The sequence below is a fragment of the Lampetra planeri genome, chromosome 25 (assembly GCF_965212315.1).
Source record: "Lampetra planeri chromosome 25, kcLamPlan1.2.h2, whole genome shotgun sequence".
Classification (NCBI taxonomy): Eukaryota; Metazoa; Chordata; class Hyperoartia; order Petromyzontiformes; family Petromyzontidae; genus Lampetra; species Lampetra planeri.
In genome coordinates, this window is record NC_136131.1 from 11,551,558 (window position 1) to 11,676,790 (window position 125,233).

General features: G+C 46.9%; 7 protein-coding genes across 8 annotated transcripts; 4 read left to right on the forward strand and 3 right to left on the reverse strand.

The window, feature by feature from the left end:
- The first annotated feature begins 9,129 nt into the window (after nt 1-9,129).
- On the forward strand, nt 9,130-13,716 carry LOC144727458 (P2Y purinoceptor 8-like). The gene has a single exon (XM_078606310.1). The coding sequence runs from the start codon at nt 9,446-9,448 to the stop codon at nt 10,565-10,567; it is 1,122 nt and encodes a 373-aa protein (XP_078462436.1). The 5' UTR covers nt 9,130-9,445; the 3' UTR covers nt 10,568-13,716.
- Nucleotides 13,717-25,105: 11,389 nt separating this feature from the next.
- Nucleotides 25,106-29,071, forward strand: LOC144727459 (S-geranylgeranyl-glutathione receptor P2RY8-like). Its single transcript, XM_078606311.1, has one exon. It carries the CDS (start codon nt 26,130-26,132, stop codon nt 27,186-27,188), a length of 1,059 nt encoding a protein of 352 aa, XP_078462437.1. The 5' UTR covers nt 25,106-26,129; the 3' UTR covers nt 27,189-29,071.
- A 4,709-nt stretch (nt 29,072-33,780) lies between these two features.
- LOC144727460 (GDNF-inducible zinc finger protein 1-like) lies at nt 33,781-47,784 on the forward strand. Its single transcript, XM_078606312.1, has 6 exons — nt 33,781-36,334; nt 37,223-37,425; nt 38,516-38,610; nt 39,106-39,273; nt 40,770-40,927; nt 41,730-47,784. Exons 1-6 carry the CDS (start codon nt 35,114-35,116, stop codon nt 42,237-42,239), a joined length of 2,355 nt encoding a protein of 784 aa, XP_078462438.1. The 5' UTR covers nt 33,781-35,113; the 3' UTR covers nt 42,240-47,784.
- LOC144727461 (alpha-soluble NSF attachment protein) lies at nt 46,822-57,535 on the reverse strand. Its single transcript, XM_078606314.1, has 11 exons — nt 57,223-57,535; nt 54,512-54,594; nt 54,225-54,341; nt 54,009-54,055; nt 53,821-53,898; nt 53,521-53,576; nt 53,333-53,417; nt 52,171-52,275; nt 48,327-48,395; nt 48,173-48,223; nt 46,822-48,018 (listed from the first exon to the last, which is right to left on the reverse strand). The coding sequence occupies exons 1-11, from the start codon at nt 57,318-57,320 to the stop codon at nt 47,914-47,916; spliced, it is 894 nt and encodes a 297-aa protein (XP_078462440.1). The 5' UTR covers nt 57,321-57,535; the 3' UTR covers nt 46,822-47,913.
- A 2,844-nt stretch (nt 57,536-60,379) lies between these two features.
- SARS2 (seryl-tRNA synthetase 2, mitochondrial) lies at nt 60,380-77,256 on the forward strand. Its single transcript, XM_078606315.1, has 16 exons — nt 60,380-60,739; nt 62,401-62,496; nt 62,748-62,777; nt 64,014-64,154; nt 65,142-65,196; nt 65,425-65,488; nt 66,040-66,145; nt 66,991-67,038; nt 68,164-68,272; nt 68,693-68,738; nt 69,170-69,257; nt 70,769-70,881; nt 71,645-71,738; nt 72,577-72,669; nt 72,850-72,915; nt 74,819-77,256. The coding sequence occupies exons 1-16, from the start codon at nt 60,395-60,397 to the stop codon at nt 74,942-74,944; spliced, it is 1,620 nt and encodes a 539-aa protein (XP_078462441.1). The 5' UTR covers nt 60,380-60,394; the 3' UTR covers nt 74,945-77,256.
- Nucleotides 75,754-91,975, reverse strand: LOC144727463 (kielin/chordin-like protein). 2 transcript variants are annotated; one of them, XM_078606317.1, is made up of 6 exons: nt 91,534-91,975; nt 90,186-90,407; nt 88,099-88,401; nt 84,975-85,076; nt 81,991-82,244; nt 75,754-80,646 (listed from the first exon to the last, which is right to left on the reverse strand). In XM_078606317.1, exons 1-6 carry the CDS (start codon nt 91,613-91,615, stop codon nt 80,461-80,463), a joined length of 1,149 nt encoding a protein of 382 aa, XP_078462443.1. In that variant the 5' UTR covers nt 91,616-91,975; the 3' UTR covers nt 75,754-80,460. The 2 variants fall into 2 exon arrangements, with proteins under 2 accessions (XP_078462443.1, XP_078462442.1); XM_078606316.1 differs by having other exon boundaries at nt 88,099-88,404.
- Nucleotides 91,976-93,735: 1,760 nt separating this feature from the next.
- Nucleotides 93,736-103,710, reverse strand: LOC144727517 (cysteine-rich motor neuron 1 protein-like). The gene is made up of 4 exons (XM_078606392.1): nt 103,689-103,710; nt 102,812-103,015; nt 95,910-96,044; nt 93,736-93,925 (listed from the first exon to the last, which is right to left on the reverse strand). The coding sequence occupies exons 1-4, from the start codon at nt 103,708-103,710 to the stop codon at nt 93,744-93,746; spliced, it is 543 nt and encodes a 180-aa protein (XP_078462518.1). The 3' UTR covers nt 93,736-93,743.
- Between the last annotated feature and the right edge of the window lie 21,523 nt (nt 103,711-125,233).

Consider the following 125,233-nt stretch of genomic DNA (forward strand, 5'->3'; position numbering starts at 1 on the left):
GATATGTGCGTGTGTGCTGCGTGCGTGTGCTGCGTGCGTGTGCTGCGTGCGTGTGCTGCGTGCGTGTGCTGCGTGCGTGTGCTGCGTGCGTGTGCTGCGTGCGTGTGCTGCGTGCGTGTGCTGCGTGCGTGTGCTGCGTGCGTGTGCTGCGTGCGTGTGCTGCGTGCGTGTGTGTGCTGCGTGCGTGTGCTGCGTGCGCGCGCGTATTGCGCGCGCGCTGCGTGCGCGCGCGCTGCGTGCGCGCGCGCTGCGTGCGCGCGCGCTGCGTGTGTGTGCTGCGTGTGTGTGCTGCGTGTGTGTGCTGCGTGTGTGTGCTGCGTGTGTGTGCTGCGTGTGTGTGCTGCGTGCGTATATGAACTTCACTCATCGATAGTCCTCCAGCCGTGTCGAGGACTCAGAACTACGGGGCTCTGACTCTGCTTAGTCTCAGCCACACGGTGCCTCAACCGCCGCATGCACCGCAGGTCACAACTTTTACCTCTCCGCTCCGTTCCCCTTCACACCGCTCCACTTTGCAAAATTCTCTCGCGTCGTCTCCATCACCCACGTTCGTGCGACCGTGCTCAGATCTAGGGACGTGGTTCGACTCTTGTCTATGACACCTTAGATAGTGCTGAGTGTTGCTGGCCCGTTGGCGTTTTGAGTCATTGCATCTGTACTCCAGCAAACGTTATAACTTAAACACAAAGTTAGATTTTGCCTAATGGTTAAACATTGTTTTATAAAACAGACGTAAAAAGATACATAAGCCAGATAATATGGTATATATTTTTAAGGATTAAAAATGTAATTATTGACATTCGTGGCAAATTATTATTGTTCGGGGGTGAGGAAGGTGGAGGCGAGTGAACTGCCACACTCATTAACAGACACTCCGGCCAATTACAAATAACTTTTTTTTTTACATTTTTAGCTGTCTCAGGTAACAAACTTGAACAAGACATCCATGAATATTGTCTCCATTGCAGCTCAATACGTATTTGCTCAAATATCATATGTCACTTCCATTGTTGACAATATGACAGCAACCTGTTATAAATTGCGCCCCGAAACGTTAGCATGAGCGCACGCGTGGCGATTTTTTTTAAATTTGAAGATTCTTTGCCACGACAGTTCGGCGATCAACGTCATGGGGAATTACCCGCTGTTGCGCGATATTCTGCAACTCCTGTGACGTAACAAGAGATTCGCGTATGAAACGTATGACTGTATACACAACTAAGCAGTCAGGGTATCTATCATATAGCAACGGCGGTGTGAAAATATACATTAAGAATACTATTTATTATTGTAACCCTTCACTTTGTTTACGAGAGTACACTGATGACCGCACGGAGTCTTTGTGCGGTGGTGGCAGTGGTTAGCGCGCTGCGCTACGAACCCCGCTGATCTTGAGTTTGACTCCCGACCACGGATGACATCAGTGTCGAGTGATATCCGAATCGGTTCCACGACCCCTTCTCTACCAACGTGCACTGACCAGTGTGGTGAAGTATGGTCAAACAACCCCCATGGCCGACATGGCATGGCAAGATCTTAATCCGGCAGTGGATTGACAAAGGGCTTTAAATCAATGAGTATGCCAACATGGCAATAAGACAAAAAACAACAACAAGGAAAACCTCAATAATATAATAGGTTTTACCCTATATGGCAATAAAACGCGTTTCATCATTGGACCTCCTTTGTCAGTACTTGAAACTGATTGGTCCACACCAAGGGACGTCCCTTGCTGTGGACCAGTCAGTTTCAAGGACAATGCATATATTATCATCGTGTGTGTTTTTGTTTGTATTTGACTGCAGGTATCGTGGTTAATGCAGTTACATGAATCCTTGTAAAAAAAGGTTTTAGTTTTTCTGCCAGAAAAAAGGGGGAAAACCCTATTATTATAATTCTAATAAAACAGGTGTGTTAAGATGTTAAAACACCAAACAGACACCTTTTGCAAGGAGTCATGTCTGCATTAGCCACTCGTGCTTGTGGAATTAACGGTACGGCGAATATCCACACTTGTTCAAATGAATGTGATCATCATTAACCATGTTCCATCCACTGCTGGGTGAAGGCCTCCCGACACCGTCGCCTGTGCAAGAGATGTTCGTCTTTGGGGCGCATTCTCTCCTCTCACCGTTGTTTCATCACCAGCGCTGTCCGTCGGTTATCATTTCTTCCAGCGATGTTATAGTCCCTCCAACAAGGTGCCTTCAATCGGCATTCGTTCTCTGATCCCCTCTCTCTCTCTCAGTTTAACTCCCTGTGTGATTATCTCCACAACTCTCTGGGTAATTTTCAGCTTTTGTTTCATGTTCTTTGTCAGTGGCTGTGTTTCCACTCCACGTGTCATGGCAGGTGATATGCACCGATTGCAAACTTTTCTTTTTGAAGATAAACATCGCTGCCTTTCGTCACTGTTGCCTCTTTATTTCATTGTTTTGATACTAATCCACTTTCAATAATAGCCGTATAAATACATACCCTGTTGTGTTTTGCAATCGTATCCCTGCAACAATCCTTTCATTTTGCTCAGTGAAGTTATTGAGCATTACTATCGTTTCGTTTATATTTCGTTGGGTAGATGGGTTTTACCATTGTGCTGCAAAGATACAACAGCATGCAATTATATGAGGTAACTGCAGATACCCAATATATTGTGTCCCATCTTATCTGTCTCAAAGTAGTTTTCTTTTACCCCAGAAAAACATTATCTCTTTTCATCTTAACACATTCCTGCGGAGGGAGCTGGTAGGAACGTCAATGGCCAGGGTCAACGGCGGCGTGGTGTATTTCGCAAATATGCCCGACTGTGAGGGCGGGCACAAGCCGGCGTGAGTAGGTTAAACGTTGAGTTTTCTAAGAGCCCTACGGGGTGACCAGCCCCTCCCCACCCAGCCCCACCCCTCTCACCCCCCACCCAGCCCCACCCTCCCCACCCAGCCCCTCTCCACCCTCCCCACCCAGCCCCTCAACACCCACCCCTCCCCACCCTCCCCACCCTCCCCACCCAGCCCCTCCCCACCCTCCCCTCCCCTCCCCTCCCCACCCAGCCCCTCAACACCCACCCCTCCCCACCCTCCCCACCCTCCCCACCCAGCCCCTCCCCACCCTCCTCTCCCCTCCCCACCCAGCCCCTCCCCACCCTCCCCTCTCCACCCAGCCCCACCCCTCCCATTTTTCGATACACGACGGATGGACGGACACAATAATCCCCTATGGGCTGGTGGAACCAGGAGGTTCCTACCAGTGTTATTGCCTCAATATCTACACCCTTTTATGTACAATATATAGCCACACGGTAATTTTATTATTTTAAAACAGTAAAAAAAATTCTGAAATCATACTTAATTTACATGCATAAATTGACTACAATATCCATCAGTGAAGTTACCATTTAAATACACATTTTTACAACTAATTTTCGAGTAAATTTTTATTTTATGTTTTAATGCAGGTTCAAAATAAAAATTAAACAGGCTTGCAATTGTGAAAACAAATAGAGTTAAAAAAAACATTATTAACCCATTGTCTGAACACTGAAATTTGACAGCACCCTCAGCTGACACAAATGTCATTGTGAAAACAAACCCAGGTAAAGGCGCAACCACGCAACTACTAAGCTCACGCCGCTGCTGTTGAAAAGGCTTCCACCCGATAAAGCACGGAGAGCCCTCTCCAGGGCATTTGGCCTACTCTATCCCACCACACGTGGCCTGCCAAGAGACTGCATCAATTCCTCCGGCTAGGCGGTCAGGGGAGACGAGGGAATGTAAGAAAGCTGGCGTATTGTCAGCTGCCATGCCGGGAGATCGAATCGAACGAGCGACCCCCGGATTGTGATGTCCGCGTGCTCACCATTACACCGTGTCGACTTCACGTTCACTGTGAAAACAGATTGTGCTTTCGACAAATATTGACCCGGTATCCGTGAACTGAAATGGGACAGTGCCCTCTGCTGAGGCAAAGTTATTATTTGTTTGTCGAGCAACAGAAATACGCTGCGGTTTAAACGTTGTTGTAAATCAACCCGTTCTTTGAAATGGTTTAAGTGATAGCTATAGAAACAGACGTATAGCACCTCCATACCACCGGACATGGGCTACCTAAACCTACCATGCATCCCACCAATTTTGCACCTCCGATTAGCATTGTTGACTACGTACTGTGCAAAAGAAGTCCAATATACATACAGACTCTATGTTTATGAAACATCCTATATTTCATAGCAGGTAATCTTCATTGATTGTAAGATGTCCTCTTTATGCAGACTGGTATGTTGCTTTTCTTTATCAAAATCTATTTTCCAAAGCAACACCTCCTTGCTGCTATTTATTTATTTTATTTTTTATCCTGGTCCACCTTCAATCGTGCGCTCTAAGACGCGCTCCTGCGGCCGTCTGGAACGCTCTTCCTTTCGATATTAGGAAGCCACTGGAGCTATGCACTTTCAAATCTAAATGGAAAACTCATTTCTTTAGAATTGCTTTTTGTGTTTCGTTTGTTGTCCTTCCCCCACACCTTCGATTTGCGCGGTTGGCTACGTACGGTGCGAAAGAAGTTCAACAAACAAAAATTGCCCTAAAATCCACACCGTGATTTCTTTTCCAGTTGTGTTACGCCTCCAAGAAATATTTCCTTTTGTTCAGAAAACTTTATTTTATTTTATTTTGCTCATAGCAGTCTTTCACCCCACTTTGCAGTACAATGTAGGCTCCCGGACCCAATGGATTAACTGTGGACTGTGGATGTCATCAAATACTCGGTAGGCGTTGACCCAACGTAGCTGGTACGTGATTGGAACCATTGGATCAACATTCGCGCGACCTTGCCGGTTTACTGGGCAAGCAGTACCAGCTTTTGAATACAAGTTATTGAACATGTACTGTACTCAATGTTTCAAGGGTGGCACAGTCGGGTTTTTTACAATCGGGTTTAATTGTATTAAAGAAAAAACCCGATGCCTGCCGCTGGAAAAATCGGGTTTTTTCCACCCATGCAATGTTTACATGCGTGTAGAGGTGATCGCCACTCACCATTCAGTAACCTGCAGTACCACTGAGTGTCAACGGGGTGCGGCAGTGTTACCTCCCTGGGGAAAATGCCGGGGGTCAAACAGAGGTGAGAGCGGATCCGAACGTCGGATTGGGAAGGACCAATCAGAAGTTTTCCAAGAAGAGCGTGGCTTGAACGGATCCAACCACGAAGCTGTATGAAAGCCAGAACGCTGAGAGCTCTGGCTAAGTTATCTCCACACGAAGAACGCAGCCCGGGCTGAAGATAGACAGGACCCTGGAACCGAGCCTTGCAGCCCTTCTAAGGGCTGAGGCTCAGTGTAACCAGTGATCGGACCCACAGACCCAGTGGTCGGGTCAGTTAGCCTCCCTTAGGTCCCAGCCGGAGGCCGTTAGGTTAGCGGGTAACCCGTGAGTAGGTCCCGCCGAGTCGGGAGGCCATACCTCCCTAGGTATCGGGTACGGGGACCGTTATACCCCTTGTGTGTGTTAGGGACCGTGTCGGAAGAAAGACAAAAAACAGAGTGTGCCTCTTTCGATTTAAAGCTTTCGTGAGTGCAGGGATTCATCTTCTTGGTTCTTTCAGTAAAGTCACGTAGAAGGGAAATAATAAAATAACAAAAATAAAACAATAAAATACAATTCTCACGACGTTTCGGCCACAACGCAAGCAGCCGTCCTCAGGTGAAGAACAGGTCTGTCATTCAGACGCTGTCTTTCCGACAGACCTGTTCTTCACCTGAGGACGGCTGCTTGCGTTGTGGCCGAAACGTCGTGAGAATTGTATTTTATTATGTTTTATTTTTATTATTTCCCTTCTACGTGACTTTACCGAAAGAACCAAGAAGAAGAGTGTACCTCATAAAGAAGTGTATTCGTCCGTATTTACAACACTACATGCGGATGAACAACGTCACGCATGTAATACTGCCTCGGCCATTCTTCCTTTCCATTAAGGAAGACAAAACTACTTACGTTGAAGAATCGTCGACCTATTAGCCATCTTAACACATCTTAGAACCTGATGTACAGGGAGGGAAAAAATATTTTATCCCCTGCTGATTTTGTACGTTTGCCCACTGACAAAGAAATTATCAGTCTATAATTTTAATGGTAGGTTTATTTGAACAGTGAGAGACAGAATAACAACAAAATTCAGAAAAACGCATGTCAAAAATGTTATAAATTGATTTGCATTTTAATGAGGGAAATAAGTATTTGACTCCCTCTCAATCAGAAAGATGTCTGGCTCCCAGGGGTCTTTTATACAGGTAACGAGCTGAGATTAGGAGCACACTCTTAAAGTCACGTCACATTAAAATGCGCAACTTTAAATAAATATAGACAACACGTTCTACTCAATTAAATAGACTTTTTAATACATGTTTTCTCCTACAACATCAGAGTGCAGCGCCACATTAAATACGCACTACAATGACAATAGTTTAAATCGATTTGAAGCATGTTTTATTTGGGGGGGGGGGCAGAGCTTTGTGACGTTATATTTGAGGGGGGGTCTGACTTTTTGTGACGCCGCGTGACGAGGGGGGGGGGGGTCAAAAATCGTCCAAAATCGCGTGACGTCATTTATGGACGGCCCCTAAGATATTGTTGGGTCTTTCGGTAAAGTCACGTAGATGGTTAAAATTTGTTTACAAAAAATTACAAAAAAACTACGACGTTTCGATCGCAACACAAGCGTTCGTCATCAGGAATTTTCTACGTGACTTTACCGAAAGACCCAACAATATGAATTCCTGCAGTCACGACAGCTTTAAGTGAAGAATTACTAAGATGCCTCGCCATGTGTTCTCCTACCCACGTGTCTCTTATTAAGTCTCATTTCAAACACGCGTCTCCATGTTTTGTCTACTTGCTACAAGTCCGAGCAAGGAGACAACACTCAGTGATCGGCAGGGTGGAGGGGGTGATAGGGGGCTGATTCAGGCGTCACTCACCGTTGACAACGGGCGTTGTCAACGATGTGTCTCAGCTCGCTGGGTGTATAGTGCAGGGTGGGCCACATGTCCTGTGACCCCAATTTAATAACTTCTAAAATGTAATAATATTTTTGTTAAGCAAAACGGAACTGAAAATGCAAAGGACAACAACAACAAAATTGGAGGGGTAAATTAATTGGGGGTCACACGACATCTGGAGCATTATTTACAAAGCACTAACCATCATTTCGATTTAAAGCTTTCGTGACTGCAGGGATTCATCTTCTTGGTTTTTTCGGTAAAGTCACGTAGAAGGGAAGTAATAAAATAATAAAAATAAAACATAATAAAATAAAATAACCATCACTGTACAACGCCACCCTCGTTCTGTGCTTAAGCTTCGCTCACTTGTGTTGTTTCACTTCAGTCTCCCTTCCAACATGGACATTGGACTCCCACATCGCCTGGTTTTAGATGAACGTGCTTGTTTTGGTAAAGCAAAGTTGTAGCGTATAGCCAGCGGGCGGCGTCGTGAATGGTATCCGTCTGTCTCTCGCACGCTTCACATTACGGAAAGAAAGAAATCCCTTCACCACCACTCTCGTGAACAAGCTAACCTTGACGGATGTAGTTTTCTTCTTTGCATCTGAACATAATTGCTCTGTACTATGTTGTTGGGGGGGGGGGGGGAGCGCATACTGATGCGTATGGCCCAAATGAAGGTTCTTGTTTGACAGACACGCATTTAACAGCAGGCGCAATGGTTCTGCATTGACGTGTGTGCATTCCAGTTGGCCCTACGGATCAAACACCGTGGGGTCATTTCAGTCAATCAGTTGTGGTTGCGACAATGATTCTGTGTACAGTGAGACATTAAGTGATGTATTACTGTGATTAATTCAGAGCTTTTGAGTTCGTGATTGGGGACGCATTATAATCACATCGTCATCATCAGCAGCCCTGGTTTCTCCACTGCTGGATGAAGACCTCCACAAGTCATCAACCTACCTTGCGATCTTTTGCGAGGCATGCTTCTGCATACGAGATGATTTAATCACCCGATCATCACGGTGGACAGCCTCTTTTCCTGCTACTCCGTGATCCTGCAAAGGTTGTTTCATGTTTGCGTTCCTATCGTCTCTCAGTATGATCCAAAGTATGCACCTCTCCCTGCCTCTTTGTAGACTTTTCAGATTTTGCTCCATTTTCCTGATCATTGTCTTTCTGGAAGTGCGGGAAATATGTTCAGCAGTGTTGGTGTAATACAAACTCATCATACAAGCAAACTATTCCAGGGTGAGACAATTATGGCAAGGGTAAATGTCGTATGCTCTTTAAGATGGTTACTTATATTCTTCATATATCTTGTTTAAACAAAGCAATGTTTGCATGTTTAAATGAAGCAAAGTCGTCTACGGTTTGCTTGTACTAAACCGATATCCACTCCCAGAAGGTTTGTGTAGCCGATGAAAAGTTAAAACATATTTGTTATGTTTTATATGGAGAGATATAAGTTCGTTGTAATTACTGCCAAAACGTCGTACTCAGATTGTAAATGTTGTGGCTTGGCTCTCTAACACACCGGTGTGCTGTACTAGTAACGAATTGGCACGTTCTGTTTACGTGACAAACCTTACTAGTTGGCTGTGTCGGGTGGTGGCGGGTTTAATGACACATTTATATATTTACGCGATCTAATAAAAAAAAACCTGTAGTATGGATGCTATTGGTCGCGAAAGGCGCCTCCTACGTGTTAAACTGAAGAGATAAGTATGGCAAGGAGCCAATACATCTGTTTCCTAGATTTGTCTTCACCTATTTTGTTCCAATTTATTGTTTTTGATATTCCTTCAGAGTAATGACATAGCCCAGTGCTGCCTTAAGTACTTTACCATGGGTGAGCCATCAGTTCAACATTTGGAGCGGCAGCACAGAACAACTTACGAATTCTACAAATTCCATAAGTTAAGAGTTGTCATATCTTCAACTCACACGCGAGTTAAGACCAACAACCACGTGTCATGATCTAGACCACGACCACGACCTACCACGTGTCATGATCTAGACCACGACCACGACCTACCACGTGTCATGATCTAGACCACGACCTACCACGTGTGACCAGGTCGCCTATAAAAGACAGCTCAGCTCAGCGGGCTTTACCTATGCACCTCCTATGGAGTGCCTATAGATTATCTTCTAAAAAAAACTGCTTCATTGCATTTCACCTGCGATTTGGGCTATTCCAAATTTGCAGATAACATTCCACCAATGGCACGAGAGGCTGTAAGGTGACGCGGAAGAGGAAGTGCTATTTTTGTTTGTATGCATTGCTCACAGTTTGTGTAAATGGGCGGAGTGGCATGAGGCGGGCGTGCACTTACTTAAAGATAAGCCACACGCGCTCGCTCTGCTGGACTTTGCTATGAACGCATCTCCGTAACAGACTCAAAGAGGGCCAGGCAGCCGCGTGTGTGTAACACGCATGCTATCAAGATGAACAATTCAGAGGCGCAGTGGAATTATTTCTTGCCGAACATTTCGTCATCTAGTATTCCCTCGACAAGTAAGACGGAATGCCTAAATCTGACAAACAGCACGCTGCAGTGGCTTCAGGGGGACAGCTCTCAAATAGTGCAGCCGATAATCTACATCGTCGTCATCATCGTCAGCCTGCCGGCCAACGCTGCTGCCCTGTGGTTCCTCGTGAACCCCACGGTGAACGTGAAGCGCACGCCCTCCACCGTGTTCACCAAGAACCTGGCCGCCGTTGACCTCCTCTACCTGCTCTTCCTCCCGCTCGCCATCGCCTACAACTTCAACGGCAACGACTGGCGCTTCGGCACCGTCCTGTGCCACGTCGTGGTGTCGCTCACCTACCTCAACGCGCACTGCTCCATCTTCCTGCTCACCTGCATCAGCGTGGACCGCTACCTCGCCCTGGTGCATCCGGTCAAGTCGCGCCCGTGGAGGACCCCGAGGTACGCGGCCGTGCTCAGCTGCGTCATGTGGGCGCTGATGGTCCTCTCCATCGTGCCGATTAACACCGTGCAGCTGGTGACGTGCGTCAATGGCCCCGGCGCCGGTCTGGACACAGCGGACGTCACCCTCACCACCTGCTTCGACGTGTTCACCAGACGGGGCGGCCAATTCCTGGTCATCTACTCCATGGTCTTCTTCGTCATCGCCTTCCTGGCTCCGTTCGCCACCACGACGTTCTGCTACGTGGCCATCATGCGCTCACTGAGGCGCTCCTCTCGACGAGGGGAACAGATGGACCGGGAGAAGAAGAAGGCCGTGCATCTGTGCGTCACGGTGCTCGGAGCCTTTGTCCTGTGCTTCGTTCCCACGAACGTCACGTTGCTGGTGCACGCACTGCGCATATGGTTGTATCGGGACACGTCCCTCTATGGGGTCTACAAGATCTGCCTGGCGCTGGCGAGTCTTAACACCTGCCTGGACTCTTTCGTTTATTATGCCGTCTCTAAGCCCTTCCGACAGAAGGTCCGCAGCCTTCTCTGCTGCTTCTCAGCTGCGTTTCGGCGCAAGGAGTCCGTGTCATTGTCTCTGTCTCCGTCTGTAAAGTCAAAGAGAGAAGATTCATTACGGCCGTTGTGACATTACAGTGTACATGCTACTGCGTTTCTTTGGGATATTTTCAACCGTGCAACTCCAACCCTTATGACGCTCCTGGAACCTCCATTGTCAGCGGTGGAAACAAATGTGTGTGATCCTTTCGGCTGGGTTGGTGGCTTCTGGACGAGACAGTTAAGTTGCGAATCAAGGCGGTGCCTGTAGATAGCTCTGCAGCATCGAGCAGGCGGTGAGCGGTGAGAGTAACTGCTCTGACCATGTGTTTTGGCGTTTGTGAGGTCACACACTCTACCCCAAGTTTCCTTCCACGTGAAATAATAACCAGGAAAAAATAATTCGCCAAACGTACCACGGTATACCCAGCCAAACTTACCCAACTAAATCACCAACTGTGTATACCGTAATTCATTAATGGTGCTTACGTTTATACAATTCTAAGCAGAAAAATGTTGGAGTTTGGAAACACAAACTTCCTGTTTTTTTGGCCCAATATTTAAAGACGTTGCCTTCTGCTCCATGTTTTTATTCAACCACAGCATTGCCGACACCAACGAGTGTTGATGCTGTATGTCTGTCAGGTGCCAAAGTTGCAAAGGAATTTAAATATCCATTAAATGTAAACACACGTAAGGCAGTCTCTTAGATAGTTTGCAGAGTTCAAATGTACCTTTCCTGTATTACCAGAGCACTATAATCATAAGAGTATGAAGTTGTCGATACAGAGCCTAATAAAAAACAAACCACAAGCCAAGTACCAAGTGCTCCGAGGCATGTTTTATTCGGCTCTGTGTCTAGTTATATGGTCATGCACATTCAAACAAGCAGAGCGCACCACGGTTTAGTATTAATCATAGGGGACGTCTCTTAACATCAACTTACAAAATATCACAGATTATTGAACATGAGAGCAGGAACTTTATAAACACCTCGGGATGCTGGTTGTAACCACCAGTGAACCGTCAGACAAAATTGTGAAAAGATTTAGCTTTTCAACATTCCATTTTTTGCTGATCAACCAAAACAAGTGGCTCATTTGCTCACTTGATTTGCTTGTCTTTGTCGGGTGGTGGAGGGTTATGGTTAAAAAAAAACACATTGACGATCTACCAAAAATCTAAACTAATTTGTGAGTGCACTTGAAGTATCACGAAGTTTAATCGTGGATTAAGCGGATTGTGGATTAAGCGGTTGCAGAAGAGCATGGCGTCGGCAAAGCAAAATAACAAGAAGCGACCTTTTTTTCGAATTCGCTAAAAAAAACAACTCAATATTTCAAGATCCGCACAGTGCACGTTGTGAATACGAGACGGTGGTGGGCCATTAATAAACAACTGTCACAAAGCAGCAGCAGTCCTTAAAGAGCTACGCCTCATGCGGCCTCAGAGCCAAAAGTTTGCCGAGCCCGGTAGGAGACCGTTGCCAAAGAATCCCCAAGCCCAAATAGAACTAAATGTGGTGACAGAATTTATAAAAAAAAATATTTAGCGTCATTTTAAGTTTCATTCATCATTTTCAGACACGTAGTGTTAAAAAAAACAAGAAACCCTAATCCACTCTCAAAACTCCACACACGTGCTTTCGCCACACACACACATCTGTATGTAGTACGGTACAGTCTAGATATTGTGCAGTCTACTTTTCTGTGTTATACAATTACTTGGCAGCGCTGCTGCGAACACTTTAAGAGTCAGCTGGATTGTGGTGCAGTACGGCTCGAAAAACTGTCTCGACTCGAACGTAAAGGTTAACAAGGGCCTTCTGGTTATTTTGGTTTGTGTCCATGCACACAATGACTGCAGAATGACTGCAGATAGCCCAGCGCATACACGCACAGACATGCTTGGGCACTTCAGATCCGTGCTTGAACATCCCCTATTATCACTCTTCGTTCAGCGGTAGTTTTCAACACTCGATGGCAATGTTTTCTGGTGTCTCTGAGTCTTTGTCTCGTGGGATGTGTACTTTCGTTACGTACTGACATGTTACATGTGCCAGAGTGCATGGGCCAAACACAAGTTGGCACAGTAGGGGCCACAGGTGGTGCATCGGCCAGTCATCTCAGTCGGTCGACCCGTGGCACCTGCTGAGTCTGCCCCGTGACCTCCTGCCAGCGGGCGTTCGAAACTTCACGTGGCCTCAACGTGCACATAGCCTGGCACAAGCGCCGTGGTGCCGTCACCGCTACTTAGTGGCGAATGGCGGTTGTTGTTGTTGTTGGGCAAAACACTGCCCCGTGTAAGCGTCCCGGGCAGGTTTCAAGTTCGGCTCATTAGAGACGAAGCTAATTTGTAACTAATCAATGTCCTGTAACTTTAATTGAAACAAATCTGCTGAGGCGTGAGAAGCCCCTGGGCACTCATCCATGGCATTGAAAGCGGACGTGGAATTCCAAGTCCAAAGCTCAAAAAAACACAACTCAGCAAACCAATCAGCCCAAAAGTGGGGCAATATTCGCTTGTGCTTTAAATCGAAGTGCCCCGTATTGCCATGTGGCTCTGAGCCCTTTGTGTAGATTCTGCATTGCGATCAGGACCCAGTAAAAAACGGAGCGTTGAACCTGTTCAGTCCAATGGTTTTAAACCGCATACGAACGTGAGCTCAACGTTGCATGTTTTTATTCTGGCGAGGCTTGCCCACCCTTTGGTATGTGTATGGCTAACAACAGAGATACACTTATTGTAGACAGTGCGACCTAAAGGGTTCAGTGAAGTTCGTGTCAAGTCAGACCAGTTGATTTCTAAAGTCCAGATTGTGCAATTTCTCACTCCGGTCGAAAATATTCATCTTATACAGGTATCATGCAAACAGTGCCTCATCACATCCACGTCCGAAAACTGTTTGGTGTAATTTACGTACGCTAAGAGTGTTGATGCTGTATTTCTGTCAGGTGCCAAAGTTGCAAAGGAATTTAAATATCCATTAATTGTAAACACACGTAGGGCAGTCTCTGAGATAGTTTGCAGACTTCAAATGTACCTTTCCTGTATTGCCAGTGCACTATAAGTGGCATACTGCATCTGAGGTAAAATAAACTATTATACATAAATGTCCTCAAATCCGTTTCCCATTGAAAACGTTCAAATCGCGTTTGCTTAGATCTCGTGACATCGCAACACCGAATTATGAAAACAATGTGTTTGATAAAGAAATTGTGCCAACAACAGTCGAAATATTCTTGTTTCTAAATGTGAATTTTTCAATCTTCGTTCTTTTACGAATCACATATAATTGTCATACAGTATATGATTATTAAAAAAAAAACTTGATATCGGGCAATGTTTACATTTTAAATGAACAAGAGACGTTGTCTTGGAATTAATTTCACCCTGCAATGTAATTCCGTGTCTGTAGTTAATTGTCGGTCCAACGGTTCTAACGAGAGGTTGTGGTTGTGGGTTAGATCGCGTAAAAATAAACGCGTCGTCAAACCCGCCACCACCCGACACAGCCAATGTCACGTGAGCGAAACATGCTAATTTAGCACACCGCTGTGTTGGGGCAGGGGTCCCCAACCCACAGGCGGTTCGTGGCCTGTTAGGAACCGGGCCGCACGGCAGCAGGAGGTGAGGGCGGTGAGTCCGCGCGTGGCCCCGCCCCCCCCCCCCATTGTTTTATTGTTGACCACTTCCGTCCGCGCCTCTTTCCCGCACTGCGAACTTGTTTCAGTCACAGTCTTGGTAACAGAGGTGTGGACTCGAGTCATGTGACTTGGACTCGAGTCAGACTCGAGTCATGAATTTGATGACTTGCGACTCGACTTGGACTTGCATAACAATGACTTTGTCCCACCTATGAGATGTGGACTCGAGTCATGTGACTTGGACTCGAGTCAGACTCGAGTCATGAATTTGATGACTTGCGACTCGACTTGGATAACAATGACTTTGTCCCACCTAGGAGATGTGGACTCGAGTCATGTGACTTGGACTCGAGTCAGACTCGAGTCATGAATTTGATGACTTGCGACTCGACTTGGACTTGCATAACAATGACTTTGTCCCACCTATGAGATGTGGACTCGAGTCATGTGACTTGGACTCGAGTCAGACTCGAGTCATGAATTTGATGACTTGCGACTCGACTTGGACTTGCATAACAATGACTTTGTCCCACCTATGAGATGTGGACTCGAGTCATGTGACTTGGACTCGAGTCAGACTCGAGTCATGAATTTGATGACTTGCGACTCGACTTGGACTTGCATAACAATGACTTTGTCCCACCTATGAGATGTGGACTCGAGTCATGTGACTTGGACTCGAGTCAGACTCGAGTCATGAATTTGATGACTTGCGACTCGACTTGGATAACAATGACTTTGTCCCACCTAGGAGATGTGGACTCGAGTCATGTGACTTGGACTCGAGTCAGACTCGAGTCATGAATTTGATGACTTGCGACTCGACTTGGACTTGCATAACAATGACTTTGTCCCACCTATGAGATGTGGACTCGAGTCATGTGACTTGGACTCGAGTCAGACTCGAGTCATGAATTTGATGACTTGCGACTCGACTTGGACTTGCATAACAATGACTTTGTCCCACCTATGAGATGTGGACTCGAGTCATGTGACTTGGACTTGAGTCAGACTCGAGTCATGAATTTGATGACTTGCGACTCGACTTGGACTTGCATAACAATGACTTTGTCCCACCTATGAGATGTGGACTCGAGTCATGTGACTTGGACTCGAGTCAGACTCGAGTCATGAATTTGATGACTTGCGACTCGACTTGGACTTGCATAACAATGACTTTGTCCCACCTATGAGATGTGGACTCGAGTCATGTGACTTGGACTCGAGTCAGACTCGAGTCATGAATTTGATGACTTGCGACTCGACTTGGACTTGCATAACAATGACTTTGTCCCACCTATGAGATGTGGACTCGAGTCATGTGACTTGGACTCGAGTCAGACTCGAGTCATGAATTTGATGACTTGCGACTCGACTTGGATAACAATGACTTTGTCCCACCTAGGAGATGTGGACTCGAGTCATGTGACTTGGACTCGAGTCAGACTCGAGTCATGAATTTGATGACTTGCGACTCGACTTGGACTTGCATAACAATGACTTTGTCCCACCTATGAGATGTGGACTCGAGTCATGTGACTTGGACTCGAGTCAGACTCGAGTCATGAATTTGATGACTTGCGACTCGACTTGGACTTGCATAACAATGACTTTGTCCCACCTATGAGATGTGGACTCGAGTCATGTGACTTGGACTTGAGTCAGACTCGAGTCATGAATTTGATGACTTGCGACTCGACTTGGACTTGCATAACAATGACTTTGTCCCACCTATGAGATGTGGACTCGAGTCATGTGACTTGGACTCGAGTCAGACTCGAGTCATGAATTTGATGACTTGCGACTCGACTTGGACTTGCATAACAATGACTTTGTCCCACCTATGAGATGTGGACTCGAGTCATGTGACTTGGACTTGAGTCAGACTCGAGTCATGAATTTGATGACTTGCGACTCGACTTGGACTTGCATAACAATGACTTTGTCCCACCTATGAGATGTGGACTCGAGTCATGTGACTTGGACTTGAGTCAGACTCGAGTCATGAATTTGATGACTTGCGACTCGACTTGGACTTGCATAACAATGACTTTGTCCCACCTATGAGATGTGGACTCGAGTCATGTGACTTGGACTTGAGTCAGACTCGAGTCATGAATTTGATGACTTGCGACTCGACTTGGACTTGCATAACAATGACTTTGTCCCACCTATGAGATGTGGACTCGAGTCATGTGACTTGGACTTGAGTCAGACTCGAGTCATGAATTTGATGACTTGCGACTCGACTTGGACTTGCATAACAATGACTTTGTCCCACCTATGAGATGTGGACTCGAGTCATGTGACTTGGACTTGAGTCAGACTCGAGTCATGAATTTGATGACTTGCGACTCGACTTGGACTTGCATAACAATGACTTTGTCCCACCTATGAGATGTGGACTCGAGTCATGTGACTTGGACTTGAGTCAGACTCGAGTCATGAATTTGATGACTTGCGACTCGACTTGGACTTGCATAACAATGACTTTGTCCCACCTCTGCTTGGTAAGCCCACGAGCTCTCACCCCGAGTAGCCAACATGAGTTAAAAAACAAACGTCTCTGGAGAGCTTCTTTGAAAAGGGGGAAAGACCCAATGATGACCCCCTCCCCCACCACCCTCCCCGGTCCGTGAAGAAATGGCCTTCCACGAAACCGGTCCCAGGTGCCAAAAAGGTGGGGGCCGCTGTGTTGGAGAGTTCACCCGCAACATATATCATTCGAGTCCGACGTTACGCTGGGAATTGCAACCAGCCTCAGCAGACGACATGCTAACGTTGGCCCAACGTTGACATGTTTCATGGGAATGAGTTTGGAATGCGGTACTGTCTGCGGTTTCCAAACTGAACGCAAGCTTTTGTTTTAGCAAAACCGATAAAAAAAACCTAACAGCAAATGTGCACGCATTAACGTTTGTCTCAATACAGTATTTTAATTTGTTTTAATCCATTTTCACGTGAAATGGTGCAAATTGATCAATTCACTTTGAATAACTCGTTATGAACTAGAACAAAACACGTACAAAAAATATATTTATTCAAAAAAAATTGCTATCTTTATGAAAACATATGTATCCCTTTAAGTACATATCTGCAGCTTCTAAATAAGGCCATTTTCTTCCACCGCCCATCCCCTTTACCGAGGTCGCTGGGTTTACGAACGTCTTCTCTCACAAGTCCACTGTTGGCAGTCATCGGTTTGTTGTATTTTTCTCCCGTGACATCCCTCTCTGCTCTACGGTGTCTCCTCCACTCATTGAGTCTCAAAACACTGGTCAACAAAAACAAATTCTGGCCTGGACTTTTGCAGCTGTTTTAGACTAATTTCAGGGTGCTGATTCCAAATCTGATCTCAGATTTGCTCTATCACATCTCATTTTTATGCTATCGGCATACCCCATTTTCATTGATTTCACCCGAAATTAACTCTGTCACTTATGATTGCAAGTTGTTGCGAGTCAGTGACTGCTTTAGTGTTAAAATATGGTGCTGCATTTTTAGGATAGTGTGTTTATAATATCATTTTATGTAGATATCCACATTTATTTAATATTTTTCTTCTGCAGTTTTTTATTGAAAATGCAATATTTGATATCTCAAAAACCTGATGTGATAGACAAAAACTGATGCCATATTTGGAATCAGCACCCCAAAATTATATTGAAACCGTTGGAATACCTTGTGCCAGAAAAAGTGTGTTGACCAGTGTAATTTCTTCAGTCATCTGCCTCTGGTGGCTATCGTACACTTGGTAGAGGAGAACGAATTTCCCCACGGCCCACTCACCCGCGACTCCGATAATAGTCTGTGGCAGCTGCATAGTCCACGGAAACTCTTATGATCTGTGGACCTATTTCTTTCTAGTATCTGCAAGGTTATCTGCATTGTTTTTGCCCTGCGGATAAGAGCAGTGAAATTGTGAATAATGTTGCAGATAATAGGATCTCTGGTTTTTGGTTCCCCCATAATACCGCAGACAAGAGGAGCTCTGCTGTATTTACAATGTGTTATCAGGAAGGCATCCTCCGGTTCTGGACGCGTTCTCGTGTTTCATATTGGAATGAAATTTTGAGCAAAATGTCCAAATCTTATGCACGTACTGTCATTGTGAAATACAGTAAACGATGGGAGATGATACACGCACGCTTAAAACTAACCTTCACCAAAGTCACACTGTAACATCTGCTACAAATACCGCAGAAAAAATAGTTTCCCTTGTAAAATACTCCCTTTTGTAATTCGTATTTCCAATAAATCTGACACATCAGCAATGTGAAGCAGTGCATATAATGCAATACGGTTATGCATGATTATTGGTGTCAATAACGTAGCTGTTATCGTGTGTACCGTGCCAACTTACGGACAAACTGAGAATAATGTTTACGTGAGGAGGCAGGTAGTCCTGGGGGCCAATGCATGTCGGGTAGGTGAGGGGCCTGTGAAGGCTACTTTGGGGGTATGCCATATGGCTTGTCGCGAATCCACAGTCGTGGTTGGGGGTCGACTCAGCCCATCGACCCTTCGTGTCCACTTCGTTGTCCTTCCCCTGCGAAGGAAGCTCAAACGTACATACATAGGTACAATCACATGAGTACGCACCATCGTTGGGGGAAGTCAACGGTAGTTATCCAATGGATAGACTCGCCCCCGCCATAGGACTGATGAATTTCCTCCACCGGTTCAAGGCTGTAAACGGGAGATGAGCGTCGCTTCGATGGTCATCTTGAGTAGGAAATCTCATTGACCTCTCCGAAAATTGGGAAGGTGCGTCTATCACCACTGGGGGTGGAATGATGCATCGATGCATCTCATTGTGTGAAATAATCTGACGGATTTTTGTTGTACGAACAGATGCGGGTTCCCGTCACTCCTGCAGCCAAGAACGTTGCTACCATTCAGCACAAGCGAACACAAAAACACACGTTTGGAATTATTGAATAGAATCACAACTTAACACGTAGGCTTTCACGACCAATATCATCCATAGGGAGATGAATCTTCACCACTATCATCATTTAGAAATATGAGCAGTTTAGATCTTTAGAAAATAATACAGCGAAGTATGCATGGAGAATCAAAGAATGCATTAAAACATATGGTTCCAATTCACCTCTGTATTGAATGCGTGTTGTTTATATGAATAGACATTGTGCGTAACATTTACAGGGTGGATTAAAATAAAGAATAGGTCTTCACAAAAATATTATCCTCAAAATGAGGATATACTTTAAATGCGTATGCACATTATATTTTATCGAATTAATGCACTTAGGATCCGGTGAATGTGTTTGAGGTCAAAATAAGCTAGGCGTGACAGATCCAATACAATTTCGTCCAGCTATAATCTTGAGTGAACTGTAAACACCACAACGCGTTCAGCACGGTAACCAAGGCCAGTAGCGGCTGTTAAATAGAGACAATCTCGTGGTAGAAAACAGGAGCGACATGCATAACCTGCTGTAGTACATTTTTATTTATCTGCGCTAAGTTGTTAATGTCAACGGAAATCCGGTGATCAGTGACTGATGATTAATAGTTATGTAACGTGTGTTTGTGTGTTTACGGGATAACGAGATAAATTCTGGAAGACAAAGACGGGAAACGCATGTCCTTGACAATAACAATGTATTTCTTAGCCACATCCTCAACAGATTATTACATTGTTGACAAGAATTGTTTAACGTTGTGATGGATGAACATAACTGGACCCCTTAATAGATGTAGCAGCAAAAAATATACTTGGCTTATGATTTTTGCTCATCCTTAATAAACATCATGCGCATCAATATCACAGTTTACGCAGACAGGCCTTCTATACAAAGAGTACCCAATGGAAACATAATTCATGGCCATTTACTAATCTACTGCTAGTTGAAGGCCGCCCATGCCATGCGAGTGATGGGAGGCATTTGAACACACTTCACCATGCTTGTCAGTGCAAGCTAGTGGAGGTGACGAATAGAAATAAAGAAGCATAGCAGTATAGTAGAGTATTGTATACAACAATATACTTTTTTGCACTGCCCTTCCTCACTATATACCCTCACAGCAGCCTGCAACTCGTGATTTGTATGCATGGCGGTTGGCGAAAGCGAGCCAAGATTCAGGTTCCAGATAATAACTAATCGCTGATGCCAGCCATGACCAGGAATCTATTCAACAACATATGTTTTTATTTTACCGTGTAAGGCCCACTGAGATATACAGTATAGCTTTTTTTCAGAGGCGACCTGAGGACAAATGATAGCCCAACGAAGTGGCTTATCACGTGGAAATTTATAGCAGCCAAATACTCGAAACGCATGTTTCTAAATGTGGAGGGAAAGACCGGAGGACCTGGAGAAAAATCCACGCGACCACGGGGAGAACACGCAAACTCCAAATTTACAGGTGTCAGGGTCGAGATCGAACTCACGACCTCATGTATACCAGGCGAGGTAGTTAACATCGCACGACGACTGTGGCAGTAATCTAACTCAGACGTCAGGGATAATAGTGGTGTGCTCACTCCTGTGCCACTGCCATAGCCCAAACAAAAACCCGTTGTTTAGCATTTATATCGTGTGAATGATTAAATACCGGTTTCCTGTTTGCTTTAACCCCAAATCAGCTCCATGGGTCGGGGTTTACTCTTTCCGGCCACAAACTGTTGTTTGGAAGTTTGAGAGCTGGTGCCAAATGAACAAGATTGTCTCAGGCGAGGGATTGAACAACTCCCTGGGAAACAGAACAAGATATGTGAACAATTAATCTCCAGAAATTAATATTTTGAAAAAGGTAAGTTTACACTAACTAACAACAACATAAAATAAGGGGCCACTCAGATTCATTCTGAAGGAAACATTTAAGTACTGCATTGTATCAAACGGAAAATAAATCCTGTATGTTATCACTGTAAATGTTTACCCTCATCACCACGAGAGGAGCGATCCTCTGCGAAGTATAATGAGTCGGCCTCGCGCTTGGAGTGAGTATTTGCGTGTATGTGTGCATGTACGTACAGTGTGTGCCGTTCTGGCCTTCATAGGTGCTGCTCGCTAACATCACTGGCTCCTACAGTCTGTTACAGGTTTCACGAGGATCGTTGAGGTGTGTGCGTGTCTGTGCGCGCGTGCCACGTGTGCGTGTGTGCAATTGTGGCCACTCATTGCCCCCCTTCCGACTACTAAACAGCATCAGGACTCAAGGTAAGTGAAAATACAACCGTTTTATTACGATTTATGTGACTTTATTTGATGTTATATTTGCTATACAATATCTATTACATTACATGCAAATGTGCAATATTTCTTATTGGCAACCCTGTATGGTAAGGTGATAGTTTTGATTGGGTCCTCAGATGGTTCTCTACCCATGGTTGGGGATGCAGCTTTGCGGATTGTGCGGTCAGAATATCCATTCCTCCTGAGAGCCTGGCATACGTGTTCAAGCTCACTGGCTAGGTGGTGCTGGTCGGAGATGCAACGGGCCATATGGTGTCGTGTTTTGATGAGGGAATTCTTCTGGGCTGGATGGTGGTGGGAGTCAAAGGATTGCACAAATCTTAAACTCAAGATCCAAGTTCGGTTCAATACAGTACACAAAATCCGTGATTGACCCTATCGGTGAAGGATGCCATTCCGAACATGCAATGTCCTGGTGTCTATAAGCTGAGTTGTGTCTGCGGCAGCAGTCACATTAGTGACACGAAGCGACGTGTCTCAGACCGGGTTCGCGAACACAAAGCGGATTTGAAACACAGCAGAACCAACACCTCGGCGGTGGCGGATCATTGTTTCAACGCTGTGGGCACAAGCAATGAGAGACCAAGGTGCTCTGCAAACCCTCGGGCCACCATCAGAGATTTCTTCATGAAGCCATCCAGATATACAAACACAGACAAAACTTTAATCGAGAAGATGGATTCAGATTGAGCAATCATTGGAAGGATGTGATAAACCGCGTCAAGTTTTGACTGCTATGATTTTCACTCACCCACCCGTGTGTCTTGTTGTGCAAGTCCATTTACTTGCTAATTTCTCCAGCCCCACCCGTCCCTGCACGCCACAAACCCTCCCCTCCTCTCTCCCTGTGAACTCCTCCAGCCAAACTCCCCCCTCCCTCTCCCCTCCTGTGCCTAACTCCTACAGCCAAACTCCCCCCCCCTTCCCTCCCGTGCCTATATAAAGCCACAACAGCAGATCATGTATTCTCACCTAAAGACGGACGCTTGTGTTGCGACCGAAACGTCGTGGGTTTTCTTTTATTATTTTTTTCTATCTTCGTGACTTTACCGAAAGAACCAGAGAGCATAGCCAGTGCCTCCCCAGCCATTGACCTCACCGCACGTCACTGGTTTCCCCGTGATGTAAACACAATGTGAGTGAATGAATCGCTCATTATTTGGAGTGGCGCGACTATGGGGTCAAGAGTGTTGACAACCTTAAATGGTGTGAATCGACAGTTGTGTGAGGCTTTCGTATATACATAGTGGTTCTGCTGTATACTGTACAACATAAAAAATGTTAAAATGTTTTTTGTTATCAGAAAATACTCGTTGCTGCCATTCAGAAAACAATGCATGTGCATAATACAATCTGTACTCAGTATAGGTCCGTTTACTGAATGTGACCTCCAACCATCTGTAATGACCGAGAATGGAGGGGGGGGTAAAGGGATGAGGCAGAGTAGCCGTGGAGAGGGTTCCAGTGGGGGGGGGAGCAGGCCGGTCACGTGGGCTGGGGGTGGAGAGGTCCACGTGAGTGAGGAGGACAAGGGCGGTGCCAGGCTGGGGACGGACGAGTGACAGCGAGAGAGAGAGGAGGCTGCATTTACGTTTTGTCATTGCTAAAAGTGACTTGTTGTTGACGCAGGCAGCCAGGGCTGAATGTGAGATGGCTGTGTTTGCGTGATGTTATTGATGAAGTTGGTTGGTGTCGATACAGGCGGCCGTGGCTGTAATTGGGCTTTGAATTGAGTGAGAAGTTGGACGGCCGTTCTATGATCAGAATTCATGTTCGCGTGATATTCCCGACGAACAAGACGGGTTATTGCACATCCGATGTATTTTAATGTTGATGTTCAAATGCACTGATCTAATTCTACGTAACAAGGCAGATGCTGCAGTTTGCATTGTGAACACTGCTGTACACTGTGGCTCATCGACACAAGTGGCGCGGTGAGGCTGTGGATGGAGACCGCGTGGGAAATTTGTTTTGGTCGCGTAAATATCGCCACGTGTGCTCAATGCGTATTTGTCGGAAACGCGTGAGGTTTTACGCGATGCTCCCACTCACGCTGCAAATGCATGGCCGTGAACAAAACAGAAAAACATAAACACGCACGACGGCATTCCTTGACTACGATAGCATATTCCATTCGTCTTCCGTGGACCGTGTCACGACGCTGCCATGCCTCTCGCCAGAGGCTTGCTGCATCCGTCCCTCGTCGAGGAGAAGGGGGAACACACGAAGAAGAAGCGTCTCGTGCAGAGCTCAAACTCCTCATTCACGGAATGTGGAATACGAAGGTCACCACCGTGTCTATCCATGCCCAGACGGCGGGGGCGCTGTGCGTGGGCTGCTGTACGTTGCTGTGCCAGCCCACGTGGGACAGCGGGGAAAGAGCCACTCACTGACGCTCCTTCAGTCTCTAACGACCTCACGACCGTACTTTAACATTTAAGTTATAGAGAATTAAATGGGGGTCACAAGACAACCGGACCACCCTGTACACGGGGGGGGGGGGGGGGGAAGTGTTGGAGGAAGTGGTGGCGACCTGAGGTCAATTTCCGACCACCGGATGACATCATCAACAAAGTGAAATCGGAACCAGGCCAACGTTCCCCCTTCACCAATTTGCGCTCACAAACGTGGTGAAGTATGGTCAAGCAACACCCAGAACTGACAATCGACAAAGGACTGTAAATTGTTGTTAACTTTGGCGACATCAACATTTTGGATTTCAGTTTATAATTATAAGCATGGACTCTAATATAATTTGCAAGGCTGCACATTCAATTTACGAAATTGAAGCTCTCTTACTTTACCGTCTAGAACATATTTAGGATTTACATCAGTCAATATTCATCAGAAAATATTTTAATGTTATTTTATTCTTACATATGGGTTATATATTTTAAATATGAACACTTGCCCTCAGTAGTTAATACAGATTCAGGATGTGAACAAACTTTTACCAGATACAATTGAACAGGAAACCGCATTCATTCCAAGGCGTGCTTGTCATCACGCATATTATTGCTTCATACCCTGAGTGAAAAAAAAATGTCAAAGTTCTTTCCTGATAAATGAGCATTGAGGCAATGCTTGTTGTCTCCCGTTGACAGCTCTGAGCCAGTGGTAGTAATGCCACGGGACTCTGCCAGGGACGCATGTCTCTCTATCGGACAACCAACTGTTGACTTTCCCATTATGTGGTAGACATTTTATCGACCCCAGAGGGTTTATGGGCTGAGTTAATCTCCAAACTAGATATATTTCTAGATTTGAAGCTTTCGTGACTGCAAGGATTCATATTCTTGGGTTTTTTCGGTAAAGTCACGTAGGTAAAAAATAAAAAAATTATAACAGTAAAATAAAATAACAATCGTCGTGATTTTTATTTTACTTTTATTAATTTTAATTTTTTACCTACGTGACTTTACCGAAAAAACTGGATATAAACACGCAACTTTTGGACTGTGACCCACTCTGGTGATAAGACTCCCTTTAATTGCATACATTCCGAGTGAGTTGACAGAGCAGATGGGGACACGATTAAGATATGGAGGGAGATAAGAGAAATGTAGACACATTGTAGAGAGGTGGTGAGATGAGATAAGAATTGTATACAATATAGAGATTATGTAATTAGCTTGTTATTAACCATATTAATTTTAACCATCTTTGTGCACCTGGAAATTCAGTGCGCTGCATCAGCTGAATCTGCACTTCAAATACCCGCCATGATGTCACCAACTGCCAAATAATGGGCACCTTGGTCTAAACATGTCTAAATGGGTCTAAATAGGTCATTACTAATGACCCATTTAGATCAGGTGGGTAATGAGTCATAACCCATTTAGACCAAGTACTCATCCATTGGCAGTAGGTGACATCCTGGCGGGAATTTAAAATACAGTCAGCTGATGCAGCTTGAGCGAAACGTTATAATTTGGTGTTAAACTCAGTCGTGAAAATTCTTAAGCAACCGGTGAGCGTTATTGGTCAGAATCAGATCATTACATTGGCAAATATAAATAATATTATTGAAAAAGTGAAAATCTTGTCAGGTGGTGGAGAGTTTGTATAAGGCTACTTCATGAACCAACCAACAAACAAATATGGAGCTTAGTGTTAGCTTGCTATGCTTATTCGCATTTGAATTTTGGCAGATTTTTTATGAATTTCTATTGATATCATTAATCTAAGGCCCCTTGATCCACTTAGGCTACTAAGCTTTGACTTGGTTTGCTAATGCCTGAAGCCACGACAGCTTCTTACCGTTCAACATTCCGTTGAAACATGATCTTCCCTACATAGCGAAAGACCGCACCTGCCAGTCTCCTCCCACTCTACTGGTCACGATTTGGATTCGCTTTATGAGTCAGGATTGAGACAAGCCCAGCCTCCGAAGCGTCACTGCTCGTCAGCCCCATCAGCTGCCTACGTAGGAGTACAACGCCCTGTTCCCTCCTTATTTGAAGATTGGAACCAATTCTGAGAAGCGTCTCTGAACATCGCACCATCACCACGAACATTTACAAGAAGTTTGATTGAGTTTTGCCTCACACACGGGCGGTCCTTATTTGAGTCAAGATACCCCCGATAATTATTGAGAATTCATGGGCCGTTGGAGACCAATCGAATTTTAGGAAGGAAAATTCCACGAAACTCGCACTGCCAAATCGAGTGGGTGGGAAGAGCAAGCATTGTGGCCAAGATAAGTGATCTGGGTTATTCTCCCACATAAGAAGGAGCCCTGTGTAATAAGTGGAAGTTAGGGGTGCCACTTGACACCACCATGGCAAGCGAGGCAGTTCTGCGGTACGCCAACACCAGCACTAACGCGAGCAACGACCATAAATGTATTACTCTGACAGACAACAGCACGCTGCAGTGGCTTCAGGGGGACAGCTCTCAAATAGTGCAGCCGATAATCTACATCATCGTCATCATCGTCAGCCTGCCGGTCAACGCTGCTGCCCTGTGGTTCCTCGTGAACCCCACGGTGAACGTGAAGCGCACGCCCTCCACCGTGTTCACCAAGAACCTGGCCGCCGTTGACCTCCTCTACCTGCTCTTCCTCCCGCTCGCCATCGCCTACAACTTCAACGGCAACGACTGGCGCTTCGGCACCGTCCTGTGCCACGTCGTGGTGTCGCTCACCTACCTCAACGCGCACTGCTCCATCTTCCTGCTCACCTGCATCAGCGTGGACCGCTACCTCGCCCTGGTGCATCCGGTCAAGTCGCGCCCGTGGAGGACCCCGAGGTACGCGGCCGCGCTGAGCGCCGTCATGTGGGCGCTGATGGTCCTTTCCATCGTGCCGGCCGTCACCGTGCAGCTGGTGACGTGCGTCAAGGGTCCGAACTTCGGACCGGTCACCACCTGCTTGGATGTTTTCACAAAGCAGGACGGACTGTTTCTGGCCAAGTATTCGCTGGGGTTCTTCTTCTTGGCCTTCCTCGTGCCGTTTGCTGTCACGGCGTTTTGCTACGTGGCCATCGTGCTCTCATTGAGGCGGCGCACGCGCGAAGGTGCCCATCTCAGGGTCGAGATGAGGAAGTCCATCTTCCTATGCGCCACGGTTCTCACGGCCTTCTGCCTGTGCTTCGTGCCCACCAACGCCACTTTGTTCACGCACGTCCTGCGCATACTGCTGAAAGGCAACACGTCCCTCTACAAGGTCTACAAGATCTGCTTGGCTCTGGCGAGCCTTAACACCTGCCTGGACTCTTTCGTCTATTACACGATCTCCAAGCCCTTCCGTCTGAAGGTTCGAGGCCTCTTGTGCTGCTGCGTGACCGCGAAAGAGCCCCTGGGAGATGATGACAAATCTGAAAAAGGCACGTCTTCATAACCACGTGTGCAACACGAAAATGTATCATAAACATGCATGTTGTTGAAGTAAACATTGTTAGTTGTCAGTGATGTGTATGTCACACAAAAGTGAAAGCTTTAGATCATATTTCTCTTGCCTGTTTAGCGTTGTTTACATGACTACGTAAGCCTGTTTCCATTTCCCCCAGTGTGTAAAGGGGTTTACAGGTTGCTCCATTCATAGAGGCCCCACAAAATAGTGAGAAATTAGAGAAACCTTTATTTCAAAGCCTCTACAAGTCTCCCACCAATCTCAATATGCGTGTACACTCATTCAATACTCATACACTATCCGAGATAAGAGAGGAAGCCATCGCTTTCACAATCATCAGTCAAATATTGATAAGAGTAACTCTATAAATCAGTAAAATATCTAGAAATCAATCACCCTATAGCTTGTGCACAAATGTCCGTTATGAATGATCTCCAGTATCCAGATAGGATATGCTATTAGACATAGTATAAAGGATATGTTTGCGCCCTGACGATCTTATGTTAACATTAAACAATAATGCGAAGACTTTATTTGTGTAGTTTTTAAACCAGAATATGTATGTTGAACTTCTTTCGCACGTAGCCAACCCTGCTAATCGGCGGTGTGGATTGCTTTGCAAAGCAACGGTCAGTCCGGCTTCAATAAAAGACACGGCCACAATTTCCACACGAGGGTCTAAACGTGGTTAATTATCTTGCTGAACAATTGCAATGACTCATGATGACCGATAGATTGTTGGGCGAGACAATCAGGGTGAGGCTATAGAGGAGCATGTTCGTTCACGTAGCGCTGGAGTGGCTTCCTGTGATCAGAATGCGTCGGGGAAGGGCAACACCCAACGCTTGGCTAGCCAGTGTTGCTCATAGAGCATGACTTCCTGCCCAGTGCAACAACAACAACAACAACCCATTACGGTATATGTTTAGATGGCGTCAAGTCAACATGCTGCATTACTCGGCCATAAACAAATACTACATACCAATTCCGGATGTACTTATGGGTCAGCTTAAGTTTATCAAACCTGATAATTGTTGTTTACCCTTTTATCTGGCAACAAAACTGACACCTTTTTTACAAGGAGTCATGTTTGCATCGACCACAATACCTGCAGTCAGAATGCAAACAAAAAAACATAACTCTTATAATGTATGCACTGTCCTTGAAGTTGATTGGTCCACACCCGAGACAGCTTTCCTTAGAGCCTAGTCTCACATGGTGTTGGACCAGATGACGCCAAAAGGCCCATCAAACCTGCGCAGTGTACTGCAATAAAGTTCAACGCAATACGGTGGCGGTATCATATCTCGGATTCAACCCGGTTCCTGCCACGGTCTGCCCGGATCACACTTGCCGCGGACGGTAAACCACACGCTGCTTTTTGCTTACCCCTTACACCAGGGGTGGGGAACTTCCGGCCCGCGGGCCGTATAAGTCCCGCGATATCATTTGGTCTCTGGCCCTGCCAAGGCAACCGCAGGCGGAACTCGAAATTCAATAAATCTAGGAGCAAACCTGGAAAAGCAGTTGCGAGTAGCAGCAACATCATCAACACCGGCTAACATCACACGCCTCGCCAAAGAGAAGCAGTTCCAGCCATCGCATTAGGGGCGAGTTAATTAAATGTTTGACCAAATATATTAAGTGGATAATTTTGTATGGCCCGCGAATGATGTTATAAATATCCAAATGGCCCTTGGCAGAACAAAGGTTCCCCACCCTTGCCTTACACAAAGCTTTGAATGTTTAGGGTGTGTAATAACGATCGTGTTGGGCATTGCATATTTGCATTGTATATTTTTATTTCATGTAAGTTGTTCTCGATTTGCCTTTATGTGAAATGTGGTTTATAAATAAACATTTATGTCGTATCTTTGTTTTCATTGTTTTGTCTATTACACAAAAAGGGCCGTGCAGTCACTCAAGCGACAAGCCGCATGGCGTCTCGCGTGCCCCATCTGGTGGTTTTATCCCAAATAGAGATCAGGACTTGCCAATTGAAAGCGTCACTCTCTATCACCCGCTGGGTTTCCAATTCGTAGCAGGAGAAGAAGAAGAAAAAAACACGATTGTAATATAATTTAAATTGATCATTTGATATTCTTAAGCCAGAAACCACATATTCTGGCAGATGTGTTCCATCGGGAACAAAACACTTCGAGAGCTTAACACACAGTCGGCTTTCGCAACCAATATTATCCAGAATAGAGGGGGCTTTTGCGAGACCGCGTGAATATAAACGTGTCGTTAAACCCGCCACTACCTGGCACAGCCAATTATTAACGGTTGTCAAAGAAACAACGGATGCCCATTCTTTATCCCAGAGCTGCATCATAGGGTCGCATTCAACAAAACAAAACTACTTGATTATTGACTTCTAGAGCTCTATCAGTGATTCTGAAACGCCTATGTTGAAGCTGCAAGGTGTATGCTTTCTATTTGCTCATCTTAGAGCCCTTACCAGAATGTAAATGTGAAACAAATCAGTTATCTAATCGAGTGCCATGTTATTTGAGAGCTTTATTGGTTCACGAGAGAACCTGCAATTCACATCTCATAGAGATGGGAAGTGAATGCAAATCATTAAAAAGTGGTTCTGACATGATACTGCATTGTACACTTAAATAAATATTAATTTGGACTGCTGCGTTTTGCGCCAATTGTAAGAGTTTCAATTGGGATGTAGGTAAACCAGCATGGAGTGTGTTCACGTAAACAATTTGAGATAAGACCGTACAATAATTACCATTCTTTACAAACAATTGAGGTAGGCAGCACGACACCCTGGCTATTCTCAAAAGGTGAAAGTAACAGTCCTTAATTATCTCACTTATTTGAGTTTAAAGAGATAGGATGCTGTCTCTTGGGACCTCCAGACTTTTGGCAACCTTTCAAAATCAAAAGGTATAGCCAACGATATCCCATACTGTACAGTACTTCCATAGTATCGATGATGGCCAGTGATCAGGGAAGTGGAGGCCAAGGGAGATAATGCTCCGGAGAGGCGGTCGACTGCAAAAATGTCGTGTTAAAGTCAGCTCGAGTGAACTTAAACACACATACTTTTTGTGGAATTGTACTTCTGATAATTAAATATTGGCTTGACTGAGACAAAAATTATTCTCATTTGCACAGAGGGTAGGAAAGTGCTTCCATATACGGTGTGGTCTAAAGGTCAGAGGTGGCATGACACCGATAACAGGATGGTGATAAATTTGCAGGAAATTGACCCTCAAAAAAGTGACATCTTTAATAACCATATACAATGCAGCCCTGGGATAAAGAGAGCCAGCATCATCCTTAGTTACAGACTTTTGTATGACCTTATTTATTATAGGCCATATCATAGCTTATGATATGAAGGGATAATAAAAACAAGAAATCTTACATAATACATTTACATTCATCATTTTATGGCTCTTTCAAACCCGACCACAGGAACAAATTAGAGCTGTATCTGAAATGAATGTGTTTAATGTTGTAATCGGGAAATGGTGAAATGAAAGAAATACTTTAATGCAAGCTGGTAATGAGTATATCTGCCATGCACACTTGCAATAAACACATTACCGCACATTACATAAATATCTAAATTATGAATTACAGAAGTAAATGAGAGTGGTTTGGGGTGATTTTGGAAAACTGACCTTGATAATGACAAACGAAAATGGTAATGTGGCAGAAGAGAAGAGTTTTTTTATCTCCATATATTACCTACTGTGACATATGGACAAGTCCAAGACATGTTGTTTCGTTTCCCCAATGTAACTGCTGCCGCAGACACAACTTACTTTGTAGACACCAGGGTATTGCATGTCAGGAATGATATCCTTCACAGATGGGATCAAATAACGAATTTTGTGTACTGTATTGAATCGGACCTGGACCTTGTGTTTGTTTAAGATTTTGGAAATCGTTTTGGTAACACCTGCTATGTATGGCAAGGTGATGGTTTTGATTGGGTCCTCAGATGGTTGTCTCCCCATGGTTGGGGATACAGCTTTGCGGATTGTGCGGTCTCAGTTTCCATTCATCTTGAGGGCTTGGTGTACGTGCTCCAGTTCACTGGCTAGGCGATGCTGGTCGGAGATGCAGCAGGCCCTATGGTGTTTTGATGAGTGAATTCTTCTGGGCCGGATGGTGGTGGGAGTCAGGCTTTAGATAGGAATCCGTGTGGGTGGCTTTCCTGTAAACGGAATGTCCCAACGAGCCATCAGGCCTCTTCTTGATCAAAACATCCAGCAATGGTAGCTTGCCATCATTTTCCACTTCCATAGTGAATTTGATGGATGGGTGTATGGATATATAATTTATTTTATTTTGTTACCTACGTGACTTTACCGAAAGAACCAAAGAGTATATAAACCCAGTATAGTTTTTCTTTCTGAAAGAAATCCTGCCGGACAATATTAGAACTTCAACAGACTGGTTTGCATTTTATTTGTACGTGGAAATACATGACCCCTCATTTCATGTTCAACTGGATCCCAATAATGTATTTGGAGTGCGCTTGGCAATAACGTCTGAACATCTGAAAGCCCAGCAGCGTTTGTAAAACACGCCTGACTCTTGCTTGATGAGACCCGGGAAAATTTAAACATAGTCGGAGGTTTGCTTTTTAGACTTGATGGTCAATAGTCGATTATTTATAAATGTTTTACCGCTTTTAATTTCTACACTGACAAGCCACTTCGTTGAGATGTCATTTATGGCCAAATCGCTTCCGAAAGAGAAGCTAATAGTTCAGTGGGCATTACCTGGTAAGATAAAAAAAAAAAATGTGTTGAGTTTTATTTGCATACTTTTTAAAAGTGATTTTGTTTAACCTTTCCTATACTTTACACTCCGATAGTGTTTTCGTATCGTTGTTATTGTAACATCATGCCCTGTCCCTACTGGCCATCTGTGGGAAATTAACTGTACACAGCTCATCGGATTCCTCCTGTAGCCTAAATACAGATGTATGATTCACAAACTCGATGAGCCGCCCCTGCTGGGACGTCTGTGGGGCCTTGGGGCGGGGAAGATCTCCAGTAGCTCCTGGGGTTTCTCTCGGATCAATACATCTCGTGATAGAGGAACCTCGCTCGCTGCCTCATTCTGTGTTGAGCGAACGAATGGGATGGAGGTGACCGGGGGGTGGTGGGGGAGGGGTTGGGGTGGGGGTGGTGGGGGAGGAGTTGGGGTGGGGGTGGTGGGGGAGGAGTTGGGGGGTGGGGTGGGGGGGGAGGGGTTGGGGTAGGGGTGGTGGGGGAGGAGTTGGGGGGTGGGGTGGGGGGGAGGGGTTGGGGTGGGGGTGGTGGGGGAGGAGTTGGGGGGTGGGGTGGGGGGGAGGGGTTGGGGTGGGGGTGGTGGGGGAGGAGTTGGGGGGTGGGGTGGGGGGGAGGGGTTGGGGAGGTCCTCGCCTCCCTTTACTGTAAACCTACGAGCAGACGCGCAGCTGCCCCCACTTACATTCCCCAGCGCATACAAGCCCCGCCGAGACGCTTCCGCGCGCGCTCATTGGCTGGCGGGTTGCCGCGCGGCCCCCTCGCGCCGCCCGCCTCGAGCTCCGATTGTCCTGCGCTGCGGGTTTCGGCCAATGGGCGCGCGCGATGGGCGGGGCGTCGCCTATGCGCTGTAGGGATTTGAGCGACGCATTTCCGAGAGTCGCCATTTACTCCCAGGCGCACGGTAAGGCGGCGACTCGGCTGTCGTCTTCGTACGAGGGCGAGTTAATTAACGAATGCTCGCCTCGTATTGTATTTGTTACCGATTGTAATTGCGTTGTGGCTTTTGGTCAAGACGAGTGGCGTTCACGGCGGTGGTGGACGTAAGACCGTAAAACGAATCGCACGAATTCTGGCTGTTATTGGCTTTTGTGCGCGCCCCAAGGAAGATGTGACCATTGAAGAATAAAAAAAAAATCTTGGCAGATAGACACTAATGAGACCACCGCACAAAGACATTGAGAAAAAAAAATGTTTTACTGAGGGTAACAAAAAAAATGTGACTTTAAAGTTACGCTCAGGCGTGCCGCCATAGCGCCGGGGTGACGTCATGACGCAGTTGCTTTAATAAGCGACATGACGTCATATTTGGGAGATTGTTCTCATTAACGAAGCTTGACATTCTGATGGCACTGCCCACGTGGGACACACTCATGATGACCTGGGTGTTGGAGTTACTCGACAAGAGCGGTTTAATGCGTTGCAAATCAATGGAAGAACCAGGAGCAAAATGTTCGATGTTGCCGTCCATACCGGAGCAGACGTTTCGTTATTGGCATTAAAAGTTGACATTTATTAATGCTATCTTAAATTTCGACCTTTCGTGACTGCAGGAATTACTCTTTTGGTTCTTTCGGTAAAGTCACGTATAAAGATAAAAGAAATTAAATAATAGCATACGACGTTTCGATTGCAACACAAGCAATCATCATCAGGTATAAATGAAATAGAAACAAAAAATCTAACCAGAAGACTATAGACAGACATATAAGGAGACAGATATCACCAAGATACATAGAGAGAGAGAGTAACACAGGCACAGAGAGGGAGATCGTCTCTGTGGCGAGGCCTTAAATAGACAGAGGGGGGCGGAGGCAGAGGGATGGAGGGGTTAGAGAAAAAATTAACATGTCAATGGGTACGGAGACACGTGGTAGTAAAGTACGCAAGCTGAAAGAACCAAAATAATTTATTAATGCTCATTTAACTGTCCCGAATCTAAAGTTACAAGCAATTTGTTGGGAAAGATTGGGTGTCCATTATATTCAAGCATAATTACGACCGTCATGAGTGGTAAAACAGCATTGTCCTTGTAGTTTTTTGTGATGTTTTATTCATTTTTAAGGTGTGTGTGGCTATCATTTGCATTTGGAATGCTGCAATGCGTTATTCGTCATAGGCAGGTTGGTAGATTAAGCATACTATACCTATGTATCAATAATAGGTATTAAAAGGTATTGATACAGTTTAAAGCACATTGTTACAATCTTTTGTTTAAATGGTGTCCTGGATAATACGATAAATGCAGCGTACGTGCAGAGGGCATGGCATAAAACGTGTACATCTAAATGTGTACGGTAAAATATAGTACAGGTACTACGAAAGTAAATGCAAAATGAGTGTGAAATGTGTAAAATTAAGAAAAAGTTATCCAGAATAAAAAAACACATTGTAATCCATCATCATCTTTAAGTAATTGGGGACTTAAGAGACATTCCGAGGTAATCCTGCATCATGGCGTCATCACGTACAAACGACTACCGAATGTGGTGGCTTTACCATGCATGCAGTGTTCAATGTGCACCCGTCTGGTTTAAAATATTGGCTAATTACAAACACCAGACAGGCATAATCAGCCTCTGCAGCAGGTCAAAATGTTTAGTGTTTATTTTCTCCCATACTATGATATGTGAATAATTCCATTCAGAACTATGACAGCAAACAGTTCATGTGTCAGAAAAGAGCCCCTGGAAGATATTAACGTAACTAATTCTGAGATTACTTCAGTTAACCTTTCTTCAAAGTACGTGGTGCAACTTCCATCATGCCTTGCATAGGGCAAATCTAACATTTTAGAGCTGGCAAATGCAAAAATAAGTCAAACTATTATAATTCTCATTTGTTAACACAGTTGAGACCGTCACCTTATTCGACTTAAGAACCATATTTAATCATGGGTGGCTGTGTATTCAAATGCAGGATCTTGGTCGTACCGATTTAATACTGTGGCATGGTCTTAGCATCGTGAATTACTCATCCACTTCCAGTTCATCGGTTTTTGTGACTACTGCTCTTGACCGTTCATTATCAATATAAATAGACGTGCAGGGCAATAAAGAAAATGTCTTATAATGTTATTTTTTTAACTAACCCACTTTTTGTGCACTCTGTGGATTATTCGTGTACAGCAGTTGGTCGCCAGGCATGGCGAGTGGCGCTGCTACCGCGGTTTTGGAAGGTCCCGCCATGGCCAGCACTGTGCTCCGAGGTCTCAATGAGCTGCGGATTCACAGCCATCTGTGCGACCTGACCGTTCAAGCCGAGGAAACTTGCTTTCCCGCTCACAAAGCTGTGCTGGCAGCTGCCAGCACCTACTTCTACAGCATTCTGCTTCCAGTCAATGTGCTGACAACCACAGAAGCTGGTGGGGTGGCTGACGAAGAAGTCGACAGCAAAAGCATGTCGCCCACATCGTGCAACGTGAAGTTGCACGATGCTGCCGCCACTGACTTGGCCGCCTTCCTTGAGTTTGTATACACGGGTCGTGTCGAAGTGTGCTTTGAGCAAGTCGGCAGGCTGCTGAGCCTGTCGGGGCTGATGCAGTGCGCAGAGCTAGCAGAAGCATGCCTGCGAGCCGGTGTCGGACCACTCGGCAATGCGCAACATCATTCCCCGGAGGACAGCAGCAACAGACACCCCGAATTGGCAGAGGCCGGTGCATCATCACCATCGCTGGAAATCCTGTCATTCCAGGTTGGGTCATCGGTGACGGAAGGAAGCTCCAGCGACCAAATTGGTTTGCACCTGAAAAAGGACACTGGGAAAGCTGTGAGTGAGCCGAATATCCGCAGCAATCGACTGATGGCCAGGGCCATGAAGGCAGCTGAAGCAGCACTGGCAAAGAAAACTCGGCTCAAGCAGGGTGGCAGCAAGATGGCCACAGAACTTCCAGTCCATCTCACTCAGGGAGCACTCCAGGAAGCGGCTCCCTCAGTTGCAGTCGAGTTAAAAGGAGCAATGAAGAGCGTCACTAAACACGAGTCTACGGCTGACGCCGGAGCAGCAGAAGAGTGTACTAGCACTGGAGAAGAACCTTGTGAGGTGGAGGAGGATGCCAGTGATTTTGAAATTTCAATTGACGGAAAGAAAATCAAACGGGGGAAGAAAACAGAACAGGAAGGTAGCGACGCAGGCCAGTGCGCAGGAAAGGTGATCGAGTGCACCAACTGTGACAAAGAGTTTCAGTACGAGAAGAGTTACATGAAGCATGCCTTGCAGGCCCATGGCATGGAGCCAGACATTGTGTACTGCTGCAGGGAGTGCGGGCAGACGTTTACTAACCGTTGCAACCTGCGCGCACACCTCCGGCATGTGCACAACGAGGACCGTCAGTTTGTGTGCGGCATCTGTGGGAAGCGCTTTAAGGTGTGGCCTGTGTGTTGTGATTGTGTACATGCTTTTGTTTACTCATCAGTCTTAGGCTAATAAATGTGGCATTTGGTAGAACTTTTGACTTTCTTTTAAGTCAGATATTTTAAATGCCCTTTAAGTAGTGATTTTAATGTTTCAGGCTTTTATTGTTACAATCTTGCAAATCTTCAGAGTGAGCTAGTTTATCCGTGAAATTATTATGAAAATAGTTTTGGCATGTACAAATATGGCTTAGTTAGTCTGACAGTTGTATGTTTAATATTATTAAGTCCGAATATGGTGTGATGCACTAAAACAAAGGTTTATCGGAGGTACGAGAAATAATATTCCTTTTTGGTCAATTTTGCAAACAAAATAAGGCCAAGGTAAATTGTATTGCACTTATGTTCCTAATGTGTGGGTAATTTGGATCTGCATAGGCAGACTAGTAGCAGTGTTGTCTCTCAATTGTAAGATATAATCAATGCAAATGTCACAACCCTTTGGGCCAAAATTAGTACAATCCCTGCTTTTGGGACTTAACAATACCAAACATTAAGTCAAGTTGATGTTTTAACCAGTTGAGAACTCATCACACCAGGACAGTCTAATTTGCAAGATTGACCTGGCTAACCAAGATGGCAAAATAAAAACATACAAGAAAGTTCTGCAATGAGGCATATAGAAATTAGATAAAATACAGCAGTCACAAGAGAAGTAAAAAAAATTGCACGAACATAAATTTACGCTAAATAATACATTTCTTATACCATGTAATCGTCTCGGGCTGATTATTTTTAGACTGTAGTACAATTACAATTGAGTTGCTGAAATAGCCCTTGCCTGCTGGTCTGAGACTAATGCCTTGAACATGCTCGCACCTGTCCATTTACATCTCCGCAGCGTAAAAAGGATGTGCGCAGACACACGATTCAGGTGCACGAGGGTGGTGCGGAGCGTCACACGTGTCCCGAGTGTGGCAAGGGCCTGAGCTCCCGCACCGCCTTGCGCTTGCACGAGCGCACGCACACGGGAGACAGGCCCTACCACTGCACCGAGTGCGCTGCTCGCTTCTCGCAGGTCTCCTCCCTCAAGGTGCACCAGAGGTGGGTTCTTATTCCTTGTCATTTATCAGCAGGGGTCGTGGTCGATCCATTGGTGGGCGAAGGCCCCTCCCCAAGCTGTAACCCTCTCACAATCCTGTGATACAACTGTCCACCTAGCGGACGCTTATTTCAAAGTTTCATCTTCTTGCTTGGATGTCCTCTTCGAAGCATTTATTCCCTTGACTACCACTTCATTATTATTGCTGACCGTCTGGCACGATCCCTTTTAGCGACGCAACTTCCCCAAGCCCACTTTTAGTAACAGTTACAGTGATGTCTTTAATCTGCGTATGTTGTCTGATCCGTGTGTTTCTATTTCTCTCCCTGAATGGATTCTGAATATCACTGACGATTCAATGTAACGATGCTGGCCTGGGAGGAGTCGTGGTGCCTTAGTTTTTGCACCACGCTATGAATCTGGTGAACCGAGTTGGATTGCTAGCCACGAATATCAGTGGAGAGTTATAACAGAACTGGTAGTAGACAGATACTACAGTTGAAAACCGCTTACAAGCTTATCTTTTTATAGTAAATGATTTGCTTTGTATGGTACCATGGATGTTCTTTGTGAAGTATAGATTGCTATTATGTCCTCTGTTGACACCATTACTGTAGTTGTTTTAATGTCTGGTTGGCTATATTCATCGGCATTGCTAAACCGTTTGCTTGCACAATGTACACCGAATTGGGTTGCTGCATTTGGAACACAGCTGTTGACTGGGCGCAAAACTGCAGTTGCATTGATGTCATTGCCCTGGACACATTATTAAATATTTAATTTCAACACATTCTTACTGTGCTGTCTCATAAACACGGGAGATTGATTTATTAGCACATCCATGTAATTGTTATCTAGTATATTCCATAAACGTTACATTTATTTCTTACACCTCCCACCTAAGTTAAACCTCTTGAGCCCATTCCATATTTTAGTGGGGGTTTTAAATGCGCATTTTATCGTAGTGTTTAACATTTTTTGTTTCATGTTTCATACGGTTTCTGTACGGGTAACATGGAATTGATTTTCATGGCTGGTTTGTTTTTAGCGCGGCGTCATGCTGATTCTTTGGTGTCCATTTTCTCCCAACAGGACACACACAGGGGAGAAGCCGTTTGTGTGTGAGGATTGTGGTGCACGCTTTACTCAGAATCATATGCTGATTTACCACAAGCGCATTCATACGGGTAGGCAGTCACAGTAGTTGCACGTCACTGCACAAGGGCTAGATTTATTTGAACGTATATTTGGTAAAGTGCCCATATTAAGTTAACTGCCCCACCAATTTGGATTTGTTATGGTTTGTGTAATTAAATGGCATTACATTTTATTGATTGTAGTAATATCAACCAATGAAATATTGAGATTTTTCAAACGTATAATTTTTTTACCACTTTAGAGTATGTATGCATCCATAGATTTTCATTGATTTTTTTTCACAATATAATACAGTTTTTAAAATATGTTTTTAAGATGTATCATTTACACCATTTATAAGTAGTCATTGGAGTTGAACATAAACCACTGAAATACACAACCATTACCATGAATGTTCATTTGCATGCTTATTTAAATACATATTTCATGCAATTTTCACTTGTCTGTAAAATGTACGCATTGAAAAAGCTAGGTTTTCTGTTGCTTGAAGCCGCACTGCCAGACACTGCTTCTCAATGTTGCAGGCGAGCGCCCATTCATGTGCGAGACTTGCGGCAAGAGCTTCGCCTCCAAGGAGTACCTGAAGCACCACAACCGCATCCACTCGGGCTCCAAGCCCTTCCTGTGCAACGTGTGTGGCCGCGCCTTTGCGCAACGAAATTCCCTGTACCAGCATGCCAAGATCCACACGGGTACGAACACATCTACATCAGAAACTCACTCGCTGAAACTCAACACATTTGTCAGCAACGCTGCCCTGAAGCAGGAACCAAAATTACAGTAGGCAACGTTTTAGGCGTTGGCCATTCTTCATAGCAGACAGATGCAGAGGCCATAGACACGGCGTGAATATTTGGAGACTGCACTATCCAACATGGGGCCCTAATAGAAATGTAAGAGTTTCTAGATGACCCGTGACATGGCCTAGCAGCAGCATGTTTTCTTCTTGTTACAAACGTTTACTTTTCAAATCCAGCGGCCACTCTTATTATTACTGTGGGTGTAACAACCATAACAATACCTGTCTGCGTCACGGTGGACACTTGAAGGTCCTCTGATGTCGTTCGCAAGAGCAGACACTCCTGCGAATCGGGGTCGAAATTTCCCAAATTTTTAAGTTACCTGCAAAATGTCTCAATTTGAACTATACATAGCAATTATCACCCCTTACTGGCAGACTAATACCCCAGCTCATTATTGCAAGTGAGATTATATTGGTCTTTTAAGTTTGCACCTGGTTAAACAAAAATTACACTTGAAAATGTCACTTGAGCAGTCAGAAAAATGCGTAAGAACAGTTAACAGTGAGTAGATATTTAGTAATAGACACTTTTCAAACGTCAGGATATGTCAGCATAAGCTCATTCATATTAAATTAAAATTGCCTAAAGTTACTGACACATTGCATTCTGTATTCTTGGTTCTTTCGGTAAAGTCACGTAGAAGGGAAATAATAAAATAATAAAAATTAAACAATAAAATTCTCACGACGTTTCGATTGCAACACAAGCAATCATCCTAACCCTAACTACGTGACTTTACTAAAAGAACCAAGAATGTGAATCCCTGCAGTCACGAAAGCTTTAAATCGAAATTCAACATATCTTTGTATCTGCACCACAAATTTTATTGTGGTAACTGAATGGCTGTAAAGACAAAAAGTACGAGTCGTTTTGTTTTCCATATCTTTTGTTCTTGAGAGTTAGGGTCCTTATCCAGTGCAAGTTTCATTCTTCACTGATAGCCAGTGTTCTAAAACAAATGTTAAAACGGACTGTGTCCAAATCAATATTGTATCTGATGATCGAATTGCACAGAATGCACCTGCTCTCATCAGATCTCAGGAGCGAAGTAGAGATGAGCTTGTACAGTGCTTGGATGAGCGACCGCCATGCATACGTCAGGTGTTGGCTACTGAGGCGCGCTATATTGTCAGAAAAGGACATTGCACAAACATCCATTGCACTGTACTATGCTCCATCTATGCTCCCCACCTTCACCAGCTAGCACTTGTCAGCGTAGAGAAATATACAGCAGTAAAATAATCCATATGAGCCACACAATGTAGAGGGAAGGCCTTCACCTGGCATCGTATTGACAAAGAGGGCTATACACGTGTACACACGTACAGGTTCGAATTAACGTAATGGGCGAGTTGTTACTTGGATGCTGTGTTGTGTGCGAACAGGAGAGCGGCCGTACTGCTGCGACATGTGCGGGAAGCAATTCACACAGCTCAATGCGCTGAACCGCCACCACCGCATTCACACGGGCGAGAAGCCCTACATGTGCAACTTCTGCGGACGCACGTTTACGGACAAGTCGACGCTGCGGCGCCACACTCTGGTCAGCAGATGGGGAGACCGACTCGATCACACTTCGCACAGCAAGCGTGTAAAATAAATACATGTGGATATGTTTTGCATTTTTAATTGATGCTTGATTTTATTTCCATTTGGAATGATCGTGCATTTTAGATGAGTTCGTAAATGTTATGTAGCTAAGGTTTCGGCGTTTTATTTGTGTAAAGTGTTCGAAAATATGAATACCAATTCTTTCATGACGTCGTAAATGCATGAATATAGCTATCTGCCTCGTCATCATATTTGGCTCTACCATTTAGTGTTAGGAGATGTATCCCTACCTACGTCCCTTTACCGAAAGACCCAATGAGTCTGGATTCCTGCAGTCACGAAAGCTTCAAGATACAGTATATCACAGTATATCTCATGGATTTTTTTGAAATAAAATTCGCAATTGTGGCAATCCGAACTGTATTATTCGCATGTTAGGACTAAATCTCGTGGGGATTCCCTTTTGCCAAAATGGGCACGTGACAATATTTGCACAGTTGTCACGGTGATGGTGCAGCCCTGAAATTGCTTGCTCACGACATTGCTGGCCAAAGGGCCTTCATTTGTCGGAGCTCTAGAGATCCCCTTTTAGTAGCTATTTTGGCCTACTCTTCCACTTTGGCCAGACATCTTAAAATATGTGGGGGGTACACACAATTTACCCCACCACTCGTGACCTACCGATGTAAAAAATTGCGATATACCAACGTATACTGTTGTATCCTAACCATTACACCACACCATCGTCTTCACCCAGTGGATGACGTATATATTTTGACATCCAAACCTCACAGGTACACGACAAGAATGCCCCTTGGCAGACCTTCCTGATGGTGGTGGACAGCAAGGACAAAATATCGGGTCGTGTGCTGCGTAGCAACAGCACAGACGGCGGCTTGGAAATCCTCACGCCACTCGCAGGCGAGGACGTGGGCACGCAGTGTGGCGAGCACACTTCGCCAGCACAGCTGGGCATCCCCAAGTCCGAAGAGTCGGTCTACATCGAGACTATTGCGACCGCGATGCCCGGTGACGATGGCCAGCGCGATGACTGCAGCACATGGCAGATTGTGACGGTGGTGGGCACCGACGGGGAGAGCCTGCCGATCGAGCCGATGCAAACAAACGTCGTGACTGAAACGGAGCCGCCCACAGAGGCCAGAATTCTGGAAATTACAGCGGCCGGACAGGTGACGGCCGTTGCGGATGCAGGCTCGGCTGCCATTCCCATCATCCAAGTGATGGACATGGCGGTGCTGCAGGGCAGTGGCACTGAGGTGATAAACCAGTCTTTGCCGATGTAAGGCTGGCCACATGCTCATCATACAAAGCAGCAATCTTGTTGAGGTTGAAAGTGATGGCTGCAGTGTACCGTGTTAGCTGACAAGTACAATAATGTTGCTCAAGATATAACAGCTATTCTGGACATATACTGTAGTGCAGTTCACTATTCGGAATATTTAAGCAATTTAAGTTGGTATGCATTTAAAATTTTATATAATGTCCAGCAGTCAATGGGTGTACTCAACAAATGTTATCACTTAAGGCATTTTAATGTCTTAATTTCTCTTGAACCTCATACATGCTGTACTGGAATGATATTTGAGAATACATACGTAGCAGTATTGAAGCAACAAAATGGATTCTAATAACCATTGGTCTATAAACTGCTGGATGAAGACCACCGCAAGTCATCATACCTCAGTCAGGCGTTGCAACAATCCATTTAGCTCCCGCACATGAGCTGTTCTTATCTCCATCTCCGCCTTGAACGTACTTTTGGGTGTGTTCTTCCAACTGCCGCCTCGTTCTCAGTCTCTGATCCATGTGTTTGCTTACTGTCTCTTGGTGTATTCCAAGCATGCACCTCTCCATGATTCTTTACAAACTAGCAAGGCATGACACAGGTGTGCGCATGGGATAAGTACGTGCAGATTTAATATATCTGGCAATAATATATACACGTGTAATACGCATTCCACAATAAAGATATCAAACCTTTCGGGAGAGGTTAAAAACCATGTTCTTATAGTGCCTTTAAGGCAAATTTCAAATATAAGCAGGAAGATCATGGTGATGTAAAAGAAGAAACATGGTGTGTATTGCAATAACCACAGGAAACTATTATTATTTCAAAAACATTTATGCCGTTCCCTCACTGCTGATGACTCAGAACAGATAGGGAATAATTATCGTAACTACTCCTGATGTCAAACAACAAATACCAACCATATTCCTCGTGCTGTTGAAAAAAACTCGTCACTCGTAGACATTAACTTGTTCATTCCGTTGCACTTGCTTGCAAACGGGATGTGACTTCAAGAAATGTGAGCCGACCCAGATTTGGCCTTCCATGTTTCACATTCATTCTCACATGACTGCCTTTTAAACATCACTCTGCAGCCAAATAACTCATTTGGGCGTTCATATAACGGTGCACATGTATACGTTCAAGGAACATGGCTTTATTAACGAGGTATGTAACAATGTATCGATTTAAATTGAATCTTTTCTCGACGTGCACCGAATCATACGCTGAAAAATCAAGTATTTACATTTGCGATCATGCACTGAAAAATCAAGTATTTACATTTGAGCAAATGTTACATTTGGGCGAATGGGGCAAACAAGGCCAAACAAGATAATACAAGTGGTACAGTAACAATAAATAAGTCAATAGAATTTGGATGAAGGCCATCTCATGATCTGACCAAATTTATGTCGTTAAGGCCCTCCTCCACCACCACGCACAGTCAAACTAATTAAACAGTTAAGTGTAATAAACTTTTAACACTTAGTATAATTTTTTCGTCTCGTGTAAGTTTAAAATCAATTCTCGCAAGCAAACTTTAAACCCAAGTGTTAGGTAAAAATTAGACCATTAAATCTCACCACCATGTTTCTGTGATTTTTTTAAAATACCAGGATGGAGGTAATCGATTACATACCCAATCAATGCCCCATTAATCTAAAAACTTTCAGAACTAATTTTCTTTCAGTTCTATGGCTCATTGTGTATATGTGGAATCATCTGTCTATTATAAAAATAGTACTTGTTTAGATTTTGAAATTTGTAAAAAAAAACTGCTCTGTTGAAAATATCAAGTCTTAAAAGAAAATAATGTGTTAATGTATTGTCTGTAGTTAGCTATATTCATCATAGTGACCAAGATAACGTGGCGAAGGTACGCATGTTGTTTTGAATTCCATTCGACTACTTATTGTGAACGGGATCCTTATCCATCTGGCCTACCACATCTGAAGTTGTCACCGTAAAAAAATCCAATGATTTTTGACATTTCAAAGGGATATATTAAATATAAAGGTTTTCCCTACAACTCGTGCCCACTTCCGTACCCAACACTTTACAGGCAATGTTAGATGAATAAAGTCATCAGGTTCCAACTCTCTTGACCCAGGCATAAGAATGGTAGTTGTGAGTAAATATGACTACTTGACATATGACCGTGTACAGCATACTCATTGTACCCATTAATTTATTTACTTTGTCAGCTATGTATCAAGCTAGTTCATAAATAGACCATCCTAAAAGCTATTGGACACTTTGTTAACTGTACAGTACATCGATGTATAGTTTATTTTGGGTTACATCATCATTTTAACAACCCGACACCGCCCCCCAGAGCCAATGAAATGAAGTTGTCACGTGGGTAAATGTGCCAATTGATTTTGTTTCACAGCAAACGTAGAAAGTCACCTTTTGTTCATGCCTGATGATCCTGGGTGTAATTTTCTTAAACATCATGTTCAATTCTTTTTTTTTAATGAGCTTGCTTTTCAACATCCCAAACCAATTGATGTATTTGTTCACGTGACAACTTGATTTATTGGCTCTGCCGGGTCGTGGCGGGTTATTAAAAAAAAGATATATAATGCATTATACCTACACGATCGAACCCAAAAGAAATGAATAACAATGGTGGTAAAAGTATGTATAACATTAACTGTGCACTGTTGAATGCTTAAAGTAAAACTCATAGCAGGTTATGTTGGCTAAAGAAAACACGAAACAACGTACTGACCTGCACATGTCTATTGTGTTTCTTTGGACAAAAGCTTCGTTGAAGTGCGCGATGTTTACAAATGAGTTTTAATGAGATCATCATTGTGGGCATATGATGTGAGAATCTTGTGTTATGCATTCTGTTTTGTGACTTTATTCAGTTTCATCTGTGGAGGAAAGGTCGTAATGAAAACGTATCGATGTGAGCATCATTAATTCAGAACATCTACTTTGGAGGTGGCCAGGTAGTTTGAGGCAAATGCCACATCAAAACAATGAATATTCACAACAGAGATCATGGGTTTGAATCCAACCGTCTGTTTTTAAACCAGGTCCATTGGTGTAGTGACTTAATGGTCTAATTATGGTCATGAATTATGACACATACCTACGAGTTGGACTTTGCTTGAATTGTTTCCAGTTGTTGAGAATTAAACATATCAGGTGCCTGATATTTAACCCTATTTATATTAGGTTTGTCCCTAGTGTGGATACAGCCTATGGACAGAACTTGAAAAGTGCAAGGGTGGTTCAGTTTCACTTTAAACTATCGTGAAACAAAAAACGAATATTGGCGCACTGCTCTTATGTGCAGTTGTGCATGGGCATTATCATATTTGATCATAGTTAAATGGCTGCAGTCTGGGAGTAAAACCTGCAAACGGCATTGAGTATCAGGATCATACCTCATTCACTATGCATTTACTGAATCCACAGCGGTTACAGAATTATCTCACTGAAATAAACCACCCTTGTAGTTTCATGTACAGGGACTCCTGTACTTACAAACGAGTTAGTTTCCGGAGGTGTGTTTGTAAGTGTTCTTAAGACCAACTTTACTTTTGTCGATTCCAAACGTGTTGTACGGCATGTACGCTAAACATGGTGAATGGCTTTAAAAGTTGTATAATCTCCTGTAGATGTAGATGCCACTGGTTCTTCATGTCTGCAGATGTAATGCCACCACCGCCGTCTATTGCGCAGCGGTTGAACTTACGACTCTCGGTCCGTCCAGGCAACTGGACATATTTGTTCGTGTCTCTGAATGTTTGTAAGTAGAGGCGAGTCCCTGTAATTTTCTCCGACTATTTTCTTACAAGCGCTGCCCGCAGTTGCAAATGGATATTCTGATTTGACATGACACTGCGAGCACATTTGGAGGAAAGAAAGGTATATTGTGTGAATTGACTGCACTATAAATCCCAGTAAGGGAATTGTTTGGGAATCGACACAGCAGTGTGGGTCTTGCAGCTGACGCAACACCGTTTGCAATTAATCTCACTTGGGCAGTTTGCAAATTTTCAGCTTCAATGATGGTGGTGACATGACTTTGTGCACACATACTTGCTATGACTACTTGTCTAGTAACAGTATTCTGACGATAATTGATTACAGGGTCCAAAGTTTGTCATGCTTAATGTTCCTTATAACAAACCTGTAAATTATGGGTACACGTAAAAACATTATTCAAATGGCACAAATAATGATTATTTGAATTAACAGTAATTTTAAACTTTCCGTTTTGAAATGTGACAGGCTCGTGTTAAATAAAACTTGTTTTTCAGATCTTAAAATGAATGTAAAAGTGCAGCCCTGCAATTGCTTATTTGCACCACTGCTGGTGGAAGGGCCTCCACTAGAGGGAGCTCTAGAGCCGCTGAATGTGGCCTTTGTGCTGGACAGACAACTTGGGAAAAGTGGGAATATCCACACAACCCCAGCACCACGTTCATTGCTAGGTGGATCGAGGCATGTGGGATTTAAAAAAATGTGCCCATTGTTTATCACGTTGGGAGGTCTTAACCTGGCTTGCAAGTGCATTTTAACCATGACAGCATCCAGAAAAAAATATACAATGCAAATTTTCCTTTTCACAATTTTTATTCGGATTCAACAGTAAGCAGTTTCATTGTATGACATCTCTAGTTAGCATCGTGAGAATGTAAAACTGTGCTGTTGCTACGGAACAATTTGCAAGGAGCGGTGACATTCAAGCACAATAGACACGGCTGCACTACAAGTACAACGAGCACTGTACATACGCAACGTGGTAACACAGCAAGCACAACATCTGAATTAAACAGTGCTAGGCCAGGCAGGAAAAAAAAGCAATATTTCAAAGAAATGTAATTGTAAGATTTTTTAAAATCGGCTCTACCACCTCAAATTATACAGCATTTACACTCGGTAAGATCTGCAAATATTAATTGGTCACAATTGTTTATGCTCACAACATAAGGCCCCGTCAAAGACTAATTGCATGCTTTTTTTTCCCCGGTGAACATGAGCCCCAATGTCCATACCTGCATTAGATTTTTTTTTTTAAACGTCTGTCGTCTCCAGACATGCAAAAATAAATGGCATTTCTTGTACATCCCCTACTTCTCTGATATGGAAGCATTGCAATGGTACAAGTGGAACACTGTAAATTAATGGGAAGAGAAATACTGAACCGCAGATGTGATAACTGCACGTGCCCTCAACTTCAAACAAAAAATTGGTGAACATGACAATCCAAATCATTGCAAGTTGTGAAACCATTACCACAGCCCACTTATATACAAACACAAAGAACGGATGTACTTTCATAAACACAAGTGCTAACATTTGGTTTGGATTAAAGCAGCATACTACTTTGCTTCTTACAAACGTGACCAATTACTTTAACTTGCTGTGAATGTGTTTGTAGCATTGCTAAAGGTGTTCAATTTTAATCACCAAGGTCAAGTTATTAATTTTCAATCACTGCATCTGGATTGGCACAGACCAAATTCCTATTAGGAAAAGAAAATATACACATAATAAAACATTCTTCAAATGGCGAATTCATTGTATGTCAATCCAACCGATCCTCGTGTGGTAAATGGTCGTGTCGTGTGTGTGTGTTTTGCCATAGCTACGTGGCGGGTTTGCATGCGTGCTGTCAATGAAGTAGAGTTTCCTTGCCATTCCACCTATCGCAGGTCTCCATCGCCGTCGCCTTGGATGGTCTTCTTGATGCGCAGTAGCATCGTCGTGAGCCACTGATCCAGGCGCGAGATGGAGTCGTACTCTTTGACCTGTCATTGTACACACATGCCCCGACCACGCTTTGCCAACATGTTTACACTCTCACACACCACAAAATGCTGTGTTGTCAGCAAATGAGAAGAAAGTTTGCATTGTAAGTCTGCTTCGTCAGCTGCCTCAAAGCAGTCATGTTTTGTTGCTTACCGCGTCCGTATAGTTTTCCAAATTCTGTTCTTCATGGGCGTCGAGCAGTTTCTATTGAAGCACAGAACATTGCCTTGTTAATGCATGTATATGTACAATGGTTGACGTTTAATGAAAAAGGTAGACGGGAACTCTTTGGGCAAGAAAAGCTTACCTTAAGCAGCTTGCATTCTCGGGAGTCCGAGAAGACTGGGAACATTTCTTCATACTTATCCAGGGCCAGCTGGAACAGACATTTTAGAGCAGTCAATATGGGGTACTGTGGGAGCAATCATTAGAAAACATGATATGAGCTAAAATAAACAAAACAATAGCACTGAGCTAATACATTATTAATTGGGCTAAATAACGCATGCTACCAAACAGAACTAACTTAACCTCCACAATCTGTACTATATAAATTACTAGCTTCACTACCCAGCTTCACGTCTTGGATTAACACACGGCCTACGCGGAGGGTTGGGGGGGGGTGACGTCAGCAGGCATACTGCGTCACGCTTCCGCATGCGGGTGCCATCACAGATGTGATGTCGCCACTCACTTGCCGTACAAAATATAACCATTATTGCGCCTCCCCCCCAAAAAAAAATACAAAAGTATCTCTTTATACTTTTTGCATTGTGTACAGTCTGGAAGCTGCCCACATGCCAAATTTCAAGTTTGTTGCATGTTGGGAAGTACGCTAAACATTTCGAATAGACACACATTCACACATTTCCCTTTTGTATATGTAGATTAATATCTCATTGTGATTTTAAAGGGACCCAGAATAAGTTGATATTTTTTAATTAGTGAATTGTGAATACAGAAAAGAGTTAACAGATGCCACAATTTAAATCGGGTTTTATTATAAATGCTAAATTCATTTACAAGAGAAAAAACACACTAAACTAAAGAAGGCATGGTTTAATCACCCTTGCATACAGAAGTCGCCACGTGACCAACCCACTTGACCAACTGCCGAGGGCACATGCATCGGTAAAAAACAAATTGAGCTCAACATGGAATCATGTGAACAAACTGAGCAATGTTTCGCGAAAACCCACAAAACAACTTCTTTACTTTCCTACATTGGAAAGTTCAAAACAAATTGTTGCCCACGTGGGGATGACAGAAGGCAAACATGTATTGTGGCTTCTGTGCATAGAGTCCCTTTAACGTTATGCAACACACATGCTACCATACAAAACTACCTTTCCAAAGGTGAAACACTGGAGGGAGACCATGACAAAATCTTACCAAATAAACTTGAGTGTGACCAAAAAAACGAACCCATAAGGATGTATGTAAGGTGAACTTCTTTCACACCATATGTAGTTAACCGTGCTTTTCGAAGGTGCGGTCGAAGGACAACAAACTATGCTACATGGAACACTAAGTATGGGACCAGCTGTGAGTACAGCTTTACCAAAAAGCCATCTGCTGTTGCGACTCAATACAGCCTGCAACACGTCAAAAAGGTGTTTGGGAATGTGCATGCCCTACAGGTGTGAACGATAAGGTGCCAAAGACAGCCACTGCTCTGGTCGATTGGGTCACATGAAAGTCAAAATTCTGTACTTCTTGATCTCACAGCATAAGCAAACTCGATTATTTAAACAGGAAACAATCCTCATCTTTGAAGCTGCTGTCTTGACTTGATATTAAGCACCAAAATTGTCAGATTATCCACCTTTCTTTGCTTAATAATAGAACTGATGAAATCCATATGCCTCCATCTCTTCCCCTTTACCATTCAAGTATTCCCATGGGCGCAAAGCTCAAATGATGAAGGCTCCGGTCTGCATTTTGAAGGTGCGGGGCTTGACAAACTTGTTCACTAACCAAAGGTCGACAATGGGATAGAAACCCCTGCTTTATTTTGGGCCATATCGTGTCGTATACAGGCTTTGGACTCTCAGCAGGGGGAACTAAACAACAATCTGTCCACTCCTTAAATCAAAGTGTTGCAGCAATCATGTTACATGGGGCTGGTGGAGAACACAAGATGGTCAGAGGGTAAATTAAGAGGGTCCATCTGTGTGATACTGTTCAAGACCATTCTCTCATCAAGTGTCCCAATCACTCTCCCACTGGAATTAAGAGGGGGGGGGGGGGGGTGAGGCTGTGAGAGAGAGATTGTTCCGTCATTTGGGGTGGTGATGGTTGGGAATTTCTTCGGAGCAGAGGGTGGCTGGAGGGGGAACCCCAAAAGCTTTTGTTGACCGAGCACTGGCTTCAAAGTACAATATCCCCCCCTTGCCTCTTCCTCTGCTATAAAGGGGAAGAGTTCAACACTTCCGTTACAGGGACTGGTTTGCTTACATGCTGCCCTTTAATATCTTCTGTACTTCTTGATCTCACAGCATAAGCAAACTCGATTATTTAAACAGGAAACAATCCTCATCTTTGAAGCTGCTGTCTTGACTTGATATTAAGCACCAAAATTGTCAGATTATCCACCTTTCTTTGCTTAATAATAGAACTGATGAAATCCATATGCCTCCATCTCTTCCCCTTTACCATTCAAGTATTCCCATGGGCGCAAAGCTCAAATGATGAAGGCTCCGGTCTGCATTTTGAAGGTGCGGGGCTTGACAAACTTGTTCACTAACCAAAGGTCGACAATGGGATAGAAACCCCTGCTTTATTTTGGGCCATATCGTGTCGTATACAGGCTTTGGACTCTCAGCAGGGGGAACTAAACAACAATCTGTCCACTCCTTAAATCAAAGTGTTGCAGCAATCATGTTACATGGGGCTGGTGGAGAACACAAGATGGTCAGAGGGTAAATTAAGAGGGTCCATCTGTGTGATACTGTTCAAGACCATTCTCTCATCAAGTGTCCCAATCACTCTCCCACTGGAATTAAGAGGGGGGGGGGGGTGAGGCTGTGAGAGAGAGATTGTTCCGTCATTTGGGGTGGTGATGGTTGGGAATTTCTTCGGAGCAGAGGGTGGCTGGAGGGGGAACCCCAAAAGCTTTTGTTGACCGAGCACTGGCTTCAAAGTACAATATCCCCCCCTTGCCTCTTCCTCTGCTATAAAGGGGAAGAGTTCAACACTTCCGTTACAGGGACTGGTTTGCTTACATGCTGCCCTTTAATATCTTTTGAATAAACCGTCTGGCTCACTTTCTAATCATTGCCAAGTTTGTCGTCAATGACCTTCAATTAAGCCACATTTTCAGGATCCAAGAGACCATCTCTGATGGGGTATCCAGCAAGACGTAACTTGGTGTTTGCAGACAGCTTCGTGCCCCACTGCCACAGTACCCTTCTGCAGACCACTGACGATGCTAGTGCCCCACTGCAACAGGTCACGACATCAATTCCTGTATTGATGCAGCAAGACGCTCCCCACTAAGAGATCTTCTAAAGCCGGTGTCGGGGGGGGGGGGGCAGCTCCCACTGAGACCCAAGTTTAATAAATGTAGCCACTGCCCGGATTTGCCCACGGATGTGGTGTGGCTTTGCTTGAGTTCCCTTTCAAGTTCTCTGTCCAATGAGTTGCTTAAACCAAGCGGGCAAATAACCTGCATGCGATTCAACTTTCTGAGTGTAAATAAAACATAAAATGACTGACGGTAGTTGGTCATGTGGGTTAATAAAGCATTGTACCCAAAGGTGTTTAAACATGCTTTCTTTAGTGTTGGTTATTTCTATTTTGAAAACAAACTCTTAACATTTAGAATCAAATACGTTTATTCCATCCCTTCTATTGCATGATTGCAGAAGTTAGGTTATTTATGTGTTTAACCTGTTCTGTAGTCACACATACCACCATTTTCTCATGAAAAAATTGCACAAGCTTCTCGCTGAATGGCATACGAACAATTATACATTTCACAGTTCTCTGGAAAACTGACAATTTAGTTTGTTACATCTTTAAGTGACATCTTTCAGTCAACCATTTAAAGCCCATTAGCTGAAGAGTAGGCAATTAATCCCTGCCATGTATAAGACTTAATTCGCGACTCATTGGGTGACGGTGAGGATTTGTGACTCGTGGCGTCCCACCTTAGTGTTCAGCATGTCGATGCAGAAATGGCAGAGCGCTGCTTTGAAGAAGTACTCTTTTGCACTGTACTTGAGCAGGGTGCTGTCCATAGCATTGGTAGCGACCTACATGTCAACAGCGTCAGACCAAAAGCAAATGCACGGTTGGTGAAGACAACAATAATAGACCATAACATTCTGTGAGACAATTACAGATATTTAAGAGTTTAACAATGCTTCCCTTTTTTTGTTGAACCGCAACACATTATATAACACTGACCGTATGTGTAATCAAATACAGTACATTATTTTGTCCTGAATTGCGAACCGTTTGACTTACGGACGAGTCCCAGGAATGGAACCCGTTCGAAAGTCAGGGACTGCCTGTACATTGCTCTCATTATCTCATTACATAAATTACTTTCCATTGGTTCGTGTGCTTTTTTGCAAAGCAATGCATGACATGACATGACTGTCAGATCATCAGCATTCACAAGATGACATTTCTTTAGAGCTGCTTTTTGTGTTTAGTTTGTTGTCCTTCCCCCAGCCCTCCGATTAACATGGTTGGCTACGTACGGTGTGAAATAAGTTCAACATTTATACATCCCAATGTTATGGCTGGCACGATTAGCCTATTCAAACGATTAACAGTCAAATTGTGAAGGCTGGGATATTTAACAAAATCCCCCACTGTTTGCCGATCTTTATTCAAGCGGATAAAGACCAACACTAACTCATGTGACACATGAGTGGACATTTTGTTATTTAAAACCCTATTCCAGTCACACAGCTAGCTGTTGTTAGTATAGTGTGTTGAGTCACTACCCATAGATAGTACGTGTAACATATGGGTGAGTAACCGATTGCTCGCAGGCCAGATACAGCTCGTCACTTCATTTTATATGAGCCATCGCCACATCAGGCCGATCACTTGGAAACTGCATTAATGAAGTACCTGAAATACATTCGACTTGGAAACAATAGCGTTTCTAATTTTAGCGCTCCAAGTTACTTCTGCCACTGCGGCCAAGGGTGACTACTAATTATGTGTTGCATTATAGGAATACGCCAAGGTGTGCGTTGAGGTGTGGTTTGTCATTTGTTTTCTCAAGTTCCATTCAGCCCTCAGTAAGTAAAAGGTTGTCCCCACCCCTGGTCTAATGTGATGTAAATGTCTTACCTGCTCGTATATCTCGATAGCTCTTTGGTATTGTTCTAGTTGTGCTGCATATGCAGCCACCTTTAGTAAGCATTTGTTGGCTGAGCTGCAAAACGATAAAAGTAATCGCTGTCAGGCGATGTGGATCACAAGCATTGGAAACGTTTAACAAATCAGCAAGTGTATGGGATTGGAACTGCAAATATTACCTGTTGGATTCCTCCCCCTTGTAATAATCTGCAGCCTGTTCATAATGCGCTATCGCCTGCAAGACAATACATCACTGACTGTCACAAAAATAATTATAACTTTTTAAAATAGCATTGACAGATACAATTGTGGCCCAGAAATATATTCCACAAACTAACATTTTTAGGGACCATATTTCTATTTTCCACTTTGATATGTGCTGGCAATATGGCATTGTATAAAGTGATCTAAGTTTGTATGTTTTTCAATGTAACTGAAATTGTCGATATGAAAGTAAGAGATGTTTTAAAGCGACACACCTTTTCAATGTCCACCAGTTCGGTCTCGTAAATCTCAGCGATGGTAATGTGATGTTTTGCCGCAATGGTAAAACGTCCCTGAAGGAAGAGATGATTTCTCAAATGAATTGCTCAAGTTGCAGGTGCTTATAAGCGAATGTGCGAACCAAGGTTTGTTTTGCAGAGTACTGTCGAGTGGATACATTTACCATGTCGGTGTAGATCTCAATTGCCCGATTCATACAGTTGATGGCCTCTAGAAGAACAATATTTGAAAAGGTAAGATTAACTTTTAGTGATATACAGGAGTAATTTGACAGGCAATTCTCTCCACTCATTTTAATGCAGTCATTGGCTGGTTGGAAACATCTATAAGTAATCTGCAACAAAGTAGGAATACTATTTCAATGGAGGATCCTTTTTACCTTGTGGATCAGCCTTCTTGAAAGCGTTTCCCGCATCCACAAAGTTGGTAGCTGCATCATGTTTGCTCTGCAACTGTAGGTGCAGCTTGGCTGCCTGACAAAATGCATTTCCAGCAGCTGGAAATTAGAAAAGCAACACACCAAGATTAAATGAGGAAATGGCTTTGCTTTCAGTGGTTTGTATTAATACAAAGATGCTCGTGTCATCCACACTAAAACCAAGGACTGTAAGCTGCTCAAACATGCATCATGCGACTTATTCTGGGAAATGTGCGATGCACACTCACCGCTCCAGTTCTTTGCCATTTTAAACATGTTGGCAGCGCGGGCATACATTTCACAAGCATCCTCCTGCTTTGACGATCCGCCCCTACACAGTACACGTTAATGAGAAGCAACATCACACACCAATATGACCCGACCGTGCACAATGATTGACCGAATGTTAACAATGTGGCCAACGGTTCACACGACAAAAAATACTTTCTCGCAGAATATTTACTTAAATGCTTAAAACAGATCGTTAAAATGTAGAGAATTTGAAGTGTTTTTTGTGGCAAATACTGTATGACATAGGCAGTTTTTTTTTAAAGAAAACCTGAGGCTAAACATGTTTTTGTTCTGACACAGGAATAACACCTTGGTAATTTGTGCAAACAATTCAGAAAGAATATATTATTTATACGACTCCAGAGTGAATGATAATGTGCGCCGATTGAGCAATATTTTCAATGTGACTCGGAGAAGGCCACGTGAGTTAAGACAAGGCAAGTGTGACTGTGTTTGCACGCCACTAGGCATTTATAGGCGTAACACCAAGTCAGCTGATGTCAATAAACTTCCTGTCCACCGAGCATCTTACGAACAAAGCACAGAACGTTGGCACTCTGTACTTTATTCAAACTGGAGTGACCCAAACCAAAAAAGTGATACGCTGTCCTTCAAAATATTAATGTTAACTCGAGATTGTGTGTTTATCATAGCCCATATACGTAAAGCCAAGAGAGTCCCATTTGATCATTACATATTCAAATGTATAAAACATGTGAACATATACAAGCAGGCGTGACCAAAAAGATCTCCAAAATTCTAAACAAACATAAGATCCAAGTCCGATTCAGCACAGTGCATAAAATCCGTGATCTGATTCCATCTGTGAAGGATGTCGTTCCTGACTTACAGTATCCTGGAGTCTACAAATTGAGTTGCATTTGTGGTGATTGCTACATTGGAGAAACAAAACGTCATGTTGCTGATCGTGTCCGCGAGCACAAGTCAGATCTGAAACACGGCAGAACTGATTCTTCGGCCGTTGCCGATCATTGCTACAACTCGGCGGGCTCTCATGATATTGTCTTTTCCGAGACCAAGGTTCTCTGCAAGCCTCCTGGCTACCATCAAAGGTTTGTACACGAAGCCATACAAATATACAAACACAGACATAATTTCAACCGTGATGATGGGTACAAACTCAGTAATCACTGGAAAGATGTTATTAACCACGCAAAAAAGACTTAATTACACTTTTTGGACCATCTTATCTGACAGGCACTATTTTAATTTACTTCACCGAGTGTTAACATCCCCAGTTATTTTTAACAGTACTCTCTTCATTTTTCAGCCTGCATTGGTATAAACATGGGCATTTTCGTTCCTTTGTTCTATCATGTGTATCAGACCTCCCCTCCCCCCTTTCTGCCCATTGTGTTGGCGTGCGCAGCAGCCGCGTCCAAGCCGTCGCCAAATGTTTTGTTGGCTCCCTCCCCCTCCCACCCCCCTCCCTCCCGATACGTTCCATTCATTGGCTACCACATTCTGATGAACTCCCCCCCCCTCTCCTCCCCCCCTTCAACTTGCTTATAAGGGATTACATTTTGAATCATTGCTTCACTTGATGCAGCTAATCTGGCTGTGACGGTCCCACCTGATGACGGAGACTTGTGTTGCCTCCGAAACGTCGTGAATTTTATTTTTATTTTTGTTTTGTTTTTATTTTACTTTCATTACTTTTAATGTTTTACCTACGTGACTTTACCGAAAAAAACCTGAGAATATATACAAAACCCTCCAGTTAAATATAGTTTTAAGCCTCTTTGGAGTGCATGTCTGAAAAAGCCTTCACCGCATTAACCCAAAGGCTTTAGAATCCACTGCTACCAACGAACAAGAGACCCCTCGCTCTCAATGCAGCATTTCATACGGACATCTGGACTTAGCATCTCTCTCCGCTGGCTTCCATCTAAACGACAGATCCACATAAACACAATGACACCGTCACCCGATCGTGATGCCACCGCGATAGGCGCTGGACATCTGTGAAAAAAAGAGCTTTATAGTTCGTCGGATTCCTCCAGTATAAATTAAGATGACGATTCTGACACGAAACGCTTCGTTGGTGCAGACACGCAGAATCACCGACATTGGGGCCCCAAGATTGACCCATCACCGACCTCAATGATGGGCCACTGCCAACGTCAATCTTGGGCCCCCACGAAAAATTGGGCACCACGCAGCTCAATGTTGGGCCTCAACTGAGCCAATGTTGGGCCAACTCGGTCCATTCTCACATGACCTTTGCAAGCCAGTAAACATGGAACATTCGGCCAGCGTTGGTCTAATGTTTCTATATTTACTCGAAACTGGCCGGGAAGAGGCGGTGTAAAAACACTGACATTTAACAGCGCTCATCTCTGTACAATTACATGTCCGGTACGTGCTCGTTTATCACGGTGCGCCACTGCGACATTAACCCAGTGACAGCTTTGTTTTTGCCAAATGAATTCATCGATTCCACCTCGATGGAAAACGAACAACACCGACAGCCGAAGCCACCCCAAGGCAGGAGGATCCCAACGAGGGTGGACGCGGGGAGATAATTAAATGGGTAGTGGCGGCGATAGGGCACCCAGACCGGCTCGCTGGGCCGGGGGAAACCCGCGACGACGAGGGGGCCCGTGCCGCGATCGCCAAGATGATGATGAAGAAGAGGCAGATTTACCCGAAGAGGCCCCCAAAGAACGACTGCGAAGAACGCAGCTTCTTCTCCGCGTCCGCCATCAGCTGCATGGCCTCCTTCTCCTTACCGCTGTTGTCCATCTTCGCCCGTGAGTTTAGATCTCTCGCTCTCTGCTCGTGTGTGTGTGTCGGCCGGCGTCTCCCCGTCGCCGTGTCACTGCTCTCAGTCGACGCGGCTGCTGTTTTTTATTTTCTCTCTCTCCGTAGCCTCCCTCGCTCGCTCGCCCCCTTCCTCGCTGCTCGAGGATTCAGCCGTGACGCGAATGGCCGAGTGGCGGCAGAGCGGCCGCCCTCTTTGTATGGGACACGGAGGGGAGGGGGTCCCTTTAATTAAAGGCGCAGGGTACCGGATAAGGTGGCCATGGTGAAGGGGTTGTTTATGAGTGTCCCTTTAATTAAAGGCGCAGGGTATGGGGGGGATCTTGTCAGCGTCCCTTTAATTAAAGGCGTAGCGCATGCACACGGGAAATGGATATCGACAGTGCTCCTTTAATTGAAGCCGCAAGCGTATGGTAGGTCCTGTCGGTGGCCCTTTAATTAAAGGCAGGGTATGACAGATTTCACCCTTTGTGTGGATCATCATCACAATAAACATTGAACGTTTGGGACGTTTCATAACACAAGAAAAACACGCGGTTCATCACCACCCCCCCCCCCCCATGTAAAACGTGGCCACTTCGCGCCGTGACATGACGTCATTGCGCCACTCGTCACTGCGCTATATGACGTCATAGCATATCGCGCTGACTTGAGCCCCATGTTAGCAAGGGGAGCGCGCGACAGCAACAACAACCGTGGCGGTGACGTCACCACGGCGCTGTGCCAGGCTGTGTGCACGTGAAGGGCCAGTAACACGTTCAGGCCAGCGACAGTCACACAATGGGCATGGCAGTCATTGTGCTTAGGGGCCGTCCATAAATGACGTCACGCGATTTTGGACGATTTTTGACCCCCCCCCCTCGTCACACGGCGTCACAAAGCGTTGCCCCCCCCCCCCCAAAAAAAATACAACATGCTTCAAATCGCTTTAAACTATTATCATTGTAGTGTGTATTTAATGTAGCGCTGCACTCTGATGTTGTAGGAGAAAACATTCTTAAAAGTCTATTTAATTAAGTAGAACGTGTTGTCTATATTTATTTAAAGTTGCGCATTTTGATGTGACGTCACATTTCTCACCCCCCCCCCCCCCAGGTGCGTGACGTCATTTATGGACGGACCCTTATGAATAATATTAGTCGTGAAAGTATACGTGTATAATTATCCTGATATTACAATTTTTTGTAATTTGTATCTACGATAAGACACGACTCCTAAAATATTTTTTTTCTGCAAAAAACTATTGACTTTATTCAATTGTCCTTGTGTTGTTCCATTTTGACATCCTCTGGTCTGACACCGGTTAGACGAGGTCCTAAAACACATTCCTCCTGCGGAGGGAGCTGGTAGGAACGTTGGGTTGCTCGGTCAATGGCCAGGGTCAACGGCGGCGTGGTGTATTCCGCAAATATGCCCGACTGAGAGGGCGGGCACAAGCCGGCGTGAGTAGGTTCAACGTTGAGTTTTATAAGGGCACCACGGGGTGACTAGCCCCTCCCCACCCAGCCCTTCTCCACCCTCCCCTCCCTGCCCCTCCCCACCCAGCCCCTCCCCACCCAGCCCGTCCCTCCCCACCCAGCCCCTCCCCACCCTCCCAGCCCCACCCTCCCCACCCAGCCCCTCCCCACCCAGCCCCTCCCGGCACGACGGACACAATAATCCCCTGTGGGCTGGTGTAACCAGGAGGTTCCTACCAGTATAAGGCTACTCTGTCTCTACCAATACGTTTCAAAGACAATGCTGTATGATGTATGATCAGAGCACGTTTTCATGTTCGCCACAAGTACGTGTGGTTAATGCAGACAAGATTCATTGGACAATGTTTCTATTTGCTGTTTGAACATCTTAACAAAAATTAATTTTAGAACTTTCGTGACTGCAGGAATTATTATTTGGTTCTTTCGGTTAAGTCACGTCTAAAGATAAAATAATAAATTAAATTAAATAATAGAATACGACGTTTCGATTGCAACACAAGCAATCATCATCAGGTATAATGAAATAGCGACATAAAATCTAACCAGAAAACTATAGACAGACATATTAGCAGACAGATATCACCAAGATACATAGCGGGAGCAACACAGGTAACAGAGAGGGGTGATCGTCTCTGTGGGGTGGCCTTTAGAGAAAAAATTAGCATTTTTCTCTAACCCCCCTCCCTCTCTCTGCCTCCGCCCCCCCTCTGTCTATTTAAGGCCACCCCACAGAGACGATCACCCCTCTCTGTTACCTGTGTTGCTCTCGCTATGTATCTTGGTGATATCTGTCTGCTAATATGTCTGTCTATAGTTTTCTGGTTAGATTTTATGTCGCTATTTCATTATACCTGATGATGATTGCTTGTGTTGCAATCGAAACGTCGTATTCTATTATTTAATTTAATTTATTATTTTATCTTTAAACGTGACTTAACCGAAAGAACCAAATAATAATCTTAACAAAAGTTTATAAATCTTGACTTAAAGCTTTCGTGACTGCAGGAATTCATATTCTTTGGGTTTTTGGTAAAGTCACGTAGATAGGCTCAAAGAAAAAAATATTTTTTTTAAACGCTTTAATGAAATGTACCGTGCTAGTAATGGCAGAACTCCACGACTCTAGCAAGTGGCCCCGAAGCTTGCCACAAAGTAAGGGGCCCGTGGTGATTCACAGCCAACGTGAGTTGAGCGTGGACAATAAGACCCAAGCCGAAACATAACATGTAAGAAAGAATGTTTAAAAATGATATTTTTATGATAGAATATAGTATTGTCATCAGTACGACATAAGTATACCAAGTTTGCAGTCGATACCACATTGGGAAGTGGGTTAAAACTGAGTTACAAGATTTGAGATTACGACAACAACAGAGTTAAATAAAAGCGTGTAATGAAAGCGTGTAATAATAACAAAAAACTACGACGATCGAAACGTCGTAATTTTTTGTTATTTTTTATAATTTTATTTGAATTTATCTACGTGACTTACCGAAAGACCCAAATAATATTAATTCCTGCAGTCACTAAAGCTTTAAGTCAAGATCTAGTCACGCGAATCTGCAGCGGCGTTGGTGAATGAGGCTGCTGCCAAATCGGCCGCCTTGTGCCCGCCACCACTTCCGGGTGAGAGTCGCCCCAATGGCGGCGCCCTTGGTGCTGCGGCTTTCGCCTTCGCTGTGTGGCCGTCTCGCCTTCTCCTCCTCCTCGCTGCGTCTCCCGGCCACGACGACGGGCAGGATCCGCCGCGGGTGCTACCGCAGCAGCAGCAGCGCTATCAGCAGCTTGTACAGCCACGTGAGAGACGGCTACTCGGAGAAGCCGGAGCTGGACATGGCGCACGTGTGCAGCCACGGCGAGGCGTGGGCGAGCGACGTGGAGGCGCGCAAGGGCGAGCTGGCGGCACGGGACGTGCAGGACATCGTGAGAGACAGACAGACGCCTGTGGATTGCCATGCGAAACGGATGATTTGGTGGTGGTGATGCGTTGGCAGCGGTGCACAAATAACAAGACTCAACGGATTCGTCAATCACACCGTGACCTTAACAGGATCTAAACTTAACAGGATACATTTATAATACTGTATGCGACGTTTCGGTCAATGGCCCTTCATAGCACGAGCTAAAACACACGGGGAAACAATACACGGTGTTTCAGCAATGGCTCTTCGTGTCACATCATGAGCTACATCTCCCGAGTTTGAAATAGAAAACGAATTACTTTCCAACTGATTGTTGTGTTTAGTTTGTTATTTCCCCCGCACCGATTCCCACGTTTGGCTACGTACGGTGCGAAAGAAGTTCAACACCGCATCTGGTGCGACGAAGAAAGCCCATGGCCCAAAGCGTCGCTTATTGCCTTCACAAGGCGGTGTGATTAACAAAATGTTTTGAGTTTTGCCATGATACGACTCCCAATATAATGCATTAAAAGACGAGAGGAGACACGGGCAGAGAAGTGATGACGAGAGTGGAGGCACTTTTCTGTTTGACAACTTGGAACAGGAAAACCATTAAGCTGACATCAATCTGGCTACTATTTAGAATACAAAACGGTCGACAGCAGCGGAGTAGAGACAGGAAACAGCGAGTCAGAGTCGTGTTGAGCGGAACGTCGGGCAGCCCAAGGGCCACGGGGACATGGCATGGCATGCATCACATTGCATTGGAATGCGATCACAATGCAATGTTACATGAACAGCAGCCAGGCGTGGATCAGGAAGCATAGGCGATTGTGGAGGAGCTGCTGACAGGATGTGAAGAACATGAGTGGTCTTGGTTCTTTCGGTAAAGTCACGTAGAATGGAGATAATAAAATAATGAAAATAAAACAATTAAAGAAAATCTTATTTTTATTATTTTATTATCTCCATTCTACGTGACTTTACCCAAAGAACCAAGAAGATGATCCCCTGCAGTCACGAAAGCTTTAAATCGAAGCATGAGTGGTGTCTGGATTATTTTCTCTCAATTTATACCGAATTTTACCGTCGGTGTCTTGCCTTGAGATTAATAAACCACATCTCGTAGAGAGGCAAGTGTAACATTTACTATGAGGGCACTGCTGCGAAAGTATTTTTCACATTCGCTTTCCTCTTGAGATCCCTTCAACTCTTCGTGACATCTGTCCCATGCAGCAGAGGGCAGCACCTCCCCATCCGCTGACACTTTTCCACCCGCTCTGCCTGACACAAGACCAATGACTTACAGCTTTCGTGACTGCTATTTTTATTTTATTCAGGTTCGAACCAGGCTACAGTCTACATTATAGACTGCCAGTACACTCACTCAGCTTAATAACCAGGCTACAGTCTAGATTATAGACTGCCAGTACACACCGATTTAGAACCAGGCTACATTAGTTTTTTTTTATTTAATTTTTATTATTTTTCTATCTACGTGACTTTACCGAAAACCAAAGAATACAAAACCAATGCTGTATTTGTATTCTCATGGAGCCTAATCAGTGTAACTTCGCCACGAATTGGGACGCATTAAACGTTGATGTTTTTTGTGCTGGGAGCAGTTTGGTGGGAGTCGAGAAATGGAACGTCGGTTGTTTTTCTCATGCGGGGACGTTACAGATTTCGACATGGAAGCAATTGGAGGACGTGAAAGCTCAAGTGGCATTGCTGGAGGATGAAAAGTCTCTGGTCGCTTCGCAAATCAAACACATTGTGGTGAGTCGAATATGACAGTTAGGCTCACTGCTTCCAGTGATATTGTGCCTCCCTGTTCCAGGTTTAAAGACAGTATGTGGCAATTTGCGTTTTGAATGTACTCTAGTACCATATTTGAAGGGCATTCAGGATTATATTGCTTTGTGGACATAATGATACGTATAACATAAATATACATGTTTCCGTTTACAATCATTTGTATTGTTTTTTAAAGTAGAATTTTCAGCGTTAATGTTTTATTGTTTTTGCAGGAAAACAATGAGAGATCTTCCGTCCCTTCGGTAAGTGTTTAGTAAAGTGGCTTCATTGTCATTACATTTAGTGTACGTTACTGAAACATTTCTTCCATTGTGCAATACAGTGCTACATTTTCATAACCGTATGAACATGTACATTGCAACTAACATGTCGGGTATTGTGAGTATAACAGAGTTTCATTGGGTGTGTATTCTTGTAGACGGTAGTTTAGTATTTTTAGCATGAGCAGTTTTAACACCAACTGCAAGGGGTGTAATGATGCATTATTTCATTGATTCAGATCGATTATTAAGCTCATGATATGCGCATTTAATTGTATGTGTAACAATCCCTGTTCTTCGATTTATGTAAATTGTATGTCATGTTACAAAAACGACTTGACTCTTGAGTTGAATCGTGACCCTTAAATCACAAAGAATATAATTGAATCACAAGGGCATAAACTGTACCCCCTAGCATTAATGTCGAAGGCTTTTAAAGACGGTTTACTTCGACTTGTTGTTTAGCTTTGCACCTCATTGTGCCATATACCAACATCTACGTCTGGAATACAGAGTTGCAGCATCAAAATATACCGTCTTTATTAAAACACTGCTATGGCTTCTTACTTTTGGAACCAAAGACCTTTTTTGCTTTTCAGGCTCATGTCATGCTTGATAGGGCTGTCGGGCTCGTTATTGTTCCCGGAAGGCAAATGGATGTCAGTTTAAGGTAGTTTCCTGTTCAAGTTGTCAAACAGAAAAGTGTTTTAAGTTTGTATCGACCAAATTGTTTTCATCGTTTCATGGTGTACATGAAGGCTCTGTCAGTCCACTGCTGGATGAAGGCCTCTCCACGCCACGATGGTTATTGGCTTTATGTAGCCATACGTTACCGCACTCGCTGGTGCGGGTGGATGAGGGCTGGGGTGCGTAGACGTGAGAATATTAAAGCACAGTACAACAGCGGCTTTTTCTGCAATGTCTTTGTTGCTTGCAGCCTAGCACAGCTGCGCAGGCATCTTTGACAACCTGTTGGTCATGGTAATGGCCCATCCAAATACTTAACAGGCTCAAAATCCCCCCCCTAGCTTCTGAGATTTGACGAGATAGTACGTTTATTCTGGGTGATTTTGTCATAGACATCTCTGCCGTCATTTTAACACGAAAATTATTAATCATAATTCAGCAAACAATGCAGAAATCATTGTGCTTTGCATCCATACGCATTGGCAATGACGGGAAATAAACGGAAGTTATTGATTTGTTCTCCTTTTTCAGATCCCAGACTACCAGCGCCTACGCACAGAAGGTCGGGAGATCCGTGTGAAACTCAACGTCCTTTACGACCGGATGACTGAGCTGGATGAGAAATTCTACCTCAAAGCTCTGCAGTTGCCCAACCGCACGCACCCCAGCGTGGTATGTCTCCGTTTGCCTCGCTGCCGACTGACATTTTAGTCTCAGACTGTTCAGCCACCATACCGCAGATCACACCAAATACATTCACTCATTCATTTACTCGCTCACGCACCCACAAGCGTATTCACCCACCCACCCACTCACTAACTCGGTCACATCATTGCTGGTCAAACCACTTTTTTTTCTGCTTTTTTCCTTGCATTGCTCTGCTTTGGAATTCCCACCCATCATCTGTTTGCCCAACTTCTTAAAGCCTTGTTCAATTGAAGGAATGTATTAACTCTCATATATTACAACTTACATCGCGCTGTTTTATGCTGGACGCTCGGCTTTCTGGGTGTTTGGGCCTGTGCTCAGCAACTGGAGGTGGAAGCTACTGGAGCTCTAAGTAGTTGCACTATAAGCAGCCAAACCCTGCAGCATCTATAGTGTTCATTTATGCTTCACAGTGGTAGAAAAGTAATCAATTTGTCGATCAGATCTTCACCCACGATTGTGATATTTCATTTGTAGTTTTCTGTTTATTTTAATTTTTCTTTTTTTTACTGTAAGACCCAAAGAATATTTCATTAACTAGTCGAGGAAGTGAACTATAATTAGCTGATATATACAGTTAGCCGATGCGTACGTCATGTGTTGTGGGATAACGTGTGGTTACTCTCACCTCGTCCAAGAGAACTAGCCATTATGGAAGGATAGACTACACTGCCTGCTAGTGGAACTCTCTTGAAGGCCCTTCCACAAGCAGTGGCCTGAGCAAGACATTGCAGGGCTGCACCTTGCATTGTGTCTTTTGAGTAAGCCTGTGTTTGCTATTCCTCTCCATGTATATACACACACACACATTATTTTTGCTGATGTATACAAAATGATGAGGCTGCAAAACATGCAACCACAGTTGTAATTCTCATTGCGCATTTGGTCTATTTCACTGGGGCTGGAGACAGGTGCACTGGGACTGTTGATTTATTTTTGTTTCTATGACAGCCCGTTGGTGATGAGAGCCAAGCCAGGGTGCTGGAAACTGTAGGCCAAAAGCCAGGTAAAATTATTAAAAGTTAATTCCTTCGAGACAGCTTTCATTCGTAAACTAATAACACATTACCCATCAAAGCTAGGCACGGCATTTCATCAGTCATAGATCAGCGACTGATTAAACAATCTATGTATATAAATGTAAAATGGGCATATTTATAAATTATGTATTTCAGTATGTTGTATTTTAAATATAGTAAGACTACTGGCTATTGAAATATCTTTGTTGTTGCAGAATTTGATTTTAAACCACGTGTACATTTAGACATCGGGGAGAAGTTGGACATAATACGACAGAAGTAAGTACTGGGAAGGGTTACTCCGAGGGCATGATATTGTTTAGTATTTGTGTTTATCTGAAGCAAATACTCACATTGCCATACATAGCTGTGTTAGCAATGTTAGCAATCTCCACACAAATTTTGTCCATGACCACCTGATGTGTCCATTTGGTATGCAGTGTGGAATCGATTCATTCACCACAGACAGGAGGTCGGGGCAGGGATCGACACCCAAAATAACAAGAAGAGACATTTTTTTTAATTCGGTAAAAAAACCTAAATATTTCTAGAGCTACAATGCATGTGGATACAAGAGGCGGTGGTCCTAAATAAATAATGTCACGAAGCAGTCCTTAAAAAGCCATACGCGGCTCCGGAGCCGCAGGTTGCTGACCCCTGGGTTTCGGGGGGTGCATTTTCACGTGCCCAACATCCAGCAAACACGCCAGCCATCTCTGATCACTCTTCACATTGAAACAAAATCGTCATTCTCCACCCTCCACTCACCCCACTTCCCCCCTGCCTTGACGTCCCCCCTCCCGGCGCGTCCCCTCCCGCCTCTGACGCAGGCACCTGTCACACGTGTCGGGGCATCGCTCGTATTATCTGCGAGGCGCGGGCGCGGAGCTGGAACACGCGCTCGCCCACTTTGCCCTCAAGAAGCTCAAGCGACGGGTGAGGATGCTGTGAGGGTACTTGCTGGATGCCCATCGCGTGGAGTGCTTACACTTGCCCGTTCACCTTGTTTGGAGCTACCAACTCTAACCCCGAAGCGAATCTTTACAGGAAATCTCGAGCGTAACAACGAAACCATACCTCGTTTAGATTTTCACACGGAGTTTAGGCACACCTCAGAAGAAAAAGAGACGCTACTTTTGCTCTGTACAACTGAGCAGTGCCCACGGCAATGGCAAGCGAGCTCGATGCAGCTGCTCGGGAAGCGCCACTTTATTTTTCTACCACAGAACCTGAGTCACTCCACGCGATGAACATGTCGAGACTGAAGTAGATGACGCGGTGTCCTCACATTGGACTGATTGATGTCACGCACACTAAAAGCGTCATCATTCCTTCCCCTGGCTCTGTCAGGACCAGAGCCAGATTCAAATGTCTTGTGAGGACAACGCATCACAGTTTGGTTCTGGCGCAGCTCACAAAGTAGCCAGTGGAAAGCCACCTTGAGGGTACGGGTGGCTCGGCTTGGATGTGACGATGGAAGTTGGGTAAGAGTTCTTCTGAGTTTGGCCTAGATTCATTGTGAATCTAAATGCATCTGCATCTTAAGCCTCTGTACAAATGAATCAAACACAGTATTCTATTATTATTTTTTGTTTACGTTCTATATTACTACCTGCCCGCAACCTGCACCTGACTTTATCTCTTGATAAATCCTTGAATTCTATTTGTAATGCCTTATTTTATTACGAACGTATGAACACTAGATTTTCAATGAATGGCAAAATCATGAGCATGTTGTTTTACTAATGTCTCTCGTGTATGAATGTGTGTGTGTATTTCAGGGTTTCGTCGCCATGTCCGTGCCCGACATGCTCAAAGGCGTTGTTTTTGTAAGTCGGAACATTTACGTGGTTACGGACAAATAATTAGTTACATCATACTGAACAACAAATGTGTTTTTGATGATCTGCAATTCCTTGGTGTAATAGTCCTCAAAAACATCACTGCCAAGCTACCGTGAAATTGAAATGAAACCACATAGGGCTTAACAAATAATTGTAATCAAATTGAATCGATCTCATGATTTAGAAATCTTCGTTATATTTTTGCTTGTATCTGCTCTCGCAAGCTTAGTTATAAGGAATTTTACACAACTAGGTGCTGTTCATACAACCTTTTAACAGAGGTATTCGAATGAAACCACATTCCATGACAAATATGGGATGTTGTCGTGGTATGTATAGGTCACACACCCATTTTGTGAAATACACACCTATTCAGACTTGCCTTTCCATAAAATCTCAAATGTTAAGTAAAAAACTGTCTCTTTCAGGTTCATTATTTTTATTTTCTACTGAGCTTTCTTAAGTGATTCCTTGCGCATGGTTGCAATTTAGCCTGCTCAGTCGGTGTTAGTCGCTGACGCCGTGACGAGTTTCTTTTCTCATTCCTGTTGCTCCGTGCCCTCTGTACCGTTCCCGTTCCGCTATAATGTGCACTGATGCCTGCTTTATTGAGGGCGATATTGGCACGTAAAATAAAGATTGATTGAAGTCATCGAGCTGGATTTGAAATCCAAAGGTCGCCGGTTCGATCTCCCAGCATGGCAGTTAAAAAAGTGTTGAAAATTTCTTCAGTCTTCTTGAAGATTCTGTCCACCCAGCAGTATAACTGGGAACACCACAGTCAATTGTCAGATTGCGTGTGGTGGGATAACACGTGACCACTTCTCCCTCTTCCAAGAAGTCGAGCCACCGTGAAAGAGTAGGCCAAAAGTACCCTCCAGAGCGGCTGTCCGGAGCGTTCTCGAGTGGAGGCCCTTCTACCAGCAGTGGCATGAGCAAGACATTGCAGAGCTGCAGCTTTACCTACCTTTTAGCACTACAATTAAGAAGTACGCACGGAACGTAAATGCATGTCCCTGTTTTGCTTAAATCCCATGGATGCTTGCTATAATAGCACTGGTGTGCCTTGTCATATTGCATGGGTCTCTTCTCTCCACGTGTCACCCCTAGGAAGGCTGTGGAATGTGTCCCAGTGCCAAGACGTCTCAGCTTTACTCGCTGGACCCTGCCAAATTCAAGGACCTTAACCTGGCCGGTACCTCCGAGGTTGGCATCGCCGGTGAGGCTTCCAGAACTATCCCTAAGCCATATTCTAAATACATTTTTCCAGTTGGCAATGTGGTTAGAGCACACGGTTCACAATCAGAGGGTTTCAAGTGTGGGATCAGTTTAGCTCTTAACCCATGTCCCTATCATCATCGTCAGCTGTGACATAATCCACTGGCAGATTTAGGCCTCTCCAACCCATCACCATTCATCACAGTCCCGTCATGTAACTATATCGAGCACCTGCACACACACTTATTTCAGCGCTCCATCGAGCGTGTTTCATCCTTTGGCTGCCACTCCACCGCTAGTTTTGACCACCGGCCGTTATCCCCTTGAGAGACGTGGTGTGATGGTGATGTAAACGCGTGAGAGTGTGTTTTGTTAAGCAAGTGTAGTTCGGTTCTCCTGTGTCATTTTCTGCCTCTTGCAGGTTACTTCATGGATCATGCAGTGGAATTGAAGGACCTGCCCTTGAGGTGGATATTCCTTCCTTGACATATTAAACATACTCTTAGGTTTTTTCTGTAAAGTCACGTAGGTAAAAATAAATAATCAAATAATGAATAATAGAAATAATAATAGAATTAAAATAATTATTTTACTTATATTATTTTTTCTACTATTTTTATTATTTATTTTTGGATTATTTCTTTTTACCTACGAGACTTTACCGAAAAAACCTAAGAGTATGAATCCTTGCAGTCACGAAAGCTTCAAATCTAATGTTAAACATACATTTAGACTGCATTCTACTTTCCTGTTTATCCGTGACATCGCTGCACGGTCGTCCTGCTTTAAGTGCTCCACCTTGGCAATGCATTTTACGGGAACACCTTTGTCTGCGTGGGGTTTGGAAGGCTGGATATTTCATGACGTGGTGGTTGTGTGGACGCTGCTCCTTCTGCAGGATAGTTTGCCGCAGCACGTGCTACAGAGCCGAGACAGAGACTGGCAAGGAGACGTGGGGCCTCTACCGCGTGCATCACTTTACCAAGGTGTGCCCGAGTTTCATTGCAGCCCACTGACAACGCTAACGATCCACCAACTAACACACGAACCCTCTCCCTATCTGCACACCTGATGAAGGCGTGCCCGAGTTTCATTGCAGCCCACTGACAACGCTAACGATCCACCAACTAACACACGAACCCTCTCCCTATCTGCACACCTGATGAAGGCGTGCCCGAGTTTCATTGCAGCCCACTGACAACGCTAACGATCCACCAACTAACACACGAACCCTCTCCCTATCTGCACACCTGATGAAGGCGTGCCCGAGTTTCATTGCAGCCCACTGACAACGCTAACGATCCACCAACTAACACACGAACCCTCTCCCTATCTGCACACCTGATGAAGGCGTGCCCGAGTTTCATTGCAGCCCACTGACAACGCTAACGATCCACCAACTAACACACGAACCCTCTCCCTATCTGCACACCTGATGAAGGCGTGCCCGAGTTTCATTGCAGCCCACTGACAACGCTAACGATCCACCAACTAACACACGAACCCTCTCCCTATCTGCACACCTGATGAAGGCGTGCCCGAGTTTCATTGCAGCCCACTGACAACGCTAACGATCCACCAACTAACACACGAACCCTCTCCCTATCTGCACACCTGATGAAGGCGTGCCTGAGTTTCAGTGCAGCCCACTGACAATTCATAATAAAGGCTTTTGGGTTAGAGCGCGTATACATACATGTTTCGTTAACCCACCACCCGAGACAGCCAATTAGTAAGGTTTGTCACGTAAACAAAACGTGCCATTTAGTTACGAGTTGAGCCCACCGCTTGTGTGTTGGAGAGTAAACGCACAACATTTACAATTTGAGTATGACGTTTCACTGGTGATGACAACCAGCTTCATCAGACGATTTGCCAGAATTGATGATGGGTTTGAACACGTTTATATTTACCCGATCTAACTTAAAATCTTTATTATTAATATTTATGTGAGGCTATGTGTTAAACTAACACGCTAACCCTCTCCTAGCCTGCACAGTTCAGCATTCTGCTTCTTTAAATTTAGAAAGCCGAGCTTGGCAAAAACGCATTTTTGTTTTGCAGTCGTCTTTTTAGTGACGACTATGACCAAATCACCAAACATGTATGCCCAACCTCATCAGATTTCGGAAGTTAGGCCGGATGGAGTGTGCAGAGTGCTTGGATGCATGACCACCATGCACAGCAGGTTCTTTATTATTGGTTGCTATGGGATATGCGTTGGGCAGCAGATGGCAATGCAGCAACATCCATTGTTTTCTATAATTCTGTGCTTCCATATCGACGCTTCACACCTTTGTTGAGTAGTAAATTAAAATCAAATATCCCCCAAGACCCACAGAGCATTGGGAGACCCTCATCTAGCAGTAGATTCACAGGAAGGGGTTGCACATAAACTCCGTCACCCCCGGTGTAAATCAAGCAACACACCGCACTGCGAACTGCTGGTGTCTTGTTGGACTTCCCTGTGAACCTGCCGGGTGGCGTGTGTCTGCAGGTGGAGATGTTCGGGGTGACGGCTGCCGAAAGTGGAAACGAAAGCAATGCTCTCCTAGATGAGTTCCTCTCCATCCAGAAGGAGATCTACTCTGACCTGGGCCTGCACTACAAGTGAGGCCGCTTGTGGCAAGGGCTGATCGTCGTGTGATCGTGTTTAGCATAAATATTAAATAATATTTGTTATGCAAACTGCAACTTAAAACGTCTTATAATTTGTAGTGTGCACGGTTTTAGGACAGCAATTGCCAAAGCGCTGTGGTCCTATCTCGCAGTGGCTAGGAGATGTTGACTACCTCGCCTGGTATACAGGAGGTCGTGGGTTCGATCCTGTATATTTGGAGTTTGCATGTTCTCCCTGTGGTCACGTGGATTTATATATATAAAACAAATTGTTCAGAGATGTTTGGCCAACTCCCTAATGAATGTTTACATAGCTAAGGTGTGCCTCGCACTGTCTGCGTATAATGACACCATGCTGTGCTATTGGCAAGGAGGAGTGATCCTAGAGCCAATTCAAGTGGCATCTTTTATTGTATCCACACTCAGGAGACACATTTTACATGGCCTAGAAAAAGTGTTTATCATATATCGCTTAAAGTACATGTTTCATTCATAGCTCCAACTTAGGTAAATTAATGAAAATATGAATTATAATATCTGGCATTTTTGTTTTTGTCCAGGCACTGTTTAACTGGTCTTAAAACATCAATTTGCTAAACTAGAGAATTGTCACCGATAGCTGCCCACAGTTGAACTCGGGGGTTTTTGAGTCGTGCTTCGGAAGCGCTCTCAGCATTGAGCCACCCCGGCCACCTTCACTCAGTTTGATTTCAACGACGTTTGCTGCATGAGTGTCCTTGTTGGTTCGTTTCAGGGTTTTGGATATGCCGACAGAGGAGTTGGGCCTTCCCGCTTACCGTAAATACGACATTGAGGCCTGGATGCCAGGCCGTGAAAAGTTTGGCGAGGTTTGTGGAGTCTCCCAACAGAAGATGTAACAAATGTAAAAACAATGGGCCTCTAAAGTGACAACAGTGATGTGTGTAGAGTACAAACTGTTCATATTTTGAGACTATATAAAGAGTACGTAATGAGTTCACACCTAAACAGTCATGTGTGTGCAGTTCCCTAAAGTGGTGGATCCTTACACCTGCGTATCTTTCACATAAGCAGTATTCCATCAGAGGGTGTCACAACACTTGCTACACTTTCAAAAATATAATTGAATAACTTCCAAAGAATCTGAAGATAGTATTGTCAAATTGAATTTGACGCTATAGTGTGGTTACCTTAGGGATTGGAGCAAGGTTCCCCCGTGTGTTCCCGTACTGTTGTAATGAACTACCCTTCTAAGAACCACCCGTAAATATTGCATAGCTTCATTATGTATTTCCTGGGAGATGGCTGGGTGACTGAGAGGCCAACGCTGAGCTAGTACCACTGAGATCTTGGGTTTAAATCCAGGTAACCACCTTTGTTTAAACCGGGCTCTCAAGTCTTAGTGTGAGTTGCTGTTCTAAGCATCAATGACTGCACATACACAAAATAAAAACATTCCGTTAAATTTGGTTTTGCATTAATTTGGATAAAATCCAGCCCTGCAGATTGAAAATATTGGTTTGACTGTCATCCTACAATCATTACTCTCAGTTTAAAGGTGGGCGTGAATTGATTATGTGTCTCATGACATGACACCAACAGCACAATCAGGGGAAATTACAGCAACAAAAATAAGAATCAAATTATGATTAATTTAGTTGGTAATGTATGCTCATTTGATAATTATATTTCCTCTGGCTGTTGCAGATATCAAGTGCCTCCAACTGCACAGACTACCAGAGTCGGAGACTTCATATCAAGTACTTTGATTCGTCAAGGAATCTTAAATATGCCCACACGGTAAACAAAACATGCCTTTGTCATTGCACTCGTGTTTATTGATGCACCAGTACCAACTGTTAATCTGACTGTTAATGCGGTGGATTCTATTGCTCATTTGAGAATTTTTGCAAAGTGATTACAAAAAATATATCCGGTTTTTAGTGTGAATTATTGTTTTGGTTTTTTTACCTTTGGCAGGTGAACGGGACGGCATGCGCAGTGCCACGATTACTCATCGCTATCCTTGAGACATACCAAATGAAGGTAACATTTATAATGTTTGCCTTTAAAAAGAGAAGGGTTATCACCATTGTGCTATCGGCATCGTGTCCTGAGATGAATAATCATTGACGAGCTCTCACAGACAAGTCCATCGCCCACTCTTAGAGAACGTCCCGCAGAAGGGAGTCTCACGGAACTGCTGCTGAGCTCCGATGTCTTTTCCGCACTAGGAGGAGCGGCACTTCCTCACCCACACTCAACAACGGAGATAAATGTTATGCTCATGTTCGTCCAATCTTTACTTTTTATTTTAAATTAGCCAAATTTTGTGTAAAATCAAATTCAATGCAATGTTTTTAATGTGCAGTCTTTGGTAACCCGAGTCCATAAATTCACTGAACCCAGTCTAACCACAGGCAGCTGACTGTATTTGAAAACAGTATTCATGATAACGAACTTGGCGATCTTACCTATGAGCTACCCTGCCACACACATGAAGGCAAAATTAGTATTTAAGGCCATGAAAAATATACACATTAGACTATACTTGGGCATAATGACATTCAGTCTGCTCTTGCCAAACACTTGTCAAACTATTCCTCAGCCTCCGGGGCATTAGTTTAGAGGCTAGTTGTTTAACATTAAAGCAACTGGCGAAGAAGCTTCTGGAAATTGAGTACAAGTACACGCAAAGGATGATGGGAATTTCACGCAAGGATGGGGTAAATAACTTGGGACATTTGTAATGGAATGTGGCGAGAAAGTGTTGCAGGTGTTACGGAAAAGGAGATAGAGGTGATGGGTGGTATGTGTGCAGGGTGAAGGAGGGTGGGTGATTGTGACGGAAATGCAATAGGCACCCAGAGGTTATTGACCTCCCAATTCCCTGCACCCCCGATTAGCACGGTTGGTTACGTACTGTGCGAAAGAAGTTCAACATACCTACATAAGACCAAGGGGGAAGCTATATCTATGCGGTGAGACACTATAAGCGCAGATCTTGAAGGTTGGATGCTGACTTAACAGGAGCGGCAGTGTGCCTTGGCATCGGTTAAACTCTCCGTGAGGACCCCTTGACTTTTACCTGACCAATACAGCTGTTCTTTGTTACAACATCACCATCTGTGAGTGGATTAGCCACTGCTTGTTTTGTGTGTATTGTCCGCCTGATTAACCTTGAAAGCTGGACTGTTGTTCTTGTTTGGTCATGGTGTGAGAATGGCTGATAGAGCTTTTTTTTGTAGTGTTAGGTTATTTACTAACGCATTATGCACTGGATGATTCATGCGTTAAAAGTAATCCCCGAGTAAATTACTTGTAGAATTCAATATAAATGAGCTTTGATCGAAGATGTCAAAGGCTTCAATGTAAATTTATTTCAGTCTCCGTAGATAGCTTGTGCGCCGTGTGGACGCTTGAGTGTGCGTGTGTAAGATGTAATTTCATCTCTTAGCAGTCCCAAAAGCTATATGTTTCTGGGGAGTAGTGGCACAGTGATTCGTGCACACGAACGTGGCCACCTCAGTTCAATTTCCCAGCCATGATGCACAACATCGGTGACGAGTAGTAACTGAACCTGCCGTGGAACATCACCAGTGGTTATCCTATAGAAAGACTCGCCCCCACCATAGGAGTGTATATTTTTAATCACTTCTGGCTGAAAATGAATTTGAATGCTGTCCCTTACTGAATTGAACATTAATCTACTTTATATTTTTACCTAGAACCACACTTTGTCCAACAGTCGACAACATCCACTCGTGATGCAGACGATGCATAACGTTACGGTTAATCCATCGGCAGCGATAACCACGGACGGCCTGCCGGATTCACACCGAGGACCTCTGCAACAAGCGGCTTAACGCCGTTAACGGCCGGGCCCCATCAATTGCCACCCCCCCCCCCCACCGCCGTCGGCATCTCACCGCTCCGCTCCGCTCCACAGGACGGCCGCGTCCGGGTGCCGCCAGCGCTGCAGCCCCTACTGGAGGCGGAGGTGATCGGGAAGCCGGCGAGCACCCCACTGCAGTACATCGGCACTAACCGCAGGAGACCGGCCAAGGACGACTGAGCCGCCTGCAAGTGCCACGCACCGGTGGCAGGAGCCAGCGAGACCACGACAGTGACGTCCGGTGGGGGGAGGTGCCGGGGCGTTTAAAGCTCGTGTGCGAGCGAGCTCGACGGTGCGACGATGCGGAATTCGCCAGCTCCGAGCCACGAGCATGGGAATTCGGGACCATTGTGTTGCTTTGTACCAGGTGTGGACATTAGGTACGGCAGTGGGGTAGCTATAGAGCAGTCGTTCTTAACCTGGGGGTGCACGCACCCGCCTAGGGGTGCGAGGCATGCTGGATTTTTTTGGAAGGTAAATCATGAAAACACAAATTAAGCACGGGCATGTAAGTACAACTACGTTGTTTCTTCAAACCTATATGTATTAACATAAAAAATACGATTGAGAACTGAAAGGGGTGCAAGTCTGCAGTATAGGTTAAGAAGAACTGCTATAGAGTGTGGTGCAGGTGGCGGAAATGCACCAAGGGCCCCCAGGCCAGAGGAGCCCAGAAGCCCCACTACAAATACAGGAGAAATTGGACCCGGGGTGCCCGAGGTAAGATCTTACACGAGGGTACATGTCGCTGGCCCTGGAGTAATTCTAATAGAAATGCCCTTCCCGGCGAGTTTTGTTCACCGTGCTAACGTTACCGATGTGTTTCCCTGCAGGAATGTTCCTGCCAACAAAGAGTGAACTTGGCTGAAATTTTTTTTTTTTAATCTCAACGTATGAGAAATGTATTATTTAAGATAATAAATTAACTACAGCAGTAAAACAGGCAAGATTTCCCCCACTTTATTCAGCTAGAGGCACAGACGACAACATTGTGCTTTGATTTATTGATAAGTAAATTTATTAAGAACACGCTTAAAGCCTTCCTACAACGATGCAAGTGCGTTCCGTATGCAACGATTATTCGGATGTTACATCTGTCGGGGCTACCACAAAAAACACGACGCCTACTAGAAACGCTACAACATAAACACGTGTCTGCTAAAAACATAAAAGACCAAGTGATCCTTGTCGGAGCAGCTTGGGACCTTGCAGTGTCGGGTGGCACTCATATCGCTCGGAGGCTCGGAAAATGTGTGACCCTGCCTCCCCATCTTCTGGTTGGGTTCCCACCCCTTTATTTGTACCAATTGTCCTCCGTTCCAGCTTAGCTTTGGCTTTTAGTTACAGTAGAGGTATTTATACCAGAGTCTACAAAACGTATTATAAATGTCCAGTGAACCGTACTAGTGTGTAGGTTTTGTCAATCCTGCAGCCTAGCCCTTCGATGGGTTTTCAGTTTGGCGACGTAAATATTGAGTTCCTGAAGAGAAACACGTCAGGCACTGTACCCAACTAGACCGTGGTACATCGCGAAAACCAATCTGAGAGCTGCCCTGCGCACTGCTTCTCAAATGATGACACGGAAGCACGTTCGATAATTAATAGAACGTATCGTTTCATTGTACTTGAGACTAAATATTGCTATATTGGGCACCATGTTCCAAATGAAACTACAACAAACCAAGTGGCTGTTGTTAGTACGCACCTTAGGCGGTGGCTGTTGTGCTACCTGACACGATTTTGAAGATTTGTTAGCGAGCAATCTGCCTCGTTCTGCAATGCCAGCACTGTCGACATCACTGCGACACGACACCACTCGTGCATGCTCCTTCGTGTCACTTTCAAAGTGTCTTTCTCGTCGACAAAGCTTCAAAGTTGTATCGGAGAGCTCAACTCGCAACCAAGGTACTTGCCTACAAAGTAAAGAACCGAGTGTTTTTCGAGTCGTGTCTTCGAATACCAAAGTTAGGTTGGAACAGCCGTTGCACGAACGATCGAGATTAAAATGCTTGTGCCGGGTGGATGAAGCGGTCTGTGACCTTGAATGACCCCCCCTCCCTTAATTACTTGCGCAACACTGAACCCCTGGGAGAGCCTCCCGCAGACACAACACCACCGCTCGGAAAATAAATTACACTCACCCACATCACACTACTGCCGACAGCACTCTCTAGTAAAGGTTATGTTGAGAACAACACGAATGTGTAAACACCCAGGACCTTGTAATAACTTAGGGCTTCTAATTCCTGGCAGCAACCCAATGGTAAATGCAGTCACGTGTTCGTAAGTAACCCGTTTACACCCTCACGTTTTGTTTTCATTCTTAAGCAAAAGCCAAATATACATTTTTCTTTTCGTCGAGTCATTGCAAACTTTTAACGTGGGTGGAATCGGGGAGCTTCCTTCTTGAATTGTACAAATATAGTAAAAAAAACAATTGTTAATTTGTTAACCTTCGACTCTCGTCTGATTAAATTATTTCAACAAAATTATATTTGCTGTAGAGTGCGACGTGTTTGAAAGTTGTGGACGAATTGGTGTCTGCACACAGTGCACATTGTAGTGTGGTGTGCACATAATCATGTATGACAGGAGGAATGAAGAGGCGTTAACAGAGAGGCGACAAGCAAGAGTCGCTGAGAAGTGATGAGAAGGAATGTGGCATATGTGGGACAAATCCTGAGGTCACATTTGGGAGGGAACAGGAGGCCATGAGAGATGATCATGATCATGAAAGATGGAAAACATCTGTCGGGCATTCACCCTCGTCGATGACGTTGACATGACATCGGTGTGTAGACCGTTTGGGTGCATGCACTTGCATGTTTGTCCTTGTTTCAATTTATACTCGGTCTAAACACCGAACTTAAAAGGTTTGGGACCCAATCTTAGTCGTGGCCCAAATGGTATGTGCAGGGCAATCATTTGTAGCCTAAAGCATGGAACAAATTGATTAATCTGATGGTAATGGCTCGCCTCTACGCGACTTTTTATACTGCAATGTTGTAATTCGTTGTGATGAGATTTCATTACAGTTATTAGAACAAGAGAATTATCCAGATCATCCATAATATAGGGTTCTTCCTAAACAACTGAAACCTTTTCTAAAGCATTCCAAGTTATCGTCGGATGTGCCTTTCTGTAAACAACCCTGTATTTTCCATGTTGGGATGAAGCAATATATGCAAACACAAGCCTACTGTGGAAAGCTATGATCCGGTATAAATATAAACATCACCTCTGCCCGCCTGTTTTTGCAAGGGCTGAACGTTAATGCATTTCTGCATGTTTTTCCCCACCTTCCATCTGTCATCACCATATCCGTGGAAGTGTTTTCGTCAATCAGTGATGGCTTTCTCAACACGAAATGCAATACGGGGGCAATCGTGGTCAGAGGGTTAAAGGTTAGAGGTTAAGATCGGGACGAGTGCTCTAATGGTTAAGAGAGTGGGGGCTTTGGCGAGAGAAAAGGGTCCGTGTGATTTCGTACTTGTTAGGAATTTGGCTTTTCACAAATGTAAGTGTGCTGTAGATGCCGACGTTTACATGTCATTAAAAAGTCGAGTAAGTACAAATATTACATTTTAACACTACAGCTTTTGTTTATAACTTACTAATTTTACAAGTGCAAGCTGAGTTTGCGGATGGCTAACCCGACATTCTGTAATTGCATGTTTTTTAATCGCACCGAATCTTAACTTTTTCCTTAAAATTATATATTATCGGCCAGTTCTATTAAACTTGCACCAATCACCCTGGAATAACTTTCTGACTATCGGCAGTCTTCAGAGGACAAATCGGTCGTGGGCCCTCTGACTCGTTTTGTCGTGCGAGACATTCCTTGAATGCGGCGCTCGTGACAGATGGCGTGGGAGAGAGGAAGTCGCTTTTCTTGCGATGGCTTCTTTCAGGTGCCCACCAATTTTGTGCGATAGCCCGTTGATGCGTTTGACCACCAAGGCCACTGCAATTGCTAACAGTTTTATTGCCAATTTCTCACTACCAATTTGCTGGGAAGGGAAAAAAATCGGTAGTATTTCACGTAGCCTACAAACGGCATCATTTATTAATTTAAAAAACTCATAAATTCTCGTGCGACTTATTTTTTTCATTTTAGGTTGCTCAACGGTAAAGACAACTGCGTTTTAAACTCGACCTAATACCTAAATATATTCTGCCTCGTGTATAAAAAAAAACAACCACCAATGGACAATTTGTACCAGATTAGTATGGGACACATTGCATGGTCGATCGTTTCCTGGGAGGGCAAGCATATGGTGGAGACAATAGGATCAGGGGGAATGACTAATTTGTAAACATGAAATGTTCTAAAAGCCCTATCAGATGATATTTTTTTTTACAATGTATTGACGTTAAATACAACATTAGGGTTTTTTTAACATCTGCTCATAAAGAATGTCATCTGCCGACACCAACAGGTGGAACGGTATTGTTTACAGCATCCCTCAAGCCTGACATCGATCGCCAAGTTTGAATTTCAGCAGCGTGAATGATTGCCACGAATTATTGTGATAATTCATCTGGCTAAACACCCAAAGCTGGTTGCAGCTGGCGCGTCTGTCAGGGTAGGAGGGGAGAGCACAGGGTCTGTTCTAAACGATGGGGATTGTTTTTATTTTGATTGAGAATGCGAGCCGTGGGTAACTAGTTGTAACGAATCGTGCCTCGGCGATTCGATGAATTGTGATTTCATTCACGAATCTGTTATATTTTTTGACTGGTGTGTTCATCGTCTCATTTGTTATCCTTTTCTTGTCCCATTTGTAAAGTTGTAGCCTAAATGAAACGTGGTTAGTCGTTACGGAATGCAGTGATATACTAGGTTTAGTTCTTGCTTAAGGTTTTATTTTGTATGTTGGTCCATTTATTTTATTTTGTCTTATATAAAAAAAGAACATTACAACTGCAAGTTATTTTTTCATGGCACAATTGAACATTTCTGTGAATGTTAGCCTCCGTGCGTAGGTTTTAACAGCTGCCCTGTATAACTCTCCAATGTGTACTTGGTGTTGCACTGCATCTATGTCACGACCCCTGATGTTTCACTCCACGTGCTGGGAGCTTCTACAGAAACGGAATTCATGAACTGCATTTATATCCCGAAGAAGCTCCCGAATTCAGGAACCGGTTTCAACGTCTCCAAGACTCATCAGCAGAGTTTGGCACACTACACAAATGCTTCTGGGTTGCATGACAGTCTACGTAAGAAATCTCTCCACAAACACCCAGGGGCACGGGTAATGCAGCACAGCGAAAGTGTATCACGTACATTTCAGGAACTCAATTAATCTATTTTTTTCTATCAATTGCTGCAGTTGCATGAGTGAATTCAGAAACTTCGTCTTCCGGTTCACGGAGCTGACACATCGGGCACCATGCCGAACAACACGCGGTACGGCCAGGCCCGTCTGACTCCAGCTCCTTAGACAGGGGGGAGGCAGTAGTACTGTTGTGTGTGTTGGGGGGGGGGGGCATGACAGAGATACACCGCTAAGGAGAATCAACTTGTCTGGAAGGCCAACGGTAACGATTGGTGGTGCAGTGCCCCAGCCCCCAGCACGCTTCCTAGCGCCGGCCCTGGGTAACAACCAACAAAAACACATCGGAGACCTCGCTTCCTGTGGACAGGGCGAGTGTCGGAGTGCGCAACGCGCCGTGCTCTCTCCGCAGCGAAGCTAGGGCTGATCCATCGTCTCGGTGCTCTCCAGCACGATGCTGGCCGAGGCGACGACAGCGTTGGGCGAGCGCTTGTTGGGGCGTGCGTCGGCCAGCGCCTCCGTGGCCGCGTGCGCGCCGCCCTCCTGCACCTTGGCGCCGCCGCCGGAGCATGCGCCCAGAGACACCGACTGCTCCTGAACCTCCTGGGAGGAGAAGGGGAAAGGTCAATGCCACGGGTAGCGAATTGATCGTTGTCTGGGTGCAGCGGTAAGCCAGGAGTATGCTTTCAGTAGGGTTTATGGTGCAAGTACGCACGACCTCGTCAGAACTCGGAAGCTAAGCAGGTGTGAGCCTGGATAGCGCGTAGATGAGTGACCGCAGTGCTTAAAACAGGTGATGTGGGCTGCTGCATTGTCAGCAGGGGCCAGTTCAGTAAAATATCTTCCTGTACTGGTCAATGCTGCCAACAACTATTCCCCCACCTTCAATCCAAGCTGACCAGCAAAGTCTGGGAGACTAACAGGTCATTGATAAAAGGTCTGTAAATGTACGTAAAAATGCAAGGATGATTGAAACTTTTCAAAGGAAACAATTGCATTAGATGCATTTAGACAAATGCATTCCCCAGTTAACATAATTGATCATATATACACGACATAAAACTATAGCTTCTCAAAACGGCACAAAATGTATTATGCACTACCTTGGTGGATTGTGGTGAAGTAATAAATAAAAGCTTTGTTTAACAGCCAAATAAAATCACACGTGGGCCATCTGCCCATGAGTCTCCTCGACTTTTTTTTTCCAGCAGCATGCCCTTAAGCAGTCCAACTCTGGGCTGGCTTTCACTTCTCTGAGACTCATTCGCAGAGTGGCCCGTGCAACATCCTTGTGGGTTTCCTTGTAGGCAAGAGCACTCCACACACAAAAACAGGCTGCGGCTCATCGATGCAGTACAGCAAAAATTGTACAAAATGTCCTTTATGGATTGTAGGCATGGAGGTAGTAAAATGTGTCCGGTTTCACCACTCGCAGAGCCGCCCAAGATCCGATTTGGAGACCACTCCCCACTCAAGTAGCCGTGACAGGGAATGAAAGTCAGTTTTATGATGCTGCTGCATTATAATGTTGATAATCGCTTTACAACTCAGGTCATGAGCTCTGTCCGTCTATCTAGGCAAATTGACCAACAGGGATGCCCAAAATGTGCTGGCAAAGCACCGGCAGTAACTGAGAAAGCCTTTTCGGCCAAGGCAATGACATGACACTCCATGCGTGCCGCCTAGGTACGTATGTCGTGCGTGTTGAACTTCTTTCGCACCGTACGTAGCCAACCGTGCTAATCGGAGGTGAGAGTGGTGGAGGGGGAAGGGGACAACCATTTTACTCGTGGCGCCGTCTCGTAGCGCAGCTCAGGTTGAAGCCACCGTCACGACGACACTTGGGGCTTCCCGGACAAACGCCGCCGTGCCACGAGCACTTGAGTACCGCGTGGCATTTCTGACCCCCCCCCCCCAACGCTCGTATTTCGTGGCCGCGCGTTTCACCTTGGCCAGGGAGCAGGGCAGGTTGAGCCAGCGGTTCTTGCGGTTGAGGTAGAGGAGGACGGCGAGGGCGGCCGACGAGACGGCGGACACGGCCAGCCCCCAGGCGACTCCGCCGGCCACGCCGCCACCGCCGCTGGAGGCGGCTGGACCGTCACGTGAGCCGCCCGCAGAGACGGAGCCATCGCCCAGGGCAGCGGCAGCGGCAGCAGCAGCCCCCTTGCGCCTCGCTTCTGGGATGTGGTTTTGCTCGGCCTCTGCCACGGACAATGCAGGGGGGGGGGAGGAAGGTGGGGTGAGGGTTATATTCTTGGAGATTCATTTCAGCCCCAGCTGCTTTTGGGAGTCGAGCTGCGGAAATAATTCCCCCCCAAGCTAGAAACGGGGGGTAGTGAAAGGAGTTGGCAGAGGGCCCTGGCTAGAAAATATTCCACGAGAAATCAAGCCCTGGTCATAACCACACTGTTGCATCGGTTGTGGCGGTATAACTCTCTCTCTCGTGTGTGCGTTCGGGATGATTGTGCCGTGCGTTCGGGATGATGTCAATCGCTCTCGTGCTGGGAGCTTCTTCGGGAACTGAATTGTTACGATTTTATTTTTATTAATTTTATTTAAATTTTTTACCTACGTGACTTTACCGAAAAAACTAAGAGTATGAATTGTTACGCGTAGGAATTCAGTTCCTGGAGCAGCTCCCAGCGTGTGGAGCGAGCGAACAGTCGGAATATCCTGCCCATCAACAACGCGGCAAGCCCATAAAAACACATCGGAGAGTATGCCGCAGTGTTAATTGCACTGCAACCTACGCTGCCAGTTGAGCCTCGTGTGCGGGGTCCCATCATCCCCTTGGACATCTCACGTAGATTAGTGAAAAAGCGTGGCAGGGTGCCCTATCGCTGTCAAGATATCCTCCCAACAACCCATACTGAGGTTTAAACCACCAGCTCAACTCTTCTTAATACTGGGCGGGTATGCTCCTAAACATTTGTATCCCAAGGGAGTGTTCGCTTCGGTCCTGTCAACTGCTTTCCAAATGTGTAATGACTTTTCACAAGTGAAGATTTGCCAGCGCTGCAGTGCCTTGGCAACTGAGTGTGTACATTCAATTACATTGGGAAAACAGAGCTTTTAATTGCATCATAATATGTGGTGTGATGAAATTCATAATGATTTTTTTTCTTACATTTAATTATATCGGTGTTGTCACAGCTGTTTTTTCGTGAACTTATATTTTATTACGATGCACACTATGTTTGCAGGGTCGAGATAGGTGATGGTGGCTTGGGGAGCCCTTACCCAAAGCCGCAACATAAAAAAAAATTTGGTGCTCTATTAAAATTCTCCCCGTTAGCAAAAACAGAAAAATACTGCTAGGATTGCAATCGTTTCTTGCCAATGCAATGCCTTGAAAGCAGGGAATAAACAACAGCGGAGTTGGCACCTAAATCTATAGTTTTTTCAGGTTTACAAACACCTGACCTTAGACTCATTTAAAGCTGACCACAGCTCAGGGTGACACGTCGTGGCGACCCGAGCCAATTGAAGTAATGTGTAATTTGCGCAGCGAGAGGAGGCGATCGAAGCGATGAGCTCCGTTTCGATGGAAACGGAAGTCCCAATAGGCGCCTTGGCCATTAGCTCGAGCCCGGCAGTAAACAAAGGGGCCGCAAGTTGTGTGCGCGCCCGGCTGATTGACCGGCCCAGGAATTGGGGTTGTCGACTTTCCTAAACACGGCCTTGTTACCTGTCCACAAGCGTAGCACGTGTCAACCCTCCTCCTTATAAATAAAACAATTGACGGTGCACGTTTGTTGAGATTTTTGTTCTATTTCTTTCTCCCGAATTGTGCTTTTCGTTGTAAAATTACAGCGAAGGAACAAAAAAAACACGCAGCAGTGGATTTATATTTATTTATTTTACAAACGAACGCGGTTTGCTCTAAATCCCTTTGCGTTTCACCTTCGGTAAATATAGAAATTGAGGGGACGAAAATCAATTTGTCTTCTGGAGACCCCTAGGGGCTTGTTAAGAGCACAAACAACAGTCAACAAAATCAAATAATGAGAAGTGAGTATTTATATTGAATCAACAGCAGCCTGCCCGTGGTTGGAACATGCTGCCCTGCATGGCCTTATCAGTCAATTGCGCTGGCTTTTCCTTTGTTAACGTCACTTATTCATGTTGTGTTGCCCCGCTCGCTGGACTCGACAATTCAGAGCAGCCCTAATAGATCGTGGAAACACATTCAGGCCTCTTGTTCACCGCTCGGAAATGGAGATGGGAAATGTACAAAGCAAAAGGCACGTTTCCTTTGTACATTTCATTGCACTGTTGCCTAGAAAATAACACCTTTTTACCCTCTTATCGCTGTAAATAAAAGAGCCGAGGTCTTTCATGGAATGTTCAGCAGTGTCCGTTTTGATAACCTCTGCGCTGCATTGTACCGTATTACAAGACTACACATTCGTCAATAACACTGCCCTGTAAGGGAAACAAATCGACGTATAATAGGTTGACATTTCTCTGCTGCGATGAAGGGGCATTGCCCAACACATCACATTATTATTTATACATTTTTAGTTTTCCTTTTAGGGCAGTGCTATTGACAAATCTGTCGAATTGTTGATGTTATTTGCACTTGTGCACCACTGCCATGGTAGTAACTAGATGTATTTTTATTTGTAATGCACAGAATGAAGTTTAGTACGGTCACGCCTGTAATTAAATTGACTTATTTCGGCCCACGTGTAAAACCAGATTGCTAACGCGAGCGACGTCTCTACCTCCCGAGAAAATGAAATGTTTTAATTTGAGAAAATAAAACAGATAAGCAACTGGTGTAAGGTGATTGCGATGTCAATTTACAAAATGCTCCCATCGCGAGCATGCCTACGCGAGTGTCAACGTGCGTGTGTATATGTCTAAGCAATACAAATCGGTTTGCGCAAAATGTAGGAGCCTCTAAATCCAGGACTGGGACTCATTACCTTGCGTCCTCTCGTTCTGCTCTCCTAGAGGGGCGCGAACTTCAATCTCATTGTCCAATTTGGTGCCGGGGATTCTCGGAACGTTGCTCAGCGAGGGGTTTCCTGAGGTCAGACGCAATGCCGGGGTGGGAGATATGAATCATTCAGCAAAGCCGAAAGACCGCGTTCGCTTTTATTAACGTGAGCAGAAGCTTGCCAGCGAATAAACAACAACACATCGAGACTCGTACGTTTGTCAAGACACACGCACACGCACGCATGCAAAATCCCTCGAAATAAGAAAAAGGCACAAAATGCCCCAAGTTATTTGTCCCAGTGTCATAAAGACGTTGACAGTTTTGTGAACAAGCACCCTCAGCTAGGGAGGGAAGGTGTCACGTCTGATTGATTGAAACAGTGCCTCCAAGCTTAAATGAAATTACTCATAACGGTATTTGTAAATGCGACGCGAAGTGACATACGTTCTACGCGCACACGCATACCTACGAAGCACGATCGGCTTTGTCCCTGTTTGCATTGGTTTATATCAAATATCAATGGGTTCGTTGAAAGTAACAGCTTTCAGTGTGCTCAGGTTTTTGTCAAAATTGTGCTGCTGCGTATTGTGCACCTAGCCTGGCACGAGCACTGTGGAGACGTCACTGACGCTTAGTGGTGAACGGTGGTTGTTATTGCCCACTGTGTTCCTTTCCTGAATGATGTTTCGCTTAAATGTCATTCCGGTGGGTTTAACTTGTATTAATTTTAGAATTTTCGTGACTGCAGGAATTATTATTTGGTTCTTTCGGTTAAGTCACGTCTAAAGATAAAATAATAAATTAAATTACAGCATACGACGTTTCGATTGCAACACAAGCAATCATCATCAGGTATAATGAAATAGCGACATAAAATCTGTTACCTGTGTTGCTCTCGCTATGTATCTTGGTGATATCTGTCTGCTAATATGTCTGTCTATAGTTTTCTGGTTAGATTTTATGTCGCTATTTCATTATACCTGATGATGATTGCTTGTGTTGCAATCGAAACGTCGTAAGCTGTAATTTAATTTATTATTTTATCTTTAGACGTGACTTAACCGAAAGAACCAAATAATAATTAACTTGTATTCTTTACATCCAATTCTCCTGTGCCCCTATGCATGCCGCTTCGTGACAGTATTTCCTTTCACATGATAGTATATATGTAAACCAGTTTAGTTTGTTTTCAAACTAACTTGCAGTGTTTGTAAAAAGGCAAATGGCATTGCAAGACAACACGGTGGCCCGGTTCATGCAAACTTTGTTTTATGACTCTCTGGAAAAGCCGGCGGGCAGAATTTCTCGGAAGATATTTCACCCTAATTCATGTTGAATGCACGGCACCAATTCGCCAGGCGCTATGGGTTAGGGTTAGGACCCTGCTCAGCCAATCACTACCTGGAAAACAATGGATGTAACTGAATTGTTCAGTGCACTTTAATAATGAATATTATTTCCAGTTCTACCGAGCGAACGTGATTGTTCCATCACTCACTATTACAATCCGAGTCCTATTACCTACTCCATATATGCAAGATTGTGCCACAGGTGCGAAGGGAAATCAGCTGAGGACATCCTGACAATGATGCTAGCCCCTCCAACAGACCAGCCCATCTCACACAATTGTGAATCCACTCATGCACATGCAGAGCTATAGATCCCCATAATAGCCTCAACATACTGTTGGGGCAAGTGCTGTTAGCGAGTAGCTATGAATGGCCGGCACGGTACACGAGGGGGTGGGTGGCCAGCACCACGCCTTTGTCTCCCCAGTGGCGATGTTTACACACCTCACCAGGTACTAATTTGTGGCTGAGTCGACCTATGGGAGGCCCAGGACCAGTTTAGATCATCGTCACTGGCGTTGGCCTTAAGCAGGAATCGTGGAGCCAGGTTTGTGGCGCAGTGCGCTAACCGCTGCACCACCGCTCCCCATGTAGACAACTACGAAAACAAATATACAGAAGACAAAGATCCCCTGTGGAGCGTCCTACTCTAGAGACAATTGTGATCGGACACCTCTTAGTATTGGCAAGGCGCAGACGTTCGGCTGAGTGGTCTGGCCAATATCACACCCACCCTGCTTTGCCTCCCCAGTGCTATTGTTTTACAAATCACACCAGATACTCATTTTAACCTGAGCTGCTGACGTCTTGAGGGGGGGGGGGTAGCATCTTCTTTGCCATCATCATCATCACCACCACCACCAACCACTACCTTCACCTTTGCGCATGAGCATTCATTTTGCCGAAATAGATCTCGTTCCAGAGATATCAATGACGTGCACGTTTGTAAACGGAAAGCGTGGGGACTCCCACGTCTTCCAAAACATCTGGCCAGCGCAGAAGGGTAGACCACACACACTAGCAGTGGAGTAGGTCACACACACACACTAGCAGTAGGTCACACACACACACTAGCAGAAGGGCTTTGACAATCTCCCTTTAGTGGAGGTCTTTCCGGCAGCAGTGGCGCGAACGAGCAATTGCAGGGCTGCGACTGCTCACCCCTCCTGCCTGCACAGCGAGCGAACGCCCTAACGAAGCGGGGGAACTGTAGGGGCAGCTGTAGGTGGTGGTCTGTGGATGTTCTCACGCGGGCAGTAGGGGGTGGTGGGGGTGGTCTGTGTGTGTATCTCACGGGGGCAGTAGGGGGTGGTGGTGGTCTGTGTGTGTATCTCACGGGGGCAGTAGGGGGTGGTGGTGGTAGGGGTGGTGGTGGTCTGTGTGTGTGTATCTCACGGGGGCAGTAGGGGGTGGTGGTGGTAGGGGTGGTGGTGGTCTGTGTGTGTGTATCTCACGGGGGCAGTAGGGGGTGGTGGTGGTAGGGGTGGTGGTGGTCTGTGTGTGTGTATCTCACGGGGGCAGTAGGGGGTGGTGGTGGTAGGGGTGGTGGTGGTCTGTGTGTGTGTATATATCACGGAGGCAGTAGGGGGTGGTGGTGGTGGTCTGTGTGTGTATCTCACGGGGGCAGTAGGGGGTGGTGGTGGTGGTGGTGGTCTGTGTGTGTATCTCACGGGGGCAGTAGGGGGTGGTGGTGGTGGTCTGTGTGTGTATCTCACGGGGGCAGTAGGGGGGGTGGTGGTGGTGGGCTGTGAGTCTCACGGGGGCAGTAGGGGCAGCATTGCCCCTTGCGCAGCACGGGGCGCGCGCACGTGGCGGGCGGGCAGCGCGGCGCGTGGCACGTGACCTCGCCCGCGGCGCATGCGCAGCTCGTGCACGCGTCTCGCTTCCACGCCTCTCCCGCCAGGAACATGGCGCCCGAGGCGGAGCGGCACATTGCCGGCGGCGACTCGTCGCTGTTGTTGTTGTTGTTGACTGCCCCGTGAGACTCGTCGCTGTTGTTGTTGTTGACTGCCCCGTGCGACGCGTTGCTCGTGGGAGTCGCTGCGGCGGCGGCGGTGGCCGCTGCTGGTGGCGAAAAAAAGCCGTCACGTGAACAGAACGTGGCCACGTCATGGGACCTCCTTTGCCAGTACCAAAATGTACTAATAGGGGCTTTCCCCTTTTTTCTGGCAACAAAACTGACACCTTTTGCAAGGAATCATGCTTACATTAACCACAATACTTGCAGTCAAATGCGAACAAATGGAAGCATGATTCCTTGCAAAAGGTGTCAGTTTTGTTGCCAGAAAAAAGGGGGAAAACCCTATTAGTAGAACGTGGCCAATTCGTCACGAGCACAGCAACACGCGGTGTGTGTGTGTTGCAGAGCCAAGCCGTAACGTTTACAATGTAAGTAAATGTCGTGGCTTGGCTCTACAACACACCGGTGTGCTGTACTAGTATACTACACTATACACTACACTACTATACACTGCACTATACACCACTACTATACACTACACTATACACTACACTACTATACACTACACACTAGTGCTGTGCTAGTGATGAATAGGCTACGTTCTGTTTACGTGACGACCCTTACTAGTTGGCTGTGTCGGGTGGTGGCGGGTTTAACGACACATACATTTACCCGCTCTAACCCAAGAACACCTCTACTATGGATGATATTGTTCGCGACAGCCTGCTGCTACGTGTTAAACAATGAGCACAGTGGCCTGGTCCACACCTCCTGGGAGGGGGCCCAGGTGACTCAGTGGGCATCGCTTTGAGCTGGCACCGTTTTGAGATCCTTGGGTAAAATCCACTCGGTGGCCATCCACTAAGTGGCAATCGCTTTGAGCTGGCACCGCTGAGATCCTTAAAATCCACGCGGACCCCTCTGACTAAAACGAACTCTCAAGCTGATACCCTCAGCCCGGTCACCAATCGCTTCACAAATATTTGCATCTCATTACATTTGATTCCGCACTTGAGTTTGATAAATGCCAGCTCTGAGAATGATCAATATTTGTTTTGGTGTCACGTGATGAACATTTATCTGCATCGGTGTGGTAGCCAAGAAGCTGCCCCCTGCTGTGTGGACTCGGGGTCACTTTCAAGGGATCTCAGAGGTAGCTCTGTGATATCCGCTTCCGTGGACCGTTCTCTAACACGAAGGGTTTCACTTCATCTCGTGAGATGACCCCTCAAGCGCAATCGGGGACAAAATGTTCAAAAAGGCAAAAGTGCGTAATGGGCGCCTATTGTGAATGCAATCACTTGATAGTGTCATCTGAAACGCCACTGGTGTTGATTTACATTGTGGGTGACGATACTCTTCTCCCAACTGTCATTCCAGGGAAGGAAATTTGAAGGTAAATGCCACTGGTTTTGTTTCGAAATCAGTCAGAAATGAGAGTATGTTCTCGATCAATCACTTCAGACTAAAGTCTTTAATCAAAATGTAACTTCTACTGTACATAGCCGTATTGTACAGATATGCGTCGAGGTTTTGGATCAATTTTAAATTATATTTCAATGCTGCAACTGCACATTGATGGCTTTATTATCACATCAAATTACTTGTTGAAGGAATGATAACTGGATTAATGGGTGGATGGATGAATGGGTGGATAAATTGATAGATGGATGGATGCATTAAGTGATTGATAAATGAATGGATTAATCGATGGATGGAAGGATGGGTTAATGTGTGAATAAGTAAATCACTTAACGTACGGATATATGTGTGGGTGGTTGGATGGATGAATGAATAAACCGATGGATTCATCTCAGGATGGAATGGCCGATTGTGATGGCTGGAGTCATTGATGGATAGACGGACTTGTTGCATGGCCACTCACGGGGGCACATTGGGCAGCAGGATCCGGGTGTCTTCACGGCGTCCTGGCAGGGCAGCGGGGGGCACACCTCGGCGTCGCACAGAACCCGGCCGGCTCGGCACAGGCAGCGCGTGCAGCCGTCGAGACGGAACGTCTCCCCGCCCGACACGAGCAGCCCCGCAGGGGTGACGCACACCGCGGGGTCCTTGGGCTGCGGTGCCAGGTCAGCCACCATCCTCTGGCCTGTGTGTGTGTGATATAGGTGTGTGATAGGTGTGTTATAGCATCGGCCAGTCATCTCAGTCGACCCGTGGCACCTGCTGGGTCTGCACCGTGACCTGCCAGGGGGCGTTCGACACTTCACGTGGCCTCAACGTGCACCTAGCCTGGCACAAGCGTTGTGGTGTCGTCACCGCCACTTGGTGGCGGTTGTTGTAGGTCAAAGGGTAAAGGTGCAGCCCTTGTACCTGTAACCGCTTGTCAATGTTGCTTGTTGGTGAGTGGTATCCACTCGCCGCCGCTGTTGGTCGTGGTGGAGGAATCAAAACTCGGGTTTGCCCGATTCACGGCATAGTGTGTTTATAGAATCAGAATATTTATACTGGAGGAATCCGATGAGCTGTAAAGCTCTTTTTCACACGTCCATTGTGCCACCACTCCACGCCAGTACTACAGTACTGTGTATACAGTGGAACCTCGGTATATGTCGTTAATTCGTTCCAGAAGGTAGGACTTATACCGAAAATGACGTATACCAAACGATTTTTTCCCCATAAGAAATAAAGGGAAAGGAAATAATCCGTTCCAGAGGAAAATAAATTATATTTTATATGGCATATTATACATTAATGGGGTCGTATGAAATAATTTAGACACTAATTATTACTAAAATGCATACAGAAGCCACGTGACCGCACTGCTGCCAGCTGCGCTGGTCACGAGGTGTGCTTCAACCCCGCACGTCGCGCGCGCCTCGACCCGGGGCTCCACCCTCCATGGGGGCAGCCCCCCACGCCCCCTCCCCCCCGCCCCTCTCCCCCCCGCCACCCCGCCCCTCTCGCTTTGTTTCAGTCGTGAACGGGGCACACGCGGGTACGCGGTGACTCATCCCGACCCACACAAGTTCTAGCAAACGCGTCGTATCCCAAACAAGACGTCGTATCCCAAGACGTTTTTTCTCTCGAAAAAACACGACGTATACCAAATTCGACGTATTCCAAAGCGGTTGTATACCGAGGTTCCACTGCATAGTAATTGTATATTCCTTGCAAATGCGGTAATGTCAAGATGCACGCATCGAGAGAGACAGCTGCGGTCACAGTCTTGCGAGCCGTGCAACTGCGCTGGAGGGAGAAGCGGGCACGCGTACCGGGGCAGGTGGGGCAGCAGGCTCCCGCGGGCATCGTGGGGGCAGCGCAGCGGGGCAGCGCGCAGGTGAGCAGCGTGCACATCTCGCGCCCCGCCAGGCACGTGCACGAGCGGCAGCCGTCGTGCCAATCGTCGCCGTCCCGGTAGCGCCGCCCGTCGCCCGAGAGGCAGAACGGAGCCACGGGGCCCTCGGAGGACAGCGCTGGGGAGGGGGCGGTGGTGGGATTGGTGGGGGGGGGGGTTCGTGTTGGGGCAGGTGCGATACAGCGAACGACCTTCGTTAAGGCGTCTTCTCCCTTTCGTAGGGCCGACGAAGATGCCGGAGGCAACGGCCACAAGTTTCACGTTGAGGCGAGCAAGGCAACCGCGCCGGGAGCAGTCGCGGGAGTTTGGGGCCGTCCATAAATGACGTCACGCGATTTTTGACGATTTTTGAATTCCCCCCCCCCTTCTTCGTCACACGGCGTCACAAAAAGTCAGATCCCCCCTTAAATATGACGTCACAAAGCTCTGCCCCCCCCTCCCAAAAAACATGCTTCAAATCTATTGTCATTGTAGTGCATATTTAATGTGCAGCTGCACTCTGATGTTGTAGAAGAAAACTTTAAAAAGTCTATTTAATTAAGCGTGGAAGTTAACACGCCGCTGGTGAACGCGAGCGCGGGTTCGGAGTGCGACACGCGTGGAAAATTACTGAGCGGACGAGCGAATGAACCGGTGAAAGACGAACGAATGAACTGGTGAAGGATGAACGAATGAACCAGTGAAGGATGAACGAATGAACCAGGGAAGGATGAACGAATGAACCAGTGAAGGATGAGCGAATGAACCGGTGAAGGATGAATGAATAAACCGGTGAAGGATGAACGAATGAACCAGTGAAGGATGAACGAATGAACTGGTGAAGGATGAACGAATGAACCGGTGAAGGACGAACGAATGGACCGGCGAGCCTTGCCTCGGCACTTGCAGGTGGGGCAGCCCTTGCCGTTGACCTCGTAGCCGTGGGCACACTTCTTGTCGCAGGAAAGCGCCGCGCAGCGCACACAGCGGCACGTCTCGCAGCCGTGCCGGGTCCGTCTGCGCCCACAACGGGAACCGGCAGATAACCGGCGACGTCACCACGGCGATTGTGCCAAGCTAGGTGCACTTTCAGGTCACGCGAGCCATTGAAGGCTTGCCGGCAGAAGATCACGCGACAGGGCCCTGGCGTTATGGGTTCACTGACTTTGCGCTCCGATTGTCACTTTTTGGCCCGCCCCTACTGGGCATCTGTGAAAAAGAGCTTCATAGCTCATCGGATTCCTCCAGGATTAATCAAAGATTATCATTCTGACTGACTGAGGTGACTGGCACATGAGCGGCAGGTGGGGCCAATGGGAAATGCCAGATAAACACTCGGAAAAACGTACAAGCAGTCGGTTACAAGGGCCATCAGACACGCTGATATTTGCAGATTTCGGTATCGGACAGTGGCGCATTTGAAAATAAATTTGTCAATTTAACATTTTTTTTCAAAACATATGGTACACATTCGGCATGTAACCATTGATCCCGAAGATTTGGTGAATTGGTAATATTTTGGGTAGCAAATTCGATCCTAGAGTGGATTCCATTTCCTCTCATTTTTACCTTCTTGTTTGCATTGATTCTCATTTATTTTGTCTCATTTAGACAGATTTGTTTGCTCCATTAGCCTGAATGTAACATTGACATCCCATTAGCGTAACTAATGCACACTATTCGATGTGTTTGAGCAAAATAAACGATGAATTAAAAGCTCTGTTACACGCGTAACAAACACAGTTGGTTTTAGAACTCTTTTATGACTAAGGTTACCACATATCTGGGAAACTCAACTGGAACACAAACAATCCATTATGTTGTTTTAAATCTCCGGGAACTCAGTTTTCCTCCCACATGTATAAACGCTCAGTAATAGCGATGGCAAACACATACCAATATAGGACCACAGAACTTGGGCAATTGGTGTTGTGGTCAATTCTGGCTGCCTTCCCGTTTGTCGGCGGTTTCCTGCACCTTGCAAAAACCTTGCGCCTTACACATTCTACAGCGCCTTGAGATTGTTATAAACTCAGCGAATGCTTTTGCGCGTGATCTTCACACAGCGACAGCGCCGGATACACAAGAAACACAAAAATTACGTTTCAAAGGCTCGTGACGAAACATTTGTCACGAGTGACCCGTTACTCATCGTCGCCGCCGCCGCACGTACATGTATCCGTGGGGACAGGCCTTGGAGCACACGAGTGGGCGGCAGCGCTTGGGCTTGGGGCGACAGCGGCACATCTCACAGCCGTGGGGGCCCAGGCGGCGGCCAAACGGGCACTCGAGGGAGCAGCCCGCCAGCAGCACCTTGCAGAACTCGTGCCCTGCGCGCGCGCGTGACGCCCCGCGGGCCCGTGCGTGCCAATGTGCACGTGGAAGCATCACACGGGGGGGGGAGGGGGGGGGGGGTGTGAAGCTCACGCGTCACTATATATTCGCTCGGTCGAAGTTCGGAAAGTTCATGTAACGCGACGTGTGAACACGTCTCGCGCAATTGCGAGGGTAACGTGGCGTTCACGTAGCGCAAGTCCACGATCCAATTTTAAGCCGCTTAACCTCTTCGCAGCAGCTTGCGACGACCTCAATCCCATCCGATTCATCGCAGGTTGTACTATAGTCTCCCCCGTGAATCATTGCCCACGTGTATAAAGCTACTTGTGGTCACCCCCTCATCAAATTGCATTGAGCCGCTCAAATTGATTCGTAGGCCCTCTCAATGTGTGACGTATCTCAGGATGCTCCACAATTGGGTTAGAGGAGTAACATGACCATTACCCCACATGAAATAGCATAACCAATTGTGTAATTTACCATGCAGTTCGTAGGTATATAGACGGATCAAAGTCAGTTGTAGCTCTCAGATGCATCGGTGGGACAGCCTTTGAAAGCAAAGTCAAAGTGATTTCCTGCTCAAATGAGCATTTGAGGCATTGGTGCTCATATGTTTACAGCCCTGAGCCGGTTGATGAAAACTCCACATCCCTATGGCTGGGACGAGTTCATCGGACAACCACTGTTGACTTGCCCACAGAGCAGGTACTAATTTTACCGATCCCAAAGAGATGATGGACTGAGTCAACGCCCCCAACCAGGATTTGAACTCGCACACCTTGTGATTGCAAACCGCTCGCTCTATGGTTTAGCTACCTGATCGGTGTAAGTGTGTAGACAATATAGATTTTTTTTATGTGTATGTATTATTTAACTTGATTGCATTTAAATGTGTTTCACTTTAAACATAACTGTATATATTTGATTTGGAGTTTAAATTAGAGCACTTAGCCAATGTTTATCTGTCATGGTGTTTAACTCTCAATTTTATTTTGGCCATGAAAAATCTGTTTCTGTGTTTATGTACGCTGTTATGATTTTCACTCTCAAATTTGTTGCACTGGAATGTTTTATGCCATTTTTCTGTATGTATTGTACCCACGTCTCCCTTGAAATATGCGGCTGCCCTCAACATGCCCTTACTTGGTCTTAAAATAAAGGGATTATATTGTACAGATGCATAATAATACATTATGCATACGACTGGGTCATACAATATCCAAATATATTTGAATAAAACTATGACGCGCGAAGAGTAAGGCTGGTCTAGCCAGTTAATACAGATACTACTATGGGTTCAAGTGGAATAATGATAATCACTTAATACTTTTGGAATATTATATAACGTCATTCACACAAATTGCATCTCTAAACGCTGAAGAGTTTACGACGTTCGCATGTTTTTTGCACGAAGGTGCAGGAAAACCGCAGACAAAAGGGAAGGCAGCTGGAACTGGCGCCAACAATTGCCCGAGTTCTGTGGTCCTCTGTTAGGATGTTTTTGCATGTGCAGGGCCGGATTCATGCGGGGGCTTTAGAGGCGGCAGTCAGGGGCCTCGGATTTCGAGAGCCCCTCCCCTCCAAAAAATATATCACAGATTGAAAATAGGTAAAATGCAATACCGTAGCATATGTTATTTGGCAATTAACACCATAGGCATTACTGTGTGTACTTGACGACTACCACCAGTTATGGGCCGAAATATTTGTTTATAGTTTCGTTCGTTTTAACATTGCTTTAGCTTTGCAATTCGCATTTCACAAATGAGCATCTGAACTGAAATCACCAATGTGAATAACAATAAAGTACGGCGGTCAAAGAGCAAAGGGGAAGAATTGGATATCGTGGACAAAAAGGGGCCCCCAAAATGTACACAGCCAGCCCTCCCGCACCCATCAAACTTAATCTGGCCCCTGTGTACGACTGTGGGCTCGGGAAATCGAGCAATTCTCTCCGGCACGCGGAGAGGCACTCACTCGTCTTGCAGCCGCACGTGCGGCAGCCTTTCTCGTCCAGCTGGAAGCCGTAGGGGCAGCTCTCCTCCGTGAGGTTACAGGTCAGAGGGTCGCAGGTCAGGGGCAAAGCGGTCACCGATGATGACTCCTCTGGCCCTGAACACACGAAAAACAAATCGTTCACCTCCACCGCTCTCCGACGTGTTTTCGGGATGTGCCGCGTATTGTTCGGCTGAAACACGCAGAGCAAAACGTCGGACAGCGTGCCGAGCAGAGAAGCATACTGCACGACGGCGAGATAACCTAAGCAGTTAAACCCTCCCCATCATAACCGTGTCATCACCGATGTTATTATGGCCCCTATGTTTAATTGTCGTGGTGAAGTAGTGCCGCAATTGGTAATGCACTGTGCTGGGAGCCTGCCAATTCGACTGGCAAATTCGATTTCCGGCCATGACTAATGGCGCCACGGTGGCTAGGAGATGTTAACTTCCTCGCCTGGTATGCAGGAGGTTGTGGGTTCGATCCCGAACCTGACGCCTGTATATTTGGAGTTTAGATGTTCTCCCCGTGGTCGTGTGGATTTTTCTCCGGGTCCTCCGGTTTTTTCCCACCACATTTAGAATCAACATCACGTGTTTAGAGTATTTGGCTGTTATACATCTCCACATGATGAGCCACTTCGTTGAGCTATCATTTGTGATAGCCAGGTCAGTGGGCGTTACCTAGCAAAATAAACACGTTTTTAGTTTTAATCTCAGCGGCGAGTAAATGTGAACCAGTTCTGGACCACCCCCTTCACCAACTGGTGGCAGACCAGCGAGGTAAAGTGTGCTCAGAGCAACGCTCACGACCAGCAAAGCAGAAGGAGGCCTTCATTCGGCTGGTCGGTTGACAACAAAAAATTGGCAATGCTAAACTAAACATGCTGAATAAATCGGAGGTTTGGTTAAGCGGGTATTATCTTGGGAAGAAAAAAAATGACAGTGTGGCAAATCAGAAATATAAAGCCAATGCAACCCAGTATTTACCGGGTGGCTGAATAAAAATACATATTTTAAAAGTAATAACATGATTTTCAGCTCAAATGTTTTCAGTCACACAAAATCAATAGATGCTTTAATAAAGTTCAGCCTTCCATTTGCGAGACACATAATAACACACATACCGTCGCAGGCTAAGCTGTTGAGGAGAGAATGTAGAAATCAGTATATTTATCCATAATTGAGGAAAATAGGGGCTTTTTTAAGGTTCATTTTTTGAAAAGGAGTACCCCATCTAAAGCCAATTGGCCCCTGGGAAATTATCCGCCCGCAGTAAATAGTCAAAACTCCCCACGGCAAGCTGTGCCCCGTGAAGCCACGGTATATAAGGGCTTTACAAAACAAACCACATTGTCAGGCAGTTTAATGGGAAAGATGTGTTTCCATGGCCGTGCTTAAGGCAGTAGTGTGCGGTTAATGAGTGCAGGTGTTCAGGGTGGGTCACCTCGAGCGGCCGGGCTCTGGGGACACACCTCCTGTGCCTGGTAATCTTTGCGCAGCCAACCTTGCTGTGGAGCTTGGGAAATATCTTCTGTGTTGACCTCTAACCCCCGAGTCGCTAGTCAGGGTTAAATGCAACCAGCTTAGGTTGGAATAACGATTGTGTTTAAGAATACAAATGACAGCTGATGGTCGAAGCGCGGTCGCCAATGACAGCGTTGAAAAACCGCCGCATTAAATTTGGTTCTAGACTTAGAATGGCTAATTCCAGATCTGAGAATTAAAACATTATTTTTGACTGTCACGTGGTGAAAATCACTGTCATATGCAGCGTGGGTGGGGAAGTGCTGCCCTCTGCTGTGTGGACCAGAAGTCACTTTAAGCGATCGCAGAGGTATCTCTGTGATATCCGCTTACACGGACCGTTCTCTCAAACGAAGGGTTGCCCTGCTGTGTGAGAGATCCGAATGGATCGTGCGTCTAACGACGTCGAGCTGATAACACAGCGGAATAAAATTGGTTGGGGGAATATTTTTCCCCCACAAATTATATATTTAAATAAACTAATGCAAACGGGGGACAAAAACTCTATTTGTATTCCATTTCGTTGCCTGATGCTCATTCCATTGACTCCGGCGGGTTTCTTTATGCGGACTGCGTTCGAGGCTGTGTGTTTGGCTTGGTTTTCGCTGACAACACTTGCCTTGGCAGCCGCTTGCTGGTGTCACAGCCAAATGCACCCACTCATTTTGCCAAACAAAAAACAACAGCTCGAAATTGACTGCTGGATTAAGGGTCACAGCTTGCTTACAGATACAGTAGGTGGTGTCCCTGTTTACGTGGGTATCAACGTAAATATATATTTGTAATTAATCACTAAATAAAAAGGAATGAATTACTGGCATGATGCTGATATATTTTTTTATTTTACACCGCGTGATTAACACTAAATATCTGTTATTAAAACAAGTCATTACCAGGCAGGCAATAAACCCGCAATATGCCCCTCACGACATTTTTTTTTGTTTAAACAGCACTTATCATTACTATTAATTATTTACCCTTGTGTGTGTGGACGGTTTTTTCCCCTGTACAAGACTCAGCTGAGAAAGAAAAAATAACACTGGCCAAGGAACGCTGTGGAGATATTTGCCAAAATGCTTTAAAAAAACACTAAAATGCTTGGAAAAATAATAACCTTGATTTTTTTTGTTCAACTAATCTCCGAGCGAAGCGTCACCCCATGGCGTGACAAGCAACGTTGGGTGCCAGCTCCAACCCTCTCCCCTAATGAGTCACTTTCCTTATGTCAGTGAGACACAACATTTCCCGTGAGAAAGACAGCAATCTGCACTGTTGTTATATGTTGTTTTTTTATTCTCCTTTCTTTTGCTTGTCCCCAAGGCCATTTGTCATGGGAATGGGGAGATGCGACTGTATATAATTATTATGCTTATCGCATATATGAAACTTATGGCGGGACCCCGGGGTCCCGAATAAACGGAAGTCAAACTCGTAATTAATTTATGTATTTATGGCGACTCCGTCCCACCGCGCACACAAACGCCGCGACCCGCCTGTTGTCGTGTCGTCAAAGCGCAGCAGCGAGGACGAATGCGCAGAAGAGCTGAATAAGCGAATGCTGCACTCCATCCTTGGGTATGGGCAGGATCATGAGTCTTATCCAAAGCTTCTCAAACTGCCTACACGACTTAAGTCCTTCATTTGTCATAATGATATGCATCATACAGTGAAACTGCTCTCTTATCTTCATTATTACTTGTGACCTATCAATGTCTGCAGCCAGGACCAATCGATGACAATCCTATTGCCTGCAGATATTGAACAGATGAGATGCGTCGCACCGTTAATTCATCCTGTTTGATAATACTTCTCTTGTCCGTATGCATCTGTGCAGATAGGTTGTTTTTGCGGTTAAGCTAGTCCCCACATACCGCTCGTATCAATGTGGATAAGAGGAGCGGCGACCCACTATTCTGTAGAGTAACATTGGTATAAACGCTTGTTACAATATGAACAGCGCATTGAAAGCGCGTACTATTTTATGTACTATTTACAAAGTGTGCTCACAAATCCACACTGAGAAACACGATGATTGACAGAAGGGTGTAAATTATTTTTTCGAAAGTGTATTTAAATGTAATATGTTTATGCGAGAGCCGGGGGCTTATGGGACCCCGGGGTCCCACCATAAGGTTCATAATATTTAATAATTGTATATAATTAATATTTGCTTAATTATAAATATTAATTAAATATGCGTTTAACACTTGTATACATTTTATAATATGTAATGATATTGTTTACGTAGTTGCATCTCCCCATTCCCATGACAAATGGCCTTAGGGTCCAGCTGAGAAAAAAAATCGACACTGAAAAAAATTAAACAATTACATGTTTGTTTAAATATATGTAACTCCGCTCGATGTCTCCACATGACATCTTTTAAAATATTGTTACTTTTTAAAAGTATCGTTAATAGATCATCCTGTTGGCCTTCCAGACCAACACAGTATTATCAGGCAGCATTGATTTAAGCAAGAGTCATGCTTGTTCACCAAATGCTGCCGCTGGGTCCAGCGTACCGCATCGGCAAGAAGAGGGCTCCATTAAAAAACATATAGCGGGCCCGTGTTTAACCCGATAAGCAATGCCGCATGCAAACTCATGATGCATTAGCCGTATAGTGACTTTTTGTATAAATTATCTCGTTGAATGGGGGGGGGGGAGGGGGTTATTCGGTCGGGAGAGTTGGGGGTGGGAGTGAAGAGGGGCATCTGGAACCGGTGTTTTCTTTCGCTATTATCATCACAGACGGGTTTTAATTAATCCTTGTTGTGGGTGGCGCGTTCGCCGGAGCGTGAAATTTGGTTAAATCGTGCGTCCCCCAGCCATCGTGACACTCGCTGGCTACAGTGACGCGTCTTGTATTACAGACGATTAGGTAAACGGGCAAAAACCCAAAACAGAATCAGAATGCGGCGCAAATGTCAATTAAGCATTTCCTATTTACCATCGTTTTGTCACAGCCCTTTGTCGAGTCACTGCCACATGGTTTCCCCCGTCCTGTGTTGGATATTGAGGATGCTTGACCATACTTCACCACGCTGGTCAGTTGTGAGTGTCGGTTACTGAAGGAGGAGCCCAGGACCGGCTCAGATGTCACCCACCGCTGACGTTAGCCATGACCGGGTATCAAACTCAGGTGGTACGGTTCGTAGCGCAGCACTGACCACTGCACCACAGATGTGCCCGCGAAAGAACTAGATGGTGTTACCGATACAGAGCGCTCACCAAAACGATTATGCATCGCGGTAACCTTTTGTTGTTACTCTAATCACGCCATTCTTAAAATAGCAGTGGAATAGTAAACAGGTTACGTAGACAATTATTTACGTTCCAGATACGCGAATGATCAATTAGTCCCACAATTCATCATCACCGTTAGGTCCGCGATGAAGGAAAGGGGTCATCTGAGTGCACGCGCGCCGCGGACGTGCCGCTTGGCACGACGCAAATGAAACGCCCCCACACCTGCGCGAGCTCGCTGTGCCTCCACTGCACCTGTGTGTGCGCCCGCGAGATGCTCACACCATAATGTGGCGACGCCGGAAAGAGCCGAGGACCCGCGACTCTTTCTCGGACCAAACATTCACGGAAACACCCCACCGCCCTCCTCCTCCTCTCTCTCTCCTCTCTCTCTCCTCTCTCTCTCTCCCAAGTGTGCAGCCCACACAGATTCAGCTTCAAAACTGTCAAGCACATAATTGCCATGATATTTTTGACAGTGGAGCCCTTGTTATGTTGGACAGTTAGGGCGCCAGGCTCAGAGGTAATTTGAACCGCTGATTCAAAGTGGGATTGTGGAGCTGGGAGGATGCGCATTGAAGTTAGTGGTGGGGTGGGGTGGTGTAGTGAGCGGTGGTTGATTGACAAGCTCTTGTCGAAAAGGGAGAGTGAGCATCATTTAATACGCAATGCCTGCCGCTGCTGCCAGGCTGCCAAACACGGCTTGATTGGCTTGTGCGGGGAAATGACTATAACGCGAACGGGGCCTGTATTCTAATGGGCTCTCTCTTGGTTTCAAAAGAATGAAATTCTTCCAATTATGCACTGCTTTATGAGGAAATTTACTCCATTTAATTTAAGAATATCATTTTTTGGGTTAGATTGCGTAAATATGAATGTGTTGTTAAACCCGCCACCACCCGACACAGCCAATTAGTAAAGTTTGTCACGTAAACAAAACGTGCTAATTTGTGACCAGTTCAGCACCACGCCGCTTGTGTGTTGGAGAGTAAACCACAACATTTACGTTTTTAGGACATTTTCTTTAAATATAAACATACGTCAAATTTGCACCTACACAATCGATCGCTTGAATGATCGGACCGTAATACACGGCCGTGTTACAATGAAACCATCTAAGATTTGTATTATTTGAGATTTATAATCGGGCTAGCGTCATATCGGTCAATGTCGCGCTTGTATAATTGAAAGCTCGGGCGGGAGACAACCCTACTCTTCAAGATGCCCTTGGTGCGGCAGCGAGATGTGTGCTTTGAGCAAGCCAATGTGTCCTTCACAGCAAGCAGTTGCCTCCTACAAGTCAAACACAAATACGCTTGCTTCACGCGCCTGCCATAAGAACCGTCACGTCCCACAACAAGTGGAACGATTTTCAGGCAGCGCTCTCTGTGTGTAGAAACTCCATCGCAAGACGCTTTCTTAGTGCTGGGAGGAGGAAGTCAGCCCCATGAAAATTCCTGACCTGCTGCTAACAGCTTTTTAAAAGTTAAATGAATCGATGGGTCCATCCAACGTGACAGGCTAACACGTGCTTGCCAACACACGGCACGTTAAGAATTGCTGTGGAGGATTATGGCTAAATAACACGATTAAATCAGATTAACTTTCAATGAAATTTACTTTTAAAAGCTAATAACTAAATTTATGCTATTTATCCGTAATTTCCTGCATCAATGTCGAACGCCTATTTAAACGCTACATATTTTTGCCGGTGACAAAATCCAACCCATCAGTATTATTTTGTTTGATAAGCGTGACTGTTGATGAGAGTCGAACAAACCCCAATTCTGCTGTACCGCATCCCCCTGACGGGCCAGCGAACGGCACCTCCTGGACGCCCATGGCTCGTAGAGGTAGTTAGTTGGGACACATGCGTCACAGCGTCTGCTGGTAGCGGTAGTTAGGTAGGACATGCGTCACATCGTCTGCTGGTAGTGGTAGTTAGGTGACACAGGCGTCACAACATCTGTTTGTAGTGGTAGTTAGGTGGGACAGGTGTCACAGTGTCTGCTCGTAGCGGTAGTTAGGTGGGACAGGCGTCACATTGTCTGTTGGTAGCGGTAGTTAGGTGACACAGGCGTTGAGCGCGATGCCCGTGCGCCCTCGCACCTGGACAGCGCAGGCAGCACTCGCCGGGGACGCGTGCGCCCTTCTCGCAGTGCTGCCCGCACGCCTGCGTGACGCACTGCTCGCTCCCGCCCACGCAGCGGCACTTGGTGCAGGCGTCCTCGCGCCAGCGGGAGCCCTCCGCACGCATCTTGCCCCCCGCCAGGCACCCGGCAGGGCCCGGCTTCTCCACGCTGCCTCCGACGTCTGGAGGCACGCGCGCAACAGGGGCCCGCATCAACGTGGGCTCGTCGGACGTCGAGGTCAGGGGTCGGCAAAACCCGCGGCTCCGGTGCCGCGTCGCCGCGGCCTCTTTGGCTTCACCCACTCGCCACGCTTACATCTTGAACGTCATTTAACGCAGAGATATTTAGCAATGTATTAAACATGACAGGGAATGGGTAACTGTGGAATGTCTCGGTGACAACAAAAATGTGAGGTATCGTTAAAGAATAACGAAGGGGAACAAAACTAAATAGATGTAGTTTATTCCATCGCCTGTTTTGGCTATTTAAGTCAGAATGTGCGTTGTTGTCATCCGCTGTATACCTGCCGTGTCTGTGTTCAAGTAGCTCTGTGTGTGATGCTGCTGCTCTCAAACTATTTTAGTAAAATAATCTTCTTTGTCTGCTTTGAAAGGTTGCCGACCTCGTGGTCTCGGGCAATCCATTGCTGGGTGAAAGTGTCGCGCAAGCCACCGCCATCTCCTCTTGATATAACGACGACGACGATGGTGGTGATCCACCCAGCACCTAGCTGCACACGAGTCTCATTTCAGCGCTCCATCTCCTCGTCGGCCGCCGTCCTCTCGTCGGCCGCGTTCCGTTCCTGCGACAGGCTTGGTGGCTTTTTGCATTTTTTTCTTTACTTTCGCACTCACTTCTCAGCACCCGCTCCTGCATGTTCGTATTTGGTGATGCTCACGTTGTACATCCCTTTAGCAATTCACTGCTACTTGAAGGCCCCCTTCATGCGTTTCGGTCAGGGGGTTGTTTGACCGTCCCTGGCCGTGCTGGTGCGTGCGTGTTGGTAGAGGGAGAGTTGGGGACTTGTTGAGGGACGTCAGAGTGTGACTCTTCCCTGAGCAGGCCGATACCATCAAGATATCGTTTCATGGTTATTATCAACAAAAAACAAATGACGTTTTCATTCTCTAAAATATATTGTGACATTATAATCTGCGCAACTAATTTAATAACTTTTCAAAACGCATCAAACGGTTGAGGGTAGTTGGCCTCTTTAGGCTGTTTCGGTCGCAGTCACGAGCCACCGTCTCCTGGGTCAATTCTCTGACGCCACGTGATGGACTTGTCATTGCACGAGTTCCGAGTTCACCTTTCATCATCAGATGACAGATGGCAGGGCTGTACGGTATCGGATTCCTGAATCAATCTGTGTAGAGCTATACAATTAATGTAGGTGGCCAAACATCCAAATTAAGGATCATCCTAAATAAGAGCCTAAGGATTGATTGACTATCGATTATATTTGTTGAAGGGTGGCTATTGATTAAATGGGCGTTGATATTCAAAAGTGGGCAGGTCTGTTGGAGGGAGGGGCTGCCCAACTCGCCATATGTCCCAGTTGATTGTCCACTGTTGATGAAAGTGGAGTTCGCCTGGGGCACAAGCGAGGGGATGACATGGCGAGCACGACTCCTGGCTGTCTTCGTGCTAGATGCTTTTAAACATCGTCCCAGGCACTCTTTATCAGGCTGATTCAGCCGAAGGGAGACTCAGAACAGCACGTATATCACTCGCCACTCGTGTTCGCCGTAGCCCAAAAATCAAACTCAGGTCGCCGGGTTCATGGTGCGGTGGTGTCTGGGCCTCTGCACGGCCACTCCAGACCAAAGCGCCTTTCACGGCATTGTCGCTAAGATGAGGATGAAGTTGGGAAGCTGCCGTGGTCTCGTGTCTGGCACACCGGGCTTGCAACGCAGCGGTCTCCGGTTCGATTCGACCTCCCGGCGCGGCACTTGAAACACGACGCAAGTTGCCGTCAACCCTCCCCGCCTCTATCACCCCGCGGTAGTACACACGAGTAACACTTGGGCCCATTGGCAGGTGGCACGTGGTGGGGTGACGTGCAGGTACTTCCCACCTATGGAAGAGTAGACCAATGACCCTACGGAGGTGCTCTCTAGACCTTCCCCTGGCGGAGGCCCTCCCGCCGACAGCGACGTAAGCGAGCGACGGGCAGTGCTGGTGACCTTCCCCTCTGACCTCCTCGTATTTTTACCACTCCGATTCGGAGGGTTCATTGAGACCCCCCTGCCCCCCTCACCGCGTGGACTCGGAACCCACCTGCTCGGCACGCGTACAGCTCGCAGCAGCGGCCCGGGGTGCCGTCGGCAGGCGCGAGGCGCGTGGGCGCCGCGCCCGGCGAGCACACGGCCGGGGGGCAGCGCTCCCGCGGGCGACACTCGCAGCGGCTGGGCAGCGGGCAGCAGCCCTCGGGGGGCATGGTGCCCTCCACGAGCAGCGAGTCGGGCGGGCAGCGTGTGGAGAAGCGCACGGGGCAGCGTGCCTGGGAGCAGTCGGGCCGGCCGGCGCTCATGCCTGCTGCTGCTGCGTCTCGCGGCGGGGCGCGAGATGCGGAGGGCGAGAGAGAGAGGAGGGGTGGGGATGATGAAGGCAGTGGTGGTAACAGCGCCGCACGCGTCGTGAATGATAACAAGTCTCCATCCGACTCGCACGTCCCCACTCGAAGCCGTGGTCGTCGTAGGCGTCTGGGACGGTGGCCGCCCGGCGCCACGGCTGTTTGGGTTTCAATTCCCCCCCGCGCGAGTTGGGCTTAGAGAGGGGAGCCAGTGGGGAGCCCTCCTTTGCCATGGCCGGCGTGTCGGGAACGTCTTTTTAGCTTTTCGGTTTAGGTCGTAGCTTAGAGAACTGAGCGGGAGGGACTTTTTTTGATATGTGTAAACAGATCGGTTTAAATAATTAGAATCGAATTGTAAAATGTTTTTTATCAATATTTGTAAAAAAAATATGGTATCAATTGTGGGTCACGCGAGGCTTCATCCTCGTAAAAATGTGATATATTTGACGAGAAGTTATGGAAATTGACCAGATTATATATTTCGACAGACTTGGCGGTTTCTTGTGCCAAACATTGTTTTGGGAATCTGCCTTCCGACCAATACATGTTTCACGACCATTGTTACATTTTCCTTTATTTAATCGGAACTCTTCCTTGTACACACTCACGTACAACGCACGACAGCCCTTAAAATATGAGCTCGGCACGTTCATTAATTAAAACGTTAATGCTCAAATACACATCATTACAAATGTTTGCGCACGCAAAGTTTCCCATCGAGGCAACAGATGCCGTAAATCAACGCCGAGCCAAATGACAGCAGAGCCCGCTGTTTGGTCAACGGCAGTGATTACAATACTTTGTCAAACCCGCTGCTAATTTGAATCTTTTTGTGCTGGACAGCGCACACACACTCACATGCGCGTGTGTGTGTGTGCGCGTGTCTTTGTGTGTGGCGGGGAGCGGTAGTGTAGTGATTAGCGCTATGCGCCCCGAACCTGGCGACACGGGTTCGATTCCCGCTCACGGCCAACACCGGTGACGATTATCTGAGCCGGTCCTCGGCCTCCCCTAGGTCGAATCAGCCTCAAACGAGTGCCTGGTGCGGTGTGTAAACATCGCCACTGGGGAGACAAAGGCGGCCGGGCGTGGTGCTGTCCACCCACGTCCGTGCGTACCGTCCCGGCCTTCACAGCTGTTTGCTAGCGGCACTTGCCCCAACAGTCTGTTGAGGCTATACGTGGTGGGGGGGGGGTGTATCTTTGCCTTTGTTCTGCGTGCACGTGCCCATCTGGCGAGGGCACACGGCGAGACAAGCAGCCGCGCAGCACCACGACGACTTCCCTCGCCTCGACCCCCCCCTCCCCCCCCCCTCAGCGCCGCGGATTGGGGGTCGCCTCTGGAAGTGCTCATCAGCCGACGTCCCCGCGGACCCCCCCCCCCCCCCCCGTTAGAAGCGCACAATGCGGAGCTGGCGCGCACCACGCGCGAAGCCCCCCCCACCACCACAACACCACCACCACACTAACCACCCACCACACCCACAACACCACCACACCCCTCCCCCACCACCACAACACCACCACACTAACCACCCACCACACCCACAACACCACCACACCCACCCACCACCACACTACCCCACCACCACACTACCCCACCCCACTACCACACCACCACCCCACCCACCACCACACTACCTCACCCCACCACCACACAACCCCCCCCCCACCACCACACTACCCCCCCTACCACAACCCCACCCACCACACTACCCCCCCACCCCACCACACTACCCCCCCCCCACCACCACACTACCCCCCACCCCACCACACTACCACACTACCCCCCCCACCACCACACCCACCCACCACCACACTACCCCCCCCCCACCCCACACCACCCCACCCTACCCACCCCACCACACCACCACACTACCCCCACCCCACCCACCCCACCACACCCCCCACCCCCGTATAAGCCCGGCGCATTAGAGCGAACAAAGACGTTTATTAGGGACACAAAAGCGAGCGAACCGAATGGTAAATGAGCAGGAATTTTCACCTAAGGGGTCAATGGGCTCACGCGTGGTGGTGGGTGGGGGTGTCTGTCGTTCGGTTCGCTCGCTCGAGTTGTTTTTTCTCTTCCTTCTTTGCAGCGTAGCACGCTCCACGCGTTGGCACTTGAATGTGCTCGCGCAGATGCGATGATGTGAGCGCAACGCATTGCGGGGCCCACACCGGCTCGGTCACAAAGCGCCGAGCTGTCGTGAACTCCGCCTCCCCCCCTCCTCCACTCCCCTCTCCACCCCCCTCTGCACCCCCCTCTCCACCCCCCTCTACACCCCCCTCTCCATCCCCCTCTCCACCTCCCCCCCCAGCCCCCCGGTGCCTTGCAGTTGAAACAATCAGTTCGCGTGCAACAAACGGGCCGCGGGCGGGTGCATATCTCAGTGTTGTAACGCGTTACAATCAAGCACACGGAGTGCGACACACATCCAGATATTGCTACAGATGCGCTGTGCACGTGCGTGCGTGTGGACCGGTCATGGGCCCGTCCCCCAGGTCGACGGGGCCTGAAATGAGTAAAAAACATCGCCGCTGGGGGAGACAAAGGCGGTCGGGTGTGGTGCTGTGCCGTTCCGGCCTTCATAGGCGCTGCTTGCTAACGGCACTTGCTCCCCCAACAGTATTTGAAGCTATATGGGGGATATTTTTTTTACATGTTGGCAACAGTCAAGTCGTGACCAGACGTTCATATGACCCAACGGGTAAACCGCCCACACGGCATGATGAGTAAATACAGTGGTGTAATGTCTTTAAACAACGCGACGTCTTTGTCGCATCTATAATAATATACTTCCATGAAAATGTTTCTTGAAAGGGCACGCGCCCATTTACTCCCTCCCACACAAACCAGGTACTGTGACTGCAAGTCAAATTGCTCACAAGACTATGCCCATTTGTTAAAGTCCCATCCCTCTACCCGGTGTATTCCAGTTATACTATGAGAATCGTGGGGAAAAAACAATGATCCATTCGTAAATCTCACAGAGTAGTGCAGCCCCCCTGTATGTCGGACAATGTCTGCAGAAGAGATTGTTCATGCGAATCACAGGAAGCCCTCGAAGCGTCTCTCTATCTTTAATTAGCAAGGGTATTTACTTTTCCATGTACTCTCTTATGAGATTATTTTACCACATTACAGTTAAACTGGTATTTATAATTCCCAAAGCTGAAATGTAGGCAAATTAAGTATATATTTGTTGAACATGTTTTTTTGTGTGTGTGCAGTCATTGGTGACCGGGATGTGACCACCGATGTTGTACACTTTGCGAATACAGTTTAAAAATGGTTTAAACACGGTTTAAACACGGGTGGCTGCCCGGATATTCAAACCCAAGTTCTCAGCGGTGTCAGTTGAGCTCTCTGACCGCTGAGCCACCCGGCCTCCTTCAACAAGACTGTGCCTTTAATGCTGAGACTATTGACACAAATCCCCGTCTCGATGCGCTTCTTCTTCACACATTAAGTAGACACCAGTCCACTCGGTCACCAATACATTTCTTTAAAATGTAAAATATATATTTAGTGTTTGAATTCGTCTGTAATTCAACATTTTCCACGGCCAATATTTCACCGTCGAATGCTCTTGGTGTATAATTCATCGGTGCAGCCAATGGTCTGGTAATGACATTTAACATTCTGTGATCACGTGCTTTGTTGGAATGCACAAAAATCACTGCTGCTCTGTGAAACGGCCTTGGATCTGTGCGTGGTTTTTCTTGCTCTTGTTGGGAGTTTTTTTTCTTCCTGAAAGATTAGCATTTGAAACATGCAATGTGTTTGCTCATCGGGAGTGGAATTCCATGTTGTCCAAACAACGGAGGCTCCCATTGGCTTTGGTGGCCGTTTTGGCTCCACTGGAGGCCCCTAAGAGGCAACGTGGTTGACTTCGGGACGGCTGCACTGAATACCATGACGGGTGCCTACAAGGTCACGGATTGAAATTCTTTATTAATGGAACTGTACAAACTGCGACGTACCGCTTACTCTCACGTTAAACACAACGAGCCAGCGATTAAGAATTATGATGGTGATCACTCGCTCCAGGAAGCGTCAACTGCGTCTCAAGAATCTACTGACGACTGCTTTTTCTTTGGCATTTTGGTCAAGAATTGTTACGGAGTGGCAGCCAAAGAATGGAATGTGTTTTAGAGGATCTCCACCGAGGAGATGAAACGACGAAATTAGCGCGTGCGCAGGTGCTGGTTGGATGAGTTCGATAGCAAATCCCTGAGAGGTGGTTCACGCTTGGGGAAGCCTTCATCTAGCAGTGGATTGGTCATGGATGATGATGAGGGAGGAAACCAGAGTACCTTGAGAGACAACAACCCATGTAAGCTCGGAGATAATGCCGAAACATCCAGACAGCAGCCTGCTTCCTGCGCGAGCCCCTCACCTCCCTCTCCCTGGAGGTGCGAGACTCACGCGTGCGGCAAACCTCTGCGTGAGCCACCGTCCCCCGTCTACAACACGCCGGATGACCGCATACGCCACTGTGCCCATCTCGGTACAACACCATTGCTGCACTAAGTGACATTTCGTGATTTGTGCAAAATGCCCGAGTCATCTTAATGCAACACAGTCGGTGTTTACCAGCGGGGAGCTGATGTCATCATCAACATGGTCACCATGATCGGCCCTATTCTTAGGTTTTTTCGGTAAAGTCACGTAGGTAAAACATTAGAATTAATAAAAGTAAAATAAAAAATAAAATAAAAATCACGACGTTTCGGAGGCAACACAAGCTTCCGCCTTCAGGTGGAACCGTCACAGCACGATTGCTGTATCAAGTACAGCTATCGTATCAAGTACAGCTATCGTGCTGTGACGGTTCCACCTGAAGACGGAAGCTTGTGTTGCCTCCGAAACGTCGTGATTTTTTATATTTATTTATATTTTATTTTACTTTTATTAATTTTAATTTTTTATCTACGTGACTTTACCGAAAAAACCTAAGAATATGAATCCTTGCAGTCACGAAAGCTTCAAATCTAGAATGATCGGCCCTGATCAATCCGCTACTGGATGGAGTCCTCCCGGTGCCAATTCCATTCCTCGTGGCCCTTCGATGCGACAATCCGTCTGGCTAGGAACGTTAGCTAATCTCGCCACTCCATCTCCACAGTGGTCATCATCCCCTTGGGTGTGTTCTCACCCCTTGCCGCCTTTCAATCTCGTCCATAAGCCATCATTCCTTCCAACAAAGTGTCTTGACCAAGTGGCACTTACTTTCCTTAATTAAAGTATGAAGTCTCCAATTTGCATTTGTATTCCTTAATAAGTGTGTCCCTCTATCTGTCACTCAGTGTCATGTTCCATTTGCACCGTTCCACGTTTCTCTGCGCACCAATAAGATATTTCTCCCTGATCCGTACACCATAGCAGGCAGTAACCTCACCGATTGAAAACGATTATTCTTTAGCCACATTCGTACGTTGCTTTTCATGACCAAATTAAGTTTTCCGAAAGCATTGACCGTGCTCCTATTTACCTCTTATTTAATAATTTTGATCACAGTCCAAATTCAGCAGTTTTTCTACATATCATTTCGACTTGTAACACACCGCACAGTACTCAGTCACTCTCAAAGAGAGAGAACGACTCAGAAGCACGAGGAACCACAGACGAGCGATCATGCAGCCACGCATTGAGCCGGCGCCAACGAATGTCCAAGCTCTGTGGTGCTCTGTATATTGAGATGTTTTCAGCCATTTATTGAGTATTTACACGTGGCAGGAACCCGGTACGCCCAGAGAACACCCGCGCGTGCGAGGGGGCAATACGCTATCCCATACAACCGGACCAGGTGGAGCCCCATGGCGCTGTACCGCCTGCTTCTGGCGAGCCAGGGCTACGGCTCGCCGGCGCCCACGGGAAGGGAGTTTCGCAACGCTTGTGTGATCCACCAACCCTCGCTGCCTCCGCAGTGCCGGACTACAGGCCACGTGCGTAACCACCACTGCCCGATATATGCATATTCTGTAAAAAATATTATCAGCATCATCTCCATTGATTGTTTTTTTTTCTATTGTGTAAGAACTCCATCATCGTGAAACCATGAATTGCTATTGATTGGTGTAGGTGTAAATCACCATATAACGCATTGACTGTGCTCAACAGCGGCCGTGATAAAAATACAAGCCTCCGCTGCTGTCCAATCGTGGACGTTTCCACCAACGGCTGAGGTCTAGAAAAACAGAAGGACGACGCCCACTGCACGTTCATTCGAGCGGTGAAATATAACGATGTATAATGGGCCATTCTCGATCAACTTATGGATTCAAAGCCTCATCTATTGACGAACGCATTCAGGCGATCACGGCGACCGTATGAGCATCCCTCATGCCCAATTGAACATCCTTGCGCGTTATCAAGGGTGATGTGTCAAACGGTTCCGCGTTCTGTCCCCTCGACAAACGTTGAGCACTTCTAGCAGGGGCAGCAGGCGGTCCGATGAACGCGCTGTCTTTCGCCCGGCAGCTGCTCCTGCTGCTGCTGCTGCCGCTTCCGCGCTTTGCGGCTTAAGCTAGGGAACGGCGCCTCTCCGGCGAGGCGCCGGGGCGCAGGGGCAGTGCCAAACAAAAGGCAAACCAAAAAAAATCTAATGAGTGAATGGCGAGGATTGTTATAAGAATGTTAGCCGTGGCTTGGGAGCGAATCCGCCCACGGTATGACGATGGCAGCACACCGCCGGCTTTGTGTCCCAGGCAGCCTGTAAAGGTCTCGCGGCAGCCCATCGAGCTGAGCAGACGAGCCAACGCACGCGCGGCCTAACGCTCTGACATCAGTCTCGGTGTGGTGTGGTGCAGCTGACAGTCACCTCGGTAAGTTCACTCGTGGCACCTTGGGTGTGCAGCGTGACCTTCTGCCGGCGAGACTTCAGCGAATTAAGGTGGGCTCGCAGTGATTGCTATGTGCAGTCCAACGTACATTTTCAAACGTGGAAAAAATTGGTACCATGACGCTGGCACACAATGACCTACGCCGGCAAAATCACATCACGGGATATTTAACGTCCACTGTAAAGCATCCGGCATGCAGTGTGTTTACAGTTAATACAGCCGCAGCATTTACCATAGTGGCCGCTGGATTCGAGCTGCAAACGTCTTGCAACAAGCGGCGAATGCTTATAGATAAGCCATGTCACCACCCAAGAATGATGTTCTTTACATTAGACACTTTGGGAATGTGGCTTTGACCCAGGCCTCCCCGAGGTTGAATCATCCTAAAATTAACGACCGGTGCAATGAGTGAATGTTCACCCTCGGGGGACAAACGCAGCTCCGTGTGCTCGGTACACCACCAATTCTTCCCTGTGCGGAGCTTAACAGATACTCACAAACACCATCTATATATGTACCCTATGTATAAGCACGCACACACACTTACAATATATAGAAAAGCAACGTGGAATATTAATTGTCTACGTTTTTCATCGCAGCGACAATTTTGAAGGTGTGTTCACTTGACTATTCTCGCATCGATGTCTTTCCCGTGCCTGGTAATTCTGTTACTGCGTTGAGCGACGAGGAGAGAAGGACGCGGATGAGAGAACACAACGCAGATGCAAGACAATTAGGACTCTGAAGAGGAGTGATTGGGCTATGGTGGGACACGTGGACAAAAGGGATGATGGCAGATGGTCAAGTATCATGGTGAAGTGGGCATCCCAGGAATGGAACGCGCCCGAGGGGACGTGCACTGAGGAGATGGAGCGATACAATCAGCCCGTGGGAGATCGCGACTCCATACGGACGTGGCCTTTGTTGGGCAGACAGGGAGTTCAATGGTAGATGTAGGAGATACACTCTGCTGATTGACAAGGCATTGACAGTGGCTGCGACTTGGGGGAGATGCTGATAGCCATTTCACGGGGCAATAGTGCTCAGCAACTGTAATCAGGCTACAACAGCATTCACAGAATAACAAGCGAGTGGTTACATTGTGTATCGATGTAGTATTGTTTTGTGAGTCACTTTTAAGCAAGTTGTACAGAACTGGTTCATGAAATTCATATAGCCATTGGCTTTAGGCGTCTAACTGTATATCATATGGATATGAATTAAGTAGCTACTATCAATCAACGTCTCAGTTGTAAATCCAGCTGCTGGTTTCAGAGGAAGTGAGTGGGAACTGCTCATGTCTTCGGAGAATGCTCGCAGTGGGCATGAGCCCACACGGAGACCCACAGACTCACACAGAGACCCATATGCTCACACAGAGACCAATACAATCATACAGAGACCCATAGACTCACACGGATACCCACAAACTCACACAGAGACCAATACACTCACAGAGACACACAAACTCACACAGAGACCCATAGACTCACACTTAGACCCACAAACTCACACAGAGACCCATACACTCACAGAGACCAATACACTCACAGAGACACACGAACTCACACAGAGACCCATACACTCACACTTAGACCCACAAACTCACACAGAGACCCATATACTCACACAGAGACCCATACACTCACAGAGACCCATATACTCACACAGAGACCCATACACTCACAGATATCCATTTACTCACACAGAGACCCATAGACTCACACGGAGTTTCACAGACTCACAGAGACCCATAGACTTATTATGTGTTCCCCGTTTGTTGCAGTGCAGCAGTCGCATTTGCGAGATTATTTTATTAACATTGGTAGAGAAGGTGATGGCACCTGTCATGGCCCGTTCAAATACATTGCGGGGCAGACAGCCTCGCTGGTGACTATGCACTGTGCAACTTTCCCTGCCCGTATTCTAGCCTTTGCATTCACAACTGCCCTGTAATGAGCGTCCCAAGCTGTCGTCTGATCCTGGAACGAATATCCAGCCCCACTGGCAGAAAGAGATGAGTCCAAGTGCAAATCATAAATAGGTGATTAGGAGTGTGGTAATGACCACCCGGAACACAAACCATCGTAACTAACATTATAAATCAGGTTGCTTTGTCACTCTACTGTAGAATAAAGGCCTCCGCATGCCGCGGGGGTCTCCTGGCCATACTTCGCCACCTGGGCGGCAGGGTGTTGGTGAAGCGGTGGCGGGGTGGAGGTGGATGAGGTGGAAGAGGGTTTGGGGGATGGAACGGTCCGGTTCCGATATTACTCGCCACTGTTGTTAGCTGTGGCCGGGAATTGAACTCAGGCCACGGTCTCTGATGACAGCACCAGGTGACACAGAGCGTCCATTGGGCAGCACGTGCCAGGACGGGGGGTGTCTGAATCCCTCTAATGGCCCATGCGTGCCGACACGCTGGAAGAGATATGACGACCATTGACATTTTGTACAGAATTAATTTAGAATCCTTGCACACATCCTCAAACGTATCGTACGCGGCAGATAGGGGTGCTGGTTTTTGGCACGGAGAAAGACGCGGTCTCAGAGATGATTGAAGCGACGAGTGAAGCGCGCATTGGTGTAGCCGCATTGGTGTGTGTCGTGAGTGATGGATCGACGGATGCACGGATTCAAAGTTTGTGCATCCCCAAGGGGGCAGGATTTGATGCGGGGGGCGGGGGGGGGGGTTGCTGCGACTGCAGGCGCTAGGGACATGGGGTAAAGATGAGGGAGGGGAGGGAGGGAGGGGAGGGAGGCAGGGAGGGAGGGAGGGGAGAAAGGGAGGGGAGGGAGGGAGGCAGGGAGGGGAGTCAGCTGCCACGCGATCGCTGCTTGAAGAACGCTAATGAACCCACGCACGCTGGCAGCTGTGCCTGCCATAGCCAATACCTGGCGATGGAGTGAGGGAGGGAGGATGTTGGCTTGGTGAATAGATGGGAGGGGGTGGCAGGAGGACTGGGGGGGGGGGCAGTGGGATTGGCCAGCAGTGGTGGTGGCCCATTGGGCGTCCTCATCAGTAATTCGTTTGATGCCCCACACATTTTCGATTTATATACTCCGAGTGGGATGACGGTGGAGATGTGGACACGCGCTATACGGCCATTTATATCTGTGAAATACTGCCCTTGCGTTATTATAATGATAAGAGATCAACATGTCGTAATGTACGAGAAATGTGGACAAAAGATAGAGGTTTCACGAGATGAGAACGGCACAGATGACACAGCAATGAAGTGCCACGAGAGAGATGGAGTAGACGAGAGGTAGACGTCGCGAGATGAGAGAGAGAGAGAAAGAGGTTAGAGCTGTGGACGAGTTACAGACGGCCAATTGGCTGTGTGTGTTTATTAGGATCTGCTGTTCTAGCTCATATTTTGGTGCATCCCTATTTGCTTGTTCCATGGATGCGATGCGGGCCACCTCCACCCTCGGGTCGCTCGGGGCCACGAGGGCTTCGTGGCGACGGCCTGACGCAGCGGCGAGTGGCTGAGTCGTGCACAGAGCGAGTGACTGAGCCGTGCACACGAAGACAAAAGGCGAATGGCTCACCGAGAACGGAGCCAGCGGTCATGCTTGAGAATGATTGTGATAACAGGGGGGGGGTGGGGGCGGTCTGGTGAATTACGGTGTATTGAAAAGGAGCAGGTGTCAGGCTGCGAGTCCACTTTGTGTCCAGCATCTCTCTCTCGCTTTCTCTGCAGACTGGTTTGGCACGTGTGTATCGCAGAAGCGATGTCCATGTCTGTACGGTTTTGTTTGTTTTGTTACAGCCCCTCTTGTCAAGCCACTGCTGGGTTACGGCCTCCTCCCCACGACATTTCGGTCATGGGGTTTGTTTGATCATACTTCACCACGCTGGTCGATTGGGCTTCGGTTAGAGGGGCTCTGCATTTTAATTGTTCCTTAATGACCAGGGCACATGTGACAGATGCTGGGCGCCTAACATTTTGATTGCTCATTACACGAGCACTCATTTACATGTAGTATATAAACAAAATGTCCGGCAAATGATGTCCCTTTATTCAATCTGAATGGAGTCCATTGAGTTGTATACTGCGTATCTGGACACTGCATGTATCTGTATAGGCTGGTAATACATGTGGTGTTCAACGACAAATGAGGTCGTGTGTAGGTGCTAGCTGGATTATTACATCGAAAGATCGTGAGAGATGGCGACGGCTTGCGGATGTCTTCATCCAGCAGTGGAATGACCATGGCTGATGAAGATGTCTCATCTCCCTCGGCATGCCATGTGTAGGGTTGTTACGGGAGGGCTGTAGGTGCATGGGATCCAACGGGGAATAAACACAGTGGGCGGAGCTCCGGGAGTACACGGGGGTGGGGTGCCCGCAGCGACGTCCGCATCAGGCAGCCTGGGGGGTTGGGATCCTGACGGGGGGTATAAAGGGGGAGGACAGAGAGAGCTCGTGGCTCAGTCTGGGAACGAAGGAGGAAGAAGGAAGATCTCCTAGTTAGAAGCCCTGGACTCCCCTCGACGCCGCCCTTGTCAGGGCTGCGGAGGATCAAGCCAGAGGCGTGGTTCCGTGAACCAGGGTCAGTACCCTGGGACTCCGGAGACCGTAGCCCGATTCACCAGTGTCGGGCCAGTTAGCCTCCCCTAGCCCGTTAGTGGAGGACTTGGGAGTAGGTCAGGATTAGCTAGGGTGTATCCCCAGTTATCCGGGTGAGGGGGCCGCTACCCCCTCTAGTGCTGTCCTGTACCGACAACTTGTAATAAACATACGTGTGCCTCAACCTGGGTGTCCAGCGTAATTACCGGTACTTCATCTGGTGTCAGAAGAACTACGGACATGGAAACACGCCAGACAGCTCGAGCCAGAGTACCGGAGGAGGACACTGCTGAAGTCATTGAGCCCGAGACGGCTCACCAAGACATGGCGCAGCCGGGGGCCGACGCGTTCCTACCGGGGCATCGGCATGAGGAGGGGCCGCAGCCAGACGCGCTACGGCTGGCTCACGAGAGACTGGCGGAGCTACTGTACGCCGCTGCCGCCACGCTGGAAAACATCACGCGGCTGGGGGCTGGTGGTCCACCACGGGGCGAGGGGAGTCGTCGACCTGAGCGCCTTCCCGCCATTTCTGAAGACTCCAACTTTGAATTTCCCGCCATCGTTACGGCAGCTGCAGAGGGCGTGGCCGGGCTCAACCTTGGGTCCGACACCGCTCTCGCTGGGACAGCTGCATCATCACCAGCGGAGGGAGCGTCATCACATCGGCGACAGGCGATTCCATCTGCCATTCGCGCCGACGCACAGCCGAGTCCCGGGAATAAGAGCCTGCAGACTTCCAAGGCGATCGCTGCGCTGCAACAACGGCTGCCTCCGCTGAAAGAATTTGTTGGTGCAGAGGGCGACTGGGGCGGCTTCCAGCGACGCTTCATCGCCCACCAAGAAATGGCAAGGTGGTCCGACGATGAAGCCCTCTGCGCGCTGCCGGCGCTCCTCGACGCAGACGCGCTCGCCGCCCTCACATCGGCGCCGAAAGAGAAGCGGTCTACTCTGCCGAAGGCGTTACAACTGCTGGCCGGGGTCTATGGACCTTCAGCAGAATGCAGAGAGCAGTTCTACGAGCGCAAGCGGGGTGAAAAGGAGTCGCCCCTGGCATACAGGACGAGCCTCCTAGCGCTGGCTAAGACGGCTTTTCCCCGTATGGACGATGACGGCGTGGACGCGATGGTCACGGAGAAAATACTCCTCCTGGCAGACGACCTGGACATCGCTGTCGTCGCACAGGAGGACGCTGAGATGACCTCTCTTCAGGCGGCGCGCCTCCTTCACGCCAACCTTCTGTCCCTGCGGCGGAAAGCCAGCAGGGCATCGGCAGGGCATGCGGTGGCTGCAGCCACCCTTCCGACGGAGGAGCTCTTCGCCGTCGACCATCGACGGCAACAGGCGCAAGAAGTACGGTCGGCCCGGGACGGGTCAAGCCGTTTCAACCGCCCATCGTCTCCACCGGGGCTCCCGCGGTGTTTCAACTGCGGCGTCCGGGGCCACGTCGCCTCGGGGTGCCGCTCTCCGCGACAGCGCGGGACGACGCCTCGACGGGACGCCGGCCCTCCTCTTCCCAAGCTCCAGCAACATGATCCGGCGAGTCGCGGCACCACACATGCTTGGCCAAAGCACCCACCCGTTGCACACTCTCGCACCACAACAAACGGGGGGCCGATGTCGCGTTGCAAGGGGCCAACGCGGATCACTGCGGGGACTCAAATCGAGCCCAAACAGTGGTCCGTGTTGGCCCATCGCGTGGTAGCCGCGTCGTCAGGGTCGTCGGCCGTGGTCGGACACATTGACGGGGTAGAAGTACGCATCTTGGTCGATACGGGGGCATCGGCGACAATCATTTCGGAATTAATTTACAATATTCTGCCCGTACAAAGCCGCCCTTTAATGCCGGTTAACGTCCCATTCTATGCCGCTAACGGGGGCTCTCTCGGCATCATGGGACAAATTCGAGCGCAAATTTCTATTGGGGACATCAAATTGTCGGGGCCGATTTTCGTTTCCTCCTCGCTGGCGGTTCCGTGCCTGCTGGGGACGGATTTTTTAGGCAAAATGCCCATTCGTATTTTGATCGACCAAGGATGCATTGAGCTTCCGTCGGGGCGGCGCATGGCGTTCCTGCCATCCCCTGCGGCGGCTCCGACGGCGTTCGCGACGGTACCGGCGTTCGTTGTTAAGACTGTTCGTGTGCCGCCGGGAGCTCAAATGCTAGTGCCTCTGAAACTTCGTAAGCCCTTCGCTAAGGACATAGGGGATCAGGGTGTTTTGCTGGGACCGTCTAGGGCCGGGGTTAATGGACCTCATTTGATTCCGGCCCAGACCGTTGTAAGAGGGGACGGGGACCCTTTCATCGCGGTCCTCAATGTGGGATCGCAGACGGTGGTGGTTCCTCAAGGGACGGTGCTCGCGCATGCGACGCCGATGCCCTGCGAGGTACCTGTCGCGAACCACGTTGGCCCTGCTTCCCGGATGCTCCCACATTCGGACAGCGATGAAGGGTGGCTCGACGCGCTTTGTGCGGAATCGACGGACCTGACAAATTCAGAGCGCCAACAGCTTAGAAGGCTACTGAGGGAATTTTCCGACGTTTTCAGTCGTGATAAATATGATTTGGGTTGCACTCACCTGCTGCGTCACCATATTGACACGGGTGACAGCGCGCCAATTCGCCAAAATCCGTTTCGGTTAAGTCCCGCCGAAAAGGACCATGTCAAATCGGCTGTTGATGACATGTTAGCCGCCGACATCATTTCTCCCTCCACCAGCCCGTGGGGAGCGCCGATCGTCCTGGTTAAAAAGCAGGACGGCTCGTTGCGGTTTTGCGTGGATTTTCGGCGCCTTAATAAAATTTCGGTTGCCGACGCATACCCGCTCCCACGGATGGACGAATCGCTGGACGCTTTGGCGGGAGCGCGATTTTTCTCCACACTAGATTTACTTTCGGGATTCTGGCAGCTTCCTCTGGACGATGATTCTAAGCCTAAAACTGCTTTCCGTACACCGCACGGCCTGTTCCAATTCAACCGGTTGCCGATGGGCTTACACTCAGCGCCGGCAACTTTCCAGCGATTGATGGAATTGGTTTTGGCTGGATTGCAATGGGAATCGTGCCTGATTTATTTGGATGACGTTATTGTCTTTGGTAAAACTTTTGATGAACATCTCCAGAGGTTGCGGGCGGTTTTCCTAAAGATGCGGGCTGCTAATTTGAAATTTAAGCCCCAGAAATGCCATTTGTTACGCGAGTCGGTGCGTTATTTGGGGCACATCGTAGGGCGCTCGGGTATTGCTACCGATCCCGCCAAAACGCAGTGTGTCAGCTCCTGGCCGACTCCCACCTCGGTGGGAGAGGTCAGGAGTTTTATTGGCTTCGCATCATATTACCGACGCTTCGTCGCTAATTTTGCAACGATTGCCAAACCCCTACACGCGTTAACATCTAAAGGGGTTCGGTTCCACTGGGGTCAGGATGAGGAAGCTGCTTTCTGCTCCCTTCGGGACGCGCTGGTGAAGGCTCCTCCCTTGATTTACCCAGATTTTTCGAGGCCGTTTTTGCTCGACACCGACGCGAGCAACACGGGTATTGGAGGCGTGCTTTCCCAGGTGGTTGACGGCGTGGAACGGGTGGTCGCGTACGGCAGTCGGGTGTTGTCTCCAACGGAGCAAAGATATTGTGTCACCCGTAGGGAACTGTTGGCAATTGTCTATTTCATCCAACAGTATCGCCCATATCTGTACGGTCGGCATTTCACCGTCCGCACAGATCATGCGGCACTGCAGTACGCCCTGAAGGTTCAACAGCCATCGGGACAATTGTCCCGATGGCTGGAGGTCCTCCAGGATTTCAGTTTTGAAACCACTTATCGTAAGGGCGTTCGCCACACCAACGCTGACGCTCTGTCACGGATGCCAACCGCCTCCGAATGCGCATGCCTCCTGGGGTCGGGGCGTTGCAAGCCAGTAGGGGACATGATGGTTCCGGTCCTGGCGGCGGCCGCCGACGATGAAACGGTAGTCCCCATTGATATCGCCGAACAGGGGAGAGATTCCCTGCTTGGATTGCCCGTTGATGAATGGGGGCGCCTCCAGTTGGAGGATGCCTCCCTCCTCGCGTTGCGTCGTCGCGCCGGGGAGAGGGGGCGGTTGACGGGTCATGCCGACGCATGGGAAACCCATGCGGGCTTGCTTATGCATTGGGACGGGAAATCCCAGCGTCACCGGCTGGTGGTCCCTTCTGGCCTACGGGGTAAGGTGGTGTGGGCTGCTCATGAGCGCCTCCTCCACCTAGGTACCCAGAAAACACTCGCCTTGCTCCAGCTGAATTATTTTTGGCCGGGCATGACTAGGGATGTCGCTGATCTGTTGGCGGCATGCCCTCAGTGTGCGCAGCGCAAACCACCAGCACGGGAGTCGAACCCGCCCTTGCAGTCCATCCAGGTCTCCAGAATAAATGAACTGGTCGCACTGGACATTCTGGGGCCATTCCCCGCCACCCCCAGGGGAAATAAATATTTGCTTACTGGGGTCGAATATTTTACGCGCTGGCCTATGGCCTGGCCCCTGGCGAATCAGTCGGCAGCAGCCATCGTCGACGCCTTTGTCCAAGGTTATGTCATGGACAAAGGTGCCCCGGAGCGGTTGTTGACCGACCAGGGTAGAAATTTTTCCGGGAAACTCCTAAAACAAGTCTGTGATCTCCTAGGAACGAAAAAAATTCGAACCTCTCCTTATCACCCGCAAACGGACGGGATGGTCGAGCGTCTGCATCGCACCATCTCGTCTATGTTGTCGCAGCAAGTCTCGGACTCACAGACTGATTGGGACTTACAAATTCAAGGGGTTCTAGCGGCATACAGATTGGCTCCCCATGCTGCGACGGGATTTTCACCATTCTTTCTTATGTATGGCCGCGAACCCGACCCACCTGTTCCGGCACAGCTGCAGATCCCCGCGCCGCTGGGTAAAATTAAATTGGATGAACACGTTAAATTTAACCTTGACAAACTGACTGAGGCGCGGGATGCTGCGAGGCTAAATTCTGACAGGCGTCAAAAGGCGAACGAGCGCCTCAGGCTGGCTCGCGCGCACGTGCTGCAGTGGAAGCCGGGGGACAGGGCATGGCTGCACTGTCCCCAGGTACCGCTCGCGACCTCCTCTAAACTCGTGCGCCCGTGGCGGGGCCCCGTCGAGGTTGTCGAGGTTTTGAGGCCTCAGTGCGTTCGAATCAAATGGGGCAGGCGCCGGTGGTTTGTACACCCCTCTAGGCTAAAACCGTTTGTTGCGGTGCGAGGGCCCACTCCACACGCGCGGGGCCAAGCATGTGGGGGGTCGACCGACTCGGAGGGTCCGTCGCTGCTCTCGCCTGATGTGTTGCCGGCTGTCCCACCCACAGGTGCACCGGGAATGACGGGCTCATGCCCTACAACCCACACGGGTGATGCCGACGGTCGCGCCACTTCAATCGCGACCTCATCTCGAAAGGGACAGCCGCCACCGGATGGTCCGCCGTCCGGGGTTGCCCCGTGTGACGGGCCTGCGGCAAGGACGCGCGCTAAGATGCGCAGACTCTTATAATATACAGAAAGAAGAAATTTTTTTTTTATTTCACGTGTCATGGTTACTGTATGCTGCGTCGGTGGTGCGCTCCTGCCACATTGTGTGTGTTGTGTTGTGTGTGTGGGCGGGGTGTGTGTGTTGTGGGTGCGTTGTGTGTCGTGGGTGTGCTGTGTGTGCTGGGGGAGTTCCTGGCTAGTTGTATATACGCGCTTTTACGGATTTCGTATTTATACGGGGGGGGGGGTGCGTCGGACATTCCCTTCGGGGGTGTGCTTGTTCTTCTTGTTGTTCTTGTTGTTGTTGTTCAATTTGCATTTTGTTGAAAAAATGAGGCACACACGGGGTTGAGGGGTAAATGTTCCTTTATTGGAATTGTTGCAGCCGGGACGGCTGCGAGCTGTAATGGGGGGAGTGATGTAGGGTTGTTACGGGAGGGCTGTAGGTGCATGGGATCCAACGGGGAATAAACACAGTGGGCGGAGCTCCGGGAGTACACGGGGGTGGGGTGCCCGCAGCGACGTCCGCATCAGGCAGCCTGGGGGGTTGGGATCCTGACGGGGGGTATAAAGGGGGAGGACAGAGAGAGCTCGTGGCTCAGTCTGGGAACGAAGGAGGAAGAAGGAAGATCTCCTAGTTAGAAGCCCTGGACTCCCCTCGACGCCGCCCTTGTCAGGGCTGCGGAGGATCAAGCCAGAGGCGTGGTTCCGTGAACCAGGGTCAGTACCCTGGGACTCCGGAGACCGTAGCCCGATTCACCAGTGTCGGGCCAGTTAGCCTCCCCTAGCCCGTTAGTGGAGGACTTGGGAGTAGGTCAGGATTAGCTAGGGTGTATCCCCAGTTATCCGGGTGAGGGGGCCGCTACCCCCTCTAGTGCTGTCCTGTACCGACAACTTGTAATAAACATACGTGTGCCTCAACCTGGGTGTCCAGCGTAATTACCGGTACTTCACATGTACTACGGAGGACAACGTCGCACAGCTGATGGGCTGGGGACTGAGGTGTAGGCGGTTCTGTGAACAGGTCGGATATGTATGTATGCTAAACTTCTTTCGCACCGCACGTCGTCAAGCATGCTAATCGGGGGAATGACAATAAACTAAGCGCAAAAAGCAGTTCTAAAGAAATGCATTTTGTATCTTGATGTAAAAGTACATGGGTCCAGTGGCTTCCTAATATCGGAAGGAAGACCGTTCTAGACGGCCACAGAAGCGCATCTGAAAGCGCCACGCGATGCGGTGACCACCGCCTTTGTTTGATGGTGAGAAAAAATCCGCTGCGAGGATGAGCAGAGTTCGTGCGGTGATGGTGCATGCTCATTGGCGAGATCAGCGAGGTGTCGTGGTTCATTTGTGGCGAGCGCGTTGTCTGTAGTGAGTGCGACCTCACAATGTGTCCGTTCGGCAACCGGAAGCCGATGATATGTGAACATCTCAAGAGAATGAACGTCCCACCATGACATATGTTCATTGCACGTGTGCGCGTAGTGCTGCATATTCCTATTGTTCAATTCTTCTCCTGTTTTAGCTGGCGGCCAAGTCACGAGTAGCCTCTGCCAGTGACCCCCCCCCCCCACGGGCACGTCATTCAATCCAGGGATTAATGATTTCACAGCGCGATTTGCTCGGGGTTTGTCTTTTTCAATGACGGGAGGGATGGAGGTGCTGATTTCGATGGAGTCTGAGGGGTTATTCTTTTTGGCTCCATCATCTTGGGCAGTACCTGCTCGGGCTCGTGGCGCGTGGGGGGTCGGGCAGCGGAGAGGGCACGCGGCACGTGAGTTAAGTGTTGGGGGTTGGGACGGGGCGAGGTCTCTGCGGGATCTGCTGCTCTACTAGAGCGGTCTATTGAAAATAAAATCTATTGATTTTATTTCTCTCCCCCCCCATCCCTCCCCTCCCCTCCCCCTTTGTCTGCCTCGACTCAGAGCAGCAGCACCACGAAGGCGGCGGCGGCGGGGGCTCGTGCCAGGGCGAGCGGCGCTTTGTACGCCTCGTTAATGCGCCGATTACAATTGCACAAAAACCGTGAAACGTGGGCTGAGGCGTTGTCTGTGTGTCTGTGTGTGTGTGTCTCTCTGTGTGTCTCTCTGTGTGTCTGTCTGTGTGTGTGTCTCTCTGTGTGTCTGTGTGTCTCTCTGTGTGTCTGTCTGTCTGTGTGTGTGTGTGTCTGTGTATCTGTCTGTGTGTCTGTCTGTGTGTCTGTCTGTGTGTGTGTCTGTGTGTCTGTCTGTCTGTGTGTCTGTGTGTGGAATGGGTGAGGTGGGGAGCGCTGGTGCAGTGGTCAGCGCGCTGCGCTACGAACCCGGCCACGCGAGTTCGATTCCCGCTCACGGCCAACGCCGGTGACGATTATCTGAACCGGTCCTGGCCCTCCCCTATGTCGACTCAGCCTCAAATTAGTACAGAACCATGTGCTATGTGTAAACGTCGCCACTAGGGAGACAAAGGCGGCCGGGCGTGGTGCTCGCTATCCACCCCCTCGTGTACCGTCCCAGGCCTTTATAGGTACTCGCTTACAGCACTTGCCCCAACAGTCTGTTAAGGTTATACGGGGGATCTTTGTCTTCGACTTTCTTGGATGGGTGAGGTCTCTCTCTGTCTCATCCTGGGACCGTTAGTTCACGAGCCTCGCATGTCGAATGCTGAGATTGAACAAAGGGGCCTCAATGACCATATTTCCACGTACACCTCTGTAATGCCTGTTACAGTGTACAAGTCAATTAGCGTGCGAGTGTGTATGTATGTATATACTCTGCAATATGCTAGCGGGGAGCGGTCGTTTAGCGGGGAGCGCACTGCGTTATGAACCCAGCGAGACGAGTTCGATTCCCGCTCACCAGTGAGGGTTATCTTAACCCTGTCCTGTGCCTCATCTAGGTCGACTCAGCCTCA

Bases quoted from the DNA above. Each gene is read 5' to 3' on its own strand.
- LOC144727458 (XM_078606310.1), top strand. From the start codon at position 9,446: ATGAACAATTCAGAGGCGCAGTGGAATTATTTCTTGCCGAACATTTCG.
- LOC144727459 (XM_078606311.1), top strand. From the start codon at position 26,130: ATGGCAAGCGAGGCAGTTCTGCGGTACGCCAACACCAGCACTAACGCG.
- LOC144727460 (XM_078606312.1), top strand. From the start codon at position 35,114: ATGGCGAGTGGCGCTGCTACCGCGGTTTTGGAAGGTCCCGCCATGGCC. The intron at 36,335-37,222 runs GTGTGGCCTGTG...ACATCTCCGCAG, and splicing joins TCTGTGGGAAGCGCTTTAAG to CGTAAAAAGGATGTGCGCAG. The intron at 39,274-40,769 runs GTACGAACACAT...GTGTGCGAACAG, and splicing joins GCATGCCAAGATCCACACGG to GAGAGCGGCCGTACTGCTGC.
- LOC144727461 (XM_078606314.1), bottom strand. From the start codon at position 57,320: ATGGACAACAGCGGTAAGGAGAAGGAGGCCATGCAGCTGATGGCGGAC. The intron at 53,418-53,520 runs GTAATATTTGCA...ATCGTTTTGCAG, and splicing joins AAGGGGGAGGAATCCAACAG to CTCAGCCAACAAATGCTTAC. The intron at 48,224-48,326 runs GTAAGCTTTTCT...GTGCTTCAATAG, and splicing joins GAGAATGCAAGCTGCTTAAG to AAACTGCTCGACGCCCATGA.
- SARS2 (XM_078606315.1), top strand. From the start codon at position 60,395: ATGAGGCTGCTGCCAAATCGGCCGCCTTGTGCCCGCCACCACTTCCGG. The intron at 62,497-62,747 runs GTGAGTCGAATA...TTGTTTTTGCAG, and splicing joins CGCAAATCAAACACATTGTG to GAAAACAATGAGAGATCTTC. The intron at 62,778-64,013 runs GTAAGTGTTTAG...CTCCTTTTTCAG, and splicing joins AGAGATCTTCCGTCCCTTCG to ATCCCAGACTACCAGCGCCT.
- LOC144727463 (XM_078606316.1), bottom strand. From the start codon at position 91,615: ATGTGCACGCTGCTCACCTGCGCGCTGCCCCGCTGCGCTGCCCCCACG. The intron at 88,405-90,185 runs GTGAGTGGCCAT...TTTCGCCACCAG, and splicing joins CTGCTGCCCAATGTGCCCCC to CAGCGGCCACCGCCGCCGCC. The intron at 80,647-81,990 runs GTGAAACGCGCG...TTCTCCTCCCAG, and splicing joins TGCCCTGCTCCCTGGCCAAG to GAGGTTCAGGAGCAGTCGGT.
- LOC144727517 (XM_078606392.1), bottom strand. From the start codon at position 103,710: ATGCAGGAGCGGGTGCTGAGAA. The intron at 103,016-103,688 runs GTGAGTGCGAAA...GCGTGCCTCCAG, and splicing joins GCAGGAGCGGGTGCTGAGAA to ACGTCGGAGGCAGCGTGGAG. The intron at 96,045-102,811 runs GTGCGAGGGCGC...TCGTGTGTTCAG, and splicing joins GTGCTGCCTGCGCTGTCCAG to GGCCAGAGGAGTCATCATCG.